At 37.5% G+C, this 110,845-nt stretch overlaps 5 protein-coding genes and 5 pseudogenes across 5 annotated transcripts; 1 reads left to right on the forward strand and 9 right to left on the reverse strand.

The window, feature by feature from the left end:
* Positions 1-1,206: 1,206 nt before the first annotated feature.
* On the reverse strand, positions 1,207-2,181 carry LOC119063459 (taste receptor type 2 member 31-like). Its single transcript, XM_037164790.2, has one exon. The coding sequence runs from the start codon at positions 2,179-2,181 to the stop codon at positions 1,207-1,209; it is 975 nt and encodes a 324-aa protein (XP_037020685.2).
* Positions 2,182-12,436: 10,255 nt separating this feature from the next.
* LOC119063477 (putative taste receptor type 2 member 33) lies at positions 12,437-13,352 on the reverse strand (annotated as a pseudogene).
* An 18,408-nt stretch (positions 13,353-31,760) lies between these two features.
* LOC119063458 (taste receptor type 2 member 20-like) lies at positions 31,761-32,675 on the reverse strand. The gene has a single exon (XM_037164789.2). The coding sequence runs from the start codon at positions 32,673-32,675 to the stop codon at positions 31,761-31,763; it is 915 nt and encodes a 304-aa protein (XP_037020684.2).
* An 8,289-nt stretch (positions 32,676-40,964) lies between these two features.
* Positions 40,965-41,879, reverse strand: LOC119063457 (taste receptor type 2 member 31-like). The gene has a single exon (XM_037164788.2). The coding sequence runs from the start codon at positions 41,877-41,879 to the stop codon at positions 40,965-40,967; it is 915 nt and encodes a 304-aa protein (XP_037020683.2).
* Positions 41,880-55,333: 13,454 nt separating this feature from the next.
* LOC119063467 (putative taste receptor type 2 member 33) lies at positions 55,334-56,261 on the reverse strand (annotated as a pseudogene).
* An 8,922-nt stretch (positions 56,262-65,183) lies between these two features.
* LOC119063456 (taste receptor type 2 member 45-like) lies at positions 65,184-66,159 on the reverse strand (annotated as a pseudogene).
* A 6,849-nt stretch (positions 66,160-73,008) lies between these two features.
* Positions 73,009-85,355, reverse strand: LOC119063455 (taste receptor type 2 member 50-like; annotated as a pseudogene).
* Positions 85,221-86,280, forward strand: SMIM10L1 (small integral membrane protein 10 like 1). Its single transcript, XM_037164807.2, has one exon. It carries the CDS (start codon positions 85,354-85,356, stop codon positions 85,558-85,560), a length of 207 nt encoding a protein of 68 aa, XP_037020702.1. The 5' UTR covers positions 85,221-85,353; the 3' UTR covers positions 85,561-86,280.
* A 5,882-nt stretch (positions 86,281-92,162) lies between these two features.
* LOC119063454 (taste receptor type 2 member 42-like) lies at positions 92,163-93,099 on the reverse strand (annotated as a pseudogene).
* Positions 93,100-103,278: 10,179 nt separating this feature from the next.
* On the reverse strand, positions 103,279-104,211 carry TAS2R42 (taste 2 receptor member 42). Its single transcript, XM_037164785.2, has one exon. It carries the CDS (start codon positions 104,209-104,211, stop codon positions 103,279-103,281), a length of 933 nt encoding a protein of 310 aa, XP_037020680.2.
* Between the last annotated feature and the right edge of the window lie 6,634 nt (positions 104,212-110,845).

Below are 110,845 nucleotides of genomic sequence, written 5' to 3' on the forward strand. Positions count from 1 at the left end.
GCCCTTACCAAGAATCAAACCCTCACTCTTTCCCTTACAGGACAATGCTCTAGCAAACTGAGCCACACTGGCCAGGGCCTCACATGTGAATTTTAAAATCGGATACTCTTGTGCTCACTTTGACAGCATATACACTAAAAGCTCATTCTCTTGTCATTGCAGATAGAAAGTGATATCATCTGCACATAATGATTATTTTACTTCCTATTTTTAATTATTTATAATTGTGTGTTGCCTTGTTTTATGAAATGGCTCAGACTTTTAAAATATGAAGTAACTGTGCTATTAACTGGCACCTTTGTTAAAAAATGGAGAATGTCATCAATAAATATAATACTGCCTTAAACTTTGGGGTAAATACTTTTAAAAATCATCTTTAAAAACCATTCTCTCATATCTTTTTGTGAATGGAACTTTAATAAAACCTGCATAAAAATATGAAATGTGTCTTGTTAGTTTATACTGATCATATATTTTCCTTTTCTTGACCAATTAAAACAATATACATGTTAATCATGGTACATAAAACAATGGTATGTGTTCTGACCCATACATTCTAGATTCAGTGAATTATCATATACATATTTACAGTTATAGAATCTAATAAAATTGCAACCATCAAAAGAAAATGGAAATTTAGAAAGCAGCTACAAAGTAAAAAGAGGTGATCTCCAAGTGGAGAAAATCAACATGAATAACATGAGAAATTTTATAAAAAAAACTAATGTGCCAAAAGACAATTGATTAAGAACTCATGATGGAATAAAATTTGTCTCAAATGAACATCCCACTGTATGATTTAGAATTGAATATTCTCACCATACAAAAGATTAGAGTTCCCAACACTGAAATCTAAACACATTAGGGTGCAAATTACAGTTAAAAATAACAATGATTTCCTGAAAGAAGTTATCAGTTCTTAAAAATTCACATATACAGCTCCTAAATTTTTCCATTGGAACATAACATAGAATATGAAAGTGAAATACACATGTTTTTATAATTCTGAGGAATTTCAATATTTTGTATAAGTATATTGTTTATCTGAAAAAGATTATTAAGAATAAATTTCCAGTTTTCTCATATCTTTCATATACCCATATGTTCATATACTTTTATGTGATAAAGTTAGGTAAGAATTTTCTAGGTAAAACTTTGAAAATTTTTCAGTTACATACACTGTGGTAACACCAATAAGAGGCTCCATCACTTTGTTTCTGCTAGAACACAAATTATTCCCCTGTTACTGATCTGTGGTGTTGGAGGTTTCCTTTCTTTCAGCCAGCATCTCACCTGACATAAAACGGAAAGACAGTTCTGATTTAGCTTCTTGTTTCCCCAAATTAGGATAAATGAATGGTTTGAAGGATAAAGAATTGCAAGGACTTGGGCACACTGGAAGGCTGGTTCATTATGAAGACTATTAAAACTCCAAACTAAGAAGACTAGAGTCAGGAAATAAATGAGAAACAGAAAAACAAAGGAGATGACAGTATGCATGGCTCTTACGTGGACCTTGGTGCTGACATCTTGGGATCCTTTGCCTCTGAGCTGCATCTTCCTGAGATGTTTCCACAGAGAAAAGAGTAACAGCAGTAAAGCCATCAGGGACATGGTAAATGGTATGAAGTTTGCAAGTGTGAATGCAGTCATATCTGAAAGATGTACAATGTCTTTCAACTTGGTCTTCCAAGTGAGGTTTCCTTCAGAAGCGTCCATCTGCATTTTTTCATCTAAGCTCGCCACTGCAAGATGAAAAACCAGGAAGACTAAAGAACCCAATAGTACCATAAGAACCACTCTTCTAGCTTTCCATTTTAGGTGAAGAAAAAAAAGGCTGGAGAAATTGGCTATTTTGAGCAAATAAAGTATGCTGAGGCTAACAGCAAACCAGAGGCAAAAATGGTCGCTTACTATCCAGGCAATATAAACAATAGCTCTTACTCCTGAACTATAGAAAGCTGGATTAAACACAGTTGCATACCAATTTAGTAACATTACCCAGAGCAAAGCAATCCTGGAGACTGCCAGGGCAGTGAGAATTCCATCAGCACAGGAGACCTTTTGTCCCTTGACCCATTCAATGACATTCACCAGGGCTATGAAGACATTGGCAAAATTTCCTAGAACAAATTCTGCCATCACTAGGGTAGAAAGAATGCTCTGTAATAAATCTATCATGTCTAGAAATAAAAAGGCCAAGTCTAATACCCCTGGCCTTTATTCTTTTAATACTCTGATCTTAAGTTCTATTTGCCCTTGATCTTGAATGTGCATATAACTTTCATTTCTATTAAATTCTATGACCAATGTCAAGCAGAAAAGTATAGTATGTTAATAGAAGGGCCCAATGCTTTCTTTATAAAAACATTGTTATGCCCCAAACAGCTCAAATTAACTCCTACTCATATATTTTGTCTTTGCTGTTGGCTGGAATATTTCGTAGCTGATGTGAAATCTGAGTTCTCATTTGCTAGTATGCAAATATAGAGATATTCCCTTTCAATATTTTGCAACGTTTTTTGTTTAACCTCTCCATAATTTGTGTTCATCAGCTTTGTCAATAGTGAAATTTAATAACCCATACATTGACTATATATATAGTGAAGGCTAAATTGTTCAAAATTTTGTGGCCAACAGTAGGATCATCATCACTATGAATTTAAAATTTTTATTGAATATATTGGGTGACATCAGTTAACATAATTATATCAGTTTCAGAAGCACAATTTTTTAATACATCATCTGTATATTGTACCCTGTGTCCACCACTTAATGTCAAGCCTCCTTGGATCACCAATTTTTCCACCCTTTTGAGTTTTAGTTTTTAATGTCGGATTTATGAAGAAAGAATCCAAGCACTTCCTATTAAAGCATCAAGGTTTTATGGAGTACCAATGCCCGCTAAGATAAGGTTGCTGACAACTAATTTTAATGTATAATTTTGTTGTTTGTAAACTCAACAGCACACAGACATACACACACACTACACACACATCACCTATGGGAGAATTCTTGTCCCACAGTTTTCAGAAAGGAAAATGAGTCTCTATCAGGTCACTGAGGTGAAAATAATATGTTTTATTTCATTCAGGGCTTTCAGCCTACTATTAATATGTATCAAATAAATCTCTCATGTCAGGATTTTAATGAAGTTTCTCTTTTGAGTCTATTTAATATTTAAATATTAATTATTGAATTAAAATGTTCAGAAATCCTATAAATATTACTTAGAAAATGCAAAAGAGCATGTGGTTTCCATTGGAGGATAGAGTGTCTCAGTATACAAAAATTCAGTTTTATTTTTTATTTAACTCATTTCAGATTACTTAATATATTAAGACTAATACATGTTAACATCAACCACTACCCTAGATTTTATTAATTCAGTTTTTACAATATAACTGTTTTTAGAGGATGAGCTTAGAGCTGGACTGCCACGAAGGAAAGGCCAGATGCTGTGCTCTGTGTGTGTCTGAGCTTGGACTCTCCTTCACGACCACTCTCTGTCAGTATAATCATCAGTACGGTATCAGACAACCACGACAAGCTCCCAGGGGTCTTTGTGCGGAGGAGTACACTGTCTGGGTAGAGGACTTTCCGTTGGGCCTGCCTGGTACAGACAACAGGCACAGAGGATTGTTACTCATCTAATGCCATGATATTTGGTTTTTCAAAGTTAACCTGAGAGAACTTCAGCTTATGAATATAGTGGAAAGTTCATAGTGGAAAAGGACACAGCAGTAGAAAAAGGTGAGATTTCCCCTTACAACAACCATGATAAATAGATAAAATTATGTTTTAACTGCATCACAAAGCTAAGTAAGGAAGGAGGACCAATGAACTAAACTTCAGCTAAAAGGGGAGTCTCTAGATAAACAGATGATCTATATATTCATATCAGAAAGCTATTTTTCAGAAAATGAAACTATTTCTAAAATGTTTATGGGAATTTAAAATAGTAACAATAGCCAAAAGAAATTTTAAAAAGAGACCAAAGTTGGAGAATTAGTTTCTAATTTTAAAGCTTGCTACAAAGCTACATTAATCAAGAGAATGTACTTCTTGAATAACAGTAGATATATATGCCAGCAAATTTCAATGTTTTTTATCTCATGGCACACAAAAGTAATTACTGAAATTCAGTGGCTCAACAAAAACCATAGTTTTTCTTGCCGATGAAAAATAGGCAAAATTTTGATTCATATATATTGGACAATTGTTGTGTTGTGTGTTTTCACCTTTTTATTTACAATCTAATGTAAGAAAGGTCAGTGGCAATGACTAAATTGTTAGGTATTGCATGTTTTCAAAATTCTTGCAGCACACTGGTTGAAAATCACTGATGTATATCAATGTGACATGATTGAAATTCAGATGTTATAACTTACCATCATGGTCAGATGATTTTTTTAAAGTATTATGTCAGTTCAATGTGGAAATATATATATATTTTTAAATAAATCATGCTGGCAGAATTGAATATCCACATACATAAGGTTGAACCGAGTTTTTTACTTTATACCATACACAATTATGTTTAACTCTACCAGAGACCTACATGAAAGAGCTAAACCAATAAAACTTTCTGAATAAAACCTAGAAGAAAAGTTTTGTACATTTGAGTTATGTCAATCTATTAGACATAACAGCAAATACAATTGAAACAACATAGAAAAAGTGCTGAGTCTCAAGCTTTCTATTATCTGGTGTGTCCTGAAGTCCACTGATACTGGATGTATCTGTGGTTCTTCTAGTTTATAACATCCACTCACCCTTCTCTTGGAGCTGTCTCCTTTGGGACAATTACAGTTTAATGCTCAGCTAAATATTAGATTAAAACTAAATAAGATTAAAAACTGAATAAATTGAACAACACAAAATTTAGAAACTTCTGCTCTGTGAAATAAATACCTGATTTCAAGAATGTAGATCTATAGTAATTAGGTCTATTGATACTATTTTTTACTTACACAAGTAGATCAATGAGTAGAAGAGAATGTTTAATAACAGATCCACACATGTTCGGTCAATTTATTTTCAACCAAGGAACTAAAACAATTCAATGGGAAATAAAATCCTCTCCAATAAGGGATCCTGAGAAAGTGAATAACAGTGTAAGAAAATGAACTTCAAATCTTATTTCATACCAAAGAAAAATTTATTTGAGGTGATCATAGACCTAAATATAAAAAATAATAAAGTTTCTAGGAAAAAAATGTATGCCTGGGGATAGGCAACAATTTTTAAATAGGATGTACACACAACGCACACACGAATACTCTAAACAAAACAAAATAATAATTTAAACTTCATAAAAAGACATATATTAGCATTACAATGTGAGGCCATTTCAATCCTTTGAAAAGACCTGCCCTCAACGCTCTGCAGAACTAAAATCGCTGGTGAGACTCACTCACAGCAGTCACTCTAGTACAGAGGGGCTGTTCATGAACATCTACATGGACAAGCTAGTTCTGGTTTCACTTCATACACTGCCCAGACACTAGTCTTCATCTCTGGCAGCTGTGCTGTGTGGACCCTACAGGGGTCTCAATGATTACTCTTTCTTGACGTTCACGTCCCATGAAATTTCCTCCCCCTTAGTGTGGGAAGGACCTATGAGTGTCTACTACCTTGCAAAATGTGGCAAACCCTGAAGGAATTTTTCATACAATTAAGATCCAAAATCAACTGATTGTGAGCTAATCGAAGAAAGATTGTCCTCCACTGACCTCATGAAATCAGGTAAAACTTCCAAAAGAATGGCTGGGACTCCCCTGAGTGAGAGAGATTCCCTCTGGTCTTGAAGAAGTGAGCAGCCATGTCGTAAAGTGTCTATGGAGAGAGCTGCTAATGAATTTTTTCAACAGCCTGCGTGAGCTTGGAAGTGAATTTTTCTCTACTCAAACCTGAAGATGAGAAGGCAGTGCAATGAAAACTCTGATGGCAGCTTGGCAAGACCCAGAAGCAGAGAACACCCCAAGCCTTGCCCATAATCCTGACCCAATAAACTGAAATATTATATTTGTGTGTTTGTAGGGTTTAGCCACTAAATTTGTGTTAATCTGTTAAACAGTGATTGAAAATGAATACAGCAGTGATCATTGCGAATTTAGTTTTGGTCTATTTGGTAGTGAAAAAGCTCCTCTCTATCTGACCAGGAATTTGGTTTGCTAGTCTTGGGGTTGCCTATGTGTCTGTGTAAAAATATCCTTCTTCTGGAAAGGATTATAATGCATTTAGGTCTGTCTAGTGAATTGTTGTTACCTACATTTATCCTCTGCTGAAGCTGAAGCTGTACAATCAAAGCAGCAAGTTCTCTGTGTGTTTGTAGACAATTAACAAAAGCCTTCACCTATTATTGAGTATTAAAACTTTACCTACCTCTGGAGAACATTAGTACCATAAGTTCTATAGCCTCTCACACACAGTCCCAGTGACATATGGGGATAGATGATTCACAGTACAGGTCCTTAGGATGGTGAAGCAAAGTCTTCCCATCGTCTGCAGCTAAAGAAATATGTCCCAGCTTGTTACAAGGCCTTACAAGATGAAACCCTTAACCATGGTCCACCAAGTTACCATGTGACTTGAGCTTCCCATTATGAACTTAGCATTATCTGACTCACTGAGGAATAAAGTTGGGCATGTGCCATCATCAAATGGAAGTGGTGTAGACATGATCAGGCCCTAAAAGGCCTTAATAATGCTAGTAAGTAGCATGAAAAATGATTCAAATGCCCATGGTCCCCACTCCTGCTGACTGCCCTTTTCTTCCTGCCTGCACCACTGACCTCTTGGGTAGTTCCCTTCAATCAATTGACAGAGGGAGAGAAGACATGGGCCTGGCTTACAGCTGGTTGTGCACAACACAGAGGTGCCATCCAAAGCGGCAGCAGCGCTGCATCCCCTTCTGGGACATCCTCAAAGGACAGTGCTGATGGGAAACCCTCCTAGTGGACAGAATTCTGAGCACCGTATCCAGTTGTCCAGTTTGCTTAGAAGGAGAAATTGGTAGAGATATATTAATACATACTGACTTAAGGACTGTGGCCAATAGTTTGGCTGGATGGTCAGCAACTTGGATGGAACATGACTGGAAAATTAGCGGCAACACAATTTGAGAAAGAGGTATGTGGACAGACTTCTCTGAATGGGCATAAACTGTGAATACATTTGTGTACCATGTGATTGTTCCCCAAAGGATGTCTGTCACTGACACGGTAGAATTTTAATAAACAATTAGATAAGGTGACATGTTCTGTGGGTAACAGTCCTTCCCCAGCCACCCCTGTCATCACCAAATGAGTTCATGAGCTACATGCTTTGAGTTGGAGGGACAAAGTGACCACTACTAAATGCCTGATCTGCCAGTAGCAGAGACCAACACTGGGTCCATGTAAGGACCATTCTCAGACAGGTGGCTAACCAGGTAGCTGTGATTAGTTAGTGCCCAAAGAATGGTGACCACTTTTGCTAGTTTATCAGAATGGCAATGGCTCCACACACATGTGGAGCTAGCCCCATAATGGATGAATCCAGTTGAACAATTCTGGCCATAGCCAAACTGGTGAGGATGACATCAGCTGAGGAAACCTTCCCATTCTTGACCCACTCAGTGCAGGTCACCGGTGCAGTGAACCCATTTCCCAGCATTCCTAAGATGAGTTCTCCTGCTGCCACTACCAGAAAGGTGACCTTCATTCCAGCTGACATCCATATAAGAAAGTTGCTAATGTTGTGCCTTGCTGACAGCTTTATAGTGAAACAGTTGCAGATGGACATCCATTTAGGATGCTTTCTGTAAATGTTGTCATCATGATTCCAGAAAGCACAATCCAAATTCTGCATTGTGACAGAGTTCCAGGGATCTCTCCAAAACAATACTTCATTGTACTTGAACAAAACTTAAATAAATTCTTTTAAAAAGAATACTTCATTGTATTTATATTGTAAATCCAGTGGTAAAATGGAACAATTCCATTAAGAAACACACCGATTAAGAAATCCCTGACATTTACTTACTGACAGCTACTATATAATTTTCAGAATAAATGCAAATGGTATCCAATTGCCTTAGACCAGCTGCAAATTTCCATTTGTGCCACTGACTAAAACATGAAGCCAGGTATGTAAACACACAAATATGAGAGAGATTATCTTCCACCACACTGCGCTTTCATCTCTCCTGAGCCATGCATTTAAATGCAAATATTTTAAATTTTGAATAGTAATTTCTAAGACAAAGCAACTTTATATAACTCAGTCACTATTTTTCACTCATAATTCTACATATCATTCTACATATCAGTTATTTTTGTTGCAATTTGATTTACAGAAATAATGTTTGCAATTGTTTTTAGTTCATAGCCACAACCAATCCATGAACAAATAACTAAACATGAAGTAAATGTTGTTGAAGCTAAATCAGAAGTTATAAGCAAAATATACTGGGAATGTATATGAAGAAGCAACAAATGCTACAATGCAGAATCAGTTATGGTTTTATGAAGACAGGAATGTTTAGTGAGAACTTGAATTATTTAGAATTTATGAAGAAAGAGGGAGACAAATTCAAGACTGATGTAAGGGCATGTCAAATTGTCAAAGTGACATGGATAAATTATGGCACCCTTCCAAGTAAAACAACTTCTTTTGTGTTACAATAACTTACTGACTTTTCAACTGAAATCTTACTAAGTGCCTTCCATCATCTATTTTCTAAATTCAGTGTTTTCATCTTCTTTCTGGGGTACAAATTGGCTGTATTTTTCAGCCTCTCTTATAGATGGTGTTGAAATGTGACCAAACCTGATGAATTATCAGCTTGCAAGTGAAAATTGTATGCACCATTTATAGGTCCATCCTCCCCAAATCTCCCCACACACCCTTCCCCATGCATCTTTCCCCTCCCTGCTGACTGGAATGGTGATGACTCCAAGGCAACCTTAGAAACCCCATGTTCAAGATAGGGTGCTTGAGATCAGCCTGATTCCCAGGTAACTGCATTCAGAGGCTCCTCAGACAGATCAGGACTGTTAGAAAAGCAATACTAAAGTCAGGTTATGTATGAGTCAGCTTGTGCTTTGGAACGTATATGTGATTGCAGTTCATTTCCCCAGCCTTAGGCAGGAATTGGAACTGAGCATGTGCAAATTTGTTTAGAGGTATTTAGAGGGTGAAGAAAGAAATCTAGGAAATCTGAGCCATCTGCAGATTTTGTGATGGGTTTTGTTGTTATTGGTTTTCCAGCACTAATACAGTTTATTCATCCATTGATTTAGTCTTTATTTTTTAATATATTTTATTGATTATGCCATTACAGTTGTCCAATTTCCCCCCTTTATTCCCCTCCACTCTGCACACCCCTCCCCCACTATCTCCCCTTTTGTTTATGCCCATGTGTCACAATTTTTATAGATTCTATATTTCTCATCCTATTCTTGCCCTGCCCGCTATTTATTTTCTACCTACAGTCTATGCTACTTATTTTATGTATCTTCTCCCCTCTTCTCCTCCTCCCACTCCCCGGTTGCTAACCCTCCATGTGATCTCCATTTCTATGATTCCACTCCTGATCTAGCTCACCATCTAGTTTGCTTTTTTTTAGGCATGGTTGTTAATAACTGTGAGTTTGCTGTCCTTTCACTGTTCATCTTTTTTATCTTCTTTTTCTTAGATAAGTCCCTGTAACATTTCATACAATTAGGGCTTGGTGATGATGAACTCCTTCACCTTGACCTTATCTGAGAAGCACTTTATCTGCCCTTCCATTCTAAATGAAAGCTTTGCTGGATAGAGTAATCTTGGATGTAGGTCTTTGAATTCCATGACTTGGAATACTTCTTTCCAGCCCCTTCTTGCCTGTAAGGTCTCTTTTGAGAAATCCGCTGACAGTCTGATGGGAACTCCTTCATAGGTGACAGTCCCCTTATCTCTTGCTGCTTCTAGGATCTCTCCTTCATTTTAATCTTAGCTAATATAATTATGATGTGCCTTGGCGTGTTCCTTCTTGGATCCAACTTCTTTGGGACTCTCTGAGCTTCCTGGATTTCCTGGAAGTCTATTTGCTTTGCCAGATTGGGGAAGTTCTTCTTTATTATTTGTTCAAATAAGTTTTCCACTCATGGCTATTCCTCTTCCCCTTCTGGTACCCCTATAATTCGGATGTTGGAACATTTAAATATGTCCTGTAGGTTCCTAAGCCTGTCCTTATTTTTTTGAATTCTTGTTTCTTCATCCTTTTCTGTTTGGTCATTTTTTTCTTCCTTCTGGTCCACTCCTTTGATTTGAGTTACAGTTTCCTTTACATTAATGTTGATTTCCTGTGCATGTCCCTTCATTTCAATTAGTTTAGCCTTCATATGTTCCTCTAATTTGTGACTAAAATCAACCAGTTCTGTGAGCCTCCTGATCACCAGTGTTTTGAACTCTGCATCTGAAAGTTTGGCTATTTCTTTGTTGCTTAGAGTTATGGGCTCTGGGGCTTTGAGTTCTCCTTGAGCCATAATGTTTTGCTCTGTTCGCGCCTGTTACATATGAGGAGCAGAGCCTTAGATCTTCACCTGGGCAGGGCCACCCAGGTCGCTGGTTTATGATGCTGTATGTGGGGGTGGGGTCAGAGAGGGACAATAGCGGTCCCCTCTGCTGCTTTCCACTGCTGGGGCCTGCTCAGTCCATCTCACTGCTCGCTCCTTCACCAGTTTATCTGCACGCAAATGTGTGACCACGGTCAGCCCTCAGTGGGTCTGCCTGCTGCTACTCCACACCTGGGATCTGCCCACAGCTGCTTGTGCACCTGGGTCACACGCCCAGGTTGGTCTGGTGGATCTTTCCTGCCCAACCCCGCTCTGCTGCTGGCTTCGCCCCTCTTATGGGTCTGGCTGAAAGATTCATTGTTGTCAGACTTCCGTATAGTTCAATTTTATATGGTTTGGCTGCATTTTTGTTGCTAAAACTTTGTTGTTTTTAGACTTGGTTGTGGGAGAAGGCACATTGTTTCCACCTATGCCTCCATCTTGGAGGAAGTCCCTGATTTTGTCTTTACATTATCATTTTCATGAACTGTTCATGGGCTGGTTCTTATGCTCCGAGGAGTCAGCAGAAAACAGCATAGACATCATCCCACATTATAATGCTTATATTCTACTGCAGCAGACAGATGACTAAAACAATGAAAAATTCAGATGTTGAAAGATTAATTTTAAGTACAGAAAATGTTAAATTTTCTTAATACTAAGAATAGTATAAGCGTGTAAATTCAGTTGTAGAAGAAGGTAACACCTTATTTCTTATAAAAGATCTTGCTACAAAATTTAGGTCAACACACTTTCTATTTTTTGTTATGCACAAGATTTTAGTTTTAAAAATTTTACAAGATTTTACTAAAAATTTTACAACTTTTTAGTAAAAACATATCCTGAAGACATATTTGTAATTATTACATAGACATCATAAGTAATAATTTTCATGTTCAGAAAGTTCATTGACTTAGGTACCATTCATATATCCAGTATGTTTTTAAGATAGAAAGATTTGAATCTTCCTGTGAAGTTTAAAAGAAAATTTTAGTTTGCACGATGGAGAAGATGACTGGTAATTCAGAGGCCAAAGGTAATTTAGAATTAAAACCACTAAACTGATGTCAGAGTCCAACTACAAAAAAGGTCTTATGAATTCAAAAACTATAAGAAATAAATTTTCTAACTGCATATGAAACCATAACAGCATTAAAACATCATAATCACTTTGGTTTCTTCTTTATCCCTATTGTAGACATTTTTTCTAAGTTTTCACATACTTGTATTAAATCCAATAATCTCTAGTACTATTAATTGGGCATGCATATAAAACATAATCTAAATATCTTTTTATTGCTCCTTATTTTCATTGTGTACATCTTTTATTAACAGTTCTGATTGTTATCAGCCAAGAAGTAAGAGTTCATGATGGAATAATATCAATCTCAAACATTCATCCTCAGTGTGTGACTTGGAATGAATATTATTAGCATCCAAAAGATTGGAGGTTCAAACAAAAAAAATTAAACACACCCCTGTACCACTGAGTGGTACTAATCACAACAGAAATTAGGAATGATTTCATGAGATGATGTGTCAGTCTTTAAATATGCATAAACATAAATCATAAATACTTAATTTTAAGAGGGTAATATAGAATATGTATGTGAACTAAACATGGCTTCCCAATTAGAAGATATTTCTTACACTATTTTGTGAAGTTAGCTTCTTACATGAAAAAATATTATAATTTTATAAACTTTCTTATTTGTTTCACAAACACGCACACATAAATTTTTGTGATGAGTTAAAGGTTTTTTGAAGTATGCCTTATTGAAGCTTATACCCATTAATAAATGTAATGCGTTAACTCCATCAGTTTGTTTTCTTCCAAAAGACACATGGTTCCCCACTTACTCTGTTTCTTTCAGCCAGCACCTCAGCTGCCACAGAAATGACCCAATGGCCTGTCTTAGCTTCCTGTTCACCCAAATCGAGATAAATGAGTGGCATGAAGAATACAGGAATCCAAGAAACTCGCAAAATATGCCAACTGAATTGTTCTTCAGAATATTAGAATTCCACATTGAAATGATTTGAGCAACAAAATAAATGACAAATAGCAAGAGAAAGGAGATGACAGTTTGCATGGCTCTTATGTGGACCTGGGTGCTGGCATCTTGGGATCCTTTGCCACTGAGCTGCATCTTCTTGAGATGTTTCCACAAGGAAAAGAATAACAGCAGTAAAGCCACCAGGGACATGGTAAAGGGTATGACATGTTCAATGGTGAATACAGTCATATTTGAGAGACGTACAATGCCCTCAATGTTGATCACCAAAGTGACATTTCCTTCACATGCATGAATCTGCATTTTTCCATCCATGTTCGTTACAGCAAGATGACAAACCAAGAAGACCAAAGCACCCAACAATATTATGAAAACCACCCTTCTAGCTTTCCATTTTAGGTGAAGAAAGAAAAGGCTGGAGAAATTGGCTATTTTGAGCAAATAAAGTATGCTGAGATTAGCAGAAAGCCAGAAGCTAAAATGGTTGCTTACTATCCAGGCAATATAAGCAAAAATACTTACTACTGAACAATACAAAGCTGGATTATACATATTTGCATACCAATTTAATAATATTACCCAGAGCAAACCAGTCCTGGAGACCGCCAGGGCAGTGAGAATTTGATCAGCACGAGAGTTTCCGACCCTTGACCCAGTCAATGCCGTTCACCAGAGCTATGAAGACATTGGCAAAATTTCCTAGAACAAATTCTGCTATCACTAGGATAGAAAGAATGCTCGGTAATAAACGTATCATGTCTACAAAATAAGACCTGATCTAATATCACTGGTCGTGATCCCTTTAATATTCTGACCTTAAGTTCTATTTGCAGCTGATCTTAAATAGGTATAAAATATTTGTTTGTTTTTTTTCAATTCTATGACCAATGTCAAGCATGGAAGCACCACAGCATGCTACTAAGAAAGCACAATGCTTTCTTTGTGAAAAACATTTTTATGCCCCACAGAGCTCAAATTAAGTTTCATTCAAATGTTTTATGCCCTTGCTCTAGGCTGCAACATTTCCTAACCGATGTTGTTGTGAAAGCTGAATTCTCATTTGCTATCATGCAAATATAGACATATTCTCTTTCATTGTTTTGCAATTCTTTGTTTATCCTCTCCATAATTTCTGTTCATCAACTTTGTCCTCAGTGAAATTGAACATGCCAATAGATTGAATAAACAGTAAATGCTCACTTGTTCAATAGAGGTTGGTCATCGATAGGATCATCACCACTATGGGATTTTTGTAAATTTTTATTGAATTAATTAAGGTGACACTGGTTAATAAAATGGTATCTGTTTCAAGTGTACAATTCTGTAGTACATCATCTGCATATTGTATTGCGTGTTCCCAACCAAGATCAGTTTCCTTCTGTCACCATTTATACCTTTTTCTTTTTTTGTTTTTAATGTCAGAAAGACATTAAAAATTTTGTTTTTAATGTAGGAAAGAATCTTAGCTTTTCTTATTTGTCATCAAGATTTTCTTGAGTACCCCAAGAAGGCCAATACTCACTAATGACTGGTTGCTGACAACTAAACTTAAACTATATTCTGTTTATTTATGAACATATAAGCACACAGAAACACATACATACATACATGTGCATCTGAGTGATAGAAGGAACTATTGTCCTATAGTTACAAAAATGAAAAATGAGATGCAATGAGGTCATCTAGGTTTAAATCCACCTTTTATTTTATTATTTCATTATCAATTGATATCAAATGTATCTCTCATGCTAGGTCTCTAAAGACAGTGCTCTTTTAAGTATATTTAATATTTAAAATAATTATCTAATTTAAATGTTCAGAAATATTCTTTGGAAAATTAAAAGAACATGGCTTCCATTGGAGAATCTAGACTTCTCTGTATATGAAAAATTCAGTTTTGTTTTCTCAAATTAATTCATTTCTAACTACTTAATATTTTATTATCAATAAATTTTAAAAACACTTATTGTTTCATTGTTTATATTATAATTGTTTTCAAGGACAGTCTTAGAGCTGGACTAACGGAAAGGAAAATACAGATTATCTGCTTTGTCTATCACTGATCATGGACTTTCTTTTAAAACTACCCTTTGCCTCAATATAATCACCAGTAAATAATGATGATGAGCTTTCCAGTGGTCTTTGTGAAATATAAGTATTCTACTTGAGAAGGGTGCTTTCAGTTGTGCCTGTCTGGTACTGACAGCAGGAATGGAGGATTGTTACTCATTTGATCCCCAAGTAAGGTGAATAAATTGCCAAAATTATGTATTAACTGTATCAAAGAGCAGTGTAAAGAAAGAGGACAAGTGAACTAAAATCCAAGTTAAAGGGGAGTCTTTAGAGGAACAGATAGGTGATCAATATATTCAATTACAATCAATATCAAATCCCCGAAGGCTATTTTGTGGAAAGTGAAATTATATTTAAAATGCTTATGGAAACGCAAAGTTGTCACAATAACCAAAATATTTTTTAAAAGAACAAAGTTGGAGGGTTACAGTTCCTAATATCAAAGATTGCTACAATGCTGTATCAACCATTATAGTCTTACTTGATTAAGGATAGACACATTTATATCCATGATTTTCAAACTTTTAAAATCTTATGGCACATATAAATTAATTACTACAATAATGCAGCACACCAAAAATATATTTATTGCCAACCTGACAAAATAGCTTTAATTTTGATTTATTCACATTAGAAGTCTTACTGTGTTCACTGCTTTAATTGTCAATAGGAGAGGGAAGAGGTCAGTGGTCCCAACTAAGTAGTCAAGATATTGCATGTTTAAAAAAATTCTGCACTGCCCTAACTGTTGTGGCTCAGTGGACTGAGTGCCGGCCTGTGAACCGAAGGGTCACTGGTTCAATTCTCAGGGCAAATGCCTGGGTTGCAGGCCAGGTTCCCAGTAGAGGGCATGCAAGAGGCAACCACACCTTGATGTTCTCTCCATTTCTTCCACAATTTCCTCTCTCTAAAAAAAAAATCCACACTGGTTAAAAGTCACTGATATACATCAATAAAACACAGTTGAAGTCCAGATATTAACATTCCCTACTATAGTCATATGATTTCTTTTAAAGGTTCTATGTGAATTCAATGGGGAAATGATTTCAACAAATGAGGCTAGCAAAATTGAATATCCACGTTTATAGTTAAATGTATCCCCTTGTTTTATACCACATACAAAAATTAACTCAAAATTGACCAGAGACCTAAATGGAAAATATAGACCAATAATGCTTTAAAATAAACGTTACATTTTTTGTAAACTTAGATTATGTCAAACTATTAGAAACAGTAACAAAAGCATTATGCATAAAATTTTTAAATAAAAATAAAAATTGAAAATTTTGGCTCTGAAATAAATATCTGTTTTCAAGAATGTAGTGCTATAGTAATTAAGTCTATGTGATATTGTTGTTTACTTATATAAATAGATCAATAGATAAAATAGAAGTTGAATAGACCTACACATGTATGATCAGCTCATTTTCAACGAAGAAACTAAAACAATTTAATGGGAAATAAAATTCTCATCAATAAGTGATATTGAAAAGGTGAATAATAGTATAAAAAGTGAACTTCAGCCCTTGCCGGTGTAGCTCAGTGGATTGAGCACAGGCTGTGAACCAAAGGGTCACCAGTTTGATTCCCAGTCAGGGCACATGCCTGGGTTTCAGGCCAGGTCCCTAGTGGGGGCCACGTAGGAGGCAACCACACACTGATGTTTCTTTAACTCTCTCCCTCCCTTGCCCTGTCTAAAAATAACTAAAATCTTTTAAAAATCTTTTTAAAAAGTGAATTTCAATTCTTATTTCATGACAAAAAATAAAATTGATTTGAGGTGTTCATAAACCTAAATATAAAAGAAAATAAAATAAAGCTTCAGGAAAAAAGTCTATAATATGTTTGTGAACTAGAGATAGGCAACGATTTTTTTACCTACTATGACTAAAGAAAATATCAACAAAATGGAAAAGGAACCAACCATATGAGAAAACATATTTTCCAATGATAGTTGGCATAAGGATTTGATCTCCAAAATATATATAAAGAACTCACCAGGAAGACAAACAATCCAATTAAAAAATGGGCAAAGGACCTGGACAGACACTTCTCCAAGGAGGACATATAGAGGGCCATAGACACATGAAAAAATGCTCAACATCATTAGCCATTAGAGAGATGCAAATTAAAACCACAACGAGATGCCACTTGACACCACTCAGAATGGTCATATTGGTCAGAATGGTCATTAACAAATCAATACGACAACAAATGCTGGTGAGGATTGAGAGAAAAGGGAACCCTGGTACATTGTTGGTGGGAATGCAGACTGGTGCAGCCACTGTAGGAAACAGTGTGGAATTTCCTCAGAAAACTAAAGATGGAACTGATTTTCAATCCAGCAATCCCACTGTAGGGACTATATCCTAAGAATCCTGAAAAACCAATTCAGAAGAATCTATGCACCACAATATTCAAGCAGCATTATTTATAATAGCCAAGTGCTGGAAACAGTCCAAGTGCCCGTCAGTAAATGTGGATCAGAAATCTGCGGTACACTTATATAATGGAATACTATGCAGCAGAAAGAAGGAACTCCTGCCCGTAGCAATAGCATGGATGGATATGGAGAGCATTATGCTAAGTGAAATAAGCCAGGGGTTGAAGACAAATACCATATGATCTCACCCATAAATGGAACCTAATCAACAAAACACACAAGCAAGCAAAATATAACTCGAAACATTGAAATAAAGAAGAAACTGGCAGTAACTAGAAGGAGAAATGAGAGGGATAATGGGGCAAAATAGAAGAAGGTCCATCAAGGAACAGGTATAAAATACATGGACAAAGCCAAAGGGAGTAGGTTTGAAGATGAGAGGCAGGGATGGGTGGGATGGGAGACTGTGGTGGGGTGAAAATGGAGACAACTGTTTTTGAACAATAATAACATTTTAAAAATAAAATAAGTAAAAAAATAATAAACAAATGCAGCAAACAAACAGAAGAGAAACAGACATAGATATGGAAAACATTGTACGGGATGGACATTTAGGAATGGGTTCTGGGGAAATGGGGTAAAAAGTGAAGGGATTAAAGAATAGCACAATTTACAATAGCCAAGTGCTGGAAGTATCCTATTGTGCATCAGTAAACGAGTGGGTAAAAAAACTGTGATGCATTTACACAATGGAATACTATGGAGCAGAAAGGAAGAGGAATTCCTGTCCTTTACGACAACATGGATGTAAATGGAGAGCATTATGGTAAGTGAAACAAGCCAGGCAATGAAAGATAAACACTGTGATCTCACCTATAAGCAGTACCTAATCAACAAACAAATAAGTGAGCAAAATATAACCAGAGACATTGAAATTAAGAACAAACTGACAGTAACCAGAGGGAAGTTTCAAAAGGATAATGGAGGGGGGGAGAAGAAGGAAGGGTTGTCAAGGAATGTGTATAAAGGACACATGGACAAAGCCAAAGGGAGGTAGGATTGAGGGTGGGAGGTGGGGATGGTTGGGGTTGGGGGGAAGTGGTGGGAGGATAATGGAGACAACTGTACTTGAACAGAAATTTTAAAAAAGAAGTACAAATCGGTAGTTACAGAATAGGCAGGGGCACGTTTAGAGAAAATATAGAAAATGGAGTTGCTAAAGAACTTATATGTATGACCCGTGGACATGAACAATGGTGTGGGGATTGCCTGAGTGAGAGGGGGCGGCTGAGTGGAAGGTGGCAAAGGGGGCAAACCTGGTACAACTGTAATAGCATAATCAATTAAATATAATTTAAAAAATAAGAACAAAAAAAGAAGTAAGCAGCCAAGTTACGAATTCTCTATGGAGAGAGCTGCTAATGAATTCTAGCAACCAACTGTGTGACCTTGGAAGTGAATCCTTCTCCAGTCAAGCCTGATGATGAGAAGGCAGTGGAATGAAAACTCTGATGGCCGGTTGGGAAGGCCCTGAAGCAGAGAACACCCCTTGCCAAGACTCCTGACCTACTAAATGGATAGTAATATTTGCATGTGTTTGTGGAATTTAGCCACTAAATTTGTGTTAATCTGTTAAATAGCAATTGCAAATAAAAAAAGCACCAAGAATTGGGGGTTTAGTTTTGATCTATTTGGTAGAGAAATATTTCTTTTCTATCTGTTGAAAAAAGGCCCAGAATTTGCTTTGCTAGTCTTAGATTTGTCTATGTGCCTGTGTAAGAATGTCCTTCCTGGACAGGGTTATGGTGCTTTTAGATCTGTACTACTGAATTGTGTTACCTGTATTTATACTGTACTGAAGCTGAAGTTGTACAATCAAACCATCACATTCTCTGTATGTCCATATACAATTCACAAAAACCTTCACCTATTATTGTGTGAATATTAAAACTTTGCCTACCTCTGAAAGACATTAGTACAATAGATTCTATAGTGTTTTATACACAGTGTCAGTGACAGAGAGAAATGCCATATGGATACTTTGGCAGGCCTGTATAGGTGAATCACAGAGTCAATCCTTAGGATGGTGAAGAAACCCCTTTCCATCCTCTGCAACCAGAGAAACAGTACTTAGCCTGCTCATGGGCCTTACTAGACAAAACTCTTAACTGTGGTCCACCAAGTTACCATGTGACTGAGCTGCCCATTATAAACTAAATGTTATCTGACCTACTGAGCTATACTTTTGGGCATGTGCAATCATCAAAAAGAAGTGTTGTAGGCATGATCAGGCCCAAGAAGTCCCTGGCAGCACTAGTAAGCTGCATGATGTGACCTGAAAGCCCATAAGGCCCACTCTTGCTGTATTGTGTTGTCTTCCAGCCTGCACCATTGGCCTTATGGGGAGTTCTCTGCAGCCATGTGACAAAATAAGAAAAGATTTGGGCCTGGTTAACAGCTGGTGCTGCACAACATGCAGGTGTCATCCCACAGAGGACAGTTGCAACAGCACTGCAGCCTCTTTCTGGGACATCCTCAAAGGACAGCGCTGACGGGAAAACCTTCCAGTGAACAGAATTCTGACCAATTGTACCTTGTTGTTAACTGGAGAACAGTAGAACATGTACATTATGGCATATGTGTCGCATATTCGTGTGTGTGGCATGTGTCTCCTGTATACATGACACATATGTGTGCCATGTATACATGTGTATATATCCTCATACACATATACCAAAATGCCCTAGTATAAAAAACAAGAGTACAATGAATGGGTCTTAGGATATGTATGACCTTAAAAACTGAATGTCAGGCAATTGCACAAAATTGTTTTATAATTTAATAATGCTAGGAATATACTATAAAAATGTCCACTATTTCAGACCCTTCCCCAAACTGGAAGTTTCAGACTAATAATTACACTTTTACATTTATACAAATTATTACACTAGACATTACATTTTACAATCCTTTTCTTATTCTAATTTCAAATTTATCTTCAGTTAGAAAAATTTGTTACATTTTTACTTTCTGTGACTGCAACTTTATATACATGTATTCATATTAAACTGCATATTGTGTATACATTTATCACTATTTCAAAATAGAGTTGTATAAACTTTCTTCTCCACCATATTTGTTACCAGAAAGTGTATTTTAGCAGAGATATTTCCCTTCATCTAATATTATGTCATATCGCTTTGAATAAATATAATACTTGAAGGCATGCTGTAGGGGAAATTTTAGTGCTATTTAAGAAAACATATACTTTGGCCGAGATGGAGGTGTAGGTGGAAATATTGTGCCTCCTCACACAACCAAGTTTAAAGACAACAAAGTTTTAGTAACAAAAATGCAGCCAAAACAAAGAAAATTGAACTGTATGGAAGTCAGACCAGTAAGAGGGGCAGAGTCAGCAGCGGAGCAGAGTCAGGCAGGAAAGATCAATGGGACTGACCCAGGCCATGCTGGCAGCGGTTGGCAGATCCCAGGTGTGGGGTGGCAATGGTTGGACCCAGTGAGGACGCAAGGCGGCTGGCTGACCACAGTAACATATTCGTGTGCAGATAAACCAAGCAAAGGAGCAAACGGTGAGACAGACCACTCAGGCCAGGGCCCCAGCAATGGGAATTAGGGCCTGAAAGCCTCAACTGGAAAGACTTTCGGGGTTGAGGTGCTGGGAGAGGCTCCCAGGCTCACAGAGAGTTTGGTGGATAGACCAAGAGGGTCCTGGAGGGTGCACAGGCCCACACACCCAGGAGCTGGCACCAGGGGGACCAGGTATGCTTGTGGGAAGCAGCAGAGGGGACCAAGATCTGAGAGAGAGCAGAACAGATGCCATTTCCCCACTCTGACCCTGCCCCCACATACAGCGTCACAACACAGCAACTAGGTCACCCCACCCTGGTGAACACCTAAGGCTCTGCCCCTCATACATAACAGGATGAAAAGACCAAAACATTATGGCTCAAGAACAGCTCAAAGCCCCAGAGCCAATAATTCTAAGTGACCAAGAGATAGCCAACCTATCAGATGCACAGTTCAAAACACTGGTGATCAGGATGCTCACAGAACTGGTTGATTTTAGTCACAAATTAGAGGAACATATGAAAGCTAAACTAATTGAAATGAAGGGACATGCACAGGAAACCAACATTAATGTAAAGGAAACTGGAACTCAAATCAAAGGAGTGGACCAGAAGGAAGAAAAAAATGACCAAACAGAAAAATATGAAGAAACAAGAATTCAAAAAAATGAGGACAGGCTTAGGAACCTACAGGACATATTTAAATGTTCCAACATCCAAATTATAGGGGTACCAGAAGGGAAAGAGGAACAGCAATGAGTGGAAAACTTATTTGAACAAATAATAAAGGAGAACTTTCCCAATCTGGCAAAGCAAATAGACTTCTAGGAAATCCAGGAAGCTCAGAGAGTCCCAAAGAAGTTGGATCCAAGAAGGAACATGCCAAGGCACATCATCATTACATTAGCCAAGATTAAAATGAAGGAGAGAATCCTAGAAGCAGCAAGAGATAAGGGGACAGTCACCTATGAAGGAGTTCCCATCAGACTGTCAGCGGATTTCTCAAAAGAGACCTTACAGGCAAGAAGGGGCTGGAAAGAAGTATTCCAAGTCATGAAATGCAAAGACCTACATCCAAGACTGATCTATCCAGCAAAGCTTTCATTTAGAATGGAAGGGAGGATAAAGTGCTTTTCAGACAAGGTCAAGTTGAAGGAGTTCATCATCACCAAGCCCTAATTGTATGAGATGTTAAAGGGACTTATCTAAGAAAAAGAAGATAAAAAAGATGAACAGTGAAAGGACAGCAAACTCACAGTTATTAACAACCACACCTGAAACAAAAGCAATCTAAGAGGACAGCTAGATCAGAAATGGAACCATACAACTGGAGATCACATGGAGGGTTAGCAACAGGGGAGTGGGAGGAGGAGAAGAGGGGAGAAGATACATAAAATAAGTACCATAAACTGTAGGTAGAAAATAAATAGTGAGCAGGGCAAGAATAGGATGGGAAATATAGAATCTATAGAAATTGTGACACATGGACATAAACAAAAGGGGAGATAGTGGGGGAGGGCTGTGCAGAGTGGAGGGGAATAAAGGTGGGGAAATTGGACAACTGTAATGGCATAATCAATAAAATATATTTCTAAAAAAGAAAACCTATATAAAATGTCACTTTCAAACAAACAAACAAACAAAAAACCTGAAAGAACCTGGTGAAGAGAAAGGTTGAAATTGGAAAAAAACCTACATGGTTTTCTACTGAGGTATTTTTCCACAGAATACAGAAAGTTCTTTAAAATTCTGTCAGTAGTTAGTGCTTTTGTTTTTCTCAGACAATTTAAGATTACATGGATCTCACAGATAACCATTTTACCTTGATGTTTCCAAAAGTTATAGTGAAAGAGTGGCCTGAGGGAAAGAGTGGAAATCACCATGATGACCATCATGGCCTGATATCCCAGTACCTGAATGAAGCTCCAACTTGCTGTTAGAGTGGAAATAAAATACATGATGAACATGAAGAGGAAGGCGATCACCATTTTCATGGTCCTTCTATGGGTCTCTGTGCTAGAGTCTCTGGAGCCCATCAGGTTGAGCTGCAAATTCTTGGTGTGCCTCACCAAGGACAGAAATAAAAGGAGCAAAGAGTTCAGTGATAGGAAAAGGAGAATAACATAGGTCAAACTAAGAAGGCTTTCAAGATAGAACATTTTTTTTTACATCTAGAGGCAAAGTCTTATTTCTCTCATGAACTCCACAGGTATTCGATTCACCCACAACTCCTAAGAGCATCCTGTACTAAGAGGTTAATAGGCAATCAGAAAAAGTCCCCAGCAAAAGAAAAAAAAACCACTCTATTTACTCTCCGCTTTGAAACAGAAGTGGGAGAAATTGCCTACCATAAAGAAGTAGAACATGCTTAGGGAGCTGGGAAAACGGGTAGTTATTAGTGCCCAAATAATAATAACCACTTTTTTTATTTACTACTACCACACAGATGTGGAGCTAGCCCCATAATGAATGAATCCCCTAGTGTTACCCACAGTGGAATGATTCTGGAAATAGCCAAGCTGGTGAGGATGACATCACCCAAAGAAGTCTTCCTATTCTTGACCCATTTGATGCAGGTCACCAGTCCCGTGAACCCATTTCCCAGCTTTCCTAAGATGAGTTCTCCTTCCACTATCAGAAAGGCGACCTTCATTCCAACTGACATCTATGTAAGCAAGTTTCTAATGTTGTGTCTCATTGACAGCTTTATAGAGAAACATTTGCAGATGGACATTCATTTATGATGCTTTCTGTAAATATTGTCATCATAATTCCAGAAAGTACAACCCAAATAATGCATTGGATGGAGTTCCAGAGATCTTCACAAAGAATAGTTCATTCCATTTATATTGGAAATCCAGCATTAAACAAAACAGCTCCATTAAGAAACACAATATATGAATACCTACTGCATTACTTACCATCAGCTACTATATAATTTCTATATTAAACAAAAATGTCCACCTGTCTTGGCACCAGCTGAAAATTTCCATTTGTGCTTGGTGTCCAGGAATAGGAACCAAGAGGCTATGAGCTGTTGTTGTGGCGAACACACCAACGTGGTTGTAACTCATTCAACAGCCCAGGTAAGGGCCAACAACACCAAGTGCTTTTTGGTAGTCATAGGGTGTGTTGTATTTCAGGGGAAAAGGGGTATTTTTCCAAGGTCACCTTCTCCTGAGATCGCACTCTCTTTAATAAGAGAAGCCTTGCTCTCTCTCTCTCTGGCAATCACTGTACCTTGCAGGCACAGGTCAAGCATTTAAGAGCCACAAGGTTGCTTACTGCTAAAAACCACCAGTGACAGGACGAGTTACACGTGGGCCAGGGAAGAACACTAGGTTTCCTGCCAACTACAAGCAAAAGCCCATGCAATGAGAGGCACACTGTAAAAAACGTTCACAAGCCCATCACAGAGGCACAACCCCCAATCAGGTTTTAGGCTTGGGAGAGAGAGCAATGAATTTTTCTTTCAATTAGCTTTTTTTCTTACAAGCACCTCTGCTCATTCTTTCTTTAAAAGCTGCTTTTTGCAGCCCTTTTGATTCTGCCTTTTCCTTCCGCCCACCTGTGAACAGAAAAGCAGATAGTAAATGAGTGTTACGGTTTCAATGGGACTCAGAAGATTGTTTTGAGAACTCAGAGTTAGTTAACAAGGTTGTTTATGAGTGTCTCAGTCTTTTGCTGGGGCACCTAAGATAAGAGGCATACCTCCCTCAGGCTTGAGATCTCAGGCGTTCCTAGGTCAGTAGGGGCCTTGCAGAGGTGTCTGGGATCAATCTCGTTCTGAGATGTGCAGGGGCCTCACGGGAATTCCAATCACTGTAATTTAACTCTCAGCTCGTTCAGGGAGCGCGATATAAAGGTTGGTTACCTGGCGCTTTGAGCCCCCCCTCGCAGTCTTAGGTGCATAGGAAAAAACTGAAACCCATAAACAGGGTTAGGGTACCCTGGATACCAGGCAGCCCTCCCTGACGGTTTTCACCAACAGTACATTTTGACCCACTACATTCTTTTCACTAAAAACAAGTAGGATTTAAAGGTGTGGACGGAGTGAAAGTGAAACTGGTTTTATAATTGATGCATTTGCAGCAGGAGGAATATCAGGAAAAGGTTCTTTTATTTGTTAAAAAAAATTTAAGTTTCTGGGAATCCTCAACCATGGGAAACAAGTTCTCTGAAGAACAAGAGCAATGTTTTATGCTAATTCAGCAACTTTTTAAGGCTGCTACATGTCTCCCTGATAAAGATCTTTAAACTTATTTAGGAAAAAGTTGGGCAGAAGTTAAAACAGCACCGGTAGTGTGAAATAAAGACTAGTGTCTCACTCCCTCCTTTAGAGGATTAAATTTGAAAATACTAGTTTGCTTGAATTTTGTTTTTGTTTCTGTTTTAAAAATAACATCTCAGTCTCAAAATGTTTTGCTAAATAGAATGAGATCTCTAATGTTGTTACATCATAAGGATTCTACTCAGAAAGAATTTAAATTGATTATTTAAAAGGAAAAAAAAGAAAAATCTCACTTCCCTGAGACAGTAAAAATTACAGGAAGAAAAACAGTAAGAAAGTGTCTTTTAACCACCTGAATCCTCTTTCTGAAGACCCAGGGACTGCTTCCGTCCTGGAAACAAGCTGTCGAGCTTAGCATCCTCCCTCCCTCTTCTCCAGCCTCCCTAGAGTTGTCAAGGGCACTAGATAATGAGACAGTTCACTTTTGAGCATACTGCAGGAATGCAGTAATCACCAAGAATTTTTAAAAATTATGTATTTGTCTTTATAAGAAAAACTGTTTCTAAAAGTTGTGAATGTGTTCATAAATTTATTGATCTAAAGCATGCTGTAAGTGGGATGGGAGGTGTGATGTGTTAAAGAAATATTAAGAATCCTCCTTGTTTATGCTGGAGCTGTGACCTTTTATTGTACAAATAAAATATAAGTGCACTGTCTCCCAGGGAGAACTAGCCCTTCTCCACAAAAGACTAAGTATTATATTTTAACTCAGTATCTGTAAACACTGATCATTTCCTTGGGGAAGAACTGGCTATTCTTCTGGAGGGAATGGTTAGTCAATCGAGTCATGAAAGGCCTTTGGCACATAACCACTTTTGTCTAAAACATATTTGAGCAGAACCTCCCTCGTCCTCCCCATTTTGCTTGCAAACTCTAAACTTAGAAGCTACCAAATCCTAAGAACAACAGGGCAGTTAACTTGCTTCTCAAATTCATTGCAGCTTGCAAAAACAGCAGACCTATCTTTCCAAGTAGAGAAAAACAAGTAGAGAGACACTTTTAAGACTGAGGCTATTTTTCAGCCACCTCTTGGAACCAAATCTCATTCACACTGCTCCTGTTATAAATTGGAAAGCCAAGGATTAAGGGTTTAAAGGAGCCCTCCCAGGAGGATGAGAATCAGACCCCCCAGAGCTAAACAAAAAAAAAGTAATAGAAAAAGTTAAAAGACTATTTCTTTATCATTCCCAAGATAAGCAAATTATTAAAGAATGCCTTGACTGTGAAGTCCTTACTAAGGCACCTCCATCCACAGGAGTTAACTCTCAAGGACTAAGTTCTCAAATGATTTGACAAACAGATGTCACTCATTACTCTCCCTTTGGAAAATTCAAATACATTCATATTTCTATTGATACTTACTCTGGTGCCCTACATGCATCTGCTTTGACAGGAGAATCTGCTAAAAATATACAAGCCCATTAGCTTGAGGTCTTCAGTCATTTAGGATGGCCTCAGCAAATTAAAACTGATAATGGCCCAGGATATCTTGCCCATTCTACTCAAGCCTTCCATCAGCTTTGGAATATCCAGCATAAAACAGGACTACCTTTTAATCCAACCGGTCAGGCAATTGTTGAATGGGCACATCATAGCTTTAAAAATCTTTTTAAAAAACAAAAAAGGGGGAGTCAAGAGTCTACCCCCCCCAATTTGATTTTGTTAGCTATGTTTACCTATAATTTTCTAAACTGTAATGAATCACTCTGTACTCCAACTAAGAAACATTTTCAGGAGAAAGATCCAAAGTCATCTTACCCTCAGGTTCTATACAGAAATTCAGTAGGAGATGGTACTTAACAAGGCACTGTAGATCTCTTAACATGGGGAAGAGGGTATGCATGTGTTTCCATTCCTACAGGTCCTGCCTGGCTTCCAGCCAAAAGGGTGAAACCTTATCATAAGCAAAAAAACCCATCAAGCTCCGCTACCTAGAAATGAAAACTGATCAGCTAACAGACCAGATAGCCCATTAGAAGAAAACAAGCACTGAATGCCAGTGCCAAAAAATACGGTTTATGTTGCTAAGTATTTACTAGTTTATTTTTCTGTTCTTACTGACATTTTGTGTTTTCCTTTAAAGGAGCAACTTTATGCTGCAAGCAAGGAGCAATACAGTAATTACTATCAGCTTTCCATAGTAACTACAATTGGCCTGCATGCCCAGGAGGGGATTTATCATATTCTCAACCCACCTCTGCTTCCTCCTTGTACTTTAGACAGTAGCCTTAAAGACTCAGTCTCTTGGTCTTTGTGCAGAGGACCAAATGCCACTATTGCTTTTCTCCCCTCAAAGTCCTTTTATGGTGGAGAACTGGGGATCTAATTGGAAGATACTGGATAAGTATGACACAACAATAGTTTAGGCTCTGCCTCAATTCCCATATACTAATATGTGGTGGGAGGGGCCTGGTACTGGGGCACCTATAATCAGAATTGTTTCTCCCAACCACACTAGCCCTTGGCATTACAACTCTCAGAAAATGGGCTTGCCTTTTATTACTAGAAAATGCCTGTATAAAAAATTTTTTACAGTCTCTACCAGGATAGCCCTCTAAAACAGGATTTGGTCACAGTTTGTGCTTCTCACCCTTACTTGTTTTTGGCAACTCCAGGGACAGTGCAAGTCTTTTATAATAAATCAGCAAAAATTAATTCTCTGCCTGTCCCTGCAGGCTCCATATATACCAGCTGTCTTACTCATCTCAGTATTACTCAGTTAAACCTCACAACAGTTTATATAGTTAGAAGACAAACTCAAGTATAGGTGCCAGTTAATATAACCAGAGAATGGGAAGATCACAATAGCATAGTAGTGCTTAACAATGTGCTGGCCTCCTTAAGAATCCAATGATCTGTTGGCATCTTAACTGCATTTATTGTCTCTGCTATGGTTGTTGCGGCTACTGCTGCCACAGGAACCACTGCCTCATTAGGTCAATGCAAACTGCTCATACTGTTGATGTTCTCTTAACCAATTCCTTCAACAGGCCCAAATTGATCAAGAAATCCTGTCCAACCTTTCTGCAGTTGAATCAGCCCTCAATTGGATTGATGAATGCCAAGATGCACTAGTGACCCATCAGCAACTACCCTGTGATCCTGCTTTCTCCAAACTATGTGTCACCCCACTACAATGAAACTCCAGCCAATACTCCTGGAGTGATATTCAACATCACCTAAGAAGAGCTTTTTCTACTAATTTAAAGGGACAAATTACTAAATGTAACAGGGGTTACACCAACAGTTGCAGGACATTCAATGCTTAACTAAGCAGGAAATTCTTCAAACACTTTATGATAATCTCATCTCACTAAATCCAAAACATTGGTTTGATGGACTCAACCTAAGATTGTGAGTCCCTGGAGCTGCAGATTGTTTACTGATCTTAATAATGCTTTGTATATTTCAATGCATTTACTAATTATTTGCCGGGGGTGGCAAAAGAGACCAGCAAGTAGCAAATCCTGTGGGATGTGTCACCACAACAGCTTGACAAAAAGAAAAAAAAGGGTGGGGAATTGTAAGAGACCAGCTTGTTTTGGTCTGGCAAACGTGACTCAGCTCTGTATGGAAAACTGACAGAAGCGAAGTGGTGGGCAGGAGCCAGACCTTCAAACCAAGTTTTCCCATGGGAATCAGGCCTAGAAAATGCATACAGACTGTTATGGCTAGAACTTGCTAAAACTCCATTACCCTAGTCTAAAACAACACATGTGTATTATCTATCTTCAAGGTAATTTCCTAAGCCTGTGTGAATTTTTCCAAGGACAGAGCTAATCAGCTCACTGCCTTTCCCTTCTGCATATGTTATTTTCATTTCCTTGATTGTACCTAAATGTACACAATAGTATTCTATATAATAGATAATAAATCCTTCTTTGATGTAAGACCTGAGAAAAATAACAAAAGCCTGTCTAGGCAACAGTCGTTGCACTCTCCTCAAGAGAGTAGCGGAGGCACTCAGAGGTGCTCTCCCCTTGAGAGGGGAGCAGTGCCGTTCCCTTTTTCTCTGCAGGATTTCTGTCTCCTGTGCATTTATTCTCTCTTTCAGTCACAACAGGCAGACTCTGCTGGGCAGTGTTCGCCACAGTGCTACTGACCAAAACACTGAAGTCACATATACAAACATGCAAGTATGACAGAGATTATTACAAACAACTTTGCACTCTCATCTTCTTGAACCATATATTTAAATGCAAATATTTTAAATTTTGAATATTAATTGCTAAGAGAAAGCAACTTCATATAATTCAGTCACTATATTTTACTCATAATTAAGATCATTTATATATCAATTATTTTTGTTGCAATTTGACTTATAGAAGTAATTTTGGCAATTATTTTTAGTTCAAAGCCACAACCAACCCAATGGACAAATAATTAAATATAATTAGTAAGAAATGTTGTAGAAACTAAATTAGAAGTTATAAGCAAATCAGACTGGGAAATCACATGAGGAAGCTACAAGTGCTGCAATGCAGAGTTGATTGATTATGCTTTTATGAAGACAGTAATATTTAGTGGGAACTTGAATTATTTACAACTTATGAATACAGAGAGAAAAATTCAAGACTGATGTAAAAGCATGTCTAACTTTTAGAGTGACATGAACAAGCTACAGCACCTTTCTAAACAAAGGAACTTCCTTTGTGTTACAATAACTAGTCGGTTTTTCCATAGCAGTGTTACTAAGCACCCTGAAACATCTCTGCCCTAAATTCAGGGTCTTCATCTTCTTTCTGGGCTACACAGTGACTGTATGTTTCAGCCTGCCTTACAGATGGTGTGGCAATGTGAAGGAATCTGAACAATATTGTGTGAGTGAAAATTATGTGCAGCATTTACAAGCCCATCCCCCAAAAGTCTCCCCACATGTGCTCCTCCACACATCTTCCCCCTCCCTCTCTCTGGCATGGGGAGGACTCCAAGGCAATCCTGGAAACTCTGTGTTCAAGATGGTATGTTTGCAATCAGCCTGATTCCTAGGTAACTGCAACAGAGGCTCCTCAGACACACCAGGGCTGTCAGTAAAGCAACACTAAAGTCAAGTTATGTGTGATTCACTTTGTGTTTTGGAGCATATACGTGACTGCAGTTCATTTCCCCAGTCTTAGGCAGGGATTGGAACTGAGCATGTGCAGATTTGTTTAGAAGTATTTACAGGATGGAGAAACAAAACTAGGAAGTAAGACACCTGTAGATTTTGTGATGGGTTTTGTTGTCATCGGTTTTCCAGCACTAATATAGGTTATTCATCCATTGTTTTAGTCTTTAGAATGTTATTTTCATGAACTGTACCATGGGCTGGCTTTTATGTCCTGAGGAGTCAGCAAGAAACAAGGGAGACATCATCCCACAGTATAAGGATTAAATTCTACTGGGGCAGAGAGATGACTAAAACAATGAAAAATTCACATGTGGCAAAGATTTATTTTAAAGTATAGATAATGCTGGTAAAATTTCTTGATACTCATAATAATAGACATGTAAATTCAGTTGTTAAAGAAAATTGTACATTTCTTTCATGTAATAGACATTGCTGCCAATTTTTTTCAATGCTTTTTCTATGTTATAATTTTCCATAAGACTTTACTAAAAACAGATCTTGAAGATAGTTTTATAATGATAACATAGGCATTATGTGTCATAATTTTAATATATCCAGAAAGCTTACTGACTTAAATTTCATAATTTTTTTAATTCTATACCAAGCATATTTTTAAGTAGGGAAGATTTGAGTCTACCTTCAATTTAAAAAGAATTTTTAGGTCACAAGATGGAGAAGATCACTAGGATTTCAGAGGCCTGAAGGTGTTTTAAGGGTAAAATGAAGAAACTGACATCCATTTCCAACTCCAAAAAAGGTCTTCTAAATTCAGAAAGTGCAAGAAATGACTTCTTTACCTGCATGTGGAACCACAGCAGCATTAAAACCTCGTGATCACTTTGGTTTCTTCTTCAGCCCTACTGTACAAATTTTGTGTAAAGTCTTACCTACTTATATGAAATCTAAAAATCTCTAACATTGTGCATTGTTCACATACATAAGATATATTCTAATGCCTGTATCCCTTCTCATTGGCATTATGTGTATCTTTTCTTAACAGTACTGATTGCTACTAACCAAGAAGTAAGAAGTCATGATGGATTAATATGGATCCCAAACATCCATCCTCATTGTGTGATTTACAATGAATATTTGTACCATGAAAAAGATTGGAGGTTCTAAAAAATATATCTAAATATAGTCTAGGAGCTATGTGTAGTACATACTAGAAGAGAAAATAAGAATTATTTTCTGAGATAAGTTGTAGGTCTTTAAAAATATATAAATATCAATCTTACATTTTTAATTGAAAGATGGTAGCATACAATACATATGTAAAATATGCACGGCTTCATAATTAACAGCAATTTCTTACATTATTGTAAAAATACAATGACTTACATGAAAAAATACATTAGTAATTTTATCATCTTTCTTGTATTTTTCATAAACATGCACACATATGAGTTTTTGTGATAAGCTGAAATGAAAGTTTATTTAGAAATATCTAACCCGTCCTGGCTGGTGTAGCTCAGTGGATTGAGCGCAGCCTGCAAACCAGAGTATCCTGGTTAGATTCCCAGTCAGGGCACATGCCTGGATTGGAGACTAGTTCCCAGCAGAGGACACATGAGAGGCAACCATACATTGAATTTCTCTCCCTCTCTCCTTCCTTTCCCCTCCAAAGATAAATAAATAAAATCTTTAAAAAAAAAGAAATATCTAACCCAAGTTTATGCACATTAACAAATGTAGAGGGAACCACAAAATGTTACACTTCTTCAGTTCATTTTCAGCCAGCACTTCAGCTGTGACAGAAATGACAGAATGGCCTGTCTTAACTTCTTACTCCCCCAAATCAGGACAAATGAGTGGAACGAGCAATACAGGAGTCCGAAGAACCGAGAAAACATGGCAACTGAATTGTCCGCTAGAGTATTAGAATTCCACATTGAGGTGATCCGAGCCAGGGAGTAAATGAAAAAGAGCAAGAGAAAGGAAATGACAGTTTGCATGGCTCTTACGTGGACTTTGGTGCTGGCATCTTGGGATCCTTTGACACTGAGCTGCATCTTCTTGAGATGTTTCCACAGAGAAAAGAGTAACAGCAGTAAAGTCATCAGGGACATGGTAAAGGGTGTTATGTACACAATCGTGAATACAGTCATATCTGAGAGGCGTAAAATGTGCTGCAACTTGATCACCCAAGTGATGTTTCCTTCATTATCATTCTTCCCCATTTTTAACTTTAGGCTCACCTCTGCAAGATGACAAACCAAGAAGACTAAAGAGCCCACCAGTACCATGAGAACCACTCTTCTAGCTTTCCATTTTAGGTGAAGAAAGAAAAGGCTGGAGAAATTGGCTATCTTGAGCAAATAAAATATGCTGAGGCTAACAGCAAACCAAAGGCTAAAATGGTTGCTTACTACCCAGGCAATATAAACAAGAGTTCTTCCTTCTGAAGTGTAAAAAGCTGGATTGTACACAGTTGCATATGAATTTAATAATATTACCCAGAGCAATCCAATCCTGGAAACCGCCAGGGCAGTGAGAATTCCATCAGCACAGGAGACCTTTTGTCCCTTGACCCAGTCAATGACATTCACCAGAGCTATGAAGATATTGGCAAAATTGCCTAAAACAAATTCTGCTATCACTAGGATAGAAAGAATGCTCAGTAATAAACTTTCCATGTCTAGAAAAAACAGGCCACATCTGATATCACTGGCTGTGATTCCTTTAATATTCTGACCTGAATTTCTATTTACAGCTGATCTTGAATGGCTATAAAATTTCTGTTTTTTCTAATCTGTGACCAATGTCAAGCATGAAAGCACCAATGTATGGTAATGGAAGAGCTCAGTGTTAGTTTATGAAAAACATTGTTATGCCCCACACAGCTCAAATTAACTCCCATTCAAATATTTTATGCCTTGTCTGTAGCTTGGAATATTTAATAGCTGATGTTGTTGTGAAAGATGAATTCTCATTTGCTATCATGCAAATATAGACATGTTCGCTTTAACCATTATAGAATTTTCTTTGTTTAACTTCTCCATAATTTGTGTTCATTAACTTTCTTCTAAATGATATTTATGTCCCAATTCATTGAATACAGTAAATGCTAAATTGTTCAATAGAACTTGGTCATTGTTAGGATCATCACCTCTATGGCATTTTAAAACTTTCCTCAATTTCTTGGGGTGATATTGGTTAATATAATTATATAGGTTTCAAAAATACAGTTCAATTATACCATCTACATATTGCATTGTGCATACAATACGCAAAGTCAAGTCTCCTTCTGTCACCATTTATCTCCCCATTTTGGTGTTTGCTTTACATGCCAGGTTTACGAAGAAACAATTCTAGCGTTTCCTATTAAAGCACCAAGGTTTTCTTGAGGACCTCAGCAAGGCCAATGCTCACTGTGATGTGCTTCCTGTTAACTTACACTAAAGAATAATTTCATTGTCGGTAAAGCAGTGGGACACGAACATGTGCATACACACGCCTCGTGCGTGGAAGGATTGATTGTCCTATAAGTTTCAAAATGGAAAATGAGTGTCATAAGTTCTCTTATTTTGGCCCATCCTTTATTTCATTATTTCATTGCTTATAGATATCAAACATATCTCTGTTAGGGCTTTGATGAAGTTTCCCGTTTGAGGCTATTTTATATTTAAATATTAATTTTTAATTGAAATGTGCAGAAATCTTATAAATACTTCATGGAAACTTCTAATTTACATGTGGGTTCCAGCCCTTGCTGCTGTGGTTCAGTGGACTGAGCCCGGCCTGAGAACCACGTGGTCGCTGGTTCCATTCCTGATCAGGGTTCATGCCTGGGTTGTGCACCATGGCCCTGGGTGAGGGCGTGGGACAGGCAGATGTTTTGCCCTCATACAGCAATGTTTCTCTCTGTCTCCTTCCATCCCCCTCTCTCTAAACAGTAATAAACACAGTCTTTCTAAAAGAACAAATTTATCTTAAATATCTTTATTGTTTCCATGGGAGAAGGTACACTTTTCTCTATATAAAAATTGAGTTAATTTTCTCTGTTCAACTCATTTCTGAATACTTAATACATTAAGACTGATAAATGTTAAAATCAACCACTACTCTAGATTTTATTGATTCGGTTTCTACATTATAATTGTTCATTAGAGGATGAGCTTAGAGCTGGACTGCCGTGAAGGAAAGGCCAGGTGCTCTGCTCTGTGTACCTCTGATCTTGGACTTACCTTTACAAGCACTCCCTGCCACCATAATCATCAGTAAAATATCAGACATCCATAACAAGCCTCTGGTAGTCTTTCTGTGGAGGAGTACACTGTCTGGGTAGGTGCTCTCAGTTGGGCCTGTCTGGTACAGACAACGAGCACAGAGGATTGCTTCTCACTTGACCCTGTGATATTTGGTTCTTCAAAGTTAACCTGGGAGAACTTAAGCTTATGAGTATAAGGTAGCAACAGAAAAAAGAGAGATTACCTCTGGCAAAAACCGAGATATGGGGAATAAATTGTCAAAATTTTGTTTTAACCACATCACAGAGCTGAGTAAGGAAGGAGGACCAGTGAGCTAAAATCCAGGTTAAAGGGGAGTATTTAGGTGAACACATGATCTATACATTCAATGCATCACTATTAATATCAGAAAGCTATGTTGCAGAAGGTGAAACTAATTCTGAAGTGTTTATGGAATGCAGAGCACTCACAATAGCCAAATGAATTTTTTTAAAGAACAAAGTTAAAGAATTATAGTTCCTAATTTTAAAACTTGTCACAAAGCTCTTTAACCAAGAGACTTCACTACTTGAACAATGATAGACATATATATCAGCGATTTTCAATGTTTTTTTTATCTCATGAAGCACATGAACTAATTATTAAAATTCTGCACCTCAATGCAATACATATTTTTTCTGATCTGACCAAACACAGGTAAAATTCTGATTCATTCCCATTGGACCATAATGTCTTAACTGCATTGGACAATCTAAGATAAAGAATGTAGTGGCAATGACTAAATTGTCAGGTATCACTGTTTTAAATATTCTTGCACCACACTGGTTGAGAATTATTGATGTTTACCAATGAAACAGGATTGAAGTTTAGCTATTAACACTCACCATCATGGTCAGGTGACCATTGAAAAGATACCAATACAATTCAATGAGGAAATGATGTCTTTCATTTTCTCAACAAATGATGGCAAAATTGAATATCCACACACCTAAAGTTCAATTTAGCCCTTTATTTTACACCATATACAAATATTCATTTACAATTGGTCAGACATCTAAATGGATGAGATAAACCAATAAAACTTTTAGAGTAAAACATAGGAGAAATGTTGTGCAAACTTGGATTAGGGCAACAATGAAAAATTACACCAATAGCATGATGAATAAAATTTAAAATAAATTGAACTACATATTGCAAACCTTTGCTGAGTGATGTAAATATCTCATTTCAAAAATGCAGATCTAGCCCTGGCTGGTGTAGCTCAGTGGATTGAGTGCGGGCCTGCAAACTAGAGGATTGTGGTTTGATTCCCAGTCAGGGCACATGCCTGGGTTGCAGGCAGTTTCCAGCAGGGGACCCATGAGACCCAACCATACACTGATATTTCTCTTCCTCTCTCTCCTTTCCTTTCCCTCTAAAGATAAATAAATAAAATCTTTTTAAAAAATACAGATCTATAGTAATTAACTCAATGTGATGTGGCTGGTGCTTATACAAATAGATTAATGGACAGAACAGAATGTTTAACAACAGACCCACACATGTGTGGTCAGTTCATTTTCAATGAAGGAACTGGAACAATTCCATGGGAAATAACATGCTCTTCAAAAATGACACTGGGAAAGTGAAAAACAGTATAAAACAATGAACTTCAGTTCTCGTGTTACAGGGAGCGACCCGAGTCAGGGAACCACCCCATTGCCTCCCACCTGCACCTTGTTCCTCCATTCTTTTCCTGCTGAAGGACATGAATTCAAGCCGAGACAATGCATGTAGTGGAGACGAGATAGCAAGTTTATTTATGAAACACATATAAGCACAAAGCTGCAAGCAGGCTCCGAGCTAGTCTAGATGCCCTGTGTATACAGGCAGTAACGTTGTAGTAAGTTTCTTAGTCAGTTTGTTCCTTACACTTGAGCCAAGGATACAAGTGGGCACTAAGTTCATGTCAGTGTGCCTGCCATGGGGGTTATGGATTGTGTACTTCAGTCCCTTGTAGGTACCACTCTTCTTCTGGCTCCAAACCTGGGGAATAATGTACAGCTACAGAGGCTTTCCTTTCAGCCCTTAGAGGACTTTGTCTTAGTTAATGAAATTGCTGCCAAGGTTCCCTTTCCCAGCACAGAGTCTCAAGGACTCCCCTCCTCCTGCCATCTCTGCCCCTGATGTTCAGAGCACCTGGCAATCTTATGAGATCAGGCTCAGAACTGCTGAGTCAATGGCTGAGACATGTCTCCTTCCCCCTCCCAGTCTTAGTTTGAATACCTATCCTACCTAACATCACCCCTCAAGCAAGCAGGACCCAAATCTTTGAAGACTTTGGGAGACAACTGCTCTGGCTACTTCCTGCTGTAAAAGGGACATTAATACTTCTTTGGGTTCCATCCTTTGGCTAATATTACTCAGAGGAGTTGGAGAAAAGTGCCTGTACATTGTTCGCAGATAGATGTTTGGAGCCTGGGGGCCTAAGGGTCATGGTGATTGTTGTATCCTGAGGGCGACAAACTGGACAGGAAGGTTAGAGGAGCAGAGGGCCTGGAGCACTATCTGATAAGTGTTAAATCCAACAGGGATACAAAAATACCTTTCTGTGGCCAGAGGCTGAGATTATGGACAAGCTGGTAGAAATATGAGAGATAAATATATGAATGACTAGTTGTGTTACTTATCTGTGACAGTTCTTTTTTTGAAGAAGAATTTGAGGTCCTCTGCCAGCCTACAGGAGTAGGTGGTATTATCCAGCTGTTTCCAAAATCTTGAGGGAGTTGGATCCTTCCACAGTTTGACTGGAGAGTGATGCATCCAGCAGGAGGTGAAAGGGACCTTGATGGCTGTTGGGGAAGACATGAGCATAGACAGGGGTCCTTTCAGTGAGGGCTATAATTGAAAATTATGGGAACTGTCTCTCCAAACTCTTACATAGACTGTGTCTGAGGTTAAACTTGTTTGTGCTGTAGCCTTGACTTTGTTTCGATATTTCTGTGAGACTTTTTCCATCTGCTCTAGATTAACAGTACAAGAAAACTTAGGGTTTGTATTAGATGTTTATGGCCAGTTCCTATGTGGGGGATACATAAGTAGGTCATCTACATATTGGATTACTAGCCTACTCCCTTCAAGTGACAGGTCCCTTAAGTCGCTGCCAATGCTTATCTGAACAAATGAGGGCTGTCTCTAAATCCTTTAAACTGAACAGTGCATGTTAGTTGTTGCTTATGCGTTTGTGAATCTGTCTATTTAAAGTAAAGATAAAGATGTGGTTGTAAACCTTTCTGCTACACATAGTGTGGTGGGAGATCTTGAGGAGAGTGGTCTAAATAAGGAAGTACAGACAGAGTAGGTGGCCCCGGTACCCAATGAGAAAGTTACTGTGCTAGCAGCCCCATCAGTGTGTACCTTCAGCTTTAGTCCAGTAATGGCGGCCTCTTGAGGTGGGGTTGGCTATGTACTCCCAGAATAAACAAAAATGGTATGCACTTATCTTAGCTCAGCTACAAATTTTCATTTGTATCAATGACCTAAACTGTTAAAGTCAAGTATGGAAACATATAAAGATGAGAGAGATTACTTTCCATCACTTTGCACTTTCATCTCCCTGAACAATACATTTAAATGCAAATCTTTTTTATTGTTGTGCAAGTAAAGTTGTCTCCATTCTCTAGCCACCATTTTCCAGCACCCCACACCCACCTTCCACCTCCACCCTCAATCCTTGCCCCCTTTGGCTTTGTTCATGGGTCCTTTATACACATTCCTTGATGACCCTTCCCTTTTTTCTCCCATTATCTCCTCCTCCCCTCCTCCTTGGTTACTGTCATTTTGTTCTTTATTTCAATATATCTGGTTATAGTTTGCTCACTTATTTGTTTCATTGGTTAAGTTCCACTTACAGGTAGATGATATGGTATTTGTCCCTCATTGCCTGGCTCATTTCACTTAGCATAATGCTCTCCAGTTCCATCCATGCTGTGCTGAAAGCTAGGAGCTCCTTCTTTCTTTCTTTCTGCTGGGTAGTATTTCATTGTGTAATGGTACCATAGTTTGGGATCCACTCATTTACCAATTCCTGCACTTGCCTATTTAAATTGTGCTGCTATGAACATTGGGGTGCATAGCTTCTTTTGAATTAGTGCTTCAGGATTCTTAGGGCATAATCCCAGACTAGAGTTCCTGGATCAAAAGGCAGCTCTGTTGTTAGTTTTTTGAAGAAATTCCATGCGGTTTTCCACAGTAGCTGCACCAGTCTCTATTCCCACCAAGAATGTACTAAGGGTCTCTTTTCTCCTCAGCCTCGCCAGCACTTTGTTGATTTGTTTATGATGGTCATTCTTACCACGGTAAAGTGGTATCTCATTGTATACCACATGAGATACCACCATACAATGCTCAGAATGACCATCATATGCAAATCAACAAACAATAATGCATATTTTAAACTGTAAATAGTAATTGCTCAGAAAACAATGTTATAAAATTTACTACTATTTGTTACCCAACACTAACATCCTTCAACATGTCAAATATTTTTGTTGATGTAATTTTTTCCATTGAAATTATTTTTAGTTCAAGGTTACAACCAATCAAAGGATAAATAACTCAATATGAATCATGAGAAATATTTTAGAAGCTCCATCAGAACTTATAAGCAAATCAGACTGGGAAGTCACATGAGGAAGCTACTAATACTACAATTCAGACTTCATCATCATTTTATGAAGACAGTAATATTCGATGGGAACTTGAATTATTTACAACTTACGAAGACAGAGAGAAAAATTCAAGACTGATGTAAAAGCATGTCTAACTTTCAAAGTGACGTGAACAAGCTACAGCACCTTTCTAAACAAAGGAACTTCCTTTGTGTTACAATAACTAGTCGGTTTTTCCATAGCAGTGTTACTAAGCACCCTGCAACATCTCTGCCCTAAATTCAGGGTCTTCATCTTCTTTCTGGGCTACACAGTGACTGTATGTTTCAGCCTGCCTTACAGATGGTGTGGCAATGTGAATGAATCTGAACAATATTGTGTGAGTGAAAATTATGTGCAGCATTTACAAGCCCATCCCCCAAAAGTCTCCCCACATGTGCTCCTCCACACATCTTCCCCCTCCCTCTCTCTGGCATGGGGAGGACTCCAAGGCAATCCTGGAAACTCTGTGTTCAAGATGGTGTGTTTGCAATCAGACTGATTCCCAGGTAACTGCATACAGAGGCTCCTCAGACACAACAGGGCTGTCAGTAAAGCAACACTAAAGTCAAGTTATGTGTGATTCACTTTGTGTTTTGGAGCATATACGTGACTGCAGTTCATTTCCCCAGTCTTAGGCAGGGATTGGAACTGAGCATGTGCAGATTTGTTTAGAAGTATTTACAGGATGGAGAAACAAAACTAGGGAGTAAGACACCTGTAGATTTTGTGATGGGTTTTGTTGTCATCGGTTTTCCAGCACTAATATAGGTTATTCATCCATTGTTTTGGTCTTTAGAATGTCATTTTCATGAACTGTACCATGGGCTGGCTTTTATGTCCTGAGAAGTCAGCAAGAAACAAGGGAGACATCATCCCACAGTATAATGTTTATATTCTACTGGGGCAGAGAGATGACTAAAACAATGAAAAATTCACATGTGGCAAAGATTTATTTTAAAGTATAGATAATGCTGGTAAAATTTCTTGATACTCATAATAATACGGACATGTAAATTCAGTTGTTAAAGAAAACTGTACATTTCTTTCATGTGATAGACATTGCTGCCATTTTTTTCAATGCTTTTTCTATGTTATAATTTTCCATAAGACTTTACTAAAAACAGATCTTGAAGATAGTTTTATAATTATAACATAGGCATTATGTGTCAAAATTTTAATATATCCAGAAAGCTTACTGACTTAAATTTCATAACTTTTTCTATTCTATACCAGGCATATATTTAAGTAGGAAAGATCTGAATCTACTTTTAATTTCAAAAGAATTTTTAGGTCACAAGATGGAGAAGATCACTAGGATTTCAGAGGCCTGAAGGTGGTTTAGGGGTAAAATGAAGAAACTGACATCCATTTCCAACTTCAAAAAAGGTCTTCTGAATTCAAAAAGTGCAAGAAATGACTTCTTTACCTGCATGTGGAACCACGGCAGCATTAAAACCTCGTGATCACTTTGGTTTCTTCTTCAGCCCTACTGCACAAATTTTGTGTAAGGTCTTACCTGCTTATATGAAATCTAATAATCTGTAGTACTGTGTATTATTCACATACATAAGATATATTCTAATTCCTGTATCACTCCTCATTGGCATTATGTGTATCTTTTCTTAACAGTACTGATTGCTACTAACCAAGAAATAAGAAGTCATGATGGATTAATATGGATCCCAAACATCCATCCTCATTGTGTGATTTAGAATGAATATTTTTACCATGAAAAAGATTGGAGGTTCTAACAAAAATATCTAAACATACTCTGGGACCTATGTGTAGTACTTATTATGAGAGAAAATAAGAATATAATTGAGAGATGATAACATAGAATATGAATGTGAAATAATTACATGAAATAATAATATTGTAGTTTTAGAATCTCTCTCTTTTTTTTAGAATATTTCTTGTATTTTTCAAAAACATGAACACATATGAATTTTTGTGATAAGTTGAGATAAAAGTTTATTTAGAAATTTCTAGCCCCAGTTTATGCACATTAACAAATGTAGAGGGAAACTCAAAATGTTACACTTCTTCAGTTCATTTTCAGCCAGCACTTCAGCTGTGACAGAAATGACAGAATTCCCTGTCTTAACTTCTTATTCCCCCAAATCAGGACGAATGAGTGGAATGAGCAATACAGGAGTTCAAGGACCCGACAAAATATGGCAACTGAATTGTCCTCCAGAGTATTAGAATTCCACATTGAGGCCATCCGAGCCAGGAAATAAATGAAATAGAACAAGATAAAGGAAATGACAGTTTGCATGGCTCTTACATGGACCTTGATGCTGGCATCTTGGGATCCTTTGCCACTGAGCTGCATCTTCTTGAGATGTTTCCACAGAGAAGAGAGTAACAGCAGTAAAGTCATCAGGGACATGGCAAAAGGTGTGATTTGCACAATCGTGAATACAGTCATATCTGAGAGGCGTAAAATGTGCTGCAACTTGTTTACCCAAGTGATGTTTCCTTCATTATCATTCTTCCCCATTTTTAACTTTAGGCTCACATCTGCAAGATGACAAACCAAGAAGACTAAAGAGCCCACCAGTACCATGAGAACCACTCTTCTAGCTTTCCATTTTAGGTGAAGAAAGAAAAGGCTGGAGAAATTGGCTATCTTGAGCAAATAAAATATGCTGAGGCTAACAGTAAGCCAGAGGCTAAAATGGTTGCTTACTACCCAAGCAGTATAAACAATAGTTCTTACTTCTAAAGTATAGAAAGCTGGATTGAACACAGTTGCATATGAATTTAATAATATTACCCAGAGCAAACCAATCCTGGAAACCGCCAGGGCAGTGAGAATTCCATCAGCACAGGAGAGCTTCTTTTTCTTCACCCAGTCAATGACGTTCACCAGGGCTATGAAGACATTGGCAAAATTGCCTAAAAAAAATTCTGCTATCACTAGGATAGAAAGAATGCTCAGTAATGAACTTTTCATGTCTAGGAAACAATAGGCCACATTTGATATCACTGGCTGTGATTCCTTTAATATTCTGACCTGAATTTCTATTTACAGCTGATCTTGAATGGCTATAAAATTCCTGTTTTTTCTAATCTGTGACCAATGTCAAGCAGGAAAGCACCAATGTATGGTAATGGAAGAGCTCAGTGTTAGTTTATGAAAAACAGTTACACCCACACAGCTCAAATTAACTCCCATTCAAATATTTTATGCCTTGTCTGTAGCATGGAGTATTTCATAGCTGATGTTGTTGTGAAAGAAGAATTCTCATTTGCTATCATGCAAATATAGATATATCATCTTTAACCATAATGGAATTTTCTTAGTTTAACCTCTACATAATTTGTATCTTTTGTTCTTTGTTCTTTAACATCCCAGTAAATACACTGAATATAGTAAATGCTCAATTGTTTAATAGAGCTTGGTCATTGACAGAATGGATCATCATCACTATGGAATTTTTAATCTCGCCTAAATTTCTTGGGGTGACATTTGTTAATATAATACATAGGTCTCATGTGTACCATTCTATATATATCATCTGCATATGACATTGTGTGTTCACCACCAAAAGTCATGTTTCCTGCTTTCACCATTTATCCCACTTTTTTTTTAATGTCACATTTATGAAGAAAGAATTCAAGCTTATTCTATTAAAGCGTCCAGGTTTTCTTGAATATCTCAGCAAGGCCAATGCTCACTACATTCTGCTTGCTGATAACTAACTTTTATGTATAATTTTGTTACACTTAACAATATTTTGCTAACAAGTTTGTTATCCCAGGAGCTAACAAACCTGAGCACACACCTACCTGATGGATGGAAGGAATTATTGTCCCATAAGTTTCAAAATGGAAAATGAGTCTGAATATGGTCCTCTAAGTCTAAGTCCACCTCATTTCATTATTTCATTTCCTCCTTATGGCACATGCCTGTGTTGTGGGTCATGTCCTGGTGGGGGGAATGTGAGAGGTACTGCTTTATCACACAGTGATGTTTTTCTCTGTCTCCTGCCCTTCTCCTCTCTAAAAATAAATAAATAACATTAAAAAAAAGAAATTTATGAAAAAAAGTACATTTGGTTTTCATTGGAAAGTCGAGACTTCTCTATATATGAAAATTCATTTTTATTTTCTCTGTTCAACTGAATATATATTTCTGACTACTGAATATATATTTTATATAATTTTATTATATAGTTTTCTATTACAATTTCATCCCTTTATACCCCTCTCCCCCCAGCAATCAACACAATGCTGCCAATGTGCATGAGTCCTTTTTCCTTTTTGTTCAATACTGACTATTTAATATATTAAGATAAATGAATGTAAAATATACCACTACCCTCACATTTTTTGTTTCAGTTTTTATATCATAATAATTTTTGGAGGACATCCTTAAAACTGGACTGCCGTGAAGGAAAGGCCAGGTGCTCTGCTCTGTGTACCTCTGATCTTGGACTTACCTTTACAAGCACTCCCTGCCACCATAATCATCAGTAAAATATCAGACATCCATAACAAGCCTCTGGTAGTCCTTCTGAGGAGGAGTACACTGTCTGGGTAGGTGCTCTCAGTTGGGCCTGTCTGGTACAGACAACGGGCACAGAGGATTGTTTCTCACTTGACCCTGTGATATTTGGTTCTTCAAAGTTAACCTGGGAGAACTTAAGCTTATGAGTATAAGGTAGCAACAGAAAAAAGAGAGATTACCTCTGGCAAAAACCAAGATATGGGGAATAAATTGTCAAAATTTTGTTTTAACCGCATCACAGAGCTGAGTAAGGAAGGAGGACCAGTGAGCTAAAATCCAGGTTAAAGGGGAGTATTTAGGTGAACACATGATCTATACATTCAATGCATCACTATTAATATCAGAAAGCTATGTTGCAGAAGGTGAAACTAATTCTAAAGTGTTTATGGAATGCAGAGCACTCACAATAGCCAAATGAATTTTTTAAAAGAACAAAGTTAAAGAATTATAGTTCCTAATTTTAAAACTTGCTACAAAGCTCTTTAACTAAGATAGTATACAACCTGAACAATGATAGACAATATATATCAGCAATTTTTAAAGTTTTTTAATCTCATGGAGCACATAAACTAATTACTTAAATTCTGCAGCACAATGAAATATGGTTTTTTTTCTGATCTGACCAAACACAGGTAAAATTCTGATTCATTCCCATTGGACCATAATGTCTTAACTGCATTGGACAATCTAAGATAAAGAATGTAGTGGCAATGACTAAATTGTCAGGTATCACTGTTTTAAATATTCTTGCACCACACTGGTTGAGAATTATTGATGTTTACCAATGAAACAGGATTGAAGTTTAGATATTAACACTCACCATCATGGTCAGATAACCATTGAAAAGATACCAAGGCAATTCAATGGGGGAAATGATGTCTTTCATTTTCCCAACAAATGATGGCAAAATTGAATATCCACACACCTAAAGTTCAATTTAGCCCTTTATTTTACACCATATACAAATATTCATTTACAATTGGTCAGACATCTAAATGGATGAGATAAACCAATAAAACCTTTAGAGTAAAACATAGGATAAAAGTTTTGTAAACTTGGGTTAAGTATACCACTAAAAACAACACCAAAAGCATGAGGAATGAAATTTAAAACAATAAATTAAACTACATAAAAATTGAAAAATTTTGCTCTGTGATACAAATCTGATTTCAAAAATGTGGAGCTACAGTAATTAATTCAATGTGATATGTTTGGTGCTTATACAAATAGATTAATGGATAGAACAGAATGTTTAATAATAGACCCACACATGTGTGGTCCGTTCATTTTCAACCAAGAAAGTAAAACAATTTAAGGAGAATTAAAATTCTCTTCAATAAGTGACACTGGGAAAGTGAGTAACAGTATAAAAATAGACTTCAGTCTTACGTGGTGGGGAGAGACCTGCGTCAGAGAGCACGTGCATCTCTAGCTTGTGCCTCATTGTTTCTCCACTGCAACAGACAAACTCAAGCAAGTGACAACACGTACAATGAAAGTAAGATGGCAATTTATTTATAAAACACATGTGAGCACAAAGTTGCAACAGACACCCAGCTAGTCTAGATGCCTGATGCATAGAGGAAATAAAGTTGTAAGTTTCTTAGTATGTTCTGTACACTTGGGAAAAGGCTACAAGTAGGCACTCAGCTAATCTGTACCTACTATGGGGGTTCAAGGGTTATGTACTTTATTTCTTTTGTAGATACGCTTCTTTCTCTGGCTTCTAAACTTTGAGAATAATGTACAGCTGCAGCGGCTTTCCTTCACAGGTAGCAAAGGCTCTCTGTCTTAGTGAAATTAAGGGCCCCTTTCCCAGCACAGTCCCAAGGACTCCCCTCCTCCTGCCATCCCTGCCTGTGATGTTCAGAGCACCTGGCAATCTTATAAGCCCAGGCTCAGAACTGCTGAGTCAGCTGGTGAGACATGTCTCCCTCCTCCTCCCTGCCTTAGTTTACTACCTATCCTACCTAACACTTATTTTGTAGACCATGCAATAAAATTTATTTCAGGTGGTAAGAGAAATAAAAAATAAAAGATAATAAAATAAACCTTCTAGAAAAAATGTACAATGCTTTTGTGAGCTGGGCATATGCAAAGATTATATAGCAAAGACAAACACACATGATAAACAACAAAAAAGTAATAAATCTGACTTCATGGAAAGATAATATCAAAAAAATTAAAACCTTACCCATAGGGTAGAGATTATATATATTATATGACATTATATATATTGCTAAGTGGGACAGTTTCGACCTTCTCAAAAAGTCAGCCCTGTCCACAATGCTCTGCAGAACTAAAATCGCTGGTGAGACTCACTCACAGCAGTCACTCTAGTACAGAGGGGCTTTTCATGAACATGTACACGGACAAGCTAGTTCTGGTTTCACTTCATGCGCTGCCCAGACACTAGTCCTCATCTGTGGCAGCTGTGCTGTGTGGACCCTAGAAGGGTATCAATGATTCCTCTTCCCTGATGTTCACGTCCCATGAAACTTTCTCCCCTTTAGTGTGGGCAGGACCTATGAGTTTCTTGTACCCTACAAAACATGGCAAACCTGAGGGGATTTTTTATACAATTAAAACCCAAAATCAACTAATTTTTAGTTAATCAAAATATATTGTTCCCTACAAACCTGATGTAATCAGGTAAAGTTTTCAAGATTGGCTCGCACTCTTCAGGGTGAGAGAAATTCCCTCTGACCTTGAAGAAGTAAGCAACCATGTTATGAAGTGTCTATGGAGAGAACTGCTAATGAATTCTCTCAACAGCCTGCGTGAGCTTGGAAGTGAATATTTCTCCACTCAAAACTGAAGATGAGAAGGCAGTGCAATGAAAACTCTGATGCCAGCTTGGCAAGACCCAGAAGCCGAGAACACCCTTAAGCCTTGTCCAGACTCCTGATTCAATAAATTGAAATAATAAATACATGTTTGTGGGTTTTAGCCACTAAATTTGTGTTGCTCTGTTACACAGCAATAGCAAATGAATACTACAGCAAAAATTAGAGGTTTACTTTTGGTCAGTTTTGCAGAGCATCATCTTTTCTCTACCTGGTGAGAAAAGCACCAGCATTTGCTTTGCTAGTCTTGGGTTTGTCTATGTGTCTGCATAAGAATATCCTTCTTCTGGAAAGGGTTATGGTGCTTTTAGATCTGTACTACTGAATTGCTGTTATGTGTATTTATCACGAGCTGAAGCTGAAGCTGAAAATCACAGCAGCAAGCTATCTGTATGTCCATGTACAATTAACAAAAGCCTTCCTCTATTTTGTTTGAGCATTAGATCTTTACCTATTCTGGAGAATATTAATACAATAGATTCCATAGTATTTTATAAACAGTGTCAGTGACAGAGAAATGCCATATGGAGCCTTAGGCAAGCCTCTGTAAATAAATCACAGTGCACATCCTTAGGATGGTCAAGCAAAGCCATCTCATCCTCTGCAGCTAGAGAAACAGCTCTTACCCTGCAACAGGTCCTTACAAGACAAACTCTTAACCATGGGCTGCCAAGTTACCTGAGCTGCTTCTTATGAACTGAACGTTATGAGACCCACAGAGCTATAAAGTTGGGCATGAAAGGCAAGGACCTACATCCAAGATTGCTCTATCCAGCAAAGCTTTTATTTAGAATAGAAGGGCAGATAAAGTGCTTCCCAGAGAAGGTCAAGTTAAAGGAGTTCATCATCACCAAGCCCTTATTATGTGAAATGTTAAAGGAAATTTATCAAAGAAAAAGAAGAAGATAAAAACTAAGAACAGTAAAATGACAACAAATTCACAACTATTAATAATTGAACCTAAAACAAAAACAAACTAAGCAAACAACTAGAAAAGGAACAGAATCACAGAAATTGTGATCACTTGGAGAGATATCAGTGGGGAGAGGATGAGGGAAGAGTGAGGGAAAGGGAATGAGAAACATAATTTGTAGATATAAAATAGACAGTGAGAGGTTAAGAATAGTATAGGAAATGGAGAAGCCAATGAACCTAATGCACGACCCATGGACATTAATTAAGGGGAACATGTTGGAGGGATGAAGGGTACAGGGTGGAGGGGGACAAAGGGGGAAACAAAAAGGGACAATTGTAATAGTATAATCAATAAAATATACTTAAAATAAATATTAAAAAGGCATAAGAACACATTTTTAGCATATATATTTTTCTGTACAAAAATCCTCTACTACAAAAAAGACCAGTACAATTAGTGTGTCTTTCTTCATCTTAACAACTTAATGTCATACCATTACACAAAATTGTTTTATCATTCAGCCTTGGCTGGTGTGACTCAGTGGACTGAGTGCTGGCCTGCAAACCAAAGACTTGCAGGTTTGATTCCCAGTCTAGGGCACATGCTTGGATTGCAGGCCAGGTCGCTGTTTGGGGGTGCAGGAGAGGCAACCACACACTGGTCTTTCTCTCCCTTTCTTTCTCCCTCCCTTTTCCTTTCTAAAAATAAATAAATAAATAATCTATAAAAAACATTGTGTTATCATTTAATAATGCTAAGAATATAGTATAAAATTTTCATCATTCTAGATCCTTTCTAAAATTAGAAACACTAAACTAATATTTACACACTTAATTTATGTAAATTATTATACTGAACATTTTACAATCCTTTTTCTATTCTTAATTCAAATTCATCATTAAGTAGAAAAGTTTGTGTTACTTTTTTCCTTTGTGTGACTAACTTTTATACATTTATTCATATTGAATTGCATATCAGATACACATTTATCACTATTTCAAAATATAATTTTATAAACTTCCTTCTCAACTACATTTGCTACCAGAAAGTGCTATTATAGCAGAAATATTTCCCTTCATCTAATATTGTCATATCACTTTTTAAAAATATAATTACTTAAAGGCAAGGTATAAGAAAAATTTTAGTACTGTTTAACAAAACCTGAAAGAATCTAATGAAAAAAATGTTGAAATTCAAAGGGAACCTATAAGGTTTTTTATTGAGGTATTTTCCCATAAAATACAGAAAGTTCTTTCAAATTCTGTCTATAAAGTGAGTGGTTTTGCTTTTCTCAGACAATTTAAGATGCCACAGTGTCTCCCAGATACAAGTCTTAGCTTCCTATTCCCCAAAATTATAGTGAAAGAGTCACCTGAGGGGAAGAGAGTGGAAATCACCCTGACGAACATCATGGCCTGATTTCCCAGTACCTGAATGAAGCTTCAACTTGCTGTTAGAGTGGAAATTAAGTAAATTCTGAACAGGAGGAGGAAGGCGGTCACCATTTTCATGGCCCTTCTATGGGTCTCTCTGCTAGTCCCTGGAGCCCATCAGTTTGAGCTGAAAATTCTTGGTGTGTCTCACCAAGGACAGAAAGAAAAGGAACGAAGGGCTCAGTGACAAGAGAAAGGGAATAACACAGGTCAAACTAAGAAGAAAAAGACTTCTAAGATAGAACACTTTATTCACATTTAAAGGCAAAGTCATGTTTCTCTCATGAACTCATCCACAGGTAAGTGAATACAGATAGGTATTCATCCACAACTCACTAAGAGCAACCTGCATGAAAAAGTTAAAAGGTAAATAAGAAAAAAGACCCCAGGAAAAGTGCGAAGTTCACCCTATTGACTCTCCACTTCAGCCAGGTGAAAAAGAAGTGGAGAAATTGGCTGCCTCAAGGAAATAGAAAATGCTCAGAATGGTGGCTAACCAAGTAGTTAAGTCCTTAGTTAATGCCAAAACAATAGTGACCCTTTTTGCTAGTTTACCAGTACCACACACATGTGGAGCTAGTCCCATAATGAATGAATCCACTAGTGTTACCCACAGTGGAATGATTCTGGCCATAGCCAAGCTGGTGAGGATGAAATCAACTGAGGAAACCTTCCCATTCTTGACCCACTCAGTGCAGGTCACCAGTCCAGAGAACCCATTTCCCAGCATTCCTAAGATGAGTTCTCCTGCTGCCACTACCAGAAAGGTGACCTTCATTCTAAGTGACATCTGTAAAAGAAAGTTTCTAATGTTGTGCCTCACTGACAGCTTTATAGTGAAACAGTTGCAGATGTACATCCATTTGTGATGCTTTCTGTAAATATTGTCATCATAATTCCCAAAAGTACAACCCAAATTCTGCTGTATGCTCTACTTCCAGAGATATTCGCTGAAAATATAGTTTATTCTATTTATGTAGTAAATCCAGTGTTAAATGGAACAGTTCCATTAAAAAACACAACAAACTTCTGGTCAAAATGGAGGCATGGGTAGACACACTTCCTCACCTTGTTCAACCACAAGAAGAGTCACAACTAAATGCAAAACAATAAACACCCAGAACTACCAGATAATTGAACCAGATAGATGTCTGACAACAAAGAATTTAAACAAGAAACATTCCTCATGATGGCAGCAGGAGCAGAGACAGGGAGTCAGGCTAGAGAGGACACAATGTGTTGTGGAGAGGAGGCAGCAAGGATGGAACATGTGGTCCCACATTCACATGTGGTGTACAAATATTGGGAGGGGTTCCTTGGGAGCAAGGGATCCCAGCCCCAGGCCTGACCATGCAGCCGGGTTCCAGTGCAGGGCAGATAAAGCCTCACAACTTCTGGCTATAAAAACCAGTATGTTTGGACTGGTGGAAAATACTGCCAGTTTCTCAAGAATGGTCATTTAAAGGGCCTGCAGAGTCCTAGAACATACACAAATCCTCCCACTTTAGGAATCATCACTAGGACAGCAGTTAGAAGGGTGCCAGTTGTATAAGGGACATGGGATGAAGTAATGGAAATGGGGCAAGTGATGGACAAGCTGACAGAGGTCAGGCAGTGGCATTGTCTTCTCCTCAATCTCTGCTCTCTACACAGCAGCACAAAGTAGTGAAGCAGGTTATCCCACCTTGGCATATACATAACGCTCCACCTCTTACATCTTAACAAGTGTGTTAAGACAGGGAGTCAAAGCAGCTCTACCTAATACACAGAAACAAACACACAGAGGCTGCCAAATTGGGGAGACAAAGAAATAAAAATCCTCTGCATAGATAAAGAAAACATCAGCAAAATGAATAGGGAACCAACTGTCTGAGCAAAGATATTCTCCAATGATACTTCAGACAAGGATTTGATCTCCAAATTATATAAAAAACTCACACAACTCCACTCCAGGAAAACAAAAAATCCAGTTAAAAATGGGCAAAAGACTTGAACAGAAACTTCTCCAGGGAGAACATACAGATGGCCCAGAGACATATGAAAGGATGCTCAGCATCACTAGCCATCAGAGAGATGCAAATTAAATCCATAATGAGATATCACTTCACACTGGTCAGAATGACCATCATAACCAAATCAATAAACAAGTGCTGGCAAAGCTGTGGGGAAAAGGGAACCCTAGTGCACTGTTGCTGGAAATACAGAATGGTGCAGCCACTGTGGAAAACAGTATGGAATTTCCTCAGAAAATTAAAAATGAAACTACCTTTTGACCCAGCAATTCCACTGCTGGGATTATACCCTAAGAATCCTAAAACACCAATTCAAAAGAATCTATGCACCCCAATGTTCATAGCAGCACAATTTACAATAGGGAAGTGCTGGAAGCAACCTAAGTGCCCATCAGTAAATGGGGGGTTCAAAACACTAGGATACATTTACATGATGGAATACTACACAGCAGAAAGAAAGAAGGAGCTCCCACCCTTCACAGAAACATGGATGGAGCTGGAGAGCATTATGCTAGGTGAAATTTTAAGCCAAGCAGTAAAACACAAATACCATATGATCTACCTGTAAGTGGAACTTAATCAACAAAACCAACAAGCAAGCAAAATATAACCAGAGACATTGAAATTAAGAGCAAACTGACAGTAACCAGAGGAGAGGTAAGAGGGGATAACAAGGAGAAAAGAGGGAAGTGTCATCAAGGAACATGTATAAAGTACATGTGGACAAAGCCAAAGGGGGTAGGATAGAGAGTAGGAAGTGGGGATCAGTGAGGTGGGGGGAGAGTGGGGAGGGAATGGAGACAATTGTACTTGAACAGCAACAAAAAAAGAGAGAAAGCTAAAATTTAAATAAATAAATAACTGAATCTAAAACAAACAAAAACAAAACTATGCAAGCAACTAGAACAGGAACGGAATCACAGAAATGGAGATCATATGGATTGTTATCAGTGGGGAGGGGGAGTATGGAGGAAAAGGTGCAGGAATTAAGAAGCATAATTGGTAGATACAAAATAGACAGGAGAAGGTTAAGAATAGTATAGGAAATGGAGAAACCAAAGAACCTACAGGCTTGGCCCATAGACATGAACTAAGAGGGGTATTGCTGGAGTGAATGGGGTTATCACACAAAGTGGGTAAAGGGGGAAAAATTCAAACAACTGTAATAGCATAATCAATAAAATATACTAAAGATAAAGAAACAAGATTCATGAACTGCTATCATATTACTTACCATCACCTACTATATAATTACTAAAGTAAAGGCAAATGATGTGTACTATCTAGGCACCAGCTGCAAATTTCCATTTGTGCCACTAACTAAAACAGTGTAGTCAACTATCTAAACATACAAATATTAAAGAGGCTTTTTTCACCACTTTGTATTTTCATCTCCCTGAGGTGCAAGTATTTTGAATAATGAATACTAATTGCTAAGAAGAGAAACTTTATATAATTTTATTATTATTTGTTACTCATTTAAGGTCTTTCTACAGATTAAGCATTCTTGTTGATGCAATTGGATTTATAAAAATAATTTATAGCAACTATTTCTAGTTCAAAGACAACATGCGGTTCCTAAAAAAAAAAACTAAACATAATTAGTAAGAAATATTTTAGAAGCTAAATCAGAAGTTATAAGTAAAATATATGGAGAATTTACATGAGGAGGCTATAAATACTACAATGCAAAATAGTTTATGGTTTTATGAAGACAGAAATATTTAGTGGGAACTTGAACTATTTCGAATTTATGAAGAATGAGAGAAACAAATTCAACACTGATGTAAGAGCATGTCAAATTACCAAAATGACATGAACAAGCTATGGTCCCCTTGTAAAGAGTGAATATCTTTTGTCTTACAATAACTTGTCATCTTTCCTTCTTTATTAATATTTTATTTATTATTTTTATTTACACAGAGGGAAGAAAGGGAGGCAGGGAAACATCAATGTGTGGTTGCCTCTTGTGTGTCCCCTACTGGGGACCTGACCTGCAACTCAGGCATGTGCCTTGACTAGGAATCCAACCAGATTGACTTTGGTTTGCAGGACAATAGTCAATTCATGGAGCCTCACCTGCCAAGGCACTTGGTTATTCAAATAAAATGTTATTAAGTACCCTCTAACATCTTTGTCCTAAATCAATGTCTCATCTTCTTTCTGGGGTAGAGAGTGACTGTGTGTTTCAATCTCCCTTAAAGATGGTGTGGCAATGTGCCTGAATCTGATCAATGTCTTGTGAACTAAAATTATGCACATCATTTACAAGCCTGTTCTCAAAAAATGTCCCCACACATGCTTCCCCATGCATCTCTCCCCTCCCCATTGACTAGAATGGCAATGACTCCAAGGCAATCTTGGAAACCCCATGTTCAAAATGGTGTGCTTGCAATCAGCCTGATTCTGCATACAGAAGCTCCTCAGACACATCAGGACTATTAGAAAAGCAATAATAAATTCAGATTATGCATGAGCCACTTTATGTCTTGGAGCCTTTTTGTAACAGAAGTTCCTTTCTCCAGTTGAAGGCAGCGATTGGAACTGAGCATGTGCAGATTTATTTAGAGGGTGAAGAAACAGAACCAAGAAATCTAGGCCACCTATAGAATTGACAGTCAGTTTCCTTGTCATTGGTTTTCTTTTTTATTTCTGAAAATGATTATTTCTTTTTTTATTTTAGAAACTTAATTTTTTTATTGTTCCATTACAGTTGTTCCAAGTATTGCCTCCATTGCTCTCCCCTGCCCAGCCCGCTCCTGCTCCCTCCATCAATTCACACCAGTTGTCCATTACCAGTTCCTTCATTCAAGTTCCTTGACTAGAAACTTCCCCTTCTTTCCTCCATTTTCCCCCTTGTCCCACCCCTCTGGTCACTGTCACTTTGTTCCTTATTTCCATGTCTCTAGTTTTATTTGTTCATTTGTTTTTTTCGTTGATTAGGCTCCACTTATAGGTGAGATCATGTGATATGTCTTTCACCACTTGGCTGATTTCACTTATCATAATACTCTCCAAGTCCATCCATATTGTCATGAAGGGAAGAAGCTCCTTCTTTCTTCATGCTTCATATTATTCCATTGTGTAAATGTTCCATAGTTTTTGATCCACACATTTACTGATGGACACTTAAGCTGTTTCCACCACTTGGCTATTGTAAATAATGCTGCCATGAACATTGGAGTGCATAGGTCCTCTTGAAATGCTATTTCAGGATTCCTAGGGTATACTCCCCATAGTGGGGTCATTGGTTTTCCATACCTAATATAGTTTATTTATTCATTTATTTAGTCTCCAGAATATCATTTTCATGAACTATCCCATGGGTTGGCTTTTATGTCCTTAGGAGTCAGCAGGAAACAGTATACATATCATCCCACATTATATGCTTATATCCCACTGGAGCAGACAGATGATTTAAAAAGTGAAAAAAATCAGGTGTGGGAAAGATTTATTTTAAGGTATAGATAATGCCATTAAAAGTTGTTAATAGTAAGAATAATATAGACATGTAAATTCAGTTATTGAACAAGGTTATACATTTTTTCTTATAATAGACCTTGAGACCAAGTCTATGTCAACACACTTTCGATTTTACCATTTTCCACAAAATTTTAATAAAAACTGATCTTTAGAACAGTTTTATAATTATTACATAGATGTCAGGAGTGACAATTTTCATATATGCAGAAAGGTCATTGACTTAGGTATCATAATTTTTTACTATTCTTATAGCAAGCATGTTTTTAAGATAGGAAAGTTTGAATCTTTCTGTGAAGTTTAAAAGAAATTTTTAGATGACAAGATGGAGAAGATGACAGGCAATTCAGAGGCCCAAAGATGGTTTAGGGGTAAAGTGAATAAACTGAAATCAAATTCTGACTTCAAAAAAGGTCTTCCGAATTTAAAAAAAAACCTCTGTGAAATGACTTTTCTAACTGCATATGTAAACATAGCAGCATTGAAAAGTACTGATTTATTTTGCTTTCTTTTTCATCCCTATCATAGTACTTTTTTATAAGCTTTTACCTCCTTGTATTAAACCAAATAATATCTACTACTTTGATTTTATTTTTTTAATTTTACATGCATATCAAACATATTCTAAATACCTTTATTGCACTTCAATTTCATTATGCATATGCTTTCTAAATGGTTCTGATAGCTATTAACCATGAGATAAGAATTCATGATGGAATAATATCTATCCCAAACATCCATCTTCAATGCATGACTTAGAATGAATATTATTACTATCCAAAAAATTGGAGGTTCAGACAAAAAATCTAAACACACTCTGGGATCATTGTGTGTTACTAATTAGAACAGAAATTAGTACTGATTTCCCAAGATGACTTGTCAGTCTTTAAATATGTATAAACATAGATCATAAAATTGTTAATTACAAAAAAAAATGACATAGAATATATATATGAAATGCATGACTTCACAATCTTGAGGAATTTCTTATACAATTTTGTAAAAGTTAGTTTGTTTATATAATATTATCATTTATAATCTTTCTTATATTCTTCACAAACATGTACACACATAAATTTTTGCGATAAGCTGAGGTAAAAGATTTTTTTAGGTGTACCTTATCAAAGCCTATACACATTAGTAAATGTAGTGGGAACAACAAAATGTTACACTCCACCAGTTTTCTGCCAGAAGACACACATTTCCCCACTTACTTTCTTTCTTTGAGCCAGAACCTCAGCTGTGACAGTAACAACAGGATAGCCTATCTTTGCTTCTTATTCCCCCAAATGAGCATGAGTGTATGGCATGAAGTATACAGAAGTCCAACAACCTCAAAAACCATGTGAACTGAACTGATCTTCCAGGTATTAGAATTCCATAATGAGGTGATTTGATCCAGGGAGAAAATGACAAATAGCAAGAGAAAGGAGATGACAGTTTGCATGGCTCTTACATGGACCTTGGTGCTGGTATCTTGGGATCCTTTGCCACTGAGCCGCATCTTCTTGAGATGTTTCCACATGGAAAAGAGTGCCAGCAGTAAAGCCATCAGGGACATAGTAAAGGGTATGACATGTATAATTGCAACTACAGTCATACTTGCAAGATGTGCAATGAGCCACAAGTTGCTCACCCAAGTGATGTTTTCTTCATTAGAAAACCCTCATTGTGCCCTCATTTTTAATTCTAAGATTACCACCAGAAGGTGAAAAACCATGAAAATCAAAGAGCCCGACAGTATCATGAGAACCACTCTTTTAGCTTTCCATTTTAAGTAAAGAAAGAAAAGGCTGGAGAAATTGGCTATTTTGAGCAAATAAAGTATGCTGAGGCTAACAGCAAACCAGAGGCCAAAATGCTTGCTTACTACCCAGAGAACATGAAAAATAATTTTTATTTCTAAACTGTAGAAAGCTACATTATACATAGTTCCATAGCAATTTAATAACATGGAGCTGAGCAAACTAATCCTGGAGACCACCAGGGCAATGAGAATTTCATCAGCACAGGAGAGCTTCTGTTTCTTGACCCAGTCAATGCCGTTCACCAGGGCTATCACGACATTGACAAAATTTCCTAGAACAAATTCTGCTATCACTAGGGGTAGAAAGAATGCTCCATAATAAACTCATCATGTCTAGGGAAAAAGGCCAATCTAATATCACTGATCATGATTCCTTTAATAACCTGACCTTAAGTTCTATTTGCAGCCGGTTTTGAATGTATATAAAATACTTATTTTTTAAAAATCTGTGACGAATGTCAAGCATAGAAACACCAGAGCATGCTAATGAGAGAGCACAATGCTTTCTTTATGAAAAACATCGTTATGCCCCACAGAGCTTAAATTACCTATTTTTCAAATTCTTTATGTCCTTACTGGAATTTATGTAGGCTGGAATATTTCATAACAGATGTTTTTGTGAAAGCTGAATTCTCATTTGCTATCATGCAAATATAGACATATTCTCTTTCATCGTTTTGCAATTTTCTTTGTTTATCCTCTCCATAATTTCCATTCATCAGCTTTGTCCTTAATGAAATTTAACATCTCAATACATTGAATAAACAGTAAATGCTAACTTGTTCAATAGAGGTTGGTCATCGATAGGATGATCATCATTATAGAATTTTTATAAATTTTTATTGAATTTATTGGGGTGACTGGTTAATCAAATGGTGTCTGTTCAAGTGTACAATTCTGTAATACATCACCCATACGTCATATTTTGCGTTCACAAAAAATTCAATTTTCTTCTGTCACCATTTATTCCTTCCTTTTCTTTTTTTGTTTTTATGTTGGATTTATAGGGAGAAAATTCTAGCTTTTCCTATTAAAGCATCAAGATTTTCTTGAGTACCCCAAGAAGGCCAATACTCACTAATGGCTGGTTGCTGATAACTAACCTTGAACTCCATTCTGTATATTTATAAATGCACAAGCACACAAAAACGTACACATGCACACACACACACATCTCAGTGCTGGAAGGAAGTATTATTCCATAGTTTTCAAAATGAAAAATGAGACACAGTGAGGTCATCTAGGTTTAAATCCATCTTTTGTTTCATTATTTCATTATTCATTGAAATCAAACATATCTCTCATGCTAGGTCTCTGATAATGGTGCCCTTTCAAGGTTACTGAATATTTAAAACGATTGTCTAATTAAAATGTTCAGAAATGTTATAAATATTCTTCAGAAAATTAAAAGAACATATGGTTTCCATTGGAGAGTCTTGACTTCTCTGTACAGAAAAATTCAGTTTTATTTTCTCAGATTAATTCATTTCTAACTACTTAATATTTTAAGATTAATAAGTGTTAAAATCAGTTATTGTTTTGGTGTTTATATTACAATTGTTTTAGATGATGAACTTAGAGCTAGACTGCCATGAAAATAAACCCAGATGCTCTGCTCTGTGTATCCCTGATCTTCGACTCTCTTTTAAAACTACTCTGCCTCAGTATAATCACCAGTAAAAAATCAGATAATCATGACAAGCTTTCCAGTGGTGTTTGTGAAAAGTGCATGTAATATTTGGATAGAGTGCTTTCAATTGTGCCTGTCTTGTACAGAAAACAGGCATAGAGAATTGTCACGCATTTGATCCCTGAGATAAGAGGAATAAGTTGTCAAAATTATGTTTTAATTGCATCACAGAGAAGTGCAAGGAAGGAGGACCAGTGAACTAAAACCCAGGTGAAAGGGGAGTCTTGAGAGGAACAGATAGATGGTCAATGTATTCAGTGCAGTCAATATCAAGTCCCAGATGGCTATTTTGCAGAAAGTGAAATTTTTCCCCAAATGCATATGGAAATGCCACATATCACAATAGCCAAAAGAGTTTTTAAAGGAAGAAAGTCGAAGGCAAACAGTTCCTAATATCAAGGCTAGTTACAATAATAGTGTCCTACCTGAATAACAATAGACTTATTTATACCAGTGATATTCAACTATTTTTAATCTCATGGCACATATAAACTAATTACTACAATCCTATAGCTCACCTAAAAATATATTTTTCACCAATCTTACAAAAAATAGGTCTAATTTTTATTTATTCACACAAGATAGCTTGTTATATTCACTGTTATTTGCCAAACTAAAGGAAAAGATCAGCAATCCTGACTAAATAGGGTTGCATGTTTTAAAAATTCTTGTGGTTCACTGGTTGAAAATCACTTTTATACATCAATGAAACACAACTGAAATTCAGATATTAAAACTCACCATCATGGTCAGATGATTTTTAAAAGGGTCCACATCAACTCAATAGGGAAAAAATCTCTTATTTTTTAACAAATGATGCCGGCAAAATTGAATATCCACATTCATAATGAAAAACTTGGCCCCTCATTTTATACCACATACAAAAATTAACTTCAAATTGTTCAGAGACATAAATGGAAGAAATAAACCAATAATACTTTTAGAGTAAAAATTCACATACATTTTTCATACACTTGGATTATGTCTGTTGTCTTCTTAGATATAGCACCATAAGCAAGAAGAATAAAATTTTCAAATCAATAAACTGAACTACATATAAATTGAAAACTTTGGCTCTGTGAAATAAATATCTGATTTCAAGACTGTAGAGCTACAATAATTAAGTCTATGTGAATTGTTCTCTAAAAGGGAGAAAACTTGGAACACCTGTAATAGCATAATCAATAAAATATAATTTTAAAAACTTTAAAAAAAAGTAAGCAGCCAAGTTATGAATTCTCTATGGAGAGAGCTGCTAATGAATTCTAGCAACCAACTGTGTGAGCTTGGAAGTGAATTTTTCTCCAGTCAAGCCTGACGATGAGAAGGCAGTGGAATGAAAACTCTGATGGCCGCTTGGGAAGGCCCTGAAGCAGAGAACACCTCTTGTCAAGACTCCTGACCTAATAAATGGATAATAATATTTGTGTGTGCTTGTGGGGTTTAGCCACTAAATTTGTGTTAATCTGTTAAACAGCAATTGCAAATGAAATGAGCACCAAGAATTGGGGATTTAGTTTTGGTCTATTTGGTAGAGAAATATCTCTTCTCTACCAGGTAAGAAAAGCCCCAGAATTTGTTTTGCTAGCCCTGGATTTGTCTATATGTCTGTGTAAGAATATCCGTCTTCTGGAAAGGGTTATGGTGCTTTTAGATCTGTACTACTGAATTGTTATTATCTGTATTTATTGTGTGATGTGGACTCTGGCCCATGGGGTCCGTGTGTTGTGGCTGTGATGAACAAATTCACATGAACTATAGAAGTCTCATGGAGGAAAAAGAACTGCATGGCTGCTCTCTGAGTGAGAGAGGGTCCTGACCCCTGCCTGGACAGGCCTTTATTGGTTTTCTGGGTACATTACATTGAGGATCGCCCTCATTTACTATGCACAGGTTTGCTGTAGGTGATTACCTTTTACAGATAACAAAGGAAAGGATGTTGCTAATTACTTCAAAGAGAAGGATGTTTCAGATTAAGGGGGAAAAGTGGTTGAACTGATTGCACTCCATACTTGGGAGGTTTAGCACAGATTTTAGGAAGCTACTTTGCAGTAATGATTTGCTGCCTCAATCCAGGGTGAGGGAGTTTTAACAAAAAGCAAGCCTCAAAGCAGCCTAGGTACAAGGCAGGCCTGATTCCCCAGGGGAAAATGGATCCATGGGCTCGGTTCTTGTGTGCTAACTCACTCCCCACTAGTTTTTCCAAGTCAGGGGCTGCCCTACACTCACCATACCATGCAGATAGGTTCTCAATAATCGTGAGCTGACACTGAAATTGTACAATAAGCACAGCACTCTGTATGTCTATACACAATTAATAAAAGCCTTCCTCTATTTTGTGTGACTATTAGATCTTTGCCTATTCTGAGAACATTAATAATATAATAGATTCTATAGTATTTTATACATAGTGTCAGTGACAGAGAGAAATGCTATACTGAGCCTTTGGCAAGCCTTCATAGGTGAATCACAGCGCAGATCCTGAGGATGGTGAAGCAAAGCCATCCCATCCTCTACAGCTAGAGAATAGCTCTTAGCCTGCTACTGTGCCTTACTATACAAAACTCTTAACCGTGGTCCACCAAGTTACCATGTGACCTAAGCTGCTTCTTATGAACTGTTATCTGACCCACAGAGCTATAAAGTTGGGCATGTGCAATCATCAGATGCAAGTGGTGTCTACAAGATCAGGCCCAAGCAGGCCCTGGTGCACCAGGAAGCTGCATAAAGTGACCTAAGAGCCCATAATGTCGCTCCTACTGCACTGCTTCTTGTTTTCCTGTCCCCATCATTTGCCTCATGGGGAGTTCCCTGCAATCGTGTGACAAATGAAGAAAAGTCTTGAGCCTTGTTGACAGCTGGTTCCCCACAACATGCAGGTGCCATCCCAAGTGGACAGCTGCAGCAGCGCTGCATCCCTTTCTGGGACATCGTCAAAGGACAGTGCTGATGGGGAACCCTCCTAGTGGACAGAATTCTCACCTTTGTACACGGTTATTCATTTGGCTTAGAAGGAGAACAGTAGAACATGCATATTATGGTAAATATATATAGGTATATATATGGTAAATAATAGATAGATAGATAGATAGATAGATAGATAGATAGATAGATAGATAGATAGATAAACATCCTCATGCATGTGTACCAAAAATGCTCTAGTATAAAAATATGAGTACAGTTAATAATTGGTCTTAGGGTATGTTTCTTCACCTAAAAAAACAGAAGCCTTACTGATGCACCAAGTTGTTTTACCAATTCTTAGTAGTAGGAATATAGTATGAAATTCCCATTGTCTCAGATCCTTTTAAAAATTGAAAGCATAACACTAATATTTATACTTTTGCATTTAGTAAATTATTATTACACTTATAATTTTGTGATACTTTTTCTCTTCTAACTCCACCTTCAAATTTAGACAAAAAATTTGTAATACCTTTTCCTTTTCTGTGGCTGCAATTTTATGTATGTATATTCATATTGATTGGCATATTGTGTATACATTTATCACTATTTCAAAATATAATTGTACAAACTTCCTTCTCAACTACATTTCCTACCAGAAAGTGTTATTATAGCAAAATTATTTCCCTACATCTAAAATTACATCAAATTGCTTGAGAAAATATAATTATTTAAAGACATGCTATAAGGAAAATTTCAGTGCTATTTAACAAAACCTGAAATAACCTGATGAAGATAAATGCTGTAATTGAAAGAGATCCTACAAGGTTTTCTGTTAGGTATTTTCCCATAGAATACAAAAAGTTCTTTCAAATTATTTCAATAAAGTGAGTGGTTTTGCTTTTCTCAGACAATTTAAGATGCCACAGTGTCTCCCAGAGATAAGTCTTAGTTTCCTGTTCCCCAAAATTATAGTGAAAGAGTCACCTGAGGAGAAGAGAGTGGAAATCACCATGACGAACATCATGGCCTGATTGATTTCCCAGTACCTGAATGAAGCTCCAACTTGCTGTTAGAGTGGAAATTAAGTAAATTCTGAACAGGAGGAGGAATGTGGTCACCATTTTCATGGCCCTTCTATGGGTCTCTCTGCTAGTCCCTGGAGCCCATCAGTTTGAGCTGAAAATTCTTGGTGTGTCTCACCAAGGACAGAAAGAAAAGGAGCAAAGAGCTCAGTGACAGGAGAAAAGGATTAACACAAGTCAAACTAAGAAGAAGAAGACTTCTTAGACAGAACATTTTATTCACATTTAAAGGCAAAGTCATGTTTCTCTCATGAACTCATCCACAGGTAAGTGAATACAGATAGGTATTCATCCACAACTCACTAAGAGCATCCTGCATGAAAAAGTTAAAAGGTAAATAAGAAAAAAGACCCCAGGAAAAGTGCGAAGTTCACCCTATTGACTCTCCACTTCAGCCAGGTGAAAAAGAAGTGGAGAAATTGGCTGCCTCAAGGAAATAGAAAATGCTCAGAATGGTGGCTAACCAAGTAGTTAAGTCCTTAGTTAATACCCAAAGAATAGTGTCCACTTTGGCTAGTTTACCAGTACCACACACATGTGGAGCTAGTCCCATAATGAATGAATCCACTAGTGTTACCCACAGTGGAATGATTCTGGTCATAGCCAAGCTGGTGAGGATGAAATCAACTGAGGAAACCTTCCCATTCTTGACCCACTCAGTACAGCTCACCAGTCCAGGCAACCCATTTCCCAGCTTTCCTAAGATGAGTTCTCCTGCTGCCACTACCAGAAAGGCGACCTTCATTCCAACTGACATCCGTATAAGAAAGTTGCTAATGTTATGCCTTGCGACAGCTTTATAGTGAAACAGTTGCAGATGGACATCCATTTAGGATGCTTTCTGTAAATGTTGTCATCATGATTCCAGAAAGTACGACCCAAATTCTACATTGTGATAGAGTTCCAGAGATCTTCACAAAGAATAGTTCATTCTATTTATATTGTAAATCTAGTGCTAAATAGAACAGTTCCATTAAAAGACATAACATTTCATGAATATCCATCATATTTCATACTGTCAACTGCTGTATGATCTCCAGGATAAATGCAAAAATGTCAACTTACCTTAGCACCATCTATAAATCTTATTGTGCCACTGATTAAAACATGAAGTCAAGTATGTAAACACACAAAGTGAGAGAGATTATTTTCCACCACTTTATACTTACATCTCCCTGAGCCATACATTTAAGTGTGAATATTTTAAATCTTGAATAACTATTGCTAAGAAAAAGAAACTTTATTTAATCAGTCACTATTTGTTATTCATCATTAAAATCCTTCTACATATTCATTATTTTTGTTGCAATTTGATTTATAGAAATGTTTTTGCAATTATATTTTGTTCAAGGCCACAACCAATCCATAAACAAATAACTAAATATTATTAGAAATAAATATCGTAGAAGCTAAATCAGAATTTATGAGAAAAATATACTGGGAATGTACATGATGAAGCTTCAATGTAGAATTCATTATGGTTTTATGAAGACAGGAATATTTAGTGGGAATTTGGATTATTTAGAATTTATGAAGACAGAGAGAAAAATTCAAGACTGATGTAAAGACACGTCAAATTATCAAAGTGACATGAACAAGTTCTGGCCCCCTTCTAAACAAAGGAACTTCTTTGGTGTCACAATAACATATTAACTTTTCAGTTGAAACGTTACTGAGCACCCTCCAACATCTCTGTCCTAAATTCAGGGTCTTCACCTTCTTTCTGGGCTACACAGTGACTGTATTTTTCAGCCTGCCTTACAGATGGTGTGGCAATGTGACTGAATCTGATCAATGTCTCATGAGTGAAAATTATGTGCATCATTTACAGGCCCATCCCCCCAAGATCTCCCCATTCACACTCCTCCGTACTCTTTCCCCTCCCTGATGCCTGGAATGGAGATGCCTCCAAGGCAATCTTGGAAACCCCATGTTCAAGATGCCTTGCTTGGGTCAGCCTGATTTCCAGGTAACTTCATACAGAGGCTCCTCAGACACATCAGGACTATTAGAAAAGCAATACTAAAGTCAGGTTATGTATGGGTCCAATGCTTTGTGTTTTGGAGGCTGTATGTGACAACATTCCTTTCCCCAGTTTAAGGCAGCCACTGGAGCTGAGCACGTGCGGATTTATCTGGAGGCATGTGAAGGGTGCAAACAAAACAAGGAAATTTAAGCCACCTGCAGATTTTGTGATGGATTATGCTTTTATTGGTCTTCCAGGCTTAAAACAGTTTATTCATCCATTGATTTAGTCTTTAGAATATCATTTTGACTCTATCCGTGCGCTGCCTTCGTGTCCTGAGGAGTCAACAGTAAATGGGATAGACATCATCCCGCATTATAAGGTTCTGTTCCATCAGCGCAGACAGGTAATTAAAACAAATGAAATGAATCAGATATGGGAAAGATTTATCTTAAAACATAGATAATGTTGTTAAAATTTCTTAATACTAAGAATAATATAGACATGTAAATTCAGTTGTTGAAGATTATACATTTCTTTCCTATAATGGACATTGCTACCAATTTAAGTCAACACACTTCTTATTTTATCATTTTCCACAAGATTTTAATTAAAAGGTCCTGAACACTTTTTAAATATTTATTACATTGACATTATAGGTATCAGTATTCATATATGCAGAAAGGTCATTGACTTAATTTCCATAATTTTTTACTATTCATATATCAAGCATGTATTTTAGATAGGAACAGTTGAATCTACCTGTGAAGTTTAAAAGGAAACTTTAAGTCACAAGATAAAGAAGATGACAGTCAATTCAGAGGCCTGAACATGGTTTAGGGGTAAAAAAATAAATTGATCAGTTTTCAACTTCAAAATAGTTCTCCAAAATGAAAAACTGTGGGAAATGACTTTCCTAACCATTTGTTGAACTATAGAAGTATTTTTAAAAAGTCATGATCTTTCACTTTCTTCTTCATCCCTGTTGTACAGTTTGCTTTTTTCTAAGCTTTAACCTGCTTGTATTAAATCTAATAATCTCAGAACTGTTCATTGTGCATGTATATAAAATACATTTTAAATGTCTAAATCACTTCTTAATTTCATTATGCACATTTTCCTTAACAATTATGATTACTAATAACCTTCAAGTATGAATTCAATGGAATAATTTCTATTCCAAATATCCATCTTCAATATGTAACTTAGAATGAATAGTCTTGACATCCAAAAGATTGTAGGGTCAAACAAAAAATTTTAAACACACTCTGGTACCTATGTATGGTATTAATTACAACAGAAAATAGAAACAATTTCCTGATATTAGTTTTCAGTCTTTAAATATGCATAAATATAGGTCATAAATATTTAAATTGCAAGATCATAACATAGAATATGCATGTGAAATAAGCATGGCTTCATAATTATAAGGAATCTATTATACCATTTTGTAAAATTATATTGCTTGCATAAAATGTAATTGTATAATTTTTAAATCTTGTATTTTTCACAAACATGCACACATATGTAATTTGTGATAAGCTGAGGTAAAAGCTTTTTTAGGTATACTGCATCCAATTCTGTATGCCTTGATGAGTGCAGCAGGAACTACGAAATGTTAGACTCCATCAGTTTGTTCCCTTCCAGAAGATACATGGTTCCGTACTTCTTTCCTTTCTTTTAACCAGCACTTCAGCTGCCACAGGAATGACAGAATGTTCTCTCTTAGCTTCTTGTTACTCCAAATTAGGATAAATGAGTGGCATGAAGAATGGAGGATTCCAAAAATCCAACACAATATTTCATCTGGATTATTCTGTGTCATAGGAAAACTCCACATTGAGATGATTTGAGACAGGAAGTAAATGAAAAAGAACACAAGAAAGAAGATAACAGTTTGCATGGCTCTTACGTGGACCTTGGTGCTCTCATCTTGGGATCCAATTCCACTGAGCTGCATCATCTTGAGATGTTTCCACAGGGAAAAGAGTAACAGCAGTAAAGCCATCAGGGACATGGTAAATGGTATGATGTGCACAATTGTGAATACAGTCTTATCTGACAGGTGTGCAATGTACCACAAGTTGCTCACCCGAGTGATGTTTCCTTCATTATAACTTATACTCCATTTTAATTCTAAGATCATTACTGGAAGATAACAAACCAAAAAGACTAAAGAGCCCAACAGTAACACGAGAACCACTCTTTTAGCTTTCCGTTTTAGGTGAAAAAAGAAAAGGCTGGAGAAATTGGCTATCTTGAGCAAATAAAATATGCTGAGGCTAACAGCAAACCAGAGGCTAAAATGGTTGCTTACTACCCAGGCAATATAAACAACAGTTCTTACTCCTGAACTATAGAAACCTGGATTAAACACAGTTGCATACCAATTTAACAATATTACCCAAAGCAAAACAATCCTGGAGACCGCCAGGGCAGTGAGAATTCCATCAGCACAGGAGACCTTTTGCCTTTTCACCCAGTCAATGACGTTCACCAGAGCTATGAAGAGATTGGCAAAATTTCCTAGAACAAATTCTGCTATCAGTAGGATAGAAAGAATGTTCAGTAATAAACTTTTCATGTCTCCAAAAGAAAAGGCCAATCTAGTATCACTGGTTGTGATTCCTTTAATATCCTGATCTTAAGTTCTATTTGTAGCTGATCTTGAATGTGTACGTGTATTTTTTAACATCTATGACCAGTGTCAAATATGAAAGCACCAATGTATGATAATGAAAGAGCTCAATGCTTTTTTATGAAAAACACTGTTACACCCCACACAGCTTAAATTAACTCCTATTCAAATATTTTATGCTCTGGCTGTAGCCTGGGATATTCCATAACTTCTGTTGTTGTGAAAGCTGAATTCTCATTTGCTATTATGCAAACATAGATATGTCTTTCATCACTTTGTGATTTTCTTTGTTCAACCTATCCATAATTTGTTTCATTGATCTTGACTAGCAAGGAGAAATTGAACCCACTCCCTTAGGTGGTCTCTTTGTATTAACATGCCCTATGATTCATGTAAGAAATACTACTTTGTTCTTTTATAAATCATCTTCTATGGACAAACTGAATAAAATACTAATAACACAAACCTCTTGAAGAATGCCTTTGCATTTTTATTAGTGTTAAAGACAAAATAAAACAATGCCCTTCTTTTCCTGAACATTGGTCACAGAACAGATCATGATCTAGTCACAGTTGACAGTGTTGAAAAAAACTGGTAATGGGTGTAACGCGATGAGCTTTTCTTAGATGGCAGCCTGTCTACTGCTGACTCTCGTTAAAGTAAAGTGAAAAGGGGGGACTTGGTCTCAAACTACATTCATATAAATAAATATTAACATATCAACCACAGAGCAACATCCCGTTTTTTAACTTATATTTTTCAGTAGCCCTTGCACCCTTATCTGTGGTGTTAGAAATTGGGCTCTGTAGCTATCTCTATGATTTTAAGGTCACCCATAAATAATTTTGTCAAGTAATACATTGAAAATGAAGACACTCCATTTCTAAGGTTTTCAGCTTAACTTGAACCTTGCTATTTTCTAAAGTAAGTTACCCACAATGATCTTGAAGAAAGTATTTAGACATAGTCCAACTTATATATATAAACATTTGAAATATAAGTCATTAAAGGAGATTGATGATGATGGTGGTGATGATGATGATGATGGCAGCTAAATGAGTGATCTCAAATAGTTGCGACTTCATCCAGGTTTCTCAGTGGCAGAGATCACTGTAATACATGAACACTTCTGACTTGCTCCATGACCTTGTGATGCCTACATCAGTCCCAGGATCAGGGTGAGCTTGAAAGAACAACTTCACCTACAACTTCATCAATAGTAACTTAAAAACAAAATATTTCTGACAATTTATTTGCTAGTATTTAGAATGTATACGGTACATTCTAAAAATTATGACAAAAGTGAACTGAAACAAGTAGTACTGTGCTTTTATAGCACATTCATATGGACATATATATAATCTTTATATAAAAGTACAGTATATAAACTTTTATTCATATTTTAATAACATTATTCACAAGCAAAATTCTCTTGTCTGCCTATTTGCAAGCACTACTACTGCCATTAATCTCAGTTATTTTATTTGGTCAAAGTAGCACTACATATACACAAACATATCCAAACATTACACTAAATGTGTATTTTGCTTTAACAAATTCACCTTTCTAGGTCTGTCTTATTGCCTTTATCAAGATATTAAGAAATTTATACATCTTCATTTTAAGTTTTGTATTGTATTCAATGCCAGAGTTTATTTGTCCATTTTGTAACTGATGGGCATTTATACGACTGACCGATTTCAGCCATTAAGAACAGTAGAACATGCACATTTTTGTATATATAGCCTTATGCACATACACCAAGAATTCCCTAGTACAAAAATTAAGAGTAAAGTTAGTGGGTATTAAATTATGCAAATTCACCTTAATTTAAAAAATGCCATACCGTGGCACAAAGTTGTTTTACCAATTCATAATCTTAGAAAAAAAGTATGAAAATTTCCATTGTTTAAGATCATTTCAAAAATTAGAAGCATTGAACTAATATTTACTTTTATATTTATGTAAATTATTACACCTAACATTATACAATACTTTTTCAGATATCATTTCGAATTTATCTTTAGTTAAAATTTTTTAATTGTTTTCCCCTTCTGTGACTATAATTTCATGACCATTCATACTGCATTGTATATTTATATACATTTATAAATATTTAATTATATAGTTTAATAACCATTCTTCTTCATGTCTCAAATACTCTTTTATTAGCAGAAAGGGCTTTTATGGAAGAGATATTTTCCTTAACCTAATATTACGTCATGTAGTTTTGAGAAAATATAATTACTTAAAAGAATACCATATAGGAAATTTTAGTTCTGTTTAACAAAACCTGAAAGAACTTGATGAAAAAAAAGTTGAAATTGAAAGGGAACCTATAAGGTTTTTTATTGAGGTTTTTCCCATAAAATACAGAAAGTTCTTTCAAATTCTGTCTATAAAGTGAGTGGTTTTGCTTTTCTCAGACAATTTAAGATGCCACAGTGTCTCCCAGAGATAAGTCTTAGTTTCCTGTTCCCCAAAATTATAGAGAAAGAGTGGCCTGAGGGGAAGAGAGTGGAAATCACCCTGACGAACAAACATCATGGCCTGATTTCCCAGTACCTGAATGAAGCTCCAACTTGCTGTTAGAGTGGAAATTAAGTAAGTGATGAACAGGAGGAGAAATTATTTATTGAAATTATTTATTCATTTTCATGGCCCTTCTATGGGTCTCTGTGCTAAAGTCTCTGGAGTCCATAAGGCTGAGCTGGAAATTCTTGGTGTGTCTCACCAATGACAGAAAAAAAAGGAGCAAAGAGCTCAGTGACAGGAGAAAAGGATTAACACAAGTCAAACTAAGAAGAAGAAGACTTCTTAGACAGAACATTTTACTCACATTTAAAGGCAAAGTCATGTTTCTCTCATGAACGCTGTAGGTATTCATCCACAACTCACGAAGAGCGTCCTGCATGAAAAAGTTAACAGGCAATAAGGAAAAAAAAAAGACCCCAGGAAAAGTGCAAAGTTTACCCTGTTGACTCTCCACTTCAGCCACATGAAAAAGAAGTGGAGAAATTGGCTGCCTCAAGGAAATAGAAAATGCTCAGAATGGTGGCTAACCAAGTATTTAAGTCCTTAGTTAATACCCAAAGAATAGTGTCCACTTTGGCTAGTTTACCAGTACCACACACATGTGGAGCTAGTCCCATAATGAATGAATCCACTAGTGTTACCCACAGTGGAATGATTCTGGTCATAGCCAAGCTGGTGAGGATGAAATTAACTGAGGAAACCTTCCCATTCTTGACCCACTCAGTGCAGCTCACCAGTCCAGAGAACCCATTTCCCAGCTTTCCTAAGATGAGTTCTCCTGCTGCCACTACCAGAAAGGTGACCTTCATTCCAACTGACATCCATATAAGAAAATTGCTAATGTTGTGCCTTGCTGACAGCTTTATAGTGAAACAGTTGCAGATGGACATCCATTTATGATGCTTTCTGTAAATGTTGTCATCGTGATTCCAGAAAGTATGACCCAAATTCTACATTGTGATAGAGTTCCAGAGATCTTCACAAAGAATAGTTCATTCTGTTTATATTGTAATTCCAGTGGTAAAATGGAATGATTCCATTAAGGGACATAATGTTTCATGAATGTATATCATATTACTTACTGTCATCTACCATGTATTTCCAGAATAAACACAAGTGGTGTCTGTCCACTTCTCGTGCAATTTCCATTTGTGCCACTGACTAAAAGAGTCAAGACAAACATATAAACATTCAAATTTGAGAGAGATTATTTTCTAAACTTTGCACATTCATCTCTTGGAGCCATGCATTTAATGCATATATTTTAAATTTTGAATAGTATTTGTTAAGAAAAAACTTTGTATAATTCAGTCACTATTTGTTACTCATCAATAACATCCAACTGTTTTCCTTGATATGTTTTATAGAAATTATTTATTGAAATTATTTTTAGTCCAAGCAACAACCAATCCAAGAATAAATAATATAGATGGTAAGAAATATTTTAGAAGCTTAATCACAAGTTATGAACAAAGTATACTGGGGATACATCTGAGGAAGCTACAAAGGCTAAAATGTAGAATCGATTATGTTTTTATGAAGATGAGACATTTAATTGGAACTTGAATCATTTAGAATTTATGAAGAAGGAGAAACAAATTTGAGACTGATATAAAAGTATATCAAATTAACAAAAGGACATGAACAAGCTATCACACCCTTCTGAACAAAGGGACTTCTTTTGTGTTTCAGTAACTTGTTGCATTTTTTATTAAGTTATTTATTTTCTTTTTTATTGTTGTTGAAGTACAGCTGTCTCTATTTTCCCCCAACCCCAGCCATTTCCACCCCACTTTGATCCTACCCCACTTTGGCTTTGTCCATGTGTCCTTTATACGTGTTCCTTGACAACACTTCTGCCTTTTCCGCCTATTATTGCCTCACACTTCTCCTCTGGTTAATGTCCGTTTGTTCTTAATTTCAGTGTCTCTGGTTCTAGTTTGCTTGCTGATTTGTTTTCTTTCATAGCAGCACAATTTATAATGGCCAAGTGCTGGAAGCAACCTAAGTGCTTCTCAGTAAATGAATACATCAAAGAACAGTGGTACATTTACACAATGGAACAGTACACAGTAGAAAGAAAGAAGGAACTCCTACCCTTTGGGACAGCTTGCATGGCTCTGGAGAGCATTATGCTAAGTGAAGTAAGCCAGGCAGTGAAAGACAAGTGAAAGAATTTGTTGCCTGTTCAACTGAAACATTACTAAGCACCCTCCAACATCTCTGTCCTAAATTCAGGGTCTTCACCTTCTTTCTGGGCTACACAGTGACTGTGTTTTTCAGCCTGCCTTACAGATGGTGTGGCAATGTGACTGAATCTGATCAGTGTCTCATGAGTGAAAATTATGTGCATCATTTACAGGTCCATCTCCCCCAAATCTCCCCACTCATAGTCTTCCATACATCTTTCCCCTCTCTGCTGACTGGAATAGCTGTGACTCCAAGGCAATCTTGGAAACCCCATATTCAAGATGCCTTGCTTGGGATCAGCCTGATTTCCAGGTAACTGCATACAGAGGCTCCTCAGACACATCAGAACTGTTAGAAAAGCAATACTAAAGTCAGGTTATGTATGAGCCAATTTGTGTTTTGGAGCCGATTTGTGACAGCAGCTCATTTCCCCAGTCTCAGGAAGTGATTGGAACTGAGCATGTGCAAATCTCTTTAGAGTATTTGCAGGGCAAAGAAACAAAACTAGGAAGTAAGCCATCTGTGGATTTTGTGATGGGTTTCATTGTCATTGGTTATTTAGCACTAATACAGTTTATCCATCTATTGATTTAGTCTTTAGATTATCAATTTCATGAACTTTACCATGGTCTGGCTTTTATATCCTGAGGAGTCAGCAGGAAACAGGGTAGACATCATCCCACAGTATAATGCTTATATTCTACTGGGGCAGACAGATGACTAAAACAATGAAAAATTCAGATGTTGAAAGATTTATTTTAAGGTATAGATAATGTTAAAATTTCCTAATACAGATATGTAAATTCAGTTGTTGAAGATGATACATTTCTTTCCTGTAATAGACATTGCTACCAAATTTATGTCAACATACTTTCTGTTTTATTATTTTCCACAAGATTTTAATAAAAACAGATACTTAGGACATTTTTATAATTATATATAGATATCATAAGTAGTAATTTTCATATATCCAGAAAGGTCACTGACTTAGGTACCATAATTTTTACTATTCACATATCAAGCATATTTTTTCTATAGGAAGATTTGAATCTACCTGTCAGGTTTAAAAGAATTTTTTAGGCCACAAGGTAAAGAATACTGGCAATTTGGGGACCCAAATGTGGTTAGGGGTAAAATGAATAAACTGACATTAGATTCCAAGTTCATAAAAGGTCTTCTGTGTTCAAAAGCTGTAAGAAATGACTCTTCTAACTGCATGTGGAACCATAGCAGCATTAAAATGTCATGACAATGTTCTTTTCTTCTTCATCCTTATTAACTTGATTTTTTAAGCTTTTCAACTACTTGTATTAAGTCTAATAATCTCTAGTACTGTTGACTGTATTATGTAGAAAATACTCTGAATATGTTTGTCACTCTTTAATTTCATTATCAACATCTTTTCTTAACAGTTCTGATTGTTCTCTTTTAACCATGATAAAAATTCACAGTGGAATAATATCTATCCCAAACATCCATCCTCAATATGAGATCTAGAATGAATATTCTTACCATCCCAAACACTGGAGTTTCAAACAAAAATCTAAGCATAATTTAGTATCTAATAGTGGTGTTAATTACATTAGGAAATAGAAATGATCTCCTAAGATGAATTGTCAGTCTTTAAAAATGCATAAACATAGACCATGAATTTTTCACTGTAAGATGTCAACATAAAATAAGAATGTGAAACACACATGACTTCTTAATCCTGAGGAATTTCTTCCATTCTTTTGTAAAATTAGATTATGTACATGAAAACAATTAATATGGCATTCTTATAGTCTTTCTTGTATTTTTCACAAACATGCACACATATATAATTTGTGATAAGCTGAGGTAAAAGTTTTTTTAGCTATACTGCATCCAGTTCAGTAGGCATTGATGAGTGCAGCAGGAACTATGAAATGTTACAGACTCCATCAGTTTGTTCCCTTCCAGAAGACACACAGTTCCCCATTTACTCCCTTCATTCAGCCAGCACCTCAGCTGCCACAGAAATGTCAGAATAGCTTGCCTTAGCTTTCTGTTTCATTAGGATGAATGAGTGGCTTGAAGAATACAGGAATCTCAGAACCTGACAAAACATGCCAACTGAATTGTTTCACAGATATTACAATTCCACACTGAAGTGATTTGAGCCAGGAATTAAATGACCAATAACAAGAGAAAGGAGATGAAAATTTGCGTGGCTCTGCATGAACCTGGGTGCCCAGATCTTGAGATCCTTTGCCACTGAGCTGCATCTTCTTGGGATGTTTCCACAGGGAAAAGATCAACAGCAGGAAAGCTGTCAGGGGCATGGTAAAGGGTATGACACATACAATTGTAAATACAGTCATGTTCAAAGTGTGTGCAATGTCTTTCTATTTGATCTTCCAAGTGATGCTTCCTTCATATTCATTCGATTTGTTTTCCCCTGTGCTCACCACTGCAAGGTGACAAGCCAAGAAGACCAAAGTGCCTAACAGTATCCTGAGAACCACTCTTCTAGCTTTCCATTTTAGATGAAGAAAGGAAAGGATGGAGAAATTGTCTATCTTGAGCAAATAAAGTATGCTGAGGCTAACGGCAAACCAGAGGCTAAAATGGTTGCTTACTGTCCAGGCAATATAATAAATAGTTCTTACTTCTGAACTATAGGAATATGGATTAACACAGTTGCATACCAATTTAATAACATTACCCAGAGCAAACCAATTCTGGAGACCACCAGGGCAGTGAGAATTCGATCAGTGCAGGATGTCTTTTTTTCCTCAACCTGATCAGTGCCATTCACCAGGGCTATAAAGACACTGGCAAAATTTCCTAGAACAGATTCAGCTATTGCCAGGATAGAAAGAATGCTCGATAATCATCTTACCATGTCTAGAAAAAAAGGCCAAGTCTGATATCACTGGTCATGATTTCCTTAATATCCTGACCTTAAGTTCTATTTGCGACTGATCTTGAATGTATATAAAATTTTTGTTTTTTTCAAACTCTATTACCAGTGAAGCACCAGAGTATGCTAATGAAAGAGCACTATGCTTTTTTTATGAAAAACAGTGTTGTGCCCCAAGCAGCTCAGATTAGCTTCTATTCAAATTCTTTATGCCCTTATTTAGACTGGAATATTTCACAACTGATGTTGTGAAAGCTGAATTCTCATTTGCTCTCATGCAAATATAGATGTACTCTTTTTCATTGTTTTACAGTTTTCTTGTTTAACCTCTCTTCAACTTTGTCATTAGTAAAATTTAACAACCCAATGCATTGAATATACACTGAAGGATAAATTGTTCAATACAGCTTGGTCATTGATAGGATCATGATTACTATGAAATTTTTAAATTTTTTTATTTCATTCAGTGGGGTAATATTGGTTAATAAAATTGTGAAAGTTTCAAGTGTACAATTCTATAACACATCATCTGTAATATTGTATTGTGTGTTCACCACTCAAAATCAAGTTTCCATCTCCATTTATCCCTCCTTTTTGTGTTTCTGTTTTTAACGTCAGTTTTATGAAGAAAGAGTCTAAGGTTTTCTTGAGTACTTACCTCTGCATGGCCAATGTTCACTAAAATTTGGTTGCTAATAACTAACATTTAAGTATAATTTAATGTCTATAATCTCATAAGCACCCAAACATGTACACACACATTTGCACATTTCATGCATGGAAGGAATTTTTGTTCCATAATTTTCTGAATAAAACAATGAATCTTAGAGAAGTCATCTAAGTTGAAATCCATTTTATTTCATTCAGGCCTTTCAGCCTATTATTAATAGATGTTAAACATATCTCTCACATTAGGGCCTTGATGAAGCCCTTTTGTGTCTACTTAATATTTAAATATTAATTATTCAGTAAAAATTTTCAGAAATGTTATATTCTTTGGAAACTTCAAAAGAACATCTGGTTTTTATTGAAGAGTCTAGACTTCTCTATATACAAAAATTTAGTTTATTTTTTTGTTTAGTTTATTTCTGACTACTTAACATTTTATGATTAATAAATGTTAAGATCAGTTATTTTTTCAGTTTTTGTATATATTGTTTTAGAGAGTAAGCTAAGAACTGGACTGCCATAAAAGAATATTAAGATTCTCTGCTCTGTATATCTGTGATCTGGTACTCTCATTTAAAACCACTCTCTGTCACAATATAATCACCGGTAAAAAAATCAGGTAACCATGATAAGTTTTCTGGTGGTCTTTGTGAGGAGGAAGTATATTGTTTGAGTAGAGTGCTTTAATGTGCCTGTCTGATACACACAACAAGCACTGAGGATTTTTACCCATTTGATCTTGTATTATATGATGCTTCAAAGTTAACTTGGGAGAACTTCCACTTATTGTACAATGTAGGAGTAGAAAAAGATGAGATTTCCTGCTAAAGCAACCAAGAGGAATAAATTATCAAAATCATGTTTTCAATGCATCACAGAGTTGTGTAAGGAAGGAGGACCAGTGAAAGTCTAGTTAAGAGGGGAGTTTTTAGATGAACAGGTATATGATCTATTTATTTAACACAATCACTATCAAATCCCAGGAGGCTATTTTTGCAGAAAGTGCATACTATTCCTTAAATGTACATGGGAATGAAAGCACTCATAACAACTAAAAAGAATTTTTTTAAGAACAAAAGACAGAATACTGTAGTTAAAAATAATTGAATAAAAAAATTTCCAAAAAGAAAAAATCAATGCTTATTTATGTTTTAGATAACAAAAAGAAAAAGGCATATGAGGTTTATGTAGATGACTTATCAAAACCAATAAACAAATAAATACTTTGTAGGAAAAAAAGAACAAAACTGGAGGATTATAGTTTCTAATTCTAAAGCTTGCTACAAAGCTGTATTAATAAATGTGTACTACTTGATTAACCACAGACATATATATGAATGAAACACAATTGAAATTATGATATTAACACTCACCATTGTGGTTAGTTGATTTTTAAATCATTTTTTAATTTTTAAATTACAGTTGATATAATTTGACTAGTTTCATGTGTACACCTCAGTGATAAGACATTACATAACTTAGTGATCACCCCAATATATCTCACACGCATCTGACACCATACAGCTATTAAAGTATTATCTACTATATTCCCTATGGAGTACTTTCATCAAGTATTCTAACAACCAATTTGTACTTCCTAATCCTTTTTTACCTATCTCCCCAGCCCTCTCTTCTGACAATTGTCAAAATGTTCTCTGTATCTATGATTCTGTTTCTGTTCTGCTTCTGAATTTGATTTTTAGATTCAATTGTTAATAGATATGTATATATTGCCATTTTTGTTCACAGTTTTGATCTTTTATTCTTCTTCTTAAAAGAAGACCTTTGAACATTTCATATAATACTAGTTTAATGATGATGAACTCTTTTAGCTTTTTTGTTTTTTGGTCTGGGAAGCTCTGCATCTGTCATTTGATTCTAAATGATAGCTTTGGTAGATAGAGCAATGTTAGTTGTAGGCCCTTACTTTGCATCACCTTGAGTATTTCTTGGCAGTCTTTTCTGGCCTGCAAAGTTTTTGTTGAGAAGTCAGCTGACAGTCTTATGGAAGCTCCTTTGTAAGTAACTAACTGCTTTTCTCTTGCTGCTTTTAAGATTCTGTCTTTATCTTTAATCTTTTGCATTTTAATTATGTTGTGTCTTAGTGTGGGTCTCTTTCAGCTCATCTTGATTGGTACTCTCTGCACTTCTTGGACTTGTATGTCTGTTTTTCCACCAAGTTGGGGAGATTTTTCATCATTTTTTCAAATAGGTTTTCAGTTTTTACTACCTCTCTCCTCCTTGCATGCCTGTGATGCACATGTTGACATTGTCCCAGAAGCTTCTTACATTATTCTCAATAATTTTTATTTTTTTATTTTTGCTCTTCTAATTGGGTGTTTTGCTTCCTTAATTACAAATCACTGATTTGATTCCTAGCTTAATCTACTCTACTTCAATCCTCTATAATATATTCTTCATTTCAGTTAATGTAGCCTCATTTCTGACTGTTTTTTTTTAATATTTTTTATCTTTGTTTTTACATTTCCTATTTCCTGGCTGAAGTTTTCAATAAGTTTATTTTCTCTTTCCAAAGTTCATTGAGCATTTTTATGAGCATTTTGAACTCTGTGTCTAGTAGATTGCTTATCTCTTTTTTGTTTAGGGTTTTTTTCTGGAGTTTTATTCTGTTCTTTCATTTGGAATATGTTTCTTTGTCTCCTCATTTTCTCAGCTTCCCTGTGTTTGTTTCTATGTATTAGGTAGAGCTGCTATACCTGCGGGCTTAGTAGAGTGGTGTTGTGTAGTAGGTGTCCTGTAAGGTCCTGTATCACAGATCACCTGAGCTGGGCACAGCAGGTGTGCCCCCTTTGTGGGCTTTGTATTTCCTCCTGTTGTTGTTGAATCTTGATTGATTTTAGCACCTCAGTTGGAGAAATTTACCCTCAGACTGACTGGTGGCAAGGACTAGCTGTTACCATGTGGAGGATGAGATGTACAGGGTCTGACCCCCAAAACAGGACTTAATTCAGCAATCCTCTGGAGCCTGCTAAGTCTGCTCCTTGAGCGTGTCCCTTGTGGAGGAGATGGGTTAACTCAGACACTGGCCTGTAGTGTCCACAGCATCATGGATGAGACACAAGACAAATTCACACAGACCACTGAGTCCTATGGAAGAAAAGGAATGGCCTGGCCACTCTCTCAAGGGGACAGCGCACCAAGCCTTGCACAGACAGGCTTTTATTGGGTTCAATTAGCACAGGAATACAGGTAAAGTTCATTAATCATTGTCAGGCAGTAAGGATCAAACAATAGATAGCATACAAAGAACTACAAGGGCCTATTCTGAGTTAGAGTCTGTTAGCTAAAGGTCTTCAAAACTGGGAAACAAAGTCATTTTCTGCTCGGACCCTTATCATTTAATTGAGAGCATTCTTAACAAAGCAGGTTTCATAGGATTTATGTATTCTTTCTCAGGCCTGATCACCCTAGGGAACCCTCCCTTTCCAGCACAGGGCTGCCCCACCATCTGTCATTGTTTTAGACTTAAGTCAGACAGGGGAAGTAAGGCAGCCAAGAGATTAGGAGATTTCCTGCAGACAGAATGAGAACTCAGGCTATGTCAAAGGTGAGGGGCAAGAGTCCATCGCCCCCTTTTGCTATAGCCCCCCAAGTCCTTCCCTGGGGCCTCCACGTGATCATGCCTGTCTTAGATTGTTCCCCCCTTGGGGAATCTTACCTGTCATTGGCTAACAGGTCAAGGATTGGGGTCCAGTTATGGATGAAGTAAAAGGAGCAGAAGCAGTGCTCCTGCCAGGGAGATAAGCTTTGTCTCCTTAGTGGCTTATGGTCTGAAAGTCACTCACTCAGCCTTAGCCATGGGAGGGGGGCGGGGTGTGGGTTACAGCTTCTGAAACCAGGCAAGGCAATTCCTACTGGTTGGAACACAGGGTGGTGCTTTGACATAGTCTGAAGCTATCCATTGGGTATACTCGCTCTGTGGTCTCCTGGGAGGTACAGGCCAAACTCAGAAAATACCTGTGCTCTGTCCAGGACCACCTGGCATGAGCTGCAATATGATCTGCAGATGGCTGATACTATGAAGGGCTTGGAGGTGCCCAAGAGAGGTCAAACTGTGACCCAAGGATGACTTCAGCTAGTGCTGGTACTAGGGCCACTTAGCAACTGGTATGGAGTATACTGAGGCCAGATGCTGCTTATTTGAGAGATTTAAGGAAAGTATGAAGCATGAACCAAGAGACACTGTTTATAGGGAAAAGCCACGGACTTGAGTTGCGCCTGAAAGTTGGGTGGGGCGGGGTCTCAGGGAATCACCAGAATGGGGTAAACAGTGTTAGCCAGGTTGATGGAGACTCAGATATGGTGCCCAACAAAGAGCTCTGTAGAAGGAGGGCCCAATAAAGTAACAATAGCCTCTACCAGCACTTCTGTCTGGAAGACAGCTGCCTCTGCAGCTCTCACCCGAATGCCAGACTACTTGGTTGCTAGCCATATATCCCAGTGCCCCAGCACTGGAACTCAGAGTGAGTGAGTTCAACCAAGTCCACATGTGGGCCCTTTAATAGGGACATCTGGGATCCAGAAGCCCTCTGTCTCATTCAGCCATAATCTAATCTGGTTTTTACAACCAAAAGTTATGGAAATATCTCTTCCTGGCACTGGAACCCTGGGCTGGGGGTCCTAGTGTGAAGCTATGACCCCTCACCCTTAAGGAGGCCCATTGTGAGTCTCTATCCCTCTGACCAGTTTTGATGTGGCTTCTTCTTTATATCCTTAGTTGTAGGATTTCTGTTCAGCTAGATTTCACACAGTTTTGAATGACAGGTGTTCTGTAGTTTAGTTGTAATTTTGATGTGGTTGAGGGAGGATTAGAGTACTACATTTACCTATGCCAGTATCTTGATTGGAACCCTTAAAATTGGAATTGTAAAATTAATTTGAGCTATGCTGGGAACAAGAATAGACAAGGAATATGTAAGGTAAAATAATGAAATGTATTTTTGGCTTTCAAGAAAAAAAGAGAGTAATTTTGTTCTACAGTATTAAATCTTCTTGCTGTCTTTTATGTAATTGATGAGAGCTGAAATGTCAGTACGGTTATGATAGTTTAGCAGTCCTTCTTGGAGTCTGCCCCATACATGGTATATGGATCAGCAAAAGATTAGTACCAGTTCGAACTGAGTGAAGCTACCCTTGTCTTACCATTTTCTTTTTCAGATGTTCCCCTGAGATCCTGCTGCTCTTGGTACCCTGAACTCTGTACTCTGTTTCTTTAACCCAGTAAGTCTATAGGTTTTCTACTAAAACATTAGCCACCTTGCACAGTGCAAACTGGGGCCAGTGATAAAAACAGGAAACCCACTTCCTTCTGTCCCCTTCTTCCAAGTGTTGGCTCCTCCCCAATATCTGCTTCCTGGATCATTCTTCAGTACTTTCAAATAGTTGCTTTTTATATTTTGTCTAGTTTATAAATAATATTTGTTGAAATATTGGAGCTGTTTCATCATTACTCTAAATGAAATATGTTGTGTATACATTTTTACTACTTTTCATGTTTCCCTTTTACTTTTCCCCATTACTTCATGTAAGCCATTTGGTGATCATTAGTTTTACAGTATAGTCTATAGATTATAAACTATGGAGGAAGAATCATGATGCAAATAATGGACAAATGGCATTCAGAGATGATGGATTTGAATCAGGATAAAATTGGAAAAATGAGTATATTTTTAGACTTATGATTTTTGTGGTTGGAAATATGACCAAATGCTTTGACACAGACTACATAAATAGGTGGAGTCTAATGCCCCTACCCTTCAATGCAGATCATAGGCACTAAGTAACTAACTTCGTAGACTAAGTTGAAAGACTGATTCTTCCTGGGACATCTGCCTTTGAAAACTTGAGTTACAATGCTGGAGATACCATGTGGAGAACCAAATAAAAATAGAATTGAGATAACTAAGGTCTTCCATGTCCCAGCTATTCAGTCTTCCTAGCACAGGCACTTGGTGGAAACCTTCGAGATGTGCTCCAACCACTGTTTGATTGTAACCTTATAAGAGATTCAGAGCCCAACCACCCAACTCATTTCTGAATTCCTGACTTAGGCACCATGAGAGATCATGGTGATTACTGCTATTTTAAGACACTAAGTCTTGATGTGATTTTTCATGCAAAATAGACACTTAATTTGTGGGGGGTAGCTTCTTTTGTTAGATGGGAGCAGGGATGTTTTGTAAATTTTAAATGTAGAGTAAAACGTGAATGTTAGAGTGAAGAAGCAAACTATATTGGACAAATGTTATTATTTTTAGTCACTTCACAAATGAATCCTCGAGCCATGCTTTATTAGACCATTCATTTTAGAAAACTAAACTATTTTCCCAGCCTCCTGTGAAATTATGTAAGCCACTGAAATGGCTTTTTGATGTGCCGATTAGGCTAGGATGAGCCTCGGTCTCTAGAATTGCCTTTCTAGTGTGGTCCTGCACAAGACGTCCTACAAGAGAGAATCTCTCCGGACAGCTGAAGGGCAGACGTGAAGTGACAGCCACTTTGTACCATTCTCACACCTTTTCCATTCAAGTTATCATGGTTATGAAGTTATCATAGTTGAGGTACTGCTGGAAAGGGCTTTTCGGATATAATTGATGTCTCAAATCAGTTGATTTCATGTTAATCTGAAGGGAGGTTATGCTGGACAGGCCCAACTTAATCGTGTGGAAGTTCTGTAGGGAGGTACTGGGCCATCCTTGAGGTTGAGACTCCAAGCAGCAGAAGTAAACAGAAACCTGGAAAACATGTCTACATTTTTTCAGCACTCACTTTGTTGCTGATCTGCTGGTTTGACTCACTGACATAAAGCAGCAGCAGTGCCTACAACTGCTCTCCCTATACTCTGGATCCACTCTAGTTTTCATAACTCCTGGGCCAGCTGTGTACATTCAGTTTCACAACCAATGTCCTTGGCTTCTTCAGGACACCTTAGTCACCAAGGTCAGCAGCAATAAGGACAGACATTATCCAATCCATCCTTGTGGGGTTCTAGCTTATGCTTGTAGGGTTGCAGTCTACTCATGACCTTCTCTTCCCAATTGCCAAAATATTGGCTTCAGGTTCAAATATTACACAGCCTTGCAGAGAAAAACTAATCGGCCAGCCTCAACACTCATGTAAGATAACGTCCGGTAACAAGTCCTAGTGGTTCTACTTCTTTGGTTCAACTCTGACTGATAAGCACACATTGTGAGATCTGTCTCCATTGTATTAGGTATTGCTGTATTACCCCATGAACCTTGGCAGCTTAAAACAAGTATTTATTATCTCACCATTCCTGTGGGCCAGGAATCTGGGACAACTTAGCTACACGCCACTGGTTCAGGTTCTCTTACAGGCTGAAATCAAAAAATTAGCCAAGACTGCAGTCCTCTCAAGGTTCAAGTTGGAGGCCTTGAGGTTGGCTATTGATTCCAAGCCCTTGCACCTGGCTGTTGACAAACTTCAAGTATTCACTGGCTGTTGGCCATAAAACACATTTCTTGCTACATGGTCTTCTCCATGGACAGCTCATAATATGGCAGCTGGATTCCCTCAGAGCAAGAAAACAAAGAGCAAGAAAGGGTGCTCTGTTAGCTCGCTAGCACTACCATAACAAAATGCCATAGACTTGGTGGCTGAAAAAACAAACTGATCTTCTCATAATTCCAGCAACTAGAAGCCCAAGATCAAGGTGTCAGCAAGCTTGTTTTGCTGACCTGTCAGGCAGCAAGGCCTCTCTGTGGCTTGCAAATGGCCATCTTCTCATTGTGTCCTCACATGATTGAGCCTCTTTGTGTTGTCTGTGTTCTAATCTCTTCTTATAAAAACATCTATCATATCAGATTAGGCCCCACCCTAATGACACCATTTTAACTTAATTACCTCTAAAAAGCCATGTCTCTTAATGGTCACATTCTAAGTTACTGGAACTTAGGCCTTTGACATGTGAATATGGAGTGATGCCATTACTTAGCTGTTAATAAGCAAAATATGTATAATGTAATATAACACCCCTTCACGTTTGCTGTATTTTGTTCACTAGAAGCTACTAAGTCCAGTTCATAATCAAGATTACATGTTATATAAGAGCATGAAACCAGGAGGCACAATCATTAGAAGCCAATTTAAGGCTATCACACCAATTTGAGGCAGTGGGAACGAGACATTCACTTCCCCAGGCACCCTTGAAATTATATGTGGGAATGTGGCCGATGCTCTATCAAATAGAATCCTGTAGGCAAAGAAACAGGGGCCATACTGAACCCAATCTAGGAAAGAAGTGCCACCACACTGGTGAAATAATTATCAACTGTCTACATTGTCTGCAGGGCAGCCTGTTGGTTTTCTCTGCAATGGGGCATCAGTATAAACATCACTCTAGCAAACTGTAGTGATTTGTGGTATTGTGGATGATTTTAGAGCCTCGTGACCTCGTTCTGCGGCTATAGATTCTCCAAGTTACTCAGTCTTCTTTAACGTATTATCTAAAACAGACAGAGTTGTTTTGTTTCTTCATATAAGAACTCCAACTAAGAAAATACCATATTCACAACCATGTTTAGACCCTTTGGCCATGGTCAGACCAATGCCCTTGGTTGGGGTGTATGTGTATAAACACATGGTTGCCTGAACTCATTTTTTCACAGCTTTTCACACGTCCAGTAGCCCCACCCCTGTGTCCAGCATGCCACCTGCAGTTGCCAGCCAAGTTGGGAGACTGTTTTGATGAGTTGGGCCATCAATTCAGATCTCTATCAGTGGAGATCTGGAACTGCACATGTCAGTACTGGGGAGTTGTTGCCACTACAGTGTCCATAAGACTCCTTTGTTATCAACCCTATCGATCACTACTGCTGTCTCCAAAGAGGGCTTCTACTTATTCTTACTGTCTGCCTGTACCAGTACTACTCTCGGCATATCCAAAGCATTCTCCAAAGCATACCAGTGTACACTTGGTCTGTGTCAGCTGTGCTATTTAATCATATGTACACATGTCCTGTTTTAAAACTATAAATGAAGTCTTAAAAATAAATTAAAATGTGTATCTTACATTTCAAAATAATCCCATTTAGACATGTTTTTCACTTTGGTTTTATTTTGTTTTGAACTGTGTTTCATCTTAGTAAAGATCTATTCCTTTTAGTTTCATTAGTTTAGCTTTCTTTTTTTTTTTTTTCAGACACAACTGTGCTAGTCTTGAAGTTATTTTAACCATCTGTTCCTCTAAGTTTTGTATCTGTTAGAGACAAATAATAAATACTTTGAGGGGTGATAACTTTGAGGCTTTATTGAGAAAAATGCTTATCCCTAAATAAATGCCTTATACATATTATAAGCTCAAAAAAATGGGCTACTACCCTTAAAATAATATTACCTAAGGAGGAGTAATAATACAATTTCTTCTAATGTTGCCTGTTCATGATTGAAGAAAAATTATTTAACTCCTGCTTGTTCTATGAAAACCTAGGAAAAAAATGTCAGTTTCTATAAGTAACAAAGCTGTAATTTGATTACCTGTTTTTAAAAGTCTGATATTTTATCATTATCTTAGGTCACAGTGTATACCATAAAAATATTCAATACTGCATGCAAAAATGTTTACATTAACAAAGTATAACAGATATCAAAAGCTTATTAAGTAAATATGTTCAATGTTATTTTTGTTTTGCCATATACCCAGGGTAATTCCCTAGATATAAACTGTGGCAAAAACTTTTCTGAAAAGATGGATTAAATTTATGGAAAAAAGTATGTTTAAACCACCTTTTAAATATTTCCTGATAGAATGGCCCACAGAGTGGCCTTGATTTGAATCTTTACATCTTCCACTTTTATTTTCCTCAACAATATTACTATATCCATCCATACGATTTTAAAGACAGCCGCCCCTTTTAACGTTCTCTAGGTCAAAGTAAGGGAATGCCTCCTTATAACTGCAAGTGAAGCTATAAAGAAATGCTTACATAACTATACAAAAGAAAACCTGAAAAATAAAAACTAATTACAGCATTAAGAACACAGCCTACATGTTATAGGTTTCAGATCTTACTACAGTAATTTCACCTCTATTGGAAAAAAAGGAAAGAAGGGAAAAAAGGTGGGAGGGAGGAGGGAGAAAGGATTAAAATTAATATTGTTGGATTCTATAAACACAAATATTTTGCATCTGAGAAATTTTGCCTGTTGTTCCTCAATCAGGTCCCCCACCCACTCCAGGATTGCCCTTTTAAAGTTTTCCTAATTTAGGAGCAAAGTTTTCTGTAAATCACAGTAAGTGATAAGTACAGTTAATCAACAGTTCTTGAAGAACAATAGTTTATGATGTTTTCTGGTGACATTTAGCACATTGAAAATTGCATTGATTTTACTGTAACATTGCAAAATTATAAATACATTGTAAATTGTAATTTTTACAATTTACAATATAAAAATACGTATACATTATTTTCTAGACATACAGGGAAAATTCAATTCCAGGATATGTTTTAGAATATAAAAAGTCCAAAGAGAGAACATAGGAATAGATGTTTTTAACTCCCAAACATTAACGTACTTATTTTGTATTTCCCCTTTTAAGCTTACTAGTATTTTAAAGTGGAAATTATATTTGTATGGCCTGTCCATAGATGTTATGTAAAATGACCTGTATGGCATATATGTAAATAACAGTCTTGCACTACCACATGTTAAACTCTAAATGCTAATTATTATTAAGAGCTGCAGACAGGAAGGGGCGGAGCCGCAGGGGAGGAAGCCACCGTACACCGCGGTGCAGAGGGAGACCAGCCGCCGCTTAGTGTCCCCACCCTTCACCGGCCTGGCCACCGGTCAGGTCACCCTCGACGCCAAGCAGCGACACCATGGCCATCGCGGCGGCTCCGTCTTCCTTGGTCCTCGGGGTCTCGAGCCCGGCCGCGGCCCCCACCTCCTACGGGGTATTCTGCAAGGGGCTCTCCCGCACCCTGCTCGCCTTCTTCGAGCTAGCCTGGCAGCTGCGCACGAATTTCCCGTACTTCTACGTGGCAGGCTCGGTGATCCTCAACATCCGTTTGCAGGTACATTTTTAGAGCCGCGGCTAAGCTAACGGTCTGCGGGCGGCGCAATGGCGGACTCCCGGGCGGCCCGGTTGCGCAGCGGAGCGGAGCTGCGGTCGGGGCCTCGTCCGTCTCGCGAGAGTCCCCTCTGCGGCTGCGCGCACCGCTCTCAGCCCAGAGCCCGAGATGGTCGGAGAAATCCTGCTGTAACGAGAGAGGACCTCCGGGATTTTCCAGGAACAGTGAAGGATTTGATTAAAGCCCACGACGGTATTTAAGAAGCTGTGCGTCCTTAAAATTAGGACGAACGGGATGTTTTATAAAGAAGGGAGGCTACTACATTTTTCAGGAAAAAGATGTAAAATACAAGTTCGTGCTTGAGATTAAAATGAGATCATAAATTTCGGGAATATTGGATTGGATTGTAAACAAACTACTGAATGACTAAGAAGCTAAAGATCTTGAGGCTATGATGGGGAAGCCATATATTCATCACACAGGAAAAAACAGACCATCGGAAATTTTCAGTGGAAAAAAAAACCTACTGGAAAAGCATCCATCCTTCTAATACCAAACATTGTAAAATGCTGCAGGGTTTTGAACAGAGGTTTGGAGGAAAATGGACTCTATCTCAATGTTCCTGTGAGTAGCATGGTTCAAGACCGTGGTGCCAAAGAGAAGAAACTCCAGTTACAGCACAAAGCTTGGCTATTTAATGAATAACATTTAAATAATCATAATAATTTATGTAAATGTTGTGTATGGTCTTTTTCTTTTAAGAGAATACTTAATTATGGTTATAAACTAGAATGCAAATGTCAGCGTTGATGATGTAAAAGTATAGTTTTCAAGTGGGAATGTTAAAAGGAGGGGGAGGTAAATAGAATGGGAGTGGTGTCCTTGTAAAGGGGGAAGTTGAAAGATACAGTCTCAGTGGTGAGGAGAATGGTGTTTTGTTAGAGAGTAGCCATAGTCGCTAAAACAGCAATGTAACTATATTAATCGGGGAGGAGAGTGAAAGAGAACAGCAGGAAGCCAGTTAAGAAATGCCTTAAGACGGAGAGTCAGAGTCTCAAAGAGAAAAACAGACTACCTCGTGTGTTTGAATGTAGAGCTGAGATTTTTAGTGTTTCAGGGAGTCTGGATAGTGGTCTGCAAGTTTTTAAAAAATAAGAAAGCTGAGGGCGTTTTGAACCCCAGGAAACATTTTAAATTGTTAAAAGAAGTACACTGCATACCTCAACTGCAAATACTACTAGTCATAAAGTCAGTCATAGTTATGTGAACACCAAACACAGATAAAACATGATTATGGAATTTGGGGTGCTGGAGAGGAGAGGTGTGTGTCATGGGGGAGAATCAGAGAAAAAGCAGTATTGAACATGTTATTTAAAAACTGCAATAAGAAACAGCTAAGAGTTAAACGTGGTTGTCTGGAGAAAACAGAGATGGGTAGAGAAAAGGTAGAGGGTTGCTGTTGAAAATTGAAAATAGCCTGTCACCTCTGATTTTTATTTCAACACCAGTCTAACAGTATTATTTTGATTTCTCTTAACTGTCTATAGTTATTTGATTAGTTATTTCACTTAAGTGAAATTTATTTAAGTTAATTTTTAATGTAGTTGAAATGTATGCCATTGGCTAAGAGCCACCAGGGTGAAAGGATGGGGTTTTTAAGTTAGCAGACCCCTGTTAAAATGCAAGCTCTAGTTTGGTGATCTTAGGTGAGTCCATTCATCTGCCTCAGCCCCAGTTTCCTCAACTATTAAATATGGGTAAAGTAGCCACCTTGACCGGTCAGTCTGAGAATTAAAAATAAGCCTGCTTTAGTGCTCAATATATGCACAATAAATAGTATTTGTTGTAACAGTATCTCAATGTATGAATAAAACTTAAAACTTACTCATGGAATGCCTACGTTTCCAGTGGAGATTTTCAGTCCTTACGAAGATATGGAGGGTAGTAGCCCTAGGAGTGTGAGGAACAGCCTCCAAGAAGATTCTGGTGAGACCTTTGAGCTGAAAGGAGCTATTATCTACCAAGGTAAAGATTTATACTACTTGCAGTGTTCTATATTTTCACTAATTATGTCCAAGAGACAGACAACCATACTCTAGGGGTATAAAATAAGCAGCCCATCTGCTACCATGTCTGGATATTAGTCATTGTTCTTCCTGCCCTTCACTCCTCATCCCCAGCCACACTGTTGAGCACGTCCTTCTCTTTCTACTTAAATTTCCTTCTGTCCTACCCTTCCCTCCCCAGTCCACGGTTACTCTGCCCGAGTTTTAAGGCTAAGCTTCGATGTCACTATTTCCATTAAATTTTTCCCGGATACCTCTGACTAGATTAGAGAGTTTGTTTTACTCTGAGGGTTGTGTTAATGTCATAGGTTGCCCTATTTTTGCCTAATTATTCATTAATTATCAGATTTTTTAATATGAAGTAAGACATTTCTGAAATCTCCTTGGTAACTACGTATTGCTGTGCTAAGAGTACAGGAACTATGGTATTTTAGTCTAAAATGTCACAAATGTAATTTGATAGCAAGGGACTTTGGATGTTGGGCCTCACTATTCTCGAGATGCACTGCTGTCTCAGTTTGTAACATTAGAGAACGTGATTGCCATGAGTCCTGGTGTGGTCAGATATGAAGATGCTCCTCCCTTCCACCTTTTTTCTTCAGCTCTGTCTTCTGTTACACTGAAGAAGCTAACACTGTGTTGTACAGCCTGGAGTGTCAGCAAATATATAGTCGGAACTGAGTGAAAGCTCCTTGGTTTAACAATTATTCTTCACAATTGTTCTTAAACCTAGATGTGTATTTTTCTTCCCACATGATACAACTCAATGAAGTTTCCCAGGGGAGAAAGCAGTATTTTTGCCCTGAGTAAACCAATTCTGATTTATGAGTGATTTCATTCCTCTTGGCACCCTTTCAGGTAACATCTGTGAAGCCAAAGATTTTGTTTGTCCCCTTCTGTCTCCCCTAGAACATTGTCTATTCCAAAATACATAATATTGTTGAATGAATCCCAAATTAGTTGGTTTTTCCACAAATAGTTATTAGTCAGTAAGGGAAGTAAAGATATCTTTGTCCCTGATATTAAGGTGGTCTACTTAATTGTTCATAAATTGAGATTTGTTTCAGTCCATCATGAATATTGATTGGGCCAGGGATTTTTCAAGCATGACAAAGCAAAGAGGTGGTGTAATTCTGATCAATAAAGAGAAAAACTTGTTTATGAAGTGTAACTAATAAGAATGATGGGAAGTAGTAACTGGTAGAGTTTTAACTATGAAAGGGAAATACTGAGCATAGTAACATAAATGTTTGGGAATAATAATTTGTTAAAATTGAGAGTAAGGACACATATAATTACTTGGCTAAAAGAGCATATTACTATCAGCATTTTTAAATTTATTAAGGCTTTTATACCAGGAACTATGAAAAGTTATTTACATTTAAAATCTCCATAATTCTCATATGTGCCCTATAAGGAAGGCAGTTTCAACTTTATTTTTCAGAGAAGGGAACTGGGACATAAAGAGTTTAAATAACCTCACAAGGTCATAGGGACGGGCCAAGCTGCAATTGAATCTCACATTTATTCTTAAAGATACATTTGACTGGGGCTTTAATTTTTTTTTACTTTAAGTAATTCTGAATAACCCTGTTTCTTTTCTCAGATTTTCAAACAGAAGTAGTACCTAGGTAATAGTATCTTACTTATTGAGGGTTTTATGTATTAGACTATAAGTATTCAATATGACTTGGTGTATAAATTCAAGTAATTTACACCGTGCTGCCCAAAGTCATTTGCCTTTTCCGTGAGGGAGGGAGGGGTTGGGGAGACAGGGAAGGGCGCTTTCTGTAGGATGGAAAGGAGTGGAGATGGGGTAATCGTGAATTTTGAAGCTGTGCCCGTCACTGCCCTGAGGAGGCCTGACTAAATTGTATTACAAAATCTTGCAATCATATCTCAGTGGAGGCTTTTCTTGGTGGAGCATCAATAGCACTTGATAGAGTCAAGAAGAAAATAGGGCTTACACATGGAGACAGAAGGGGATGGGAATGGAAATTTGCCGGGGTGTCCAAACCAGCCCGCAGGCCACATGAGGCTCAGGACGGCTAAAGATGCAGCCCAACACAAAATCGTAAATTTACTCAAAACATTACGAGATTTTTTTGTGATAACATGTCACAGTGTATTTAATGTGTGGCCCAAGACGACTCCTTCCAGTGTGTCCTGGAGATGCCAAAGGTTAGACGCCCCTGGTGTAGGGATATAGGGGCAAACGGAGAGGGAGAGAAAAATGTAATGCCAGGAACTTTGAACCTGGAAAGTAGTCTGAAGAGAGGACTTAGAAGTTTCCAGGCAATTTGATCAAGGAAAGAACCCTTGCAATAACTGTCAGAATTCCCAACATTTGGGTTTGATTGAGTCACATCAATCCACTTCTTAGATTATCATGATATGTGGAATTTCCTTGCAGTTTTTACAAAAACACTTGATGGCCTGTTGCCCAGTAGGATTACCACCAGGCCATGTCATGAATCTTTGCAGTAGAAGTCAATGCCACCTCCACCCTAATCCCCACAAATACAAATCTCAGCAGTGCTCTTGGGATCATTGAAAGGCCAAAGAACATTATTGAGTGCCTGCGACAAACGAAAAGAAGACACTATGGAATCCTTAGTAATTTCATTTGCAGTTCATCTGAGGCCATCCCTTCCAGTCTCTGCCCAAACTAGGTTCTGCAGCAAACACGAAATTCTTGACCATTCTTAATGGTTTTCAAGTACGAAGTACATAGATTTCTTCACAGGTATTGGAGTGCATCAATGAACAGTAAAGAGGAATATAGGTTATTCATATATTGAGTGAAGTAGTTTGGGTATACCTTTTTATAAGAATGAAAAAGAAAAATTAAACCACAAAACCAAAAGGCAAAAGTCACTGGTGAAACACTGTACCTGGAGTGTTTTGGCTGTGAAATTGGTGCAGTAATAGAGACTATAACCAATGAATAAACAAAAATGTTTAATTTGCAAATAGAGCTGGGTTTTTTGTTTTGGTTTTTTTTTTTGTTTGTTTGTTTTTCAGAAAACTTTTAGCTTTTTAATTGAGGAAAAAGAAAACTCTGAAAGCATCTTAAACTGAAGTCAAAGAAGAATGTAATAAAAGTCTTAAAATTCAAAGGTGAGACTAGCTCTAAACAGGAAAATAAATTATTTTTAAAACTAATTTAAACATGGGCTAAGGAATGGAGGTACCAAGTTAAGATAGTGCCTCTGCTTTATGAAGCTATATCTACATTGGGTTCCCCAAAATTGCTAAAATTGAAAATAGCCTGTCACCTCTGATTTTTATCTCAGAAAATAACCACCCCCTTCCAAACAACATATGATCTAATTTTTGTCCAAATGTATCAAACCAAGCATCTGATTGGGGTTTTTTAAATGTTTTTTTCCTGGGCAATCCAGCACAATATAGACCTCTATAGACAGCATTAGCCAATGCCACAATGGAGTGGACGGTGTAAGTACAGGTTTTGCGGATGGCCCCCTCATGTCTGTACTCAATGAAGGCAGCCCCTGACTCAGAGGACACGAGGGTTAATCAACAGCAGCTGACAAAGCACCTGAACTATGAGCATTACTCTCTTTGAAATCTGTATTGAACCATCTACATTCCCACCAAAACCTTTTTTCAGTAAAGTTCAGGACAACATGGCCTAAATGCTAAAATATCTTCCCAGGTGAACTTCTAAGTGTAGGGCAGGGCTCAGGCATAAGCCTCTTCTGACATTAGAAACCAGTTATTTGCAACTCTCCTGTTCTCAGGGGAGGGCAAACTGAAAAAAAAATAAAATTCACTATTTCAAGACTATAAAAAAGTTTATTTTGGAAGAAGTAATTGGCAAAAAACCTATGACCATCATTTTTCCAACAATTTGGTCTCAGAGTAGCATATAATTCTTTCCAGACTGCATGGGACCAGCCGTGGATGGGATAGCAGGAGCTTGTCGGGCATTATGACTGAGGTCTAACACAGGCCCTTCTGATGGAAAGGGAGGCACAGGCCTTGGTCTCAAAATTGCAGGTTTTTTAGGGAGAATGTACTACATTGGTAGGCACTGCCCAGCCTGTTACCCAGGCTTCGTCTTCTAATAGTCATTTTCTGTGCTATTGTCAGGAATAGGCATCTGCTTCTTAGAGCTTCATGTCTCCAAACTAGTACATGAGAAGTGAAGGCTCACTCCTGGTGAGACATGTACTGCAAAATCCCAGTCATAAGAAGCCAGAGCTGTCCGTAGTTACTGAGATCTTTTTAAAAATCTTAGTCATTAAAGAAAACTTTAATGGCATTAAAATGTAAATATGCTTCTATTAAATAAAAGGTCATCTTTAACCTTTTTTCTGAAAAGGATACTTTCTAAACCACACTGTCCTCAACATGTGAACCTAATTATAGCCAATTGAGTATTGTTAGTTGTAGGCCATTCTATGGAAAGTTGTAATGCTCACTAGTATCAAAAAGAATCCAGTGAGAAAAACAGCAGTTAAAATGGCTCTGCAGTGTCTCCTCATTGATCTAATTCTCCTGGAGTATAGAAAATTCTGGAGAGGTCTATGAAGCTAAAGGTTTCACCCTTTTCAAGTGGCAGTTAAAGTGCCACCGTCATCCCAGAGCAGCTTGTCTCAGCTCACCGTTTCCCAAAATTAGGGTAAAGGACTGGCCTAAAGGAGACATGATCAATGTTAACGTGAAAACCAGAGTGGCCTCCTGTTTCTTCACTGTAAGGAAACACCAGCCTGTCGATATAAAGGACATAAATGGAGTATGAAGAGGAGGAGAAGATACCACCATTTTCATGGCCTTTTTAGGAGCTTCTGTGCTGAAGGCCCTAGAGCTGGAGCTCATCTGCACCTTCCTGGTGTGTCTTCTCAAAGAGAGAAATAAAAGGAGCAGTGAAATCAGCGACAGAAGAAAAGGAATTAAGTAGATAAAATAGAAACAATCAAGCTCTTAACATATAGAATTTTAATTACATCTGAACAGAATGTTGAGTTTTTTTCATGTCTTGTAGAGATATTAATCCAGAAACAATGGAGTAAATACATTGATTCATGATTGAAAAACAGAGAAAACAAAGAGGCCAGTGGAAGTCTGAGTAGCACTTTGCTAATTCTCCACCTCAGCCAGGCAAAGCAGGGGTGGGAGAAATTGGCTATTCTAAAGAAGTAGTTTGCCACCAGCTTAGAGAGGTGGCAAACCAGGCAGCCAGGTGATGGGATAGTGTCCAAAAAATGACAATACAGTTTGCTAGTTTTTCAATGGTGTATACATGTGGCCACAACACCATTATGAGTGAATCAGATACTGTTATCCAAACAGCAGTGATTCTGGAGAGAGCCAGGCTGGTGAGGATGCACTCAGCCAATGAAAGTTTTTGACCCTTCACCCAGTCAATGCAGTTAACTAGTACAATGAACCCATTTCCCAAAATTCCAGTTATTAATTCTACTACAGCTATCAGAAGAATATTTTCAGTTCCAGGTGGCATTTCTGTAAAAAGAATCCAGAAAGCTGATACCAGTGCTGTATCTGGACCACCCCTTGTGGTTCTTATGATTGCAAGACCCACCTCAGCAACAGCCATCAGTGAATTTAAAGAGCAAGATTTATTACAAGTCCTGCAGTGTATACAGCCACACAAGGAAGTCACAGGTAGAGAAAGAGAGATAATGCAGACTTGGGGTGCTGCCTTCATTGGAATTGAGGGTGGGGTAGCAAGGATTTCTCAGGTTCACTCTTTATTGGTGAATTCAGAAAACTAAAAATGGAACTGCCTTTTGACCTGGCAGTTCCACTGCTGAGATTATATCCTAAGAACCCTGATACACCAATCCAAAAGAACCTATGCACCCCAATGTTCATAGCAGCACAATTTACAATAGACAAGTGCTGGAAGCAACCTAGGTGCCCATCAGTAAATGAATGAATTAAAAAACTATGGTACATTTACATGATGGAATGCCATGCAGCAGAAAGAAAGAAGGAGCTCCTACCCTTTGCGACAGCATGGATGGGACTGGAGAGCATTATGCTAAGTGAAATAAGCCAGGTAGTAAAAGACAAATACTACATGATTTCACCCTTAAGTGGAACCTAATCAACAAAACAAACAAACAAGCAAAATATAACCAGAGACATTGAAATAAAGAACAAACTGACAGTAACCAGAGGAGAGGTGGAAGGAGATAATGGAGGGAGAAGTGTGAAGGGTTTCAGGAACAACCATAAAGGACACATGGACAAAACCAATGGGTGATGAAAGCAGGGAAGGGAGGTTGGGAATGGCTGGGGTGGTGGGGAGAGGTGGGGGGGGGAAGGCAGACAACTGTACTTGAACAACAATAAAATAATAAAATAAAATAATGAAATAATAAAATAAAATTTAAAAACATACAAGTGGGAATTAGGACCCAGGAAGAGAAAAGTGGAGTCACTCAAGTGGTCAGTTACCTAGGTGACCCAAGACTCTCTATGGGGAACTTTGTGGGTTAGAGCGACCTGACTTCCTATCTCGGTGTTTTACTCACAGCTCTGTCATACAGCTGGCAATGTGTTTGTTCAAGATGGATGGATGTCTTTGAAAGCGATGCTTCAGCAATAAAAAACTTAATATCAGGCACTTACCCTACATAATAACCTTGGCAACCATAGAAGCTCCATGAAGGAAGAGTCAGTTTTATTCTCAATAACTGATCTATTTCCAATTCCTAAAACAGGGAGGGCTTGGCAAATAGTAGGCCCTCTATAAATATTTGCTAAAGGAATGAGTGCTAACTTAGTTGGCAATCCTATCAGAAAGATAAAAAAAGAAGATAAGTAAGACTTGACTAGTGAAACAAGTATAAAAGCAAGAAAAGAAAGTAACTCCTTAAAACTAGAGGAAATTGAACATGTGTATGAACTCATGAAAGATTGCTGTACTAATACTGATATAACCAACACCGCTCTCTGGTCTTTTTTGCCCCTAACAAGAAGTGATATAGAATCATAAGTACTTGCAGGTCTAGCAAGATGTGGGATACTTTTCATTATGAAAGAGAACTACTTCCAGCCCAGGGAGTGAGTTAGAGGTGAGTAGGAAACTCTAGATATCAAGGCAGTGGAGTAAGAAGACCCCAGAGATCTCTGATGTTTTTAGATACGATCTAACATGGTGGAGAAGGCTACCAGAGACGAGGACTCCACTGGTAGGCATGGTCTAGCAGCCGATAAAAGCCAGATAACAAGTCAACCAGGAAATGCTTAGTCACTAAAGAATACTTGAGTCATAGTTACACTGAAGAAGAAACTCAACCTCAAAGATGTAATGACAAGTATAAAACTCACAAGCACCATATGCTATGAGTGGGATTCAAAGCCCAAGCTAATAATCACGTTTCTAAAAACTTGTAATAACTACATATCTGTCTCAGGTTCTGGATTGGACTGCCCTACATGCTTTGGGTTTTTTTTAATTACATTTTTAATTTAATTTTTTTATTGTTATTCAACCACAGTTGTCCCCATTTTCTTCCCACCACTCTCCCCTGTGACAACTACCCCCTCCTAGAATCCTCACTCCTACCCTATCCCCATTTTCTTTGTCTATGGACTCTTTATACATGTTCCTTGACATCCCTTCCCCTTCTTTCCCTTGTTATTCCTCCCCACCTGTACCAGTTACTGTCAGTTTATTTCAATGTCTCTGGTATTATTTTGATTGCTTGTTGTTTTGTTGATTAACTTCCACTTATAGGTGAAGTTGTGTAGTATTTCTCTTATACTTCCTGGCTTATTTCACTTAGCATAATGCTCTCCAGATCTACTGTGCTGCTGTAAAGGGTCAGAGCTCCTCCTTTCCTTCTGCTGTGTAGTATTCCATTGTGTAAATGAAACATAGTTTTTCAATTCACTCATTTATTTATGGCACTTGGCTATTATAAATTGCACTGCTAGGGACATTGGGGCACATAGGTTCTTTGAATTGGTGTTTCAGGATTTTTAGGGTATAATTCCAGCAGTGGAATTTCCAAGTCAAAATGCAGTTCCATTTTATTTTTTTGAGGAAATTCCACACTGTTTTCCACAGTGGCTGCACCATTCTACGTTCCCACTAACAGTATACTAGGGCAAAAACTAAAACTTTTCTCACTGAGATCAGAAACAAGACAAGGATGTTTACTTTCACCATTTCTATTCAACATAGTATTGGAAGTCCTAGACACAGTGATCAGACAAGAAAAAGAAATAAAAGGCATCCAAATTGGAAAGGGGGAAGTAAAATTGTCATTGGTTTCAGGTGACGTGATAGTGTGCATAGAAAACTCTATAGACTTCACCAAAAACTACTCAACCTAATACGTGAATTTGGCAAAACAGCCAAATTCACTTATTAGGATACAAATCAATATTCAAAACTGAAAAGCATTTTTGTGCACCAACAACATAATATCAGAAACAAATCAGGAAAATATATTTTATTTATTATGCTATTACAGTTGTCCTGAATTTTCCCCTTTTGTCCCTCTCTACCCCCTCTCCCCTAGGCAGTGCCCCCACCATTGTTCATGTCCATTGGTCACACATATAAGTCCTTTGGCTATTACATTTTCTCTATTGCACTTTACATCCAATGGCTATTCTGTAACTACCTATTTCTACTTCTTAATCCTCTCACCTCTTCACCCATTCCCCAACACCCACCTCCCATTTGGCATCCATCAAAACATTCTCATTATCCATGATTCTGTCTCTCTTCTGGTTTGCTCAGTTTGTTTTTTAGATTCAGTTGTTGAAAGATACATATTTTTGCTATTTTATTGTTCATAGTTTTGATCTACTTTTTCTTAAATAAGTTCCTTTAACATTTCATATAATAATGATTTGGGCCCTGGTTGGTATGGCTCAGTGGATTGAGTGCTGGCCTGTAAATCAAAAGGTCACTGTTTTGATCCCAGTCTAGGGTATATGCCTGGGCTGTGTGCCAGGTCCCCAGTAGGGGGCACATGAGAGGCAACCACACATTGATGCTTCTCTCTCTCTTTCCCCCTCTCCTCCCCATTCTAAAATAAATAAATAAAACATTTGTAAAAAATAATGGCTTGTGATGATGAACTCCTTTAGTTTTCTCTTGACTGGGAAACTCTTTGTCTGCCCTTTGATTCTGAATGATAGCTTTGTTGGGTAGAGTAATGTTGTCCCTGCTTTTCACAACTTTGAGTATTTCTTGCCAATCCCTTCTAGCCTACAGAGTTTCTTTTGAGAAATCAGTCTACACTCTTATGAGAACTCCCCTATAGGTAACTAACTTCTTTCCTCTTGCTGCTTTTAAGATTCTCTCTTTATCTTTAACCTTCAGCATTTTAAGTATGATGTGCCTGGAGTGGGCCTCTTTGCATTCATCTTGCTTGGGACACTCTGTGCTTCCTGGACTTGCATGTCTATATTTTTCAGCAAATTAAGGAAGCTTTCCTTCATTATTTTTTCAAGTAGATTTCCAATTTCTTGCTCTTTCTCTTCTCCTTCTGTCACCCCTATGATGCAAATGTTGAAGGGTCTGGCATCAAAGAGAGCAAAAGCCTTTGTCCCTTTACTGAATCTTCCCCTCCACAGAGATGGAAAGCTGATACCATTCTGAGATTCTGTCAATCTGGCTAACACTGTTTGAACTGCTTGGAGATCCCCAGAGACTCTGCCTCACCCAACTTATGGGCCCACCCAAGCTGTTTTTTTATATGAATGGTGGGTCTTGGCTCATGCTTCATAACTTCCTAAATCCTCTCAAACAAGCAACAGTTGGCTTCAGTGAGCCTCAGGCCTGGCACTAGCAGCAGCCTGCCTAGATTTATAGCTTGGCTTTGCCTGGGAAAATCCAGCCCAGCCCAAGTAGCAACTATCTCAGGTTGTGGCCTTAGGCAAAACACATGTGAGAGCTGACCTTGGCCTGCACCACCCGGAAAACCTCAGGGCCAGCACATCCAGCAGACAGCTATAGACCCTGCCACCACCCTAGGGCACCACCACCCTGCCCCTACACAGCTGAACTTCCACAGAGGTCAGAGGTTTGTGGTCAATGGTCACAGCCAGTCCTTGCATCTGACTGGCCTGGATAAATCCCTCCTACTGATCTGGCCAATAGCAACCAAGGCTCAACTACAAGAGGAGGATATATTCATCCCACACCAAGAGTACACAGTTTGGGTAATAGGGGAGGCTGTGCCACTGGACCATGTAGGACACCTACTACGTCAGGCCATGCTAGAAAGATATGAAGTCAAAGAAGCTCTGCCTAATACACAGAAACAACACAGTGAGGCTGCCAACACAAGGAGACAAAGAAACAGGGCCCAAATGAAAGAACAAATCAAAACTCTAGAAAAAGAGCTAAACGAAATGGAGATAAGCAAAGTATCAGATGCAAAGTTCAAAATATCTGTTACAGAGATGCTCAAGGAGTTTTGTGAGCACCTCAACAGCATAAAAGGGCCCAGTAAGAAATAAAGAATACACTAGTTGAAATAAAGAACAATTTGCAGAGAAACACAACAGTAGAGTGGATGAAGCCAAGAACCAGATTGGTGATTTGGAACACAGGAAAGCAAAAAACAACCAATCAGAATGAGAAGAAGAAAACAAGAATGCAAAAAAATGAGGATCATATAAGCAGCCTCTGGGACAACTCCAACTGGTCCAACATTTACATACTTCATTCTTAAAATGGTTATATTACATATTTATCATGAAAAAGCATCATTGTATATATAAGGTAGATTATTATAAAACAGTTGGCAGATAACAACTAATTACATTTATGCTATACACACAGCCCAAAATAATTAGTCTAAACTTATAATCATAATTAAGGAAATTTGTGAACTTTGAATTTATAATAATCAGTAGGAAGAATCATTTCTTTCAAGGATAGTGAGAAAATACATTCAGAAGTCTACTTTGCCTTACTTTTTTAAAAATCCTGACTTCTGGAGTGAAATTGAGTATATACTTGTATAGTGATGAACTACTTTATGTAAATGTAAATAAGGTGATTCAGCTGAAGATCTTATGAGCTCCTCCCATTAATACTAGCTTTTTAGGCTTGAAGTCTTCCTGTTCCCTCCCTGTGTCTGTGACGTCTCCTGTGAAATAACATACAGGAGCTTTCTCTTTGACGCTTTCCATCATCCTTTCCCTCCCCGAGCCCACCTTTATAGATTTTCCCAGTTGTCCCAGAAAGGCACGCAAACAGATGTTTCTCAGATTCATTTCAGATTAATCCGACAGAACCAACATTTCAGATTAATTCGTTCTTGTGAAGATTGGTCCTAAGGTCTTGAATAGTATAGACTATGCTAGAAAACATATCCAGTGTCCCCAGCGATGGAACTGAAAATGACTGTGTGATGATGCAAGTAGCCCTTAGAGGGTGTTCCTGGCTTAGAGGAAATAGGGTCTAATCAAGATTCAACAAGAAGCTACCTACCCGATGGAGAACAGATAAACCACCTGAGACATTGAGGAAAATGGTGTCTCTTTCCCCGCTATCAGTGTAGGTATGGGTTTCTATGTGATGTATACATCCATTAGGGCTCAGGACGATGTGCCTTGCTGTGCTTGATTCATGTCTCATCTGATGTAATCAGCACTAAGGATCAGAGATACAATGATTTCATCAGTAGAAATGAGGTATTTGTTCTCTCCTATAAACCACCTGGGTAGATAAATTGAAATAAACAATGATTACACACAGATTTGTAAAATGAACATTTATTTGGTGAATGAGAGAGGGTAGTTAACAAGGAATCAGTGATTCCTTTTTCTCCAACACTTTGCTCGCAGGGTAGGACATGGGTGGGTCATGCCAGTGGTTCTTTTCCAGGGTGTATGGGACTGGCCACACATGTGTTGGGAGTGGCTCTTCTTGGACTATGGCTTGGCTGCCATTGAGTCCCCCACAAAAGCTCGTGTTATGGAGAAAGTGGAGGTGCAGACCTTGATCTCACCTGCTATTCAAATATGCAGATTACAGTACATCAGTTGCAAAAGCTCCAGTCTATGGCTTGGTCTTCTTTTCCTAGTCCGTTGCTGTACTTCTTTGTCAAAAATAGGTCCCTGCTCTTTACACTCCCATATCCCCAAGTTTGCCACATAGGTATGGACTTACTCCTAGTTGCACATTTACTCTTTTATGCCTAAGACCCACTTATTAGAAACAAGAGTTGTACATAAGTTGGCTCAATTGCTTTAGCTCACTTACTAAAGAAAAGTTCAGTGGCACTAAAAACTAAATAATGTTTTTGGTTATAATCATAAAGAGTACAAGATTATCTTCAAGTTATTTACATGAAAGAATATCCAACAAAATCAATATCTGAATCTGAATTCATTCAACTCGTTTTGCATATCACCTGGTACCAAGGCAAGATAATTACAGTGATAATCTTTGTTAAATGCTAAATTGCTGTCCAAAATAACACATGTACATTTTATTTTGTAAAATGTGAATTACTTAGTAAAATAGAAACCATATTTCTTGTCATTAAAACCATTATCAATATCATTATTGTTATTGATACCCAGGATTACCATATAGCCTAGACACACTTGCTGTTTAGTTTATTGCATGTGGTGAAGGAAAACAGGGAGAGAGTTAATTCTACCATCATTCCCAGCTCCAAGGAGCAGCCCCAGAGCACTGCTCTTGCTTGGCTCCATTAGTATTAACTTACAACCCATGTGTTTATCACCATCGAATTGCAGGGGTTTTTTGTTTACTCTCACACAATTTAAAAAGCACATCAAAGGTAAGCCATAAAAAAGAATTCTTCATTTTTAAAGACTTGTGTTGTCTATACATGTATAGCACCTGTACAGTATTATAATCTATACCTTTAAATTTGAATTTTGATAGCACACTTTCCCACCCTTAATCTTTTTTACAGTGTGTAGCTACCTTATATGAATGTACATTATTAGTAAATCAGCACTGTATGTACTTAGGCATCTCCAAAATTTACAGTGTAGTGTTTTGTTATAAATATTGCTTTCAATGCCTTCTCTATGGACCTATTTCTAATTGGTTCACAAAAACTCTAGTGATCAGATTACAACAAAATATATGTACACACATACAAACATAATCATTCTGAAAATATAATTATGATCTCTTTATAGTAACAATATGGATGTGATTTTGAATTAAGGAATAATTCTATATATTTTAAGCCTATTATATAACATGATAGAAATATTCATTTTTGTCACTCTAAAAATGTATATTACATATCCTGGAACTTAGCAAAATTGATTAATGCTTAGATACATCAAAAATATTTATGATTGGGAATTTCAAATTAAAATTGACATTATAAGCATGTGTTTACAGTTTCTACTTAAAAGATTTTTTTGCACTACAAATATTATTTTTATTCTTTTTTTAAAATATATTTTATTAATTATGCCATTACGGTTGTTCTATTTCCCCCCTTCATTCCCCTCCACCCTGCACACCCTCTCCCCCACCATTCCCCCCCCCTTTAGTTTATGACCACGTGTCTCAAGTTCTTTAGATTCTATATTTCCCCTACTATTCTTATCCTCCCCCTATCTATTTTCTATCTACTGTCTATGCTACTTATTTTCTGTACCTTCTCCCCCCTTCTCCTTCTCCCACTCCCCTGTTGCTAACCCTCCATGTGATTTTCATTTCTATGGTTCTGCTCCCGATCTAGCTGTCCTCTTAGTTCCCTTTTGTTTTAGGTGTGGTTCTTAATAACTGTGAGTTTGCTGTCCTTTCACTGTTCATCTTTTTTCTCTTCTTTTTCTTAGGTAAGTCCCTTTAACATTTCATATAATAAGGACTTGGTGATGATGAACTTCTTGAATTTGATCTTATCTGAGAAGCACTTTATCTGTCCTTCCATTCTAAATGAAAGCTTTGCTAGATAGAGCAATCTTGGATGTAGGTCCTTGCCTTTCATGACTTGGAATACTTCTTTCCAGCCCCTTCTTGCCTACAAGGTCTCTTTTGAGAAGTCCACTGACAGTCTGATGGGAACTCCTTTGTAGGTGACTGTCCCCTTATCTCTTGCTGCTTCTAGGATTCTCTCCTTCATTTTAATCTTGGCTAATATAATTATGATGTGCCTAGGTGTGTTCCTTCTTGGGTCCAACTTCTTTGGGACTCTCTGAGCTTCCCAGATTTCCTGGAAGTCTATTTCCTTTGCCAGAACAGGGAAGTTCTCTTTTATTATTTGTTCAAATAAGGTTTCTACTCGTGACTGTTCCTCTTCCCCTTCTGGTACCCCTATAATTCGCATGTTGGAACATTTAAAGATGTCCTGAAGGTTCCTAAACCTCTCCTCATTTTTTTTAATTCTTGTTTCTCCATTCTTTTCTGTTGGTCATTTTTTTCTTCCTTCTGGTCCATTCCCTTGATTTGAGTCCCAGTTTCCTTTCCATCCCTATTGGTTTCCTGTGCATTCCCCTTCATTTCAATTAGTTTAGCCTTTATATGTTCCTCTAATTTGTGACTAAAATCAACCAGTTCTGTGAGCATCCTGATCACCAGTGTTTTGAACTGTGCATCTGAAAGACTGGCTATTTCTTCATTGCTTAGAGTTATGGGCTCTGGGGCTCTGAATTGTTCTTGAGCCATGTTTTGATCTGTTTATGCCTGTTATGTATGAGGAGCGGAGCCTTAGTTGTTAACAGGGCGGGGCCACCCAGGTTGCTAGTTTGTGACGCTGTATGTGGGGGTGGGGTCAGAGAGGGACAGTGGTGGTCCCTTCTGCCGCTTCCTGCCGCTGGGGCCTGCGCGGTCTGTCTCACTGCTCGCTCCTTCGCCAGTTTATCTGCACGCTAATGTGTGACCGCAGTCAGCCCTCAGTGGGTCCACCGCCTTGCGCCCTCAGTGGGTCTGCCCGCTTCTCCACACCTGGGATCCGTCCACAGCTGCTGGAGCACCTGGGTCCTGCACCCGGGTTGGTCTGGTGGATCTTTCCTGCCTGACCCCGCTCTGCTGCTGGTTCTGCCCCTCTTACAGGTTTGGCTGAAGGATTCATTGTTATCAGACTTCCGTGTAGTTCAATTTTCTGTGGTTTGTCTGTGTTTTTGTTGCTAAAATTTTGTTGTTTTTAAACTTGGTTGTACAAGAAGGTACAGTGCTTCCACCTATGCCTCCATCTTGGTGGAAGTCTTATTTTTATTCTTAAACATCTCATTTACTTGTTTTTAATAATACCTGTAATACATGAATGCAATGCTTGATACAAGGTCATGTTTTTCCATCTGTGACACTCATTGCCCAATTGATTTTTATCAACATTTTGTAGGTCTTCTACCTATTCAAATTTGTAATTCACCTTGATTTCTAAAGAAGTGTATGCCTCATTCCTCACATGAGTTGCATTTACATAGATCTCTTACATATAAAATTAAATAGTTAGATTCACTTTAAAAAATATTTGAGATTTTAAATTACTGGAAACTATGTTTTAAACAAAAATTAGTACTTTCAAAATTATATTGGCTGGCCATTTGTGAATTATCATCAAAAGCCACCTATGCTAATGGAAAATTCTATTATGCTTAACAATTCTTAACCCAGTAGGGAAGAAAAAACTGTCAAGTGAAAATTGATCCCCAAAGTCTCCTCATTACATTATTATCTTTGAAAAAGACTCTGGAAACCCTATTGGTAAAACTGTAACAGACTTTTTCTTGTCAAGAAGCTTTTAAAATGCCACAGTACCTTCAAGGCTGTCTGTCTGAGCTTGCCGTTTCCCAGAATCCAGAGGAATGAGTGGCCTGAGGGAAAGAAGTATACTGCCAACAGGGTAAATTTTGCGGACGTGTGTTTCCCAAACATAGGAAGTATCCAGTTTGCCACTTGTGTGACAAAAATATGAATAAGGAAGAGGAAGAGGAAAGACATCACCATTTTTATGGCCCTTTTATGGGCCTCTGTGCTTGAGTCCCGGGAGTCCATGCAGTTGAGCTGCAGATTTCTGATATGTCTCACCAAGGACAGAAATAAAAGCAGCACTGAGGTCAGGGACAGAGCCATGGGAAACAGACAGGTCAAGCTCAGGAGAGTCATAGTTTCAACATAGAGAGTTTTACTTTCCTCTACATATAAAGTCAAATTACTTACATTCGATAAGAGGTCATTAAAAGATTCTAGCAAGAGAAGGTCAAAAATCAGAAAGAGCAAAGAAAATACAAGAACCGCAAGAACCACTTTTTTCATTCTCCACTTAAGCCAGAGGAAAAGGGAGTGGGAGAAGTGAGCTATCTTAAGGAGATAGAAAATGCTTAGGCAGGTAGCAAGAGAGTTATTCAAGTGATTAGTAATTCTCCAAAGTAAAGTAATAGACTTTGCTAGTTTGTAAGTGTAATGTTGTGATAGAGATAGTCCCATTATAAGTGAGTTAGACACCACCACCAACAACTGCATGATTCTGCAGGTAGCCAAGCAGGTGAAGATGAAGTCAGCTAAAAAGATGTTTTGGTTCCTGATCCATTCAGAGCAGTTTACCAGTCCGATGAACACATTCGCCAACATTCCAATTATGAATTCTGCTATTGACAGTATCAGAAAGATTGCATCCAGTCCAGTGAGCATTTCCACAGGAAAGAAAATCCAAATTTCTAATAGTACATCGCAGTGATAAATTAAAAATCAACTGTTGAAGACTAGCATCCATTTCTGAAACTTATCTTCATTGCTTCTGTTTGCAATTCTGGGCTTAAGTAGAACCTCCTGCTGTTCCATGCAGTCTCACACATACTTAAGAAAAATCTTTCCTCTTTTATTATAATTCCAATCTTAATCTAGAAAGATCTGCTAAAATATAGCCTCACCTACTTTTGTGAAAATGTTTTCATTTCTTTGAACATGCTACTCATTTCTAAACCGGTGTGTGAGCCCGCTTATCGTTGGCATGGGTGGAAATTTTCCGCTCATGGTAATGATGGAAAGGTGTAAGTCAAACATGTCGGCATGCAAATATCAGTCATGTTCTTTTGCATTGATTTGTACTTTACTCTTCACCTGAAATGTTGTACTATTTGGATCTAAATATTCCAGTTGTTTTTTCAAAGAAAGCTCTCTAGATGATCTAAATACTTTAGTTATTATTCATTAAATATATTCCGTGAGTGCCTGCTATGCACTAGAACTTTTTCTAGTATGTAATATAGGTTACTATTTTGTATCTAAATGTAATATAGGTTACTATTTTAAAACTTTTTTAAGTTTTTAAAACTATTTTAAAACTATTTTAAAAGTTTAAAAAGTTTTAAAAAGTTTTTAAACTTTTAAAACTATTTTAAAACTTTTTCTAGTATGTAATATAGGTTACTATTTGTTTCTAAATGTAATATAGGTTACTATTTTTTAAAAAGCAACCATTAGGAAATCTATAAAATAGTGAAAACACAGAAAGAAACAATGAGACAAAATGTGACCAGAGAAAAAGCAACTGCAAATATGACCATTTGGGAGTGAAAGGGAGGTGATCTTCCCCTTGGGTGTTGAAGATACTGAGCATTTCATGAGGAAACTGGCAAGTCATATTTTGGACTGAACAAATAATATTTAAAAACACACACCAAAAGCCAAACTACTTTTCTGAAATTAAAGTTTTCTACCTGATAATTTACTATAATTTCAATTAAATGCCCCTCAGGTATCACAGAATAACATATTCACAATTAAACATGTTCCCCGGTTTTGCTCTTTGTGTTTGTATTTGTGCTGTTTGTTTGGCCAGCATAATGCTGTCACTTGGGCCTTAACTGACAGAGGATGGGTAGAAAATCATTTCAGATAAACTAAGAAAATAGCAAACAAAAGTATCTGTTCTGCATTTTAAGAACTATGATTTTGACAAAAGCCATTAATGCATCAGACATGAACTCAGAGTTGCAGACTTTGTGTCTTGGTGTGTCAGCAAAGAATATTTTATTGTTAGCGTTAACTGTTCAAGTGTTGCCAAACCACATCCAAGAAAGATGAACCAAATCATCAAAACACTTGGTCCTTTTCAATGTATCTGTCACACTCCTCAATTAAATGCTATTAATTTTCAAAAGTGTGTATTTCAAGAACAATTATGTGTAATGAACTATTGGTAAAGTATTTTATATAAAAATATTTTAACTTAGGACAGATAGTTGAAATTATAGGAAGAAAATAAAAGATCAAGGAAGGCCCTGACCAGTGTGGCTCAGTTGGTTGCCCCATAACCAAAGTGTTGTGGGTTCGATTTCAGTTGAAGCGCAAACCTAGTTGTGGGTTAGATCCTCAGTCCCCAGGTGTCTGTGTGCCCATTATGATTTCCCATCTCAGCACGTGGGGGAGGCACCCACTCAATGCTTCTCTCTCACACCATGTTTCTCTCCCTTCCTCTCCAAAAACAATGAAAAAAAAGTCCTCATTTGAAGATAAAAAAGGAGGGAGGGAGGGAGGGAAAGAGGAAGGAAGAAGATTTTTAGAGCCAGGCTGAATGAAATAAAGAAAATTGGTAGTGTTTTTGAGAGGAGAATAATAGCTTTGACTACATTAATGTCTACAGGTGGAAAGAAATTCATGGCTATGAGAAGCATTTAGGAGGCAGAGTCAGTAAGGCTTGGTGATGGCTTTGAGGGCTATCAAAAAGCAGAGAAGCCTGCGATGACGTGAAGGCTTCTTTTGCACCTGTATGCATGGAAGACTGTAGCCTGGGGGACTCACTGGACAGAGAGCAGGTTTAGGAGCCAAGGCATCGGAGAAAGAAGAGTTAGATGACACATTAACAGATTAAAAGAAAAACCCCAGGGGAAAAGAAATTTGATGCAGTTCTACATCTACTCATAGGTATTTTTACCAAACTGAGAATAGAATGAAATATTCTTTTTTCCTGATAAAAAATTATTTGCAAAAACCTAGAGCAAATATTATACTAATCTATAAAACACTGAAATTACTCCCCTTGGGTTTAGGAAAAATAAGCCATAAACATTTAATGATATTTATTTTTGGATGTTTTCACCAATAAAAAAACTCAAGAAAATGACATAGAAGATACAAGATTGTGAAATACAAAACAAAACTCATTATTTACAGCTTATGATTGGGATTACATAGAAAATACAAAAGTATTCTTAAATATGTTAAAATATTGTTATTTAGCAGGATTTCTATATACAAAATAAATGTGCAAAAACTTGTCCCATTTCTTATAGTGAAAACAAAATATTCTTTTCAAAGATGAAATTAACATGACCTCAACAAATATCAAGTATGTAATGATAAATCACACACACATACAGTATGCAAAACATTTGGAGAATATTAAAGTGTCTTAAGTGGCCTTAGCATTTTTAGTTATATGACTAACTATATTGGTAGCCTGTAATTAATACATACTAGGTAAAATCAACCCTGTAGATTTAAAATTTTTTAAAACATTATCAGACACATTTTCCCATGTTAGGTATGTTAGCCAAAGACATTAAATCCTCTGACTGAACTGTTGCATATATTAAATTTCCCTACTTGGCGTCTAGATCATGGACTTGCTGCAAGTCTAAAAGCAACCACTGCTGATATAATACTGGCCATCTCTACCCCACAGAAAGTAGCCCTGTTCCTCTCACCCAGTCCACAAACTTGTTCTCTTTTTTCTTTTTTTTTTAACTTTTTTATTGATTATGCCATTACATTTGCTCTATTCCCCCCCTCCATTCCCCTCCACCCTGCATACCCCTCCCCCACCATTTCCCCCTTTAGTTCATGAACACGTGTCTCAAAGTCTTTAGATTCTGTATTTCCCCTACTATTCTTGCCCTCCCCCTATCTATTTTCTATCTACTGTCTATGCTACTTATTTTCTGTACCTTCTCCCCCCTTCTCCTCCTCCCACTCCCCCTGTTGCTAACCCTCCATGTGATCTTCATTTCTATGGTTCTGCTCCTGATCTAGCTGTCCTCTTAGTTTGCTTTTGTTTTAGGTGTGGTTCTTAATAACTGTGAGTTTGCTGTCCTTTCACTGTTCATCTTTTTTATCTTCTTTTTCTTAGGTAAGTCCCTTGAACATTTCATATAATAAGGGCTTGGTGATGATGAACTCCTTGAATTTGGTCTTATCTGAGAAGCACTTTATCTGCCCTTCCATTCTAAATGAAAACTTTGCTGGGTAGAGCAATCTTGGTTGTAGATCTTTGGTTTTCATGACTTGGAATACTTCTTTCCAGCCCCTTCTTGCCTGTAAGGTCTCTTTTGAGAAATCAGCTGACAGTCTTATGGGAACTCCTTTGTAGGTGACTGTCCCCTTATCTCTTGCTGCTTCTAGGATTCTCTCCTTCATTTGAATCTTGGCTAATGTAATGATGATGTGCCTTGGTGTGTTCCTTCTTGGGTCCAACTTCTTTGGGACTCTCTGAGCTTCCTGGATTTCTTGGAAGTCTATTTCCTTTGCCAGATTGGGGAAATTCTCCTTTATTATTTGTTCAAATAAGTTTTCCACCGGTGGCTGTGCCTTTCCCCCTTCTGGTACCCCTATAATTCAGATGTTGGAACGTTTAAAGATGTCCTGGAGGTTCCTAAGCTTCTCCTCATTTTTGTGAATTCTTATTTCTTCATTCTTTTCTGTTTGATCTTTTTTTCTTCCTTGTGGTCCACTCCCTTGATTTGAGTCCCGATTTTCTTTCCATTACTATTGGTTTCCTTTGTATTACCATTCATTTCAATTAGTTTAGCTTCCATATGTTTCTCTAATTTGTGACTAAAATCAACCAGTTCTGTAAGGATCCTGATAACCAGTGTTTTGAACTGTGCATCTGAAAGACTGGCTATTTCTTCATTGCTTAGATCTATCAGTTCTGGGGCTCTGAGTTGTCCTAGAGCCATTTTTGGTCTATTCGTGCTATTAAGTAAGCGGAGCGAAGCCTTAGTTGTTTACCAGGACAGGGCGACCCAGGTCGCTGGTTTGTGACACTGTGTGTGGGGGCATGGTCAGAGAGGGAGCAATGGCGGTCCTCTCTGCTAGCCCAGCCCGTCCAGTCACACCACTCGCCTCGGGCTTGTTTATCCGATCGGAATTGTGCGAGGCTGCTGCCCCGCCCAGGCTTCCCTTCACACTGGTTTCTCCGCACGCAGACAGTGCGACCCACCGCCGGGCCTCTTCCCTGTGCGCTCCGGTAGCTAGCTCGAGATCAGCACCTTCGGCTGCTTGCACGCGCACCACGCACCACCCGGGAATTTTTTCTTGCTAACCTGCTCCGCTGCTGGCTTCACTCCTCATACCGGTTTAGCTGAGCATTTAGTTGTCCTTTGGACTCCGTATTGTTGATTTTCCGTGTGGCTTGGTTGTGATTGTTGTTAAAAATAGTTGTTCTTAGATTTGGTTGTGCACAGAGGCAATGTGGTTCCTCCACCTACGTCTCCATCTTGGCGGAAGTCCTCTGTTCTCTTTTTTCTTTTTGCCATAATTACAGGATCCAGTTTTCCACGTGAGGCAGTAGATGACAAGATAATCTCTTATTTGCTAATTTGCAAATGTAGACTGATATTCTATCAGTATTTTGCTTTTTTTTTTTTTTTTGCCTAACAAACTTGCATCTGTATCGGTAGCTGTGGAAGATGATCAAAGCTAGAACTTGCAGATTGTAAATGTCAGAAGCCAGCCCGAATGTATCTTCACCCAAGTATGTGAGAAAAATGTTGATCAGAAGTTGGTCCAGTATATACACAAGGTTCATTGTGCCCTGTCCTCTGCCATTAAGCACAGTTATTTCACCATTACGAATGTACCTAACTGCACCAATCTGTAGCTCTTATTCTTCGTTTTGTCCACAAGTATCAGGAGAATCGGTATCTGAAGCATTGCTGGAGTCAAGGTGTGAGGCATGTACACCCCTGTCTCGTCTGTTAGTCTAACAACTGACCCACAGAGGAAATGCAGTCTGCCAGAGCTTGCCATTCTTATGCTCAAATAAAGAACGTTTGTACTAATTGCCGCGGTTCTCATTAAGATTTAGAGTAGTAACTGGTACGTACATCCACTTGTAAGGACATGTCTTTTTTTCTAATATCAGAATGATTTTGGAAGTGAGCCAAGGAATTAGTAGAGAAGAACTCAGTATCTAGTGGAGAAATTATAAACAGTCTTAGTCATGTACTTTACTAATTATAAAAATCATAATAACAGCTAAACTGTAGCATTTATAGAACTCTTTATGTGTGGGTAAAATGATTTCCTTGCATTCATGCACCTATTACCTAAGAACCTATGTAGGAATATTTATATTAGTGTTCACACTTTACAACATTGAAAATAAAACACTTCAATTAAGTGAAGTGTGGATGAAGCACACAAACAGAAGTTTACTTATCCATTTTATAAAGAGACAAAACTAACAATGGTGTTCGAAATCAGGATAGTGTCTCTCTTTGAGGAGATCAGTGGTGACAGTGATCGAGAAGGACATCGAGTGAACTTCTATGGTCCTGGCAGTTGCTTCTCTTCTATAAAACAGCTAACAACACTATGTTGAAGGTTTGCTCTGATGATTAATGAGATGCCTCTCACATACTGAGTGTTCAGTCACAGGTCCGAGTCTTGTTTTAAAGAGACCTTGTTCTGAATGAATTTTCTGAATAAGTGCTATTAAAGATTTTTTCATCTCCTACATACACCTGGAGTATAATTTTATACTCTTCATTTAACTTGTAAAGATTATTTTCAAAATTCTATTTATGTCTGTCAAAATTTGGTTAGGATGACAAAAAAGTAAAGAAGACATTGGCCTATACAAATGGGATTTTTCTTCTGCAGTACCTTGGTTTGCATGGAAAATAGTTAAATTTGAATAATGGATATAAGTTGGCTTGATTTTTTTTAATTAATGAAAATCAACTGTGTGCAGGTTGTATGACTCAGCCAGAAAAATAAATGTTTGATTTATTTAATATGGCTTCTTGATCCAAAAGTAATTAGACCTTCTTCCTCATGCCATAAACAAAGGCACCAAAGAAAAGTTGGTTTGGTTTCAATAAACAGAAGCAAATAGAGGTAGGAAGAGCCCTGTTCATTGAATGTCACCCAGTTGATATTAAAACTTCTTTAAAATGAAACTCTGAAATCTACTCCTACTCTTATGTTTCTCCCAGAGATTAAAAGGCTATGGGTCCAAAATACTCCACACATGGTCCTCGTGGAGCCATTTAAAACTATGTCATCTTTAAACTATGTCTATCCTGCCCTGGCTGGTGTA

Source organism: Artibeus jamaicensis, unplaced genomic scaffold (assembly GCF_021234435.1).
Source record: "Artibeus jamaicensis isolate MK-2021 breed Jamaican fruit bat unplaced genomic scaffold, CSHL_Jam_final contig_233, whole genome shotgun sequence".
Classification (NCBI taxonomy): domain Eukaryota; kingdom Metazoa; phylum Chordata; class Mammalia; order Chiroptera; family Phyllostomidae; genus Artibeus; species Artibeus jamaicensis.

Excerpts from the sequence above, each read along its gene's own strand:
- TAS2R42 (XM_037164785.2), bottom strand. The coding sequence starts at position 104,211 with ATGCTCACTGGACTGGATGCAATCTTTCTGATACTGTCAATAGCAGAA.
- LOC119063457 (XM_037164788.2), bottom strand. The coding sequence starts at position 41,879 with ATGAAAAGTTCATTACTGAGCATTCTTTCTATCCTAGTGATAGCAGAA.
- SMIM10L1 (XM_037164807.2), top strand. The coding sequence starts at position 85,354 with ATGGCCATCGCGGCGGCTCCGTCTTCCTTGGTCCTCGGGGTCTCGAGC.
- LOC119063459 (XM_037164790.2), bottom strand. The coding sequence starts at position 2,181 with ATGATAGATTTATTACAGAGCATTCTTTCTACCCTAGTGATGGCAGAA.
- LOC119063458 (XM_037164789.2), bottom strand. The coding sequence starts at position 32,675 with ATGGAAAGTTTATTACTGAGCATTCTTTCTATCCTAGTGATAGCAGAA.